At 39.1% G+C, this 120060-nt stretch overlaps 3 protein-coding genes across 5 annotated transcripts; 2 read left to right on the top strand and 1 right to left on the bottom strand.

Moving 5' to 3' along the window:
* Positions 1-843: 843 nt before the first annotated feature.
* Positions 844-42770, bottom strand: LOC307147183 (alanine aminotransferase 2-like). The gene is made up of 12 exons (XM_079851719.1): positions 42572-42770; positions 39308-39487; positions 14889-14978; positions 14692-14800; positions 11998-12131; positions 11283-11526; positions 10585-10664; positions 10366-10502; positions 9698-9872; positions 9457-9612; positions 5943-6055; positions 844-1357 (listed from the first exon to the last, which is right to left on the bottom strand). Exons 2-12 carry the CDS (start codon positions 39443-39445, stop codon positions 1267-1269), a joined length of 1467 nt encoding a protein of 488 aa, XP_079707845.1. The 5' UTR covers positions 39446-39487; positions 42572-42770; the 3' UTR covers positions 844-1266.
* An 11128-nt stretch (positions 42771-53898) lies between these two features.
* aclyb (ATP citrate lyase b) lies at positions 53899-112234 on the top strand. Of its 3 annotated transcripts, XM_079851884.1 has the most exons (29): positions 53899-53995; positions 58288-58464; positions 58545-58667; positions 67434-67496; positions 72888-73078; positions 74646-74725; positions 78023-78153; positions 78246-78364; positions 79551-79687; positions 82717-82778; positions 82875-82992; positions 83950-84104; positions 85696-85789; positions 90090-90146; positions 91207-91348; positions 91500-91668; positions 97078-97182; positions 97688-97884; positions 98773-98854; positions 100388-100498; positions 101434-101561; positions 105313-105406; positions 105945-106099; positions 106226-106376; positions 106685-106828; positions 109151-109264; positions 109364-109446; positions 110531-110607; positions 111432-112234. In XM_079851884.1, exons 2-29 carry the CDS (start codon positions 58306-58308, stop codon positions 111524-111526), a joined length of 3336 nt encoding a protein of 1111 aa, XP_079708010.1. In that variant the 5' UTR covers positions 53899-53995; positions 58288-58305; the 3' UTR covers positions 111527-112234. The 3 variants fall into 3 exon arrangements, with proteins under 3 accessions (XP_079708010.1, XP_079708011.1, XP_079708012.1); XM_079851885.1 differs by lacking the exon at positions 90090-90146; XM_079851886.1 differs by lacking the exon at positions 97078-97182.
* A 2410-nt stretch (positions 112235-114644) lies between these two features.
* On the top strand, positions 114645-119743 carry klhl11 (kelch-like family member 11). The gene is made up of 2 exons (XM_079851883.1): positions 114645-115258; positions 117393-119743. Exons 1-2 carry the CDS (start codon positions 114726-114728, stop codon positions 118978-118980), a joined length of 2121 nt encoding a protein of 706 aa, XP_079708009.1. The 5' UTR covers positions 114645-114725; the 3' UTR covers positions 118981-119743.
* The last annotated feature ends 317 nt before the right edge of the window (positions 119744-120060 follow it).

Here is a 120060-nt window from a genome sequence, read left to right as displayed (position 1 = left end):
ACTATATGCACTTTACAGTTTAGATGCACTTGATTCTTAATACTGTTGTTACCTGTGAAATTGGTGTGAATTTTTGTTTCTCTGACTGTTGATGGAACCACAGTTTTGTTTCTTAGTGGATATTGTATAACAGCGCTTGACAGCTCTTGTTATGATTTTGAAGTTCTGTCACGTTTCAATTTCCTCTCATTTTTCCAGATTGCAGCTGTTTCTCAATTCTAAGAATGCAAAAAAAAAAAAAGAGACCAGACTTGCAGGATACCTTAAAACATCTTATTTGGAAGGACAGGAGGACACAGAATGCATATGTACAATAATTGAGATGTGCTGTGATCTTCTGTTGCTTAACTGCCAATCCCAGCACATTTTACTACACTGTTAGAAGAAAAGGTTCTATATAGAACCTGACAGAGGGAATAAGGGATCCTATTCCTATCATGGGATAATTTTATGGATTTTATAAAAATTAATTTTGATTACATTTTATTAATTTTAAACTAACTTGTAAACATACTTTATCACTAGAAAAAAATAGAATTAGAAAATTAACCCGTTAAACATAAAACTATTATGCAATCATTTCTCCTTATAGAAACTTTTTGGCCAAATGGTCTATAAATAAACCCCACTAAACTTTTTGTTCTAAGAGTGTGGCAGAACTGCTGGCAATGACAATGCGTGATGTGATCGTACCACTGTTCACAAGCTCAATAATGTTAGTTGAAAAGTATTTAATTAATTCCTAATTCCTCATATTTAATTACATTTTTACATTTTTACTCATATATATATTAACCAACTGCACAATCATATTTTGTAAATAAATGATGTTAACAGGCTGTCTTTTCCAAGTTCACAATGTATTTTTTTATTTTTTTATTTTTTTATTTTTTTGGCACAGCAAGAATGAACTACAGTATACAGTAAACAAACAAACATTAAATAAACAAATAGAACCAATCTTAATAGAAATGAATAATTCTGTGTTAAAATATTACTAGTAAAATAGCATTAATATTTTAATTGCTCACCGCAAATGTAAGTTTGTTTTTTGTCCCCCAAAAACATTTGACATTGCTATTTATAGAAGAGCCGGGGTGGATACAATACTGTCCTCTCAGCATGGCTCGTGTTCACCTCACATTTTTCATGCTGTGAGATAGGACTTAATTTGCATTGCAGGTATTTACCCATAAAACACATCTCAAAAGTGCAGTGTGAAATAGAGGATTTGGTTAAGTCTGTCAGAAAATGAGATGGCAAGGGTTAAGAGTATTGGTCCGTGAAATGCTGGTGAAACTCCTTAATCTTGGCCAACACTATCTTCAGTTTCTCTTTTGAAGGAAGGATGGTCATTCTGTAGGAGAAGAATGCAAAAAGCAGGTACAGTTAATCAACAAATGGATTGAAAGACTGAGGATGCCAGGAAAAAAACGGATGCTGCTTAATTACGTAAAATATTTTTGCCACGTTAAACAGAAAAAAAATTAGCGCATGTGTTAATGTCGTAAATGAGTTTCAAGTTATGCAGAGTAAGACAGACTTGTCACCAATTCACCTTTTCAGTTCCTCCGAGACCAAAACAAAGAGCTTTTGCTGAATTCACACCATAACTACTGTAATTTTGAAGAGATGGAAATCCCTGACGTTCATGACTCGAATATATGCATTTCAATTTCAACACTATCAATGCCGAAAGTAATCTGCAGCAGTCAGGTGGTACAGGTCAGTGCTCTATAAGTTGTTTATGTGCATTATTATTGTAATGATATGTGCTTTGAGACTAAGTAGTTTAACGCCATCTCTTGTGGCGCTTTTATTTGCTTTCTTCTGTACGCGTTCATGGGCTTTGGAGGAGGCATGGCTTTGGGAGTGCGCTGAAGGGAGGGTGGGATCTTATGCTTTCAAAGGTAGCTTGCTATTGCTAGCCTCTCTGAAAATTGCCTAACATACCTTTAAGCAACAGTTTGGTACAACAGGGCCAGCTCAGGGCATAACTATTGTCTTTAGCTCAGGGGCATAATTATTTCCCCCTCCCTTCACATTAATCAACATGCCTTGTTCTCAGTCACATGGTTCCGAATTTTCCCGCTCTTGCAGAGTATAATTTAGACATAATTTCTGTAATGGGAAAACTTTACACAGACTTTATTAACTTGAACTATCATTCACACACGTAGGCCCACCAAAAACCACATACTGTAAAGCATATTGTAATGCCTTACCCATTAGGTAATTGACCTGCAGGCTCAAACAACAGCTGGTCCAAAATGCAGCATCTAGAGTTATTTACATCAATTACAGTCTCAAAATTCTGGCCAGTTGTTAACACCTAGAATGTCAAAATCGTCTGTATATCCAGACCAGGTGGTGGACCTGCACCCTGATACCCCTTTTCCACCAAGGCAGAGCTGGTGCTGGTTCGGAGCCAGAGCCTAGTTTCAAATCGGTTCTTTGTTTTTCCACCGCCAAAGCACCAGCTCCGAACCAGTAAAACTGGTTCTTAAGTAGCACCAAATCATTGCAGGGTCTAGAACGGAGCCAAGAAAGAACCGCTTGCGTCAGGGGCTGGGGGCGGGGTTACCGTGGCCAACAAGACGAATAGAAACTTGTGACCGCCATTTTTAAATAGCAGCTAGTCGAGCTAATAGCAGCTCGATTATAATATCCGTCTATGTAAGTTACGGCGAGCTGCACGAACGCGTTGGATTCCGATGTATTTTTGCAAACCCATGAGCATCCATAGTATTGCAACGTCCGTTATTGTTGATGGCTTGTTCGAGATGCATCGGAGCGGCGAGGACCGATCGGAGCTGCGGGAGTGTTTGGAGAGCATACGACTCCTTGTGCTTTTAGATCGCTATCGCAGTGCTTTGATATCATGCGGCGATCGATCTGCGAGAAGCCGATGCATCTCGAGAACAAGCCTGGCGTGTTTGTGTTTGGCGCTACCGCACTAGCGGTTGCTGGGCAACATGAGACGTATACAGTGACGTAAGATCTGGCTCTGTTGTGGCTCTCTAGCCGGTGGAAAGGCAAACCGGTTCTTAGTAAGCTCGTCAGTCGAACCAACTCTGAACCAGCTTTGGCTCTGGCTCTGAACCAGCACCCGGTTCTTGTTGGTGGAAAAGGGGTGAGAGATGACCACAACACATGACAACTAGACAGACAAGCCTTAGAGACAGATCACCAGCGAAGACCTCATTGACTAGACCACTCTTGGCAAAGATCCTCAGCAAAGACAACGAGAAACAGTCAAGTCCCCTGCACAGAACCTATGGTGTGATGTATCCCGACACTATACGGACACTCAAAGGGGGACATGCCTAAAGAGGAACAATAGGTCAATAAATAAATAAAAACAATAAATAGGTACAGGCTATTATGAGCAAACTCAACCCAGATAAGTTGAGAGCTCTAAGTGAATTGGTTGTCAGTGACCAGATACTTCAGTGGCAGTTTGGCAGCTTGGACTTTACTGAAAAATTCGAGGAGGTCCATGTATTCTGGGGTGGCTCGGGAGGGCGAGGTGGGGACTTGGTAGTGACAGGTTCCATCCTGAGAATGGCCATGATCTCCGTGAACGGGGCTTTGAGCATTAAGATGGAATTGTTCTTAGGGTTGTCTGGCAAGAGTTCTTGGAATGTCTTAATTAGCTCAGAGGAACAGCAGAAAACAGTATTCGAGATCTGGCAGTTGGTTCCCCACTCTCTGATGACTTTTCGGGACCCGTCAATATGTGGGTTGTGAGCAGTCAACCATGGGAAACCAAGGATTATAGAAAATTAATTAAGAAAAACTGTATCCATTCCTAGTGGTCCCCCACCTGTAGTTGAAGAGGCGGAGTGAACTGAGTGATCAGACCTGACCCCAGCGGGCTGCCGTCGACTTCTGTAATGTACGAAAGGGGGTTTGGGAGAATCACAGGGGGAATAGCGAGACTCTGAGCCATGAAAGTCCATGAAACTCCCGGAGGCCCCTGAGTCAACAAAGGCACATATATGATGGTGTCGCTGGCCCTGGGCCCAAGGTCACAGAGCAGGGGATGGTTCCTAGTCTCACCCCGGCCTTCCTACTCTGGATCACCAGGGGGAGGAGACGGTTTAACAGGACTTACTTGAGGACTGGTAGCCTCAAGTAAGCTGGTCTCCCACTGTTGCTCCAGCTGGCATTCTCTGAGACGATGGTCGACCTGGATGGCCACGTGATCTTGCATGACTCAAGATCAGGAGCAGGGTCTCGGAATGCTAAATTGTCCTTGAGCTCGGGGGACAAAACATGGTGAAAGGTCGCTCTTAGGGCTCATTGATCCCATCCACCCTTGGTCGTGAGAGTATGAAACTCCATTGTGAACTCAGGAGCACTCCGGGTCCCTTGAGAGAGGTTCAGCAGGTGGTGATTCACGTCTCCCCACTTTTTTTCATCTTCCCAATGAAATGTTGACTGTTCGTGGTGATAATAATGGTAATAATGGGTAATAATGGGTAATAATGTAGGCCACCTTACTGCTCTCAGTGGGGAAAATGCTGGGTTGAATTGGAAGGCCAGAGTAAACTGGGTAATAAATCCCCATAAAGATGTCTGGCCTGTGCACATGACCATGGACAGGAGTCGTCCCATATTCGATTTCAATTTCTGCTCTCAGAGTTAATTATATTTATTAAGAGCCATCGAGTCATCTCCCACCACATATGTAATCCATGTTTTTGGATTGAGTTGCTCACTATCTCACTCTTTACAGTAGATACAACGTACTGTATTTATGCAATTTATGCCACTTTGGCATAAAGCTGCAAGTTATCGCGCTAAATTGTGTCTGCCTGCTGATCGCTGATTGGCTGCGTGCTCGTCTGCGACGTCAACACCAACGCCAGCTGACTCTGCATGGGCGTTGTCACGGGAACACACACGGGAAACAGTAGATCCAAATGCAGTGGGTTTTATTAAGTGTAATCCAAATCGTAGTCATCCAGGCAAGGGTCAAAGTCCATATAATCAATCCAAAATACAAAACAACAATAAACAAAACAAGAAACAGACTAGAAAGACAGACCTCAGAAGTGTGGTGACAATATGTGACGACTCCGTGACAAGGACGAAAACAGACAGGGTATTTATACACAGAAACTAAACAATGTAATGAGAAACAGCTGCGTGCAATGATGAGTGATGAGAACAGACAAAGGATCGTGGGAAATGCAGTTCCAGAATGAATGGTGACAGTAAGGGAGAGAGACCTCTAGTGGACACCCGGGGAAACACAAACCAGACACTGTGACAGGCGTGTGTTTAATGTCATCATGACTGATTTTATGGACTTCATGCACACTTTAGTTTGGTTTATTAACCAATCAGACGTTAAAATGCAGATGTTTGAAAACCGTCGAACTGACCCCAAACCAGCCCAAATTTTGTCCACCCGCCCAAACCCTTTTTTACCCACACAATCTGGCAACACTGGTCACCACCTGTTTGTTTAGCTCCTTGCTTTATTACATATGCTTCCGTCTCATCTGTTCTTTGTCTGTTCCTGGTTTTGTGTTTTACTGAGCTGTAGCATTTGCAGTTTCGTTTGGATTGCATTCTTCCTGGATTATCCTGGATTACCTCCTTGCAGAAGAACCAACCTCAAAGATTGATCTAGAAGCTGTTCAACTTCCTTCCACTTCCCTGACCTGAACTATTGAAGTCAGTTTCAAGTGGCAATGTTTGTGTTGTGCTTGAGTGTTGTTTGTGTTGTGTATAGCTTTGTCTTTATTTGTGTTTGACATGTGCTCCGCTTGCCTTCCCTATATATTGTTCTTCCTTTCCTCTTGTGTTGCTGGACATTGTAACTTTGTATGGCCTTTCATTTCAGATGTTAATTCACTGTTAAATATAACCAAACACAAATAAATCAATAGTTGATTTTATTAATCTGGATTGTTTAAAGGGAGAGTAACCTGAAATGGTAGGTGCCATCTCGCTGTCCAAAGCCGCTGCCAGGAACCAAACAGATGCCTGTTTCTTCTAGAAGCTTCATACAGTAGAACATATCTGGAGATTGTCCCTTCACCTAAATTTGAGGGGATGGAGGATTCAGTTAGCTTTTTATGATAAAGTTTAATTCAACCAGATAAAAAAATAATAATAATAGTTTAACAAAGAAAATATTGTTTTCCTTTACTTTAACTCATTGTCATCTATCTTTCTATCATTGTATAGGTCATGTGTAAGTCTTAAAGGGTTAGTTCACCCAAAAATGAAAATTCTGTCAGTAATTACTCACCCTCATGTTGTTCCAACCATGTAAGTCTTTCGTTCATCTTCGGAACACAAATTAAGATATTTTTGATGAAATCTGACGGCTGCATCACTCCTCCATAGGCTTTCAGAGGGACCGAAACTCGCCGGCCCAGAATAGTTATTAAAAACATTGTTAAAATAGTCCAAGTGACTACAGTGGCTCTACATTACGTTTATCATGCGACGACAATACTTTTTGTGCGGAAAAACAACAAAAATAACGACTTTATCCAACTATTAGTGTTCTTCAATGTGGGCCTCTGACGAGAGTTCACGGGAGCGCCAGGACGCATGCGCGAGAACTGAGAGTACGGCGTTCTTCTTCTATTGTTACTGGCTGCTCAGTCCTTAGGAGTTTTACCGCCATTTACTGTACAAGATCATAGATATCATATAATAATATGATATCTATGTACAAGATGACGTCCCGACATTGCCGGAAGCGCAAAACGGTCTGTTTATTCACCTTATTTGTAACGGAAATACGGACGCAGCCAGTTGACGGTATTTTGTGCGAGACTTCCGGTCAGGCACTTCCGGTCACTGGCGCGCTAACTCACTTTTCACCATAGCGGTTAATTAAACAAGTGTTTGTAACAACTAACTCATCGTTATGGCTTCGGGGAAGACCGGGATTGTTTGTGCAGTTAGAGGTTGTCATAATAACTGGTACAAAAGAAAGGTTTACTTGGAGCAGGAGTGTTTTAATCATCGAAATCATTGACATGTTAATTATCAGGCGCCCTACGACCAGAGACACACTGGCTGCGTGGCGTTTCTGTTGCGTGGCGTTTTACATGTCTTTGCACACCAGAAACGTGTCTGACGCGGCACTGCTAGGTGACATGATAAGCCTCATTCATTGGTGATTATATTCAACATAATGGGGAGAGAGTTGGGAAGGCCTATAAACATAAATATATATCAGCAAAGACAACGTCGGCAGTATTGACGGCAAATTAGGCTACAGAATATTTCGTTCTGTATTGACAGGTGCAATATTAGAAAATCGATTTTTTTTTTCATTGCATTTATATCTGCATTTGTCAAAACCTAAACTTTCAAACATCAAAATGTCATTTATTAATATGTATTCATGTCAAAATGAAATACAAACATCTTTTCCTATTCTATTTTGCCTGGAAACGCTTCCAAAACGCTTGCGTGTCGCGTGAAAAATAGGCGTCGATTCAATTTATAGCATGCACGCGTTTTCCGCGCCTGTGAGACGCGCGTGTCACGCAGGCAGTGTGCACGTTCTAACCTGTTAACATGGGAGCCGAAATAAAAACGGATACGCCACGCAGCCAGTGTGTCGCCGGCCTGAGGAATCCCTTCGCCTGTGGTTAAAAGCTTTACATTTGAAGAAACCATCGAAACGACCGTATGTTTGTTCTTTACATTTCGTGAACACCTAGCCTACAGAAGACCACCCGATACCAGAAAAGTGGCTGGGCTATGAAGTCTCAATAAAAACCATGATAAAAACTCCAAGGAGAAACAAAATCATTATAGTAACCCCTGTATAAAATCTAGTGATCATGGCATAATGGCATGATCATGGCATTTATTTTGTATGATTTACAATTATTTATAGCTATCTACTTATTGCTATCCTATGCTTTGGTTGCACTCTGATGGCATTATTAATACATTTGACATGACAAAATACCTCCATATACTAGTCCAGCGTTGGCTCGATTGTGTTTAGGGCGGTGCTGAAGGCGCCGGCGAAGTTTTGGCACTCTGCCAGCTAGATGCATGAGTGTTTTCAACCAGGTCGGTACCCTAACTTGAGTGAGGCGGGGCTTTAGTTCCTTGTAGTATTCATCTGCTACGGCATGTGTAACATTTTTCTGTCAACTCTGCATAATCCTTCGCGATCGATATCGTTATTTAGCCCAGGGAAGCGAGGAAACGGATATTGGACCCATGTTTACTTCCGCGTTCGAAAATAAGGTGAATAAGCAGAGGAAGACGCACGCTGTAGAACGAAGAAGAAGAAGAAGAAGAAGAACGCCGTAATCTCAGTTCTCGCGCATGCGTCGTGGCGCTCCCGTGAACTCTCGTCAGAGGCCCACATTGAAGTACACTAATAGTTGGATAAAGTCTTTATTTTTGTTGTTTTTCCGCACAAAAAGTATTGTCGTCGCATGATAAACGTAATGTAGAGCCACTGTAGTCACTTGGACTATTTTAACGATGTTTTTAATTACTTTTTTGGGCCGACGAGTTTCGGTCCCTCTGAAAGCCTATGGAGGAGTGATGCAGCCGTCAGATTTCATCAAAAATATCTTAATTTGTGTTCCGAAGATGAACGAAAGACTTACATGGTTGGAACAACGTGAGGGTGAGTAATTACTGACAGAATTTTCATTTTTGGGTGAACTAACCCTTTAATGCAAACATCTCAAATTCTCAATATATATCAATATTTCTCACTTTCAGAACCTGATTCTAACATTATACTGACATGAGAATATTGTTCTATTTGAGTAGAATCCTTGGCATGTATCATACTGATAAAGCCTAAAACATGGATTTGTGCAGTGTTACAGGCAGCAAAAAGTGCGTAGGCCATTTCTCTCACACACACATTGGTATTTATAAATAATAAACATCCACACAATCCTAACTATGTACATTAGTGGCCAAAAGTCATGTCCGGCCTAGGAAATTATTCAAATATGATTAAAAAGGTGTTAAAGATTTAGTAAGCATATTGCATAGTTGTGCTTGGAGTCAATACCCGACGAAGTTTCTTAGCCATCTGACGGTGCGATGTGAATTGGCCTTTAGGGATAGTGGTGGGTTAATGAGTCATGGTAACTTAAAATTGGAATATGCCCCATGAATCCCAAACAAGTCACTACAAAGGTTAGTTACGGTGCAGTCACATTAGCACTTTAGCAAAAAAGGTCCATTGTCAATGGTGTAGAGATGTATGAAGCACAGCTCACACACAATCACTTTAAAACCAGGCAGCTGTTTGTTAGTCAACATGGCAAAATTGCCAACAGACTCAATGCAAAATCTGCATAGGGAAATCTTTTGAAATGATTGGATTTTTCCCATGAAAATTTGCAGAACAGCAGTAAATGTAACCACACCTTTAGAGATGTCCATAAAAAGAACAGATATTAGATTTAACTGAGTACAGGCCGATTCTACCTTGGCCTCCAGGATAGCTTTTGGTGGGAGGTGGATACGTGGGAAAGTGTACATTGCACCCTGCACTGGGTTACATTTTATTCCTGGGACTTGATTCAAGATCTCTTGCGTCATGTTGGCTTTCTCTGCCAGTGTGGCCAACGTTTCTGTGCGTTCCTGAAGACAATGGAGAAAAGGTTTGATTACTTTCTTCTTAACTGGTACAGATCAACAAGGAAACAATCAATGGGACATTATATACCTTGATGAATGTGTCATATGAGGGTTCATCTGGTTGAGGTGGATTGACAACCACATCTAGAAGAGCCTGACCAGGCACCGGAGGACACAGCCGCACAGACACCAGCTTAGTGAGCTGAACTTTCACCCCCGGGTCTAGATTTACCACCTCCATATAACCACCACGAAAACCACACCTTCAAGAAGCAAGACAGACAGGTTTAGAGCTTAGCTATTTACTTGACCTATTTTAGGGCACTACTATTTGGTCAAACCAAATAGACAATACACAACATACACAATATACTTTAAAAAAAATTCATAAAAATTCGTTAAATGTAATTAAAAGTCTAAATTCTGTATTTAACATATTAAGCGATCAAGTCTCTTTAAACATCTTGAACCTTTTGATTTTGATGTTATGGCTTTAACTTTCAATGGAAAGACAGAAATCTCAGGTTTCAAAATATCTTAATTTGTGTATCAAAGATAAACGAATGTCTAATAGATTTGGAATGACATGAGGGTGAGTAAATAATGACAGAATTTTTATTTTTAGGTGAGCTAAACCTTTAAGAACAAATAGTTATTAGGAGGAGTCAGATTCATTAAATTCTATAATATTATCAACAGAATACTTCTTCCAAAAACCTGCAGATAATTTGCACTTCTCTTGTTTTGAACACTCACTCTCCCATGTAGCACTTTGACGTTGAGTGAAATGAAGCTAGTTCCACTTTCTCAGAGTATTCTGGACCCATTTCAAACAGCACCTTCTTAAAGGAGTGAAACTTACACCCGTCTGCATAAACATTGTCCTGATAGACCTGGATAAAGCAGGGCATATTGAAAACATTATCATTGTGTTTTATATATTTAAAAACCATATAGGCCTATCATACAAATCACCTCGTCAGACATGAGGAAAAGTTTTTCTGTCGCAGCAAATCGGATCACATCTTCAATGCACTGCCGACTTTGCACTTGACCTGTCGAGTAAAGGTGGGCAGCGTTGCCAGATTATTTTTATGTTTTCCAGCCCAATGATTGTTCATAGCCATCACCACTGCAACAACAATTTTTAAGCAAATAAGCACACACACTTTTATTTACTCTTCTTATTTACATACTCAGCCAGGGTCCTTCTCATTTCTTAAATCGTGCATCATTTCCTTTCCTTGCTCCAAAAAATGCGAGGGAGGGATGCAAGGAAAAGAAACAAGGAATCAACGGTGTATTTGTTATTTAAACTTTTTCTGAATTTGCCTCCGATTTCAGGCATTTGTGTTTCGACAAAAAGAGACTATTTCCTCACTTCTCATCTCTGCTTGGTGCATTTAGACAACTGATACATCCTTCATCGTGGTGATCTGTTTCCGGGTCGTCGACTCGAAGATGAAGGAGTGAGGAAAGAGGATGGACAATTTGAAGGGAATGAGAAGCACCCACAGTAATAAAGGAATATACATTTGTGGCCAAAAGTGATGTCCGGATGGGATATTTGGTTTTAATGATCCTATAAGATGAGGTAAAATATATATCAAGTAACTTATATTGCAAACCCAAACAGGCCACCACAATAAAAGCAGATAGATTTGTCGTCACACCTGTGGGGTTGCCAGGATTGATAATGCACAGTGCTCGAGGGCTGCAGTGCTTCTTTGCTTCCTGCAGGGCGCGCCATAACTCATTGATGTCCAAACTCCAGCAGTTGTCTTCTTCCAAATAGTAACTGATTTGCACAGCACCCAATTCAGCCAGAGCAGCGGAGTACAGTGGGTACTGAGGAATTGATATCATCACTCCCGTACGAGACATTCCTTCCCCTGACACTAGTAACTTAAGCATAGTCTGACACAGACAAACACAGGCATTTAAATTTCTCATTCATTCTCTAATGCAATGACAATCAAAAATATGAATGATAAGAAAAGTGAATAAATATGAATAAAACTTTGCATAGGTTTCAGCATAAAGTTGCCTACTTTTTTTAAAGGTAGCTTATGCACAAACAAAAATGTTTTCATAAAGTTATTTGTACACCAGAATTTATGCAATTTATGCACTGTTCATGGACATGCGTTACATTAGCCTTATGCCCCACACTGTCTGGTTACACTACGAAATAGCCATACGGAGCTGACAATGCCTTTTTTATATCCATCAATCCATGGCCTAATTTGCATATAACTACCATATGTATATTGCCATGCAGATATTTAAACAAGATATGTTGTCTGTGTCTATTTTTTTAAATGAATGTTACATTTAGCTTTGTTTTGTCTTCACATTTCTTGTTGTCTGTTTGTAGTATCTGCTCACCACGATCGCATCACTGGCTCCTATTGAGAGGTAAATATTGTCAGGGTCACATGGGATTCCTCCATCTCGCCGTTCAATATAGCGAGCGACGTCCTGCCGAATTATTTCAATTCCCTGACTAGTACTGTAAGCCCCTGAAAGATCCAAAAAGCCAAATTACAAACACTTGATCAATTGCATCAAACACAGTGTTTATTAGAAGTATTCTCTTGGTAACCCAATAGTTACTGCGTTTATCTAACATTAGCAAAAAACGTGTTACAGTATTTATTGATCTTTGTTAAAGTTAGTTAAAATAAATGCATCTGATCATTGTTAGTTCATGTTAGCTCAGGTCCATTAAAAATATATTAACAACTTTTGATTTTAATTATGCATCAGTAAATGTTGAAATTAACATGACCTAACATTTATATATATACTTTAGAAGTATTTTTCATTGTTAGTTTATGTTTACAAGTGTAATGTTAACAAATGCCACCTTATTGTAAAGTGTTACCGTTCTATTAAAGTATTCATGGCCTGTGTTTCAACCATAACAAAGTATTGTGGTTGTGCCATGGAACAGTGACAGTCTCAAATGCAATGCAACAATTTGTATTCAAAATCTTTTTTTAAAGCATGTTAATCTCTAGAAAGGTGCTCTTCTGCTTTTCAATACTGTACTTTGGAGTAGTTCACACAGTTACAGTAACTGATGTTCAAATTCCTCAGTATAGATAGACTGCTTAGATACTTGCACTTACACAAAAAAAAAAAAAAACTTTTTTTTGAGTCAAATAAGCAAATCCAAATATTGCATTTTTGTGGGTACATTTAAAATATTGCTGCTTTTACATGAAGATGAATATGATGGGATTATTTAATTATACCAAAATCTGTATTTTGTCATCATGCACACACATGTAAATATGATATTAAAGTTAACAGGCTAAAATGTTGGACTTACCAGCATTGTTTATGAATCACACTTTGCCAGTTTAAGTCTAGACTGAAGATTCATCTCTTTAACCAAGCATGCTAATTCATCACCTAAACAGTTAGGTCGAATGGAACCGAAAACATAACATAAATCTATATTATTTTATGAATCAGGCCAGAAGTTTCACTCAACACTACTTGTTACTTTCCATCTACATGCACCTTAGCAGACAATGAAGTATGGACCTTTGAAGGACTTATTCAATCAGTTTGATTAATATCTGTCTGTTGTACATGATTCCTACCAAATATACTGTATCTTACCAAGCTAATATACAACATACTATACTATATATTATATCCTGTATACTAACCTTGTGAACTGTCCATGTTTTCTGTCCTTGTTCTACTATCCTGTTCTCACTAGCCATAAGAGCCTGGCTTCTCCAAAAGATTCTTTCTCATTTATGGCGTTTATTTGTTCCTTACCAGTCATTATTGATCAAATGCTTTGTAAACAATGCTGGTGTCATGATGGTCTCAGACACTTAGATGAACACTGCTGAAGACACACCTCTTCCTCAAGCACTTGACTAACCATAAACAAAAGCACTTACTAGGGGTGTAATGATACATCGTTATATCGAGATATTGTGATAAAAAAATGTGACGATATATCGTTGACACAAACGATGTGATTCGCGATACATAGATTTAGTTTTATCTGAAGCTCAGCTTACTGTGTATTTATAAGGTATAATTCACCCAAAAATGTAAATTCTTTCATCATGTACTCACCCTCATATTGTTTCAAACCTATAAGATTTTCGTTCAACTTCCAAACACAAATGAAGAAAAATTTTATGAAACCTGAGAGATTTCTGTCCCTCCATTTAAAGTCCATTCCTCACAAATTTAAAAAATACAAAAAATGTCATAAAGGCGTTGTAAAATAATCAATAGAGTGGTCTAATCCAAAGCCTTCTGACGAGACATGATGACTTTATATGATGAACAACAGATTTACAACGCGCATATACTTAAGTAAACATTCAAATGCTTGCATGTCACATTGCTTTTTTTTAAAGTAATTAAAATCACAGCGTCATGGTTATAAAGACACTGCACAGACGCAGGTAATTCACACATGCACATACATCTCTCTCCCTCTTTTAACTTGAGTTTTTTGATTATTGCTAAAGTACTCTGTAGACCCTTCACACCAAACACAAATATTCACCACAAATTTCCTGCACCAGAAACAGTTTGAATATAAGCAATGGATTCCTATGGAGCTTCACGATTTCACACATACATATAATCATATATACAGAATATGCATATTTGGAGTGCTGTCTGAGGGGAGGGCTCCGAGCTCGGAATTTGGCTCGAACCCAGAGTACCCCGCCTACCATCACACCATCCCTGGCTGGGATAGGAATAATTAAGAGTTTGGGTGGAGGAGGGATGCTGAAAAACTGTTGTGGAACAGAAATAAGTTGGCTATAAACATGCATCCTCTCGTGCTGATTGGGTAGATTATCTGAACGTACTCCTCTTGAACTTATAAAACATCATTATGTGTAAGCTCTATGGTGAAGAGGAATAAAAGGAAGAACATTTGGCAATAACCTGTCCATGTAATGTCAGTCAAAAAGGAAAATCAGAGGCTTAGCAAGATACTATGTTTTGGAAATAGGTAAATAATTTGTTAAATTTGGTTTCATGTTTATTTAAAGTATGTAATATCTAATTGAAAGGATTTTCCAGTACCGAGACTTCCTCCACCACAAGCTTGGAGAATGCGGCGTGCTCTACTTTTGGCATCTTCTGGAAATTTGCTGTCTTCAAGAAGATCTGGATAAGAGCACAATGCCAAGACCTGACAAATAAATGGAGCATACGTACAGTATGTACAAAAACTACTGCTCAGAATACAGCATGACAAGCACAATATCTCATAAACACACCTGTCTGAAGAAGGTGATGGGTTTCTGGCCCATAGCGTGGCAGTCACCGATGTTGGCTTTAATGACCTCTGTGAATGGCTTATTTACACCCTACATTGATGGAGTAGTTAATGGGAAAGGTAGGAAAACAAAGAGAATGAAAGAAAGAGAGACAGGAAAAAGTACAGAAGATTTACAACTGGGTTTCTTAAATAATTAGAGAATTTGCATCCAATTCTTTGCGTTCTCTTAAAAACAAAGCTATGTGGTATACATTGCACATGTTATTGTATTATATATAGTTGTAAAAAAATGTGTTGTTTCAGAATGCCAAAAGTAAAGATACAGTGTCAATTTAATAACTTATAAACACAACGTACACAAAATTTCTGGATGTCTAAGTGATGTCCGCAGAATAATATAGGTTTTGTAGGTAATTGGAGAAGATTTTGGGGCAGACTTGACCCTTTAAAAATAGAAGGTCTCCATCCTGGGGTGATGCATCACTTTTTTCTAGAAATCTGGTACATAGTCTTGGTATTAATACTTCACTAACTGGGGTCCAGGTCAGGAAGCATTATAGTGTAAATGATACATTAGTGCAAATGTAACATTAGTGTAAATCATTATTTTTCAGACATTTGTACATGCTTTATGTATACAGGCCACCAGGGCACCACACAGACTTCAGATCAAAGAATAAAATAATTTTCTAGTTAGTACTGGCTGCAGAAAGTCTTAATTGCTGATGATTTTAACATCCATGTAGATAATAAAAAAGATGCATTGGGATTGGCATTTACATTCTAAATTAGTTTGAACTAAGACCATGGGCCCTATCTTGCACCCAGCGCAATTGACTTTGTACACCGACGCATGTATCATTCCTATTTTGCACCCGCGCACAGCGGACTTTTCCCTCCACAGACGCACGTCGGTTAACTAAGAAATACACTTGTGCTCCCGGGGGCGGTTCAGCGCAAGGAGGAGGCGTGTTCCGGCGCAAACGTTCCCTCATGCTATTTTGCAGGTTTAGAAAACAATTCTGCCACTAACCGAAAAAATCTAGTTTAAAGTCGGTGGCGCGTTGCGCATGTTTCATATGCTATTTTAAGGGTGCATGCTTGGCCATAATCAATGTAGCGTGTGCACAACGCACATACACTTTGATTCTCTCATCTACACAGAAGCAGCAGTTTTCATTTTTGCAAATCATACATTATTACGATAGATAGATAGATAGATAGATAGATAGATAGATAGATAGATAGATAGATAGATAGATAGATAGTTTATTATAAAAGCATATGTGACAAGTGTTCCTAACTCATTTAATTTCCAATAGGTTTACTATATTCTGTTATATTAATGGTTATATTAAAAACCGTATTAAGGTTGTCACTGTTAAAAACTAGACGAGTAATATTGAGAAGTGGAATGCAGATAATGCTGATCCTTCTATGGGTTGATTATTCGTTGATGTATTGGTAATGCCTCGGGGCTTCTGTAGGGGGATCGCATGCGCGCGCTTCTCTTCCTCATTCAATACAGACGAGTGAAGGCGAGAGCTGCATCATGTGTGTTTCTTAAACCTTCTCCCGTTACTTTTTCCCTTTTTAAGGTAGTTACCACTCACAAAGCAATGTAGATATTAACACATGTTTATAATACATTTCGTTAAGGTATTATGGTTTTATATGAGTAAAATAGACTTTTTTTGCAGTGTTTAAAGAGTTTTGTGCTAACTGCGAAGCTGTGTAACTTTATGCTAGCAGCTAGAGACCTTGTGGCTCCGTCATGACCGAGTCTCGACATAGACGAGTGTTTACTGTGTCATTTGTGTTTAAGCTAGTTACTAATACGTACACATATTTCTGCTGTAAAGTTTATTGTGTATTTATCACTATAAGGGTGATTTCATGTGATACTGAATACTGCTGATACTGTTAAAAGTACAATTAATTTTAGTGTTACTTGAGAACTCATTTAAAAAGGAGTATTAAAATGTATTTTGATAACTTTGTTTAAAACAATTAACATTTCATATGTTAATTTAGTTAAAAAGATAATTTAGAAAGCATTAAAAAGGTTGTGACTGTGGTCCTGAATCTGATGAGTGCACAAATGTTGAAATGTATGTTTTCTTGTATACATTGTTCAAAAGCTCATTCAATACAGACGAGTGAAGGCGAGAGCTGCGTCATGTGTGTTTCTTAAACCTTCTCCCGTTACTTTTTCCCTTTTTAAGGGTACAACATTTGGAGGCACCGCTGGGATGTTTGGCTTGAGGATCACCCCTGAGCTGTAAGTGGAGTCCTTGCGTCGATCATCCCTTCAAACAACCCAGGTATCAGAGAGAGGAGTTCAGCAAGGCAGTGGAAGTGGTCTTCAGGCAAATCTGGCACCTTGTATCCTGAAGTGAGCAAAACTGACCACTAGGGGGTAGCAAAAAGCCAATTAAGTCAGATTAATCTTCATTTTACTGTCTGTGTCCTCTCTGATAAAATGGAGTCTGAATTGGAGAAGCTGCAACTGGAGATTAAAGGAGCGTTGTACAAACTGACTGTCGAACAGCTGATTAAAGTATGCAATACACTGCAGATTTCAGGACCAGGGAAAGAACATGTAACTGGTAAAACTCGCAGTCAAGTGATTTCACATGTAATAAAGTATCTTGAACGGGAAGAATTGGCCGACCTAGAGGATGAGGGTATGTCAGACCTTCTCAGTGTACACGACATAATAGACAAAATCTATACGGCAACGGACGAAAGCGAATATGAAATCTCCAGCCAAATTGAGTTACAGGAAAATCTACAGAAAGAGGTAGAGGCGCTAAGGCTTTCGTTGAAATAAAAAGAGAATGCAATGTATGACCTAATGAAAACAAGCATGAACCCCCCTGCCAGTTCCAGCAAGCCAGAAAAGAATATGGCCCCAGCATCCCCTAATGGCTCCATGTGGCGCAAAGATTTTAAGATATCTGGCCAGATAGGCGAGCCAGGGCAAAAAGATAAGCTAACATTTTCTAGCCTGGCCAAACAAATTGAAAGTGGGCTCAGCAAAGGCTATCCAGAGTCAGAGATTATTGATGCTGTAATCCGTGCTATCACACCAGGTCTGCAGTTACGAAGTTACCTTGAAGGGAAAGACAAATTAACACTGCCTGCCCTTCGTAGGATCCTCAGGTGTCATTACCAGGAGAGAGGCGCCACAGAGTTATATAAACGACTCACTTCTGAGGTTCAAAACAGTAAAGAGACCCCTCAAAACTTCCTGCTCAGGGCAATGGATCTAAGACAAAAAATCCTGTTTGCTTCTCAGGAAGCTGATTCAAGTCTAAAATATGACCCAGTACTAGTCCAGAGTCTGTTTATGCATACAGTCCTAACTGGCCTCCAGAGTGACAATATTAAAGGTGACCTACAGCCCTACCTCCTCCAGACAGATACCTTGGATGAGCTGCTGTTGGAGAAATTGAACATTTCATGTGCCAATGAAAAAGAGAGGCAGGACAAAAAGAAACATGCTGCCCCATCACGTGTAACTAATGTGAATACTGTCCAGTCAAGCGAAGTTCCGGTGGAAAAGAAAAACGCCACCTCACAAAGTTCAGCTATACTCCCCCCCGATCTGCTTGCTGAAATCAAAGAAATGCGCTCTGACATGGTGCTATTGAAAGACTTGAAAGCTGAGATCTGTCAAATCAGGGAAACCATCCAAAGACCCACCACTGCACCGCCACAGTGCCTCTCACCAAGCAGAGAACCAGCAATTGTGCCCTCCCCTTACCCAGTGTTTTCAACCTCACAATCCTCACCTTATAAGACTGATTCAAATGACATGCCATTTTACCACCAGCAGTCACCAACAGCAGTGCAGGAATATCGACCAGCATTCAGCCCTGGGCGGATGAGAGAGACGGCCCAGTTCCAGCAGAGGTTTGCACCGCAGAGGTTTTACCCAGCACGACGCCCTCAGCCAAGGTGTCTCTCATGTACTCAAGCAGGTGAGGAGTACTGTCAGCATTGCTTTAGGTGTGGAAGCAGTGAACACTTCAGAGCAGGTTGTAAAGCACAGAGACCAGTAGAGCCCGCTCGGAGAATCCCTTTAAACTAAGAGGGGTTGCCCCCATGGGACATGGAGCAACCAGTGATATCGATAAGTCCCAGTTTTGTGCAGGCTGTAAAGAAGAGAAAGGAAGTGGGGAACTAAAATGTTGTTCCGTTTGTAATATCACTCTATACTGCTCAAAAGAGTGTCAGGGAAACCATTGGCCCACACACAAAAGACTTTGTAAGCCATATGCATGTTCAGGTATCAAGAAGCAGGCAACTCAGTCACAAGATAAAGTCAAGTGCAAGGAAAAGGGGGCTCCAGAGAAAACATCTACTGTAAGTGAGTTAGTGGGAAAGAAGTGTGTCATCTGGTGTTTCCTGCACAAACAGAAAATCCAGGCACTTTGGGATACAGGTTCACAAGTTTGTGCTATAGATGAGGTATGGAAAAACAGCCATTTACCTGATGTTCCTCTCAGAGACGTATCAGACCCTTTGCAAATCGAAGCAGCCAATGGAACAGAAATGCCGTACGTCGGATGGCTCGAAGTGTCCTTTAAACTTACTGCTGGTGATGATGAGCTGATAATACCCATGCTAGTGTTAAAAGGCAAACAACAACAATGTCCTATTATTGGCTTCAATGTCATCGAGCGTCTTGTCCTAGATAACCTGCGAGGTCAAACGAAGCATTTGGATAAAGACAACCTTGTGAAGGCAGTAAGAATGGCTTTTCCTCATCTCAGGAAAAACAAAGCAAAAACCTTTATTAATGCAGTGAGTGTAGGACAGACATGTGACTATAATGTGAAGACAGCCAATGAGAGGGTCAGTGTGCCTAAACGTACCTCCATCCAAATCGAGTGTCGAGTACAGGCCCCACTTTTCAGAGAAGATAAGACTCTTATCTTTGAACCTGATGATAACCCACGTTGGCCTGAAGGACTAGAGTTTTGTGACACTCTTGTGTCAGTGAAGGCAGGGATGACCCCGAAAATTATTGTCACTGTGCAAAACCCTACAAGTCATGACATTATGCTGTCAGGAAGGACTGTTATTGGAACTGTACAGTCGGCCGGGTCAGTGTATCCTGCCAACCTATTTAAAACAGATAACCTACCAACTGCATCCATTCACCATGTCCAGGCTCAGAATTCTAGTGGAAGCACCCCTACCCAAGAACAATGGGAACCTCCTGTTGATTTGACTCACCTTAATGAACACCAGAGGCAGACAGTCAGTCGGATGTTAAGAGAAGAGTCAGAGTCATTCTCCAGGTCTGATAATGACATAGGCTGTGCAGAGAATCTGCAAATGGACATTTCACTAAAAGACAGTGAGCCAGTGTCAAGAACGTACCTCTCTGTTCCAAAACCCTTATATAGAGAGATGAAAGACTATTTACAGGACTTGATAGCACAAGGGTGGGTTGAAAAGTCGACATCTTCCTACTCCTCTCCAGTTGTTTGTGTCAGAAAAAAAGACGGTACTATGCGCTTATGCATTGACTACAGAGAGCTCAACAAGAAAACCCATCCAGATCGCCACCCCATCCCCAGAGTGCAAGACATTATGGACACCCTGGGAGGAAAAACCCTCTTTTCACTGCTGGATCAGGGTAAGGCGTACCACCAGGGATTCATGGCAAAGGGAAGTAGACATTTGACAGCTTTTGTTACCCCATGGGGCCTATATGAGTGGGTTCGGATTCCGTTTGGACTCATGAATGCACCTGCAGCATTTCAACGTTGCATGGAACAGTGCTTAGAAGGCTTAAGGGACGAAATATGTGTGCCATATCTCGATGATGTTCTTGTGTTTAGCAGAACATTTGAGGATCATGTCAGTGACGTCAGAAAGGTGCTGCAACGGCTGAGGGAGCATGGGATAAAACTGAAACCCAGAAAATGTGACCTGTTTAAGACAGAAGTGCGGTATCTTGGGAGAATTGTGTCTGCTGAGGGAAACAGAATGGACCCTGCTGATACTGCTGCGGTAAGAGCCCTAAAAGATAAGCAACCAGGTACTGTTGGCGAGTTGAGAGCAATTTTAGGACTGTTGAGTTATTACCGGCAGTATATCAAGGATTTTTCACGTATTGCCAGCCCCTTGTATGACCTGCTCAAAGCACCTGTCGAGACTGAGACCCTGAAAAATAAAAAGAGAAAGTGGCAAACAAAACGAAACAGTAGAGGAGTTCCATCCAACACAGCAATTGAGTGGGCTGATGTGCATCAGACCATATTGGAACGGTTGATAGACTGTCTTATTCAGCCTCCTGTTCTAGGTTTCCCAGAATTTTCCCAGCCATTCACCCTCCATACTGACGCTTTCAATCAGGGGCTCGGGGCGGTATTATATCAAAGACAGAATGGAAGGCTACGTGTGATTGCTTATGGCTCCCGTACTTTGACTGCAGCAGAGAAGAATTATCATTTGCACTCAGGCAAGTTAGAGTTTCTAGCCCTAAAGTGGTCGATCACAGAGAAATTCCGTGACTACTTATACTATGCACCATTCTTCACCGTCTACAGTGACAATAATCCACTCACCTATGTGCTGTCCACTGCTAGACTGAATGCAACAGGTTGCCGCTGGGTAGCAGAGCTGGCCGATTTCCATTTCACAATAAAATACCGCCCTGGTAAAGAAAATATCGATGCAGACAGTTTGTCCAGAATGCCTTTGGATGAGGAGATGTTTATGAAGGAGTGTTCAGAGGAAATGTCATATGATGTGATTGGAGCAGCGACACAAGCCGTGGAAAGTCAGGATGAGTCCAGCGTATCTTGGTCCATGGGTATCTCAGCTGAATGTGAAACGCTAGCTACGGACACATTACTAAGTCCACTAACAGCAGGACAAGTTAAAAATGACCAGAGAAATGACCCCACTGTGGGACCCGTGGTTCAGTTCAAACTGACAGGAGATAAACCATCAGGTCACGAACTAAGACAGCTCAGCCCACAGATCACAAGCCTTCTTAGAGAGTGGGACAAACTGAACATGAACGAAAATGGGGTATCGTACAGGAAAACGACAAGTAGAAAACAACTGGTTCTTCCAGAAAAATATAAAAGTACTGTGTTAAAGGAGCTTCACGATGAAATGGGCCACCAAGGTGTAGACAGGACTACGTCACTGATCCGAGACCGGTTTTACTGGCCCTATATGCAACGAGAGATAGAAGACTATGTCACAAGGAAGTGTGCATGTCTCAAACACAAGAAGCCAAGCCGTGAGACCAGAGCCCCAATGTCGAGCATTGTCACCACTCAACCATTCGAACTTGTCTCAGTGGATTTCTTGCATCTTGACAAATGTAAAGGTGGCTACGAATATATTCTTGTAATCATTGACCACTTTACACGTTTTGCCCAGGCATACGCCACAACTTCAAAATCAGGAAAAACAGCAGCAGACAAAATATTTAATGACTATACACTGAGATTTGGCTTCCCCACAAGAATACACCACGATCAAGGTGGTGAATTTGAAAACCAACTGTTCACACAACTGAAAAAGTACTGTGGAGTTGCTGGGTCAAGAACTACTCCCTACCACCCCCAAGGGAACGGACAGGTAGAGCGGTTTAACCGAACACTACTTCAGATGTTAAAGACCCTCACAGAGAGACAAAAAAGTAACTGGAAAGACTCACTAAACAAACTGACCTATGCATACAATTGTACTCGCAGTGAAGTGACTGGATTTTCCCCCTTCTACTTACTGTACGGACGCTCCCCACGGTTGCCAGTTGACATGTTATTCAACTTGACCTCAGAACAAGGAAACTGTAATCACCATCACTACATGGAAAAGTGGAAGGAGGGCATGGAAGAAGCCTATGAGATCACAAGAGAGAATGCTCACAAAGCTACGATTAGAAGTAAGAGACATTATGACAGTAAAGCTAAAAGCTCAGTGTTACAGCCTGGAGATCGTGTTTTAATCAGGAACATGACACCTCGTGGGGGTCCAGGAAAACTGAGGAACCATTGGGAGGATACTATCCACACAGTTGTGCGCCAAGTGAGTCCAGATATTCCTGTTTATGAACTCAGACCTGAGAAAGGAAAAGGGAGATCAAGGATTTTACATCGTAATCTTCTCCTCCCATGTGACCACCTGCCACTTGAAACGACAGTGCAGCCACGAGCAAGGAAAAGGAATGTGGAGCAAATAGAGGAAGCAGAGCAGTCGGACGAAGAGGACGATGGAGATGAGTATTATCCAGTGTCACTTCAGCAGCAATCTGAGCTTTGCTCACCTGAGACAATGAATCCTGTGTGTAGTACACCTCCGGAGCTCGAATTCACTCAGGCTGAGGAAAACATGCCACCTGAGCCAGATGGAGAACAAGGAACGACAAGCCAAATGGAAATCTCACTGGAGAGAGAGGACAGTTTTGTCGAGGGTATGTCTTTGGAGGAAGCTGTCCCCTTGCTTGTTTCAAGTGGTGAGGCGCTTCAGCGGCCCAGACGACAGCACAGAAGGCCGAGGGTTTTCACATATGATAGGCTTGGATCACCAACTTGCCAAAACATTAGGACATTACAACAACAAAACTGGATGGTTCTGTGGACATACAATGCACAGCCACATCACTTCCAATACTTCCGGCAATAAGCGCATGAAAGATAGAAACTGAACTGAGTAAATGCATACACATTACACTCAAAATGGACTGTTCAGCACAGAATGCACATTCAAATGGACTGTTGAACATAAGATGGACTGTGGTTACACTCTACACTCACATTCATATGACACTGTTGCAGTGAATCACACCACACTCATGGACCTTTGTTAAAGGGGAGTGTAATTGACTTGAACATGTTGCACAAACAGAACTGTTAACAAGGCAGTCATGTGTCTAAGTGGACACAAAACAAAGGCATTAAAGGACATTGGGTACTTACCTGTGCTTGAAGGAATGTATGAAAAGAGTTCCAGTCTGTAATATTGCACTATATAAGATACGATGTAGCAGAAGTGTTGATCTGAAATAACCGTGCATTGTGTGTTGATTAATAGAGTATGGTTTAACTCCTTTATTTGCACTAAAGGTCAAAGGTTACATTCGGATGTTGGGGACAACATCTATTTTGAGGGGGAGTATGTGACAAGTGTTCCTAACTCATTTAATTTCCAATAGGTTTACTATATTCTGTTATATTAATGGTTATATTAAAAACCGTATTAAGGTTGTCACTGTTAAAAACTAGACGAGTAATATTGAGAAGTGGAATGCAGATAATGCTGATCCTTCTATGGGTTGATTATTCGTTGATGTATTGGTAATGCCTCGGGGCTTCTGTAGGGGGATCGCATGCGCGCGCTTCTCTTCCTCATTCAATACAGACGAGTGAAGGCGAGAGCTGCATCATGTGTGTTTCTTAAACCTTCTCCCGTTACTTTTTCCCTTTTTAAGGTAGTTACCACTCACAAAGCAATGTAGATATTAACACATGTTTATAATACATTTCGTTAAGGTATTATGGTTTTATATGAGTAAAATAGACTTTTTTTGCAGTGTTTAAAGAGTTTTGTGCTAACTGCGAAGCTGTGTAACTTTATGCTAGCAGCTAGAGACCTTGTGGCTCCGTCGTGACCGAGTCTCGACATAGACGAGTGTTTACTGTGTCATTTGTGTTTAAGCTAGTTACTAATACGTACACATATTTCTGCTGTAAAGTTTATTGTGTATTTATCACTATAAGGGTGATTTCATGTGATACTGAATACTGCTGATACTGTTAAAAGTACAATTAATTTTAGTGTTACTTGAGAACTCATTTAAAAAGGAGTATTAAAATGTATTTTGATAACTTTGTTTAAAACAATTAACATTTCATATGTTAATTTAGTTAAAAAGATCATTTAGAAAGCATTAAAAAGGTTGTGACTGTGGTCCTGAATCTGATGAGTGCACAAATGTTGAAATGTATGTTTTCTTGTATACATTGTTCAAAAGCTCATTCAATACAGACGAGTGAAGGCGAGAGCTGCGTCATGTGTGTTTCTTAAACCTTCTCCCGTTACTTTTTCCCTTTTTAAGGGTACAACACATACATCTAGCTTACACATTTACCCAAATTATCATACGCCTGTTTAACCGAATTTAATTTGGGTGTGTTTCTCCATCCCCAATGTCACTTCTCTGTGTTTTACGGTCCTGACGAGAACGTCGGTCTCCTCGGCTGTGAACCGCCTGGCAAATCCGCCGTTATGATAGGAATCCGCTATAGAACAAGCGCGCCTGCTCTTAAAGGGAATGTGAGATGACGCTCTGATTGGTTTATTTCACGTTACGCCCAAACCACACCTATGAATAATGAAGTTACTTCAGACCATCCCATTTTAGATTTGCTTCGGGCGCAAGAGTCATTTATCCCGCCGGTATAATAGCAAAATCGCCCAAGACCCACCCACACAGTTGCGTTTCGCGCTTGATACTTGAGTTTCATCGTTGAGTTTCATACTTGAGATCGTTAAAATAGGGCCCCTTGTGTCTCTGGACCCACTCATTGTTCATACTTTGTTTATTGTTCATACTTTATATTTAATGTTGACACATGAGTATTGTGTCTGTTCCCCAAATGTTGATTACGCTGAAATTCTGCAGCAGAGCGATGACATCTCAGATCATTATCTAGTCACTTAGCGGTGGCCAAAATTGGCAGTGACATAAACTGTGTGTTTCGCAAAGTTTAATGCTTTAGTATTTGTAGATTATTTTTATATTTATGTTTCTGTGGTATAGCCTACTGGGAAACAATAACAAGTGATTCATAAGTTTTTAAGGCTTTTATTGGCAAAAACATTAATTTATGCAAAGAGTCTATATTTACAGTGTTGACTCTTCTTCTTCATAACCTCTGCAATTCAGTCTGGCAAGCTGGATGTCAGCTTCTGGGCCAAATCCTGACTGATGGCAATCCATTCTTTCCTTATTTGTGCTCAGATTTTGAGGATTGACCACAGATCCTATATGTGATTAAGATCTGGGGAGTTGCCTGAGCCACAGATCCAAAATGTCAATATAATGATCTCAGATATAAAGATATCTCATCCACTCCCTTGGATGAAAAGCAACCTCACAATGGATGGTCTCAGGATGCTTCACTGTTGGCACGACACAGGACTCATGGTAGCGTTCACCTTTTCTTCTCAATCAATTTACCAGAGCTCCCAAACAGCTGGAAGGGGACTTCATCAGAGACAATAACTTCTCTGCTGCCCTTCTTGACACCAGGCCGTCTTTGCCTCACTATGCATGCAGATGCTACCAATGTTGAGCAAAATCTGCACTGGTAGTTCTGTACTGGACACTCTGGGTCATACCGAAGCCCTCTTCACTGCAGTTGACCCTCTCTCCTTTAAGTTCTTGATGATCCGATAAATGGTTCTTTCAGGTCCAATATTCTTTACAACACTTTCCTTGCATGTTAGGGCATTTTGATGCGAAGCGATAATGGCCGCACATCTATTGCTGACACAAACACAATGATTGGAAGCACTTCTTCCCTCATTTTATAGCAATCAATATGCTCTTTTAATCTGATTAGAATAATAGAGTGATTTCACCAGTCTAGTACTTGTTCACAATAATCCATGTGCTGGTGATATGATTAGTGAAATGATGCATTTTGTTCCAGAGCCAAAAATAGTGAAATTAGTTTTTTTGTGTGTTCATTTTCTTTTTTTCTGGCCAATTAAGCTTTTTGCAATTATTTAAAATGCATCTGATCAGTCTGCACAATAATCTAGAAACAATGTGAATCAACACCACAACAACTAAAGCAGCGAACTTTGCGAATCACAGCATACTCAATTTAACCAAGGCTCCAAAATCAGCTCCTTGTTACAAATATGGTAGATCTATCACTACTACTACTAAAGATTGCTTTGTTAACAATCTTTCTGAATTGTCTCTACTCCTCAACATATAAGATAACTTAGAAGAACTCGATGTTGTAACAGAAACTATGGAGAGCTCTCTCTTTTCTAGCACTTTAGACACAGTAGCTAAATTAACAAGAAAAAAATCAACAGTTTCAGACATTTCCCAGCAGCACAGCAGTGACTTTGTTGAATTGCTTTACTTACAAAACTGACACTATCAGAGAGATAATTATGCAACCATCTGCTATCGCATCAGACAGTGTACTATAGACCCCCTGAGAAACAATTCAATAGAAGAAGAAGAATTGCCTAAACTTCTAAAATCATCTAAATAAACAACCAGTGTTGGGAGTAACGCGTTACAAAAGTAATGCATTACAGTAACATCCCAGCTAACACACGAGTCACGACGTAATAGTTACGTAATGTATTCGTACTTTTTGGTCACGTCATGACTTTACTAATTGACAACGTAACTACAACGTCGCATGCTCGTAATTTCATTACCATCATATTACCAACCCACAACGTCGTCAGTACGTCCTCCTAAGGTTATAAGATAACCAATAATGTTCCAGATATACTTTTTGCTGTAACGCAGTAGTGTAAGGCATTACTAATCAATTTTCAGTAATATTTTACTCGGTACATGTTCAGTAACGCTTGCGTTACAACACACTTTTAGCCCAAAATTTAATTGTTAAAAAAAAAAAAAAAAAAAACGGGGAAAAAAACGTCTCAGGTTACGACTGTAACCTATGTTCCCTGAGAACAGGGAACGAGACACTGCGTCGAATGACGCTTTGGGGAACGCCTCAGGCGTGACAGGTGTCTGAAATCACTATCAAATCACGGCAATCATATTGACCGGCGACAGCCCGTGAATCATTAACGTGAATGATTAACGTGCGACCTGCAAATATAAAAGGGCGCCTTGCAAACATGACAAACACCTTATCTTCTGAAGGGACTGTTTGGTAGGCAGGCCCCGAGGCATGGCAAGGAGACGCAGTGTCTCGTTCCCTGTTCTCAGGGAACATAGGTTACAGTCGTAACCTGAGACGTTCCCTTTCGAAAGGGAACTCGCACTGCGACGAATGACGCTTTGGGGAACGATATACCAACGCCACCATGCTAAGGGGAGTGCCTGCCAGGCGGCAGTGACAACTGTCAGAACCAGCAAATTCAAATGAAACGCTAGAACCACTCACCCTCAGGTCACACTGGGCTGTCAGTGACAGCACTCCCTACGGTCATAGCCCAAGCTATATGATACCACAGAAAACCTCCATAAACATAGTTTAGTGAAAGGTCTACCTGGGCCTGCTCCAGGGCCTAGGACCACAACTTCAATCTTAGAAGGGGTCCTTTCTTGGGAATGTGGCTAGGGAACCCGAGGGAACCTCAGCCAGTCACTATTCAGGGGAACGTGCCACCTGAAATGCCACCAGGCAGGCCTAACCTGGTGTCACAACATATGACACTACAGTCTGGCCACTTCCTGTCTGTCTGAAGACAGAGCCTCTGGACACTCGCCTTTAGGAAGGCATCCAACCCGAGGAACTGCGAAGCAGGCAGTGAACCACTCGGCCCGGATCTCAGAGACGGGATATCCTGGAGAGTATGACTCAGCATAGTGCTTAACAACCCTTGCCAGCGAGGGGAGTTTCTCTACTCGATCCCTGGATCGACCCAGTGTTTGTGTTTCAAAACACTGAGGAGGCCTGTGAGGGTCTAAGGACTGATCTATCTGGGAGGCCTCATGAGAGGCCTACGACCGACTGACCAGACTCAGGAGACCACATACTCATAATGACCCTCAGAGAGGGGAGCATAAAATCTACCTGATAGGCAACCAAGCTGTAGCAGGATAAAGAGGTTCCAGGAGGGAACCCGTAGCAGAGAATTAAAAAACTTGGGTCGAGCCAGGGCACAAGCTCACCTGCGGCAGCTGTCTGATAAGGACTGCTAAACTGATAGTAAGCGGCCACTAGCTTACAAAACCCAGCACCACTGTGAAACTACTCTCAGGGAGACCTGGAGAGGCCTACTACCTGACAGCCACAGTATGTGGGAGCTCACCTACAAAGAGGCCTGGTGAAGCCTACTATCTGATAACCACATATCTGGGAGTTCACCTACAGAGAGGCCTAGAGAGGCCTACTACCTGTTACCAGATAACCACCTTAAGTGGAAACTTAAAGTAAGTTGGAACTCAACTTCAGGGAGGCCTGGTGAGGCCTACTACCTGACAACCATGACATGAGGGAGCTCACTTTCAGGGAGGCCTGGTAGGCCTACTACCTGATAGTCACAATATGTGGAAGCACACCTTCAGGGAGGCCTGGTGAGGCCTGCAACCAGATAACACCATACCTGGAAACTACAGTGTGTGGGAGCTCGTTCTACTATCTGACAGCCAAGACATGAGGGAGCTCAACTTCAGGGAGGCCTGGTGAGGCCTACAAGCTCATAGTTTAAAAACGGGAATTCAATTCCAGGGAGGCCTGTGGGGCCTGCCACCTAGTAACCACAGTATGTGGGAATTACCCTCAGGGAGACCTCCTTCAGGGAGGCCTGAAGAAGCCTACTACCTGAAAACAGTCTAACAGCTGGATACTAAGAGCCCTAAATCCGGGTGCTTACAGTCCCAGGGCGGCCTGCTAAGGCCTGCCAGACTGGGCTACATGGTGACTACTGCTGGGGACTCGCCTAACAGGGAGGCCTGGTCGGGCCTACTAGCTGATAGCGCGTCTATTCTGCTACTTTAACGAACACTGCTGGAAGCATACCAAATTAAAAAACGTATCTAAAGTTTTTCCCTAAATGTATGTTCCACAATGTTGGGACCCACCTCCGAGGAGGCCTGTTAAGGCCTACTACTCGGCAGCGAGCCTTCCGCCAGAACTACCAAGGCCAACCAACAAAGGTGAGCTGGCCTAGGAGCCCTTTGGGGGCTACCCGGTCAAGGAGGCCTGCTGGGGCCTACTACCTAACCATGCAGCCTTCGTGGCAGAAAGCTGTTACTACAGCGCTTACAGCATCCTGGTACCTAATCACATTGCCAAAGGCAGTGTACTCAGCAAAAGGCAATACCCTTACAGCAGGGGAGTACAACATACGCCACTCTGCCTAGTGGAGGCCCCACCTTAAGGGCCTACCTACTATATGCATGGGCGTCCGCTCATGGCAATGCTCTGGCTTCAAGGGAGCGGAGTTAAAAAAAGACCAGAATGAAATGCAGTTAGAACTCCCTGCTCAACCGGAGCCATCGTGGTGTGAGGTAGAAAATACAGAGCTGAGAATGGAATACTCAAAACCACCCTGAGTTAGCGGGGGAGTAACACCATATGCCCCTGAAAAATTAGACAGGGAGCGGGCCTGCAAATGGCTCCAAAGGGTGACAGGGATGTGTCCTGTGCCCAGCCTAGGGGAGCGGGGGCTTGCCTACAAGCCAACCAACTTTTACCCCTCGTTCGAGCAGTTCAGCTCAACGGGCTGAGTGGAGCCAGCTCTAGAGGCCTAACCACAAGTAGCTCTGTTCGGCAGTGTCTGGCAAACTATCACATCGCAGAGCGAAAGACAGCCTAACCCTGCCTGAAGGATCATACCTCAACTACCACCCTGCATTACTCTATCACCCCTGAATGCAGTGAAAGGGGCGCGCCTTGGCCAACAACTCCCATTTAAGGGAGGAGGCTGAAATAAAGGGGAGGAAGCCTAACACCTGTATGAGTGCGGCAGCTATACTTAGCAGAACGCCTCCAATACCCCAGCATAGCCTAGGCCAGCTATAGAGGCGGCCCGGGTGAGGGCCGACCTACAAGCATAGATCTACCTGAGGGCTCGGAGGAGCCACAGCCTACTAGATTGAGAGGCTGTGAAACACTCAACCTACTGAAACCACAGAGCTCAGGGGAGCGAAGTACTCAGGATACCACTGTCACAAACCGATAGGTAGGACATAAGATCTATCTGAAGCGCCAGCGTCAGTCTAAACCTAAAGCAAAAAAGCTCTTTTTTTTTTTTTTTTTTAGGAAGAGACCAACTACTCTACCCCTGGGTGGCTAAAAGCCCTGAGGCTAAAATAGAAATGAGTGGTGGCCCACCACGCATATAAAATATTATGACAGGAAGGCCATCACATACTCAGCACGGGAGCCAAAACTTTTTTTGAGCTTCTCCCTAAATCGTTCTACCCACAAGCTGGGGGGAGGCTTCAGGGCCCTGAAGTCCAATACCTTACCTCATTGCTCCTCTAGGAATGACCCCCTAGGTCTATACAGGGAACAAGGTCTGTAGAGAAATACAAATCAGTGTTAGTATACACACAGATTTTTTTTTAAAAACCAACCAGTTCACCTGCGGCGTGCGGAGTGAAGACTCGCCAGAGAGTTCTTTATGAACCTGGGGTCCATCACTTTACATGCCTGAAAGAGGCGCTCTCACCAACCAAGCCGAGGCGGGCCATCAGAACTTTGTTCTCATCATAGGCCCAGCCCCAGGCCTGGTGTAAGAAACGCCTGGGGAGTCGGGAAAAAGAGGAGAGGCTGGGATAGTAACCGCCCTCCGGGAGATGATCCATCACTAACGCTGTGAGCGTTTGTACTGGATCACCTCCCTCAGATCCTCATTTTTCCTGCGGGAGTCACGCCTCCTCTTTGACCTGCTCCTACATGGAGGGGGTGCACGAGAGGCGACACTAGCTCTCTGGCCCTGTCTACGGCCCTCAGGTCGTGAAGGGCCAGGCTCTCCCGCCTGTCTGGGCTCGGACCCGGATCTCAGCGGTATACAGGTCCTAAACGCCGCTGAGCGCGCCTTCGCCTTCCTGAACTTTCCGACCACCGCCTCCACGGAGGTGCCAAAAAGTTCAGAGGGCGAAACCGGTGCATCAAGGAGAAAGGCCTTCTCTTTCTCCCCGATGCCAGCCAGGTTCAACCACAGATGCCTCTCCGTAGCCACCATTGCCGCCATCGATCGACCGATCGCAGCGGCAGTATGTTTAGTGGCCCGGAGAGCAAGATCTGTGGTGCGGCGCAGCTCAGCCACCGCCTCAGGGGACAGCCCTGCCCCCTGGTCGAGATCCCCCAGCAGGTCGGCCTGGTACGCCTGCAACACCGCCATAGTGTGCAGGGCAGCACCGGCCTGACCCGCTGCCGTGTATGCTCTGCCATTCAGACGCGCTGTGGTCTTGAGCGGTTTGGATGGCAGGGCTGGAGCACTCAGCGTCGACGCCCGCCCAGACACGAGATGGCTCGCAAACGTCTCGTCAATGGGCGGCATCGACACATACCCATACTCGCCGATCCCCTCAACATCAGCGAAACTAGCCCGCTGATGTCGGTGGATCCGAGCAGAGTATGGGTTCTTCCATGCCCTCTCGATCTCTGTATGGAGATCGGGAAGAAATGGAAGGCTCGCCTGAGCTGGTGGTCTATGGCTGGGGAGAAATCGATCGTCCAGCCTGCCACGAACAACTTCTCCCCTAACGCGCCGCCATGGCAGTTGCAACCTGTCAGTGGCGCGTTCCATTACATCCAGCAGCTCAGCATACACGGGGCAGGGTGGCTGAGAGGGTTCAGGGTCCACCTGAATGACCTCCTCATCATCCATCACCTGCCCGTCCTGAAGAGCATCTGTTGCAGGAATAGTCGGAGAAAAATCCTCTTCGTCATCCACCTGCAACTCACCCTCGTCATCCGCCGAATCATCTGAGAGGTTAACACCCCTCTCAAGGCGTTCGGCGAGATCCCTCTGGGAACCCCATGACGCGAGTCGCCGCTCTGCCTCAGCGCGAGCGGGACCTGAGCCACGAGGTACAGATGGTGAGCCCTCCTCACTCGAGAAGAGGGCTAGACGAGAGCGGAGCGTTTTCAACGCAAAACGCTCACAGTTTGCACAGACGGCTCCCTCAAGAGCCGCCTGTGCGTGCTCTTTGCCCAGACAGAGAACGCACAGTTCGTGTGTATCACCCGGCGTCAGATACCTTGGGCACGGATCTGCACACTTCCGGAAGCTTTCAGCCTTCTCCGTGCATTTCATATTCTTTTTGCCGCGACTTTTTTCCAGCGATAAATCAAACAGACAGTCCCTGAAGACGAAAAGATGTTTGTCATGTTTGCAAGGCGCCCTTTTATATTTGCAGGTCGCACGTTAATCATTCACGTTAATGATTCACGGGCTGTCGCCGGTCATTATGATTGCCGTGATTTGATAGTGATTTCAGACACCTGTCACGCCTGAGGCGTTCCCCAAAGCGTCATTCGACGCAGTGCGTGTTCCCTTTCGAAAGGGAACCAGCAAGACAAAAAAAAAAAAAACCCAGCAAGTTATTATCTGTTCGTGGTCAGTAAATAGCCACGTGTGGTGTCCAAGTTTGTAAATAAAGACTAAATGACAGCTTCTGATATATTTGTATAGCGATTTATTTCATTCATCTCCCTCTTGCTGGTGTACCTTTGTGTTGTGTGACATAGTCCAGTGAAGTTGTGTTTAGGGCGGGTTTTACAGGAGTGCCACGAGCCATGATTTCGGCCTCTGTGCCTGCGCTGGCCAGTGGAAAAGCGGCTAATAGGTGAAGATGGCAGAAGAAGACTTAGGCTATGTTTTTAGCCTATATGTTAATTTGTATGGACTAAAATGACCGAGGCTGAGGGTTGGTCCTCCAATTGCACTTTATACTTCCTGAGAAAGCATAAGCTATGCTCATCATGCGCACTTTGTGCATGACAGTTTTGTTTTGTGAACCTCTTGAATTCAAAGAGAATAAAATAATGGCAACAATAAGAAAAGAACAAATGTGCATCTTATCATGGCATTAGAGTTTACATACAGTTCTGTTGTGTCTAATATGAATAGACCCAAGTTATTCTCAGATATTGCCAGATAATCACTTTACCTCTACCATTATTTTAACAGACTTGGATCGTTTGTGATTCTGTCTGTCATCCTATCTTGCATTGTCTTGAGCCTTCACTTTGCCAATTATATGCTATATTGTTAGTAGCCTGGATAGCCCACAGTCATTATGCTACATCATATTGCCTTCTATTGGATGTAAAATGCTCTGTAGTACATTTTGTCATTTTAGAATGTCAAGTTCTGTAGTTGTTTTGGTGAAAGTAACTCAAAAGTAATGTAACGCATTACAATTCTGGACAGTAATATTGTAAGGTAAAGAATTACTTTTAAATAACAGTACCAAGTAATCTATAACGTATTAAAGTTTGTAACTTGCACACCACTGTAAACAACATGCATGTTAGACCCAATACCTACCAAGCAAATGAAAGAGATGCTTCTGGAAGTCGTATCCGATTTTTAATATCATTCATTTATAATTATCATAAGGATATGTCCCAAAATCTTTCAAGCTGGCTGTTATTAAGCCTCTCATTAAAACCATAACTTAATCCTAGAGAATTAGTCAACAACAGACCAATATCGAATCTCCCTTTTATGTCAAAAATATGATGCCAAATATGTAAAAATATTATGTCAATATTCTGAATGATATAAATCCACAATCTGACTTGTGATGCAGCATAACATCATATTCAAACCATGTTCGTTCATTTGGCCAGAGGAGGAATGGTCCCCCGACTGAGCCTGGTTTCTCCCAAGGTTTTTTTTCTCCATCTTTGTCACCTGATGGAGTTTAGATTCCTTGACACTGTCACCTTTGGCTCGCTTTGTTAGGGACACTTAATATTCAGCAATATTGTTGACTTGACTGCACTGACACTATTGGATGAAAGGTAAACAAACTAAATAGTGTTAAATGATGACACTGTTTTCTGCAGAGCTGCTTTATAGCTGTATTTAACTCATTTCATAATTGATTAACTTTATAAAGTTCTTGAACCAAACTGGCACAATATGACATATTGACTATCGTAACGGACAAAGCTTGTGTAGTCTGAACCAGGCAAAAAGCGATACAAAACAACACGTTGTTCCAAGAACAGTAAACAAAGCAGCATATCATGATATTTCATTGTTTTTGTTTTGGTTCTTTTTCTAAACTTTGCATGCAATAACATATCCGCTACTTTTCTTCTTCTATCATTCCGAGCGAATGCCGTCTAAATGACACGACTCATTGCTACCTTCTGTCATCTTGTAGAGTAAAGAAAAGCAATTGTACTGCGCATGTGTCAAACTCGTCCATCCGCGCTCATTCGCGGTTGAGAATACTTTGAAAGCTGTGCAGACATGCCTGTACACGAGATGGAGCGGAACGCGGGAAATGTATACCCTAGCCTTTACGCTGTCTCATTCTAATTTAATAGACTGCTGGCAAACTGAGCTTTCAATACAACATTTTAATATCTGTGCTACCTGACTTGAGAACACTGTTGTCTTCCCTTTTTCCAAATAGGTACTGTAGGAAAACTTTGACACCCATAATGCACTGGGCAGTGGTGTAGTCTTTAAAAAAATTACTATTACGCAGTCGTACCCCTACTTTAACCATAAAATGTGATGTGTATCAAGTCATTATTCCATATCTTTCATAAAATATATTATTCAAATATTAACTTAATATTAAGCACAGATAAGTTATTTAAAAATATATATATAATATGTAAGAAGCAGGAGGAGTCATTGAACATGTGCTTGCAGCAGATAAGAGATTGTCATTTGTGAGAAACTGTCTGACAGCAGACAGCCAACAAACAAAGATAAACTACCATTTGCTTTCTAGAACACTGCAGGAATATCACACAAATGTCTAGCTTTCTAAGCAATGTAATATATAACGTAAACATAAAAACATATAGTAGGTATGCTGCCATAAGCAATGAGATCAAATATATATAAAGTAAACATAAAAACATATAGTAGGTATGCTGCCATTACCATTTTAAATCATCATGAACTTAATTTTCCATAACCCATTGCCTGGACTCATTATGTTGTTATTAGGTTCAGTTCTGTGTCATTAGCTTGTTAAGCCCTGACTATATAAGCCCTGTGTTTTCAATCTTTCTTTATGATGTCTTCTGCCTGTTTCCTGGATTTCCCTGTTTGACTGTGTTTTCTGTCTGGTTGTTTATTTGGATTATCTGCCCTGTGTTTTGACCATTTGCCTGTTTTTGGATTACGATTCTAGACTACCCTATAAAGCTGCATGTGGATCCTCAACTGTGTCAGAGCAGTTTGTGACACTTCTATTGCTTCTGCATTTTTAATACTTGTATGCAGGGCCTAAAATTAACACTTGCAAATTGCCAAATTCGAGTAAAAATCGACGTTGGCGAGTATATTAACTGGTATTACTCGTCAGTTGGCCGGTAACATTTTTATTCATTCTAACAATGCATGAACTTGAACAAACGTAAACGAGGCTCGGGACAGTTTACGGGCAAGCTCTGCATCTTCACAAAAGTTTAAGCCTTGGCAATTTAAATATTACTTCTGGTATTTTTTTCTAAATAATAAAACGTAGTCAATAAAATCCTTCATTTCTGTATTTATCATGTTATAAATAAAAATTTGATCTCGAAGCCCTTGGTTCATTTACAGCAATAAACACAAATCTTTGTAATTTTTATGGCTATGACTACTTTGACTCTCTTAATCTCATAATTAGATTATGCGACTTTAGCTGGGGTTTCTCAGGCGGGGTCACATATTCTTCTTGTTATTTCCCTATAGCGGCTAATAAATCAGAAGTCTCGCACATTCACAGGAAACACCTTACTTCCACGTTGAAAAATAAGGTGGATTGCTAGACCAATCACAAGAGGTGGCCATCTGGCCAATCAGAGCAGAGTAGGCTCTCGGAAAGGAGGGTTTAAGAGCAGGGGTTTTCAACCAATGCGCCCCCCTACGTTTATCTAATTTCACTCACAAACCCCACCCCCCAACCAATGCGAACATCATTGATATATTACTTGATGCATTCGAACATCATTGCAATATTACTTAATATGCTGCATATAGTATGCAAAACCTTGTCAAAACCGGACGCAACCATTGTCGAGTCGCACCTTGCCGCAACAGCTTGAGGATGTCTACACTGGACACAAAGTAGCATTGCAAATCCATTTGTTCTTCATGTAAAAAAGTAGCGCAGGTGCTTTGGAGTATGTCAGAAACAGAACGAGGCATCAGTTTATTGTGTGTTGCATCACAACACTTTTTAGCTCAAAATACCCCACAGATAATTTTTTATAGCATGTTAAAATTGTCACTTTTTGTGGGTGAGAAAAAATTCACAGTTTTTGTGTGTGTCCCTTAAAGGGATACTTCACCTCTGGAAAGATGAATGTGTATTTAAAATGGGTCATTTATGTAGAAGAAATGTGAAATTATTTTTGAATTTGGAGCTTTCTAGACTGAGAAAAGCCAGAAAATGTATTTTTGGCTTATGTGGATGAAAGACAACAACTCCCAGAATGCACTTGCTTCGCTGCCCTTGGAGGCCACTCCCAAGCCACGCCTACAGGTAAGAGAGCGCAGTTAAACAAAAAGGCTTGGCTACTAGTGAGTCTCCGTGACGAGTCTGCCCGGGATTTCGAGATCGCCCAAAATGTCCGGGATTCGGCTTTTGCGTTCTACAGTCGCCATTCATTATGTTTACTGTGGCGAGCAGGACGAGACTGAGGGCCGTGGGAGAACGATGAGAGGCCGGTGGCGTGATTACTGATGAGCGACACCTGTGAGACGCACCGGTCTCGTATCTCTCACGGAGGAGTGGGAATTTTCTTAGCAATGTTAAAACGCACATCAACCAATCACTTGTTTAGCGTTCATGTAAACACTACATTCAGATTCACCAATCGGAATGAATTCAGTTAGACTGAAACAAAAGGTGTGCATGTAAACAACGAATGGCGACTGCAGAAAGCAAAAGCCGAATCCCGGACATTTTGGACGATCTCGACGGCCGTACATGTCCGGGAAAAAGAGGATGGTAACTCCTACTACTCAGCTTTCTCTCCTACTACTCAGCTTTCTCCACAGAACAAGAGCCCGCTAGCTTAGCTTCCAAAAAAAGATGGCTGACACTATGTGTACATTCTGTGAGTGAGATCCCACCCTCTATGGGCGGGTTGAAAACATGCGGGACAGCCCCTACTACTGGCTGTGGTCTTTAGCCTCTGGCCAAAAAATCCTCAGCAAAATGACGATTTTTGCGTCATCGGAGGATTTTTTCCAGACAAAAAATACATAAATCTCTTGTCTCAGGGGGATATGAGGGTGGAAAACACGGTAATTCGAAAATACTACAGGTTTTCTTCTAATACAAAGCTTAATGCTAAATCCTGAAGTATCCCTTTAAATGCAAATGAGCTGCTACTCCTGGCACAGAGGGTGGAGCTTCAAGAGTGTGTGTATTAGCAGCTCCGATTACCTCACATAGACATGCAATGAAAATTTCGAAAACTTTTAGCCTTTTATATTCAAAGATGGAGAGACTCAAGAAGAAGTGACAACATGTAGAATGCAACAGGATATTTCTGAATGGTTAGTTGATGAATTTATGTAGCTGATAAATCTTCTAGTCATTGATTAGCATATTCTGTCATGATAATCTATAAATCACATTCCCGGAGTCGGGTTTTATGTAAATTTTAGGGTTAGTGATGTCACTAACCCGTGCAGAAGCTTATTAGTATATACCAGCCGTTTGTTGTAGTCCTTTAAAAAGTGATTTCTGAAAAATAAAAGATCTCCCTTTGCTTTGAACATTGAGCGTCATAACTTTGCAGGTGTTGTTTATGCTCAAACAGCAACATACACACTAACTAAAGTTGAATAGTGACCACCCCTTTAACAGTTAATCAAGTGTAAGAAATTACGTTCAATTGGTTTTATTATGCACTAATGTGTTTTCGTACGCATTATATAGTAAGCTATGTGTATTTTAAATTAATATCATTCATATACTTAAGATAATCTTTAACTGACTGTTTGGGGAGGCCCGATTTCGAGGAAGGAACCGATTTGTCATAACACCGGTGTAGACAGGGTATTAGTTAATGTTTCACTTTAACTAATAGAAACATAAAAAGTAACAGTTTTATTTAGTGACTACAAATCTTATTTCTCAATAGTCATTAGTAGGAAATGTATTTATTTATTTCATATGCTCATTCAGGCTGCATTTTATTCTTTCAGGATGTTCTCGGATTCAGACATGCTTACTGTTAACACTAATCCAAAATTGGTTTAAATAATCTAACTATTATTTTTGTTATGATAACTAAACCTGCAACAATGAGGTCAGATACTGAGTGAATCTCTTGTAGCCTACAGTTTCATACCATTTGAAAAATAAACAGTAGAATATGGCGTGCATATGCTGTATTTAGACGGCGCTTCCACTTTTAAAAGCGACTTTAAAATATACAATTTCGATCTGATTGCATTGCATGGCTGTGAACGTAAGAAGAGAACATAGGCATAGGTTTGAACATCCTATAAAATTTCATTAATTTTATGAGTAGATGAACTGATACTCACCATCTTGAGTTCTCTTTCGATCTGAACTGCTCTCTGTACAATGGGACCCCGAACAGCGTATTCCACGCGTTTAATGTTCGGGTTCATCGTGTCCATCGTCAGCACCCTCTCATGGTGCTCACAGCCGTTTTCAGTCATAGTATCTCCGTGTATTCCGCTTCAGAAACTTTCTGGTGTGACCTGCAGATAACAGAACATACGTGCAATACTCAAATAAGACGGCAATAATCAGGGACGTCATGCACAATGATAAAAAAAAAAAATAAAAAAAACCTTTTGACCACGAGACATATGTTTCTGAGACTTACACAGAAAATGCAACATTTTAAAATATTTAAACCACTTGTATTATTAATTGCTTTCAGGATGTGAAGATTTTTTCAACCAGAATAACAAAAAGTGTTTTTGAAAAACATTGCCTATCCTAGCTTAAAAGGTGTTGTATGTAATTTTTTGGACTGTAGGCTACTAAAGCATAAAATGGGCTACCATAATATGTTTGCAGATATTTAGGAAAAATGCTCACATAGGCTACTTGTTTTTGGGTCAGATATAGCAAATATAACTAAAAAGCCTCACCATTCATTGTGGAGAAGTGCCGCTGAGTGACTCATTAATTGTGACTATTTAGTGTAGCTTTGATAGAACTGTTCGACAAACTGTTGCTCTACTGTTTTAGCTATAGGCCTAGGAACAGTTTTTGCGATTGAGATGACTGGTAAAAGTGATCCAATCAATCTGAATTCACTTTCAGATTTACTAAAATGACTAAAAAGAGTTGTGGAAATCACAGCCATTTTGTTTTAACTGTTTTGTGTAAAAATCAGCCAGATCATCATACTCTCACAAAATTGTTAATGGTTAGGACAGCACAATAAATATGCTAATCCACTCCTATAGAAAATAACTGGTATAAGATAGCCAAATTAGCAGATGTCAACAACAGGCTGAACATGAACATGATTTGAAAACACATTGTGTTTTGTGCCGTGAATTATAGGACAAGATTAATATTATTTTATTTTTTACATTGCATGATTTTCTCTATAGAGTGCATATTTTCAAAACTCACATTGACTCACAATTCACATTGTTACCACAAAACCTAGCTAGACAAGAATTAAAAAATAAAAATGTTGTGTGATATTTGCAATAATATAGGTAATGTGTGGGGATTGCGTCATGACAAGAGGAGGAGCTGGGTAGCGAATATTTTGTTATGATAGCGGTTGCAGGCAGAAGATGTTAACATTTTAAGTTCCTGCAAGTGATGGACTTGCATGTGATTTTCTTGTAAGAAAATAAGACAAATTGGCTATTCCAGAATTTATAGTTTGATTATTCAACTAATTATAGTTTTTGTAGTTGAATTTATCAAACTACAATTTGAAAGCACTACCATCTGAATATCTACTAATAAACTGATAAATCTAAGTTAGAAAGGTTTGCAAGAAAACAAGTATAAACAAAACAAGGCTTTAAAAGTGGACTTGTGAGTATGTGTTATGCTGTTCAGCATTATAAAACCTAATGTCCTCAAAACCTTCAATAGGCCACTGCAATAGACCCACAGCCATTTGTTAGCAACAGCCTTTTTTCAATACATGTAAAATCTTTAAATTACCAGAGTAGTATTTTATGTTGTATAATGAAATGTGAAAATATCTTGAACTTATCAGAACTTTATGTCAGACTTTTAACCAAAAACCCTTTTTTTTTTTTTTTTTTTTTTTTTTTTGTGAAGCATTATTTTCAATATAATGTCTGTTACTGTACTGATGTACTGTCAGAGTGTTAATATAACCATGTCTCATATTGCTGGTATACTTTGAAAACATTTACGGGTAATGGGGGGTGGGGGGGGATTTCAGTGGTGTTTCTCATTAGATTCTGTTATACAGTAAAATCTTTGTTGCTACAAACTTTAACTGTTGAGGTTGTGTTCTTTTCATTATTGGAAGAATTATCTGCCATTCAATCCATGACATGCTAGAAACATGCAATAATTAAATTATCTTTTCCAAGCCATTTCTGCTTAATAACTTTTAAACAGTTGGAGTAAAAATGACTTTAATGGATCTATATGAAGTCAGTTCCCCTCAAGTTGACACAGGAACCACATCATCACATGAACTATTTGGATGTTCCACTAAAGTCTAGCAAACAATAATGTTACAATATATACATTGTATCAAAATGTTAATTATTTTAACAAAATAAGAGGGATCATACAAAATGCATGTTATTTTTTTGTTTATTAAATAAGATATTTTACATAAAAGATGTTAATATATAGTCAACAACACAAAATAAAAGTTGAATTTATAAAAATGACCCCGTTCAAAACTGTACAATTGATTCTTATTATTGTGTGCCGTTTCCTGGATGATCCACAGCTGTTTATTTGTTTGTTTTTTTGATGGTTGTACATGAGTCCCTTGTTTGTCTTGTTTGTTCCAACGTTCTTCAGAAAAATCCTCCAGGTCCTGCGAATTCTTTGGTTTTCCAGCATCTTTTGAATATTTGAACCCTTTCCAGCAGTGACTGTATGATTTTGAGATCATTTCACACCGAGGACAAATGAGGGACTCATTCGCAACTATTACAAAAGGTTCAAACATAAACTGAAGCTACAAAAGGAAACACAATGCATTAAGAGCCGGGGAGCCAAAACTTTTGAACAGGATATAGATGAGTAGATTTTTCTTCAAGATAATATTTAGTACTGCCCTTCCGGAGATACAGAAGATACTGGCTTGTTTCCCAGCAGACAAAATAAGTACATTTTACCCTAATCTTCAAATTCAAAAAGTTTTCACCCCCTTGATTTCCAGCCTAAGAAAATGTACATCTTCAACCTTTTTTCAAATATTTGTGATAGATTTTGTGAGCATATTGCATAGTTGTGTTTGGAGTCAATTGTTTTATTTGTGATTTGTTATTTTTGGCTGTCAAACAAGAGAGAAACCAACGAAATATTAATAACTGATTATGTTGGAGTCAATACAGGCTTTTAAGACATTTGTTTTTTCATAGTAAAATAAAACCTGTTTCTGTAGTTTGCCTTTTTTGCCAAATAATTTTGTCAGATAAATACCTTAACCAAGTTTAGTGTTCTGTTCTTCCCTCACGTTTAAAATATTTAATATATATAATTGGTTGGTTTAATTGATCTTGTATAGGGTCATTAAAAACAAATATATCCCCCACATCACTTTTGGCCACTTCTGTATAATGACATTAGCCTTGAAATTTGCACAGTACCTTATTTGATACCCTTTGCTCCTTAATCTCTGTCTTCCAGTTATTTAATCCACTCTTGTTCCCTCTCTTCTTGTGTAAAGTTTGAATGACAGCTCCACAATGTGAAGACCTTGCGTTCATATATGACATCAGATCTTTTTTTCTGCCCACCCCTCTCATTCCATTCTATTCAAGGAAAGTTTCCAAGACATTTCCAAGTGGACATTGGCCTCTTTGGATTATACCTTCTCATGGGTTAGTGACATTCGATCTTTGTAGACATGTGGTGTTTACCCAGATGACATTTGGTTGAAAGAACGTGCTGCACTCTGACAAAATGTACAAATGCTGCAGTCCATCAGCATAAACATACTGTCCCATACACCATTACATAGTCTTTTTCAACAGCTGTTGCTCAAACATGAGCCATTAAAACACAGGGACCACTTTCTAAAGATAACACATAGCAACCAACATTTGCTTCATTACATCTGATGGTCATGTGTTGGACATGGAAGAAGAAAGTGTTGAGTCAAGGATTTGTTTACTTTGTTTGTTAACCTTCTGGTACTGTTCGGTCATTTCAAAAAATAACTTTTTGAATTTTTTGATTTATTATGAGGAGGCTAAACTCTAAAACATCAATTGTGCAAAATAGACACATACTTATAGGTTTGCCAAAATAAGGTACGTTCTTGTAGCCTGGCTATCACCAGACCAAGCTCAATCTTTCAACCAGGGATAGTCCTTCAACCAATCATACCAACGATCCAGCTGACGTACTTTGCAGTGAAAACTCCAGGCAGGAAACGTGTCAACAAACGTGTTGGTTTGGAGCATTGATCAGTGGTTTGCAGAAGCAGCAATGGCATTGAGCGATTTTTGCAGGTTGTGTAAAAAAAAAACATGAAAGTGAGTGGTATTTACAGCACTGAAGCAATTTGTTTGCTAAACTAAAGAAGCCATTGAGCATCGTCGAGATTGGATTAAACCCGCCAATAGCGCGCCAGGTGGATAAGCCAGTTTGTGATTGGTCCCTGCAAATTTGTAACGGAAGCAGGATAGAAAAATGTACAGGTTTCCAGCCTGAGCTGCAGGGCGAAATCAAATTGCCGGCAGATCGGGCTCTAACGTTCTTGGTTCTTTAAAGGAAAATAAGGGACAGTAAGGAACACTTAAAATATTTGTACTGTAGTGTCTCATTCAGTGTCTGCATTTTAGTGTGTATAAAATGTTTTTTTGTTGTTGTCTGAATTAAATGCTAAAATGAATGTTTTGCTTAACATAATGCTCTATTTGATTTAAAAAGAGATTTATATATACCTACAGACACACACACACACACACACACACACACACACACAAATATAATGTCTATTTCTGTGGGATGCTATACATAAGCCGTCCGCCATATTGGAACAGTCAAATCCGGTCCATGACCACTCGAGAGCAAGTTGACTGTGCATCTGGAATCTAGTTATTCACAAGCATGAATATCTGCATCTGCAATAGACATTAGCAGATGATTTTCACAGCATTTAGTTTATAATTCTGTATATTGATATTGCATATTGAGTTACACATAAAAAACACAAACCAGCACATTCTCACCTCTGTAAGGTTATCCCACTTCGTTTGGAATTTATAGCTCGGACAGGCTGCACAATTCTGTGACATTTTCAATGAAAATGTATTGAGTTGTTAATGAGTTATGAACAGTGTCATGTTAACCTACTTATAATATAGGCTACTTATAATTAGGGGCCAAGCACCGAAGGTGCGGAGGCACCTATTGTATCTGTTCCATTTCTTCTTATTATTATTCTTCCGCCATGGGAGTCTATGGCAGCCCATAGAACCAATTGCGGGAAAGTTGTTTTGGTTTGAAATTCTGATAGAGGACAGTCCCAACATTAAATACACCAATTTTGGTGTTTCTAAGTCTTTCCCTCTAGCGCCACCACCTGTCCAAAGTTTCACTATTATTTTGCTAATAACTTTTGAACCGTTTGGCCAATCAACAAAATTCTTTTTTCCTCTGATTCATGAGCTCATGCCGGTTCGATTGCACCATATGACGTCATTTTCCTGCATATAAATATGGCCGCCATTTTGAATTTTCCGAAAAAGCTACTTTTTCGAACTCGTCCTAGACGGTTTGTCCGATTTGCACGAAAATTGAACCAGATCATCTTCAGGCAGTGGTGACAAAAAGTTATGGAATTCAAATTGATTCGTCAAACCGTTTTTGATAAGCGCTCGAACAAATTTTACGTAGCACTTGCAAAAACAGTCGTAAGGCTGTATCTCCCCAACGGTTTATCGTATTCAGACCAAACTTGGTACATGCACTCACAAGCATGACCTGAGGCTACATGCTGCGTTTCGGCGCAGCGCCACCTACTGGTCCCGAGATATGAAAAATGGCTATTTTTGCTTATAACTTCTGAACAGTTTGTCCAAAAATCATCATTGGTCTCGTTAGATTCAGGGCAACATGCCGAGTCGACTGATATCCAATTTTACCATATCGGCCATTTTGACTGTCGGCCAATTTGAATTTTGTGCTAAAATGCTGTATTTTAACAACGCATGAACGGATTGTTACGAAACTTGGTATGGGTCATCAGCACGATGCCCTGAAGGAGCCTGAGAAGTTTCGAAATAGCGCCACCTAGTGGTGAATTTTTTTTCCCAAATGCTTATAACTTTGGGTGTGGTCAACTTATTTTCACAGGACTCATCTCTTTAGACTCCTGAATCGTTGCCGAGTCCAACGATACCAAACATGTTAGGTTTCGCCTTATGGTTTGTGTAGCGTTGTGATTTAGCGCTTAAAAAACATTTGGCTATATCTTTGAAACCGCTTGTCCGATCGAGACGAAACCACCTTCAGAAGTTTGGAAACATAGGTCGATATCTAAACACTAATGCCCAAATGCGAAAATATTGATGTTTAGGGGTAGTAAAATCCAATCAAAGTCATGTGTCAGTCATTTTTTACGTGTTTTTTCATATAAATGTCTATAACTCCGAAGCAAATTGAGATATTTTCACCAAAATTGACACAAATATGCATGGGCTCACTCTGAGGACACATAAAAAAAATGGTGGGACTGAGCCTCTTGGTGGCGATATAACAGAATAAAACATGAAATTCCCATTGACTTCAATACAGTTTTGTGAATTAAAATGCTATAGTAAACAAATGCATTGGTGTAATATTACGAAACTCAGAATGTGCCATCAGCACCATCCCCTGAAGGTACCCAAAATATTTCGAGACAGCACCACCTAGTGATCAAATGTTATGACAAAATTTCCAAAAAGGTTAATAAATTTTGAATAAATCTGGCTTTTGAAATGCCACTGGTCTTAATAGATTCCTTCGGTCAAGCCGAGAACATAGATACCAAGTTTTCCTTATTTGGCTAAACTTCCTGTCCGCCATCTTGATTTTCAGTCAAAACCTACTTTTTCGAACTCCTCCTAGACCGTTTGTCCGATTTTCACCAAAATCGAATCGTATCATCTCCAGACTATGCTGAATAAAAGTTATGGATTTCGTGTCGATAGACGAAACCGTTTTCGTATAGCGTAGCAGCAAAGTTGAGGCATGATGCTAAAAGCACTATTCAGGCTTTATCTCTGCAATGCCTTGACATATTGACACCAAACTTTGTATGTGTCATTGTCACTTCACTCTGACCACATCACATCAGTTTTGTAACTGCGCCACCTATTGGTCGAAAGTGATAATCCATTAAATCATATTTTGAATGACTTTTTTTATGATTTTTCAGCCATTTCGAAAAAAATCCTTTCTAAATGTATTTAATTGCTCATTGTTGCAGTTGGTCTGACACCTTCAGCCATGTTGGCATATCCTGTCATCTGCTTGCGCTTGGCCCCGATAATTGCTGCTTGCAGCTATATTTTATATATATTATTAAATATGATAAAACACACCATGGAACGCAATAACAGCAACATGCAATAACATGATATGAACATTTTACATGTACAATAAAATTGTATTCCATTATTTGAGATATAATCAAAATAAAAGATGAACAATCCAATATTCTTTTACAGCCTTCCATTAAACATTAACTGCACAAAGGCTCAGTTAAAACCTCTCTTCAAAATAAGTACACTTTTAAAAGTTTTTTTTTTTTTTTGCAACTACCACTTTGACGCTTCAAAAAGTTAATAGAGATCATAAAACTAATCCATATAAATTGAGTGGTTTAGTCCAAATTTTCTGAAGAGACGCGATCACTTTATGTGAACAGATTGAATTTAGGCTTTTATTCACATAAACATTAATCAGCGCACACATCAGTTATGATAGGCATGCATTCTCATGTGTTACTCAGCATGTTTGAGCTTCCGCAAGAATCAATGAGGTTCATTCTTCTGTGTTACTCAGCAAGTTTGTGTTTCCACAAGAACCATTTAGGTTCTGTCACGATTCATGTCTGTGTTCCCCTGTCTCATCCTATGTTTAGCAGTTCCCTGTTATGTTGATTAGTCGTCCCAGGTGTTTCTTATTTACCACGCCCCCTTGTTATCTTGTTTAGCTTGTCTGTCTGTGTATTTAAGCCCTGTGTCTTGTTTCAGTCTTTGTGAGTTCTTGATGTTGTATGTTGGCTGTTCCCGTTCCTGAGTCTCTGTCTGAGTTTGTTACCGTTTGAGTTTCTTTAATAAATTCTGCTGCACTTGGATTCTGCTTCTGCATCTGCTTCAGCTGCCAGCATAACAGAAGAACTCACCACACCATGAATCCAGCAGCACGGATTATGTGTCTCCGACAAGGAGATCGACCCATCGAGGTTTATGCAGGAGAATTTATCGATCTGGCTCACTTGACCAGTATGGACAAATTATGTCTGATCTTTTTTCGGTCAGGACTATCCGAACCGCTTAGCTCTGTAATGTCATTGCATAACCCTAACGGAACTCTTGAACATTATATAGACTTAGCATTACAGCTGAGTGGTTCTGAATTCACGGTGGGAGTCGCAGAGGATGAATGTAACAGTCCTGCCGAGCCAGAGCTTCACGTCAGTCCTGCCGAGCCAGAGCTTCACGTCAGTCCTACCGAGCCAGAGCTTCACGTCAGTCCTGCCGAGCCAGAGCTTCACGTCAGTCCTGCCGAGCCAGAGCTTCACGTCAGTCCTGCCGAGCCAGAGCTTCACGTCAGTCCTGCCGAGCCAGAGCTTCACGTCAGTCCTGCCGAGCCAGAGCTTCACGTCAGTCCTGCCGAGCCAGAGCTTCACGTCAGTCCTGCCGAGCCAGAGCTTCACGTCAGTCCTGCCGAGCCAGAGCTTCACGTCGTCACTTCTGCCGATCCAGAGACTGTTCACGTCAGTCCTGCCGAGCCAGAGCTTCACGTCAGTCCTACCGAGCCAGAGCTTCACGTCAGTCCTGCCGAGCCAGAGCTTCACGTCAGTCCTACCGAGCCAGAGCTTCACGTCAGTCCTGCCGAGCCAGAGCTTCACGTCAGTCCTGCCGAGCCAGAGCTTCACGTCAGTCCTGCCGAGCCAGAGCTTCACGTCAGTCCTGCCGAGCCAGAGCTTCACGTCGTCACTTCTGCCGATCCAGAGACTGTTCACGTCACTTCTGCCGATCCAGAGACTGTTCACGTCACTTCTGCCGATCCAGAGACTGTTCACGTCACTTCTGCCGATCCAGAGACTGTTCACGTCATGCCCGCCGAGCCAGTGTCTCCGGACAAGATGGCCGCCATGCCTGAACCTGAGCGCTCAGCAGAGATGGCCGCCGCCACGTCTGTTCCTGAGCCGGTGTCTGTTCCTGAGCCGGTGTCTGTTCCTGAGCCGGTGTCTGTTCCTGAGCCGGTGTCTGTTCCTGAGCCGGTGTCTGTTCCTGAGCCGGTGTCTGTTCCTGAGCCGGTGTCTGTTCCTGAGCCGGTTGTCTCCTCCTCCCTGGCCTCCCGTCTTGCCGTCTCCTCCTCCCTGGCCTCCCGTCTTGCCGTCTCCTCCTCCCTGGCCTCCCGTCTTGCCGTCTCCTCCTCCCTGGCCTCCCGTCTTGCCATAGTCTCCAGGTCCTCTTCTGCTCCACCACCCTCCTGGACTTTTCCTGATCGTCTGGAATCCGCTCCTTAAAGGGGGGGGGGCTATGTCATGATTCATGTCTGTGTTCCCCTGTCTCATCCTATGTTTAGCAGTTCCCTGTTATGTTGATTAGTCGTCCCAGGTGTTTCTTATTTACCACGCCCCCTTGTTATCTTGTTTAGCTTGTCTGTCTGTGTATTTAAGCCCTGTGTCTTGTTTCAGTCTTTGTGAGTTCTTGATGTTGTATGTTGGCTGTTCCCGTTCCTGAGTCTCTGTCTGAGTTTGTTACCGTTTGAGTTTCTTTAATAAATTCTGCTGCACTTGGATTCTGCTTCTGCATCTGCTTCTGCATCTGCTTCAGCTGCCAGCATAACAGAAGAACTCACCACACCATGAATCCAGCAGCACGGATTATGTGTCTCCGACAAGGAGATCGACCCATCGAGGTTTATGCAGGAGAATTTATCGATCTGGCTCACTTGACCAGTATGGACAAATTATGTCTGATCTTTTTTCGGTCAGGACTATCCGAACCGCTTAGCTCTGTAATGTCATTGCATAACCCTAACGGGACTCTTGAACATTATATAGACTTAGCATTACAGCTGAGTGGTTCTGAATTCACGGTGGGAGTCGCAGAGGATGAATGTAACAGTCCTGCCGAGCCAGAGCTTCACGTCAGTCCTGCCGAGCCAGAGCTTCACGTCAGTCCTGCCGAGCCAGAGCTTCACGTCAGTCCTGCCGAGCCAGAGCTTCACGTCAGTCCTGCCGAGCCAGAGCTTCACGTCGTCACTTCTGCCGATCCAGAGACTGTTCACGTCACTTCTGCCGATCCAGAGACTGTTCACGTCACTTCTGCCGATCCAGAGACTGTTCACGTCATGCCCGCCGAGCCAGTGTCTCCGGACAAGATGGCCACCATGCCTGAACCTGAGCGCTCCGCAGAGATGGCCGCCGCCACGTCTGTTCCTGAGCCGGTGTCTGTTCCTGAGCCGGTGTCTGTTCCTGAGCCGGTGTCTGTTCCTGAGCCGGTGTCTGTTCCTGAGCCGGTGTCTGTTCCTGAGCCGGTTGTCTCCTCCTCCCTGGCCTCCCGTCTTGCCGTCTCCTCCTCCCTGGCCTCCCGTCTTGCCGCCTCCTCCTCCCTGGCCTCCCGTCTTGCCGTCTCCTCCTCCCTGGCCTCCCGTCTTGCCACAGTCTCCAGGTCCTCTTCTGCTCCACCACCCTCCTGGACTTTTCCTGATCGTCTGGAATCCGCTCCTTAAAGGGGGGGGGGGGGGGGGGGGGCTATGTCACGATTCATGTCTGTGTTCCCCTGTCTCATCCTATGTTTAGCAGTTCCCTGTTATGTTGATTAGTCGTCCCAGGTGTTTCTTGTTTACCACGCCCCCTTGTTATCTTGTTTAGCTTGTCTGTCTATTTAAGCCCTGTGTCTTGTTTCAGTCTTTGCGAGTTCTTGACGTTGTATGTTGGCTGTTCCCGTTCCCATTCTGTCTGAGGTTGTAGTCTTTGTCTGAGTTTGTTACTGTTTGAGTTTCTTTAATAAATTCTGCTGCACTTGGATTCTGCTTCTGCATCTGTTCTGCATCTGCTTCAGCCGCCAGCATAACAGGTTTAGTCTTGTGTTACGCAGCACGTTTGAGATTCCGCAAGAACCGAGAAGGTTCATTCTTGTGTTAGCACGTTTGAGCTGCCACAAGAACCAGTGAGGTTAATATTGTTCGCTGATAAATGTTTATATGTGAATAAAAGATTAAATTAAATCTGTTCATCATATAAAGCGATCAAGTCTCTTCAGAAAACTTAATTTGTGTTCCGAAGATGAATGAAACTCTTATGGGTTTGGAACGACATGACAGTAATTAATGACAAAATTGTCATTTTTTGGTTGAACTAACTTTTTCTCTATTCACGAGTTCACACTTACAAATAAGTTAGATAGAATAAATGGTATGCATATTTGGTGTGCTGAGAGGGCTCCGAGCTTGGATATTGGGCCCGAACCCAGAGTACTCCCCCCGTATTGCTGGTTAGGAAATAACCAGGCGAGTGTGAGGAGACGGGGTGGAGGAGGGATGCTGAAAAACTGTCGAAGAACATTGGTGAGTCAAATGAGTATATATATAGGTCTCCACTCATGCTGATTGGATAGACATGTTGATTACTGATTGTTGACAGCTGGTTGGAATGATGTGATAATTGGATCAATTATTTGAACGTGCTCCTCCCGAACTTTGTTAATAAAACATAATTTCTCTAAAAGTAAAATATGACTTTCCTTTTTGATCACGTCTTCCTAAGACGTTGTCGTTTTAACTGTACAGAGTCACCACGTGGCTACAACGACGCGATAAATAATTCTTAAGGCCAGACAAGTAGTTTGTTGAGGGTTGATTTCATTTGTAAAGAAGGACTACACGCCTGCGCCCATATTCAAACGCGCATACCTATGGGCTGAACACGTGATGTGCATGTGCGCGACATCGGTGTTTGCCAGGGGGGCAATCCAGCACCCGAAAAGTGTACCATCCCCGGGGGCCGCCATTGGCTAAAAAGCCATCACCTGCTGTTAGCATTCCATTGACTCCCATTCATTTTGGCGTCACTTTGACAGCGAATAACTTTACATCTGAGGCGTTTAAAGACTCTATTTGTCCATTGTTTATTTCTAAAGAAACACGACAATGTATAAAAGGCTCCATTACCTTGTATCTTACGATATGGCCCCGTAGAAGCAGTTTTTGTAAAAATAGGCTAACGATTGCGTCATAAGCACGCGACTCTCTGGAAATTACCATATAGACAGGAGGAGAAGCTCGCAGTCAATCGGGGGGACGTGGAGGCATAAAGTCCGATAAAGTCAAGGGAGAAGCCCATAGAGAGTCATAAAGTTGCTCCTGCTCCTAGCTCATGGACAGCTCCTACTCACGCTCTCCGTCTCTGCAAGATTCGGAAGGGAATGATTCCGATTTCTCTTGGCACAGCTACTAGAAGACTTACAACTGTCAGACAGGTTGCTCACGTCACATCTACGTCATCAAGCTCAGTTTGAGTCTGCGCAGTACGCTCAGCCATCAGGAAGTGAGTGCTTCTAGTTTGCTTCACTTTTCTCCGTTGAAGTCTATGGGGTAGCTGTGTCCATTTTTTATACTATCTATGGTGTTTGCGCAGAGGTTGCGTAGGTTTGCGCAGAGATAACTGATAATCGTTTGCACCTTGGAACCTATTTCCGGGAGTGCATTCTCGAGCCACCAGGCACTGTTTTGTGCGGATGGGCGGCCAGAGCGCGTTGAGGTTTTTCTGTTAGAACGTTGTTGTGTTACCGGCCCCAAAGTTAATAACTAATGATCTTCGCAACGAAAGGGAATCAATCAATCAAAACTAACTTTAGCTGGACAATAACTTTATCCTAGAGCTGCTGTAAAGACAAAACAATCTCTGTTACTGTAATTTCATATTATCTCTGTAAAGCTGCTTTGAAACAATTCATATTTTTAAAAGTGCTAGGCCTATATAAATGAAGGTGACTTGACTTGACTTGACTTCCCTCAGGTAGATTGGATGTTTTCTTGCGTGGCTGGATGTTGGGCCCATGAACAGTAGCCTAGTTCAAAATGCGGGCAGTGAAAGAGAAATGCCACTGGTGCAAGTCCTGCTGAGATATGTCTAACTGCAGAGACATACTTCACAGCAGTTTCAAGACAGCAGCACTGGCTGGAAGACAGTCTCAGACCAGAAGTTAGGGCAGAGCAGAGCACTACAACTATTAACTCCACCCTAGAAAATGCCTAAACTCTACCCCACAACTATTCCTAACCTTAATTGAGGCTATAATCTCTAATTACCCTAATTATTGCTGTCCTGAATCTGCTGTGACGTATAGTGTTGTGGCTCTGCAATAGAGTGTTGCAGTGATGATATATTTTTGTAGGCCAACCCAGAAGTTCGCATCACCCTGTTACAGAAAAAGAAAAAATCTAACTTATTAGCAGTTTTTGCTGGGATAGTAGGAGATATAGATACAGTGGGATAGTCTCACTGTTACCGAGATGACTGCAATTCAGTCAGCCCTGTATGCTGATGATGGAGTTTATTAAGCATATTTATAACAAAATTCAGCAAGCTAAAATGCTGAAAATTGGTCTTATGAATGGGGTTTTAAAATATCACAAACAAAATCATGTTATATGATATTTACTAAAAAGAAAATAATGCTACTTTAGACATTCTACTAACTTTGCAACTACATGTCAGCTACCAGTCATTATAGCATTAGAAGACTTTCTGCTTAATATCTGCTAACACTTGATTTTGATGCTCCCCAATTTTACTGACTGTAACTTTGCCATGTAGTTGCTAATTAATGAGAGTTAGTTGACATGTTGCAAACTTAGGCCTTCTTAGTTAGTAGAATGTCTGGACTATTGAAAATAAGCAAAATCAAGTTATGAAATGAGATTGTCAATGCTAATGAAAATATAGAAAGAATTTAAATATTTGGGATTAAAGTTGAAAGAAAAATATACATGGAAAACAAATTGTAAAAATTTACTAAAAAAGTGATTGGCTTGATCACTCTCTCCTCTCCAGCTGGTGTGTGGTGAGCGCACTGGCGCCGGCTGCCGTCACATCATTCAAGTGGATGCTGCACACTGCTGGTGGTTGAGGAGAGAGACCTGACATTGTAAAGCACTTTGGGTGTAGTACATATGAAATACACTATAAATACATAATTAATTAATTCAACTACCTAGACAGCAACAAAGTTTTGTCCCAGATCCGGCCCACATCTGGTACGCGTTGAATCCACATGTGCCAGATGTGGCCCGGATCTGGGCCGACACCATGTTGCTGTCTGGGTAGAGATGACTTTTATAGAAATTTATTTCAGTTCTAAATTTAGACAAAATAGGCTAAATGATCAACTCTTTGAATTATCTAATGAAATTAAATAACTCACAAATTAGCAAAAACAGCATTAGAACAGCATTTTCATCAGAAACGAATTGACAAAACGATTCCCCTGCCTAAATCATTCATTAAAAGCAACATAGAAAAACACTGGCAAAAGACTTGGGAATGGATAGCCTACAGATAAAGGTAGAGAATACCACAATAACATATTCTAAAATCAATTAAAGTTAGAACACTTAGAAGAACACTTTTACATGAAACTGGTCTTAGGATAGCCTATAAGTATCAAATAGCCATGATTTGACACGCCCCAATGTAGGTGGCAGTATGCATCTTTTACGATGGTTCGTAACCCGCCAGGAAACTACAGAAGAAGAAGAACACATCACCATCCAGCAGCAGGACTGTAATCGCGTTTGACAGTTGCGAACTTCAAGAGCGTCAGACTTTTTGCCCGGTAAGATTTGTCTTTATTTGGCCGGGCTTATATGTTGTTCCTGGAAGCGCGACAAACTCTATATTCGACGCGTGTCTACAATGTAGACCGCGTCATTGAATATAATGGGAGTGTTTGTCCCGTGGCTCGCAGTTAGGTTTCCTAATTTTGAATGTGTGACGGGCCATTCTGTGTCCATTAGGAGAAGTATGTGTGTGTGTGTATATATATATATATATATATATATATATATATATATATATATATATATATATAATCTTTTATTCCAGAATACAGCTGAAATTGTAAGTGTTTTGCCTTAATTCTGACCCATGATCACCACAAACAAGCACCAAACTTATGGCAGGGCTGAGAATATAAAAGATCAGATTCAGGAAGTAGCCTACCCTAAACAGGTTTATTTTGGGCTTTAGCCTACATAATGTGTTTATCAAACATTTCCCAATAAGTGCATACAGTATACAGTGTAAAGGCTATATTTTTAAATGCTATATTACAGATATCACTCTTTAATTCTTTAGCACTCACATACCTTGGTACTGTTGCCTACCATGTTCATGGGTTATGGTATTCACTGCCTCAAAGCAGGGCCTTGAGGGGCAATACTTTATATTCTTGATGTTGCTCTGTTCAGAATGGAAAATAGGCTACTTGTATTTTATGGAATATCAGTTTAAATTATTATTTTTTAAACACTTATAGGCTACATTTAAATGTAAGAATTTCACATAAAAGATGATGCATACATTTATAAAGATTGGTAAAAGATGTCCTTGAAAAATCAGTTTAAGGTGGCAAGTATCGCCCCGTAATGGAAAATTTAATGTCTGTCATTAATCAGAATGTGGTTCTAAATTTTTCACTGTGCTCCCAATTTTTTAAATCAGGAGCACAAGTGCTTCTAAAATAAAACATAGAATTAGAGCCTTGCACCAAAGATAAAAAGTACCTGTGAACCCACTCTATAACTGTGTGATTAATTAATTTATAACATACAGTTTTAATTAGTTGTGAACCGATATATCACCAAGGCCGATATTATCTGACAACATTTTGTATTTTATAATTATTGGCATTGGCAGATGAGCTTTTCTGTTTGGCTCATTAGCAGAAGCGGGACTTTTATTTTTACAGTGTTGGAGAACCTAGTGCCTGAGTGCAGATGCACAGCATCGCCTTTTCTCCATCTTCATTAGTTTACTTTCTTTGTGCAACAGTTCTGTCAAATAATTGAAAGTAAAGTGCTGTAATACTTTTCCATATCATCGGCATTTAGCAAATACACATTTTTAATAAGTCTTTGAATATTTAATGATAAACTGATAACATGCACTCTGTGTGTGTGATGGCCTGTCCATGCGAAGGATTATTTTATTAAATATTATATAAAATAAATAAATAATTTAATTTCTGAAATTATGCATGTGTTATTTATTATCTTTAATATTAAATATTGCAATATCATATAGGCCTATATCAGCTTTGTACTGTATCTGCCATGGGCCAGACGTCCACACTGCTAGATATTGGCATCGGCTATCCAAAAAAAATCCATATCGGTTGACCTCTAATTTTATTTTTATAAAAGTAATATTTTAAATAATTTAACATTTATACTTACATTTACACTAAAGGCCCTGATATACTCACGGCTAAGTTCTTATTCGTTTTTCGCTTGGGGGTAAAAAGAAGTTTGTGACCACATATTAACATATTCATCTAAACGCCGCTCTCAGCACTGTTAGAGAACATCCCGACGCCGCCCTCAATGCAGAGCGAATATCAATCCTTACACATCTTAGGTACCTTCTTAAAAGGCCTTGGTAGTTGTCATAACTCTTCTAAAAACACTCTTTTCCTGCCCAAAACAAACTGATGCCTCCAAAAACATTTCTATCTGTAGATATTTCCAAAATGATCCCAGCCTTATAATTGAAAATAAAAGAATGTATTCCACTTCTATACCATTGTCCCCAAATCAGATGTTTTGTCTCCTCTAGAGTTGCACAGTTATTATTATTATTATTATTATTATTAATAAAATTTTGGCCAAATTGTGCAGCCCTACAAACAAGTACAGCAAACCTGACATGTTTTTATTTAAAAAAATTTTTTTTATTACATTTTAACTCGCAATCTGAACTTTTATCAGAAAAAAAAAAAACAATTAAATTGTTTTCCCCCAAAACTGTGCAGCCCCATGTATTGCATCACAAATCATATTGTATTGTGGCATTTCATGGGGACTTGACATCATGTCTTTAAGCCACAATGTCTCTTCAGTTTCAAAGAGATTATATCACTATATAAGCATATAAGCATGAATGTGGTCGCTGGCTAAGTAGCTTTATTTATTTATTTATTTATTTTAGATTTTATTTTTGGCATTTTATTTTCGATCAGTGGTTCTCAACTGGTTTGGCCATGGGACCCACATTTTCCCATGGTCATTAGGTCACGACCCAGATTTTTAGAAATTTGAACCGAGCAAATTTAGTCTCTCAAAAATGGTTGACACTTGACACACACAAGTACCGTCCCACTTAACGTACACATAAAGAATATTACTAACATTGATGAAAAAAACTGTATAAAGTAAGGCTATTACATAGCAGTCCCAAACTAGTTTTTTTTACAATAAAGTTAGTAAGTTGGAATGAGCCACCACAGTCATCAAAAATAGCACAAAATGAAAATAAAGTGGTATTTTGGGTTGAGGTTACGGAAACTACATTTACCATGGTTAATACACAATACTAACATGATCTATTAATTAAAAACATAGACACTGTTCCTGATGAATAGAATGAACATCATAAATGCATGCAAATCCTTCCCAGCTAACACACAATGAACCAGTTATGTAATTTATTGGTACTTTTTGGTAATTCCATGACTTACTAACTGTCAACATAAGTACGATGCTGTATGCCCGTAATTTCATTAGCTTTTAATATATAGTGAAGTGATATACAGCTTGCGCCAATTGAAGAATGCACACCGTGAACACAGTGTAGTGTCTGACAGGACAGGAAAGTTTTTTTTTTCTGAGGTGAGAGACTTTTTATTTCATAACAAGTTACAAAAATAACATTAGAATAATGATCCTGATATATTGTATAGCCTGGCAGCAGATACTGAATCAGGACAACATGTTTTTCTCAGGCACTCTACATAAATTGCATCTGACAGAAGAGTCAACAGCTTTCACACTTTCAAAATAAAAGTCTTGCATCAGTAAAACATTTGGTAATTTTTGTAGCGAGTTCAATTGAGAAACACTGCTTTAGATAGTATAGCTAGGAGTGGGAGAGAGAGTGAGGCAGGATTGGGAAAAGAATTCGGGTTGGCCAAAGTGCAACCGCGCAACACGTTAGAACACTGCCCATGAGGCCTTCAGCTCCGACACTAGGGCTGCACGATGTATAGTTTTAGCATCGATATTGCATTGTGTGCATCCACGATAGTCACATCGCAGGATGTGCAATGTCAAGTATAGTGATCGTAGTTGATCGGTTCCGGTTCGGAACACGTGATTCGCGGATTAATTACAAAGTTTAAACATCATAGAGTGAAAGTTTATCATTTGCACGCAAAAGTCAAAGTCAGAATGCCCGTCTCGGCGAGTATCCTTGTAAACAAACACAGCCGGTTATGTGTTGTAAACAAGAAAATGGATGCATATTATGATTATATTGGGTCCGTGCATTCGTCTTAAAGTGACTGCAGCCCATTAAAACCGCAGCTGTTTGTGTCACCAATGTTAATCAAACAACTAAAGAGAAAGAGAAAATCACTTTTGTAGTTTTAACAAAGATAAATTGTATTAATTAATTATATTTAATACAGTGAAGACTATGCAGTGTAATTTTACATTTAATTATTCAATATCTGTACCTGAGTACAGTTAGATTTACCTGAAAAACATAAAGCATGCTTATTTAATTTGTATCTTTTGTTCTGTTGTATCTATATATACTTGTAATTTGTTTATGATTTAGATAATAAATAATAAAGATACACTCTTTTTTAAATTTTTATTTTCTCTCCAAGCTAGTTGACTCCGAGTCAAGTATTCTGATACAGAGATAAATGAGTGTGTCTGAGTGCTTAAGATGCATTAGACAGATTGCATACTCAACAGTATTGTGGACTTCACAAAAATGTTTAGTTAACAAAACCACATCAAATGTGCCATTTTTGGCAGTGCAATCCTAATTAAAAGGAGTGGATTTACTCAAGTTTAAGCTTGAGTTTGTTAAAGCCCTGATATTTTTTCTGTCTTTCTGAAGTCAGTGTACTCGGCCGTGATGTCTGCTAAGGCCATTTCTGAGCAGACGGGAAAAGAGTTCCTGTACAAATACATCTGCACCATGGCAGCTGTGCAAAATCGTTTCCGCTGCGCCACCTTCACTGCAGACACCGTCTGGGACCGCCTTGCACAAGACCACCCATGGCTGCTAACAGAAGTGAGTATATGTCTTGGTTTTCGGTTCCGTAATATTGTAGCGTTTTCAGTGTAATATATTTGTTATGTCCCTCTGTGCAGAGGCTGGTTGTGAAACCAGATCAGCTGATCAAACGCAGGGGGAAGCTGGGATTGGTGGCAGTTGACCTGAACCTCGAGGGTGTCCAGGAATGGCTGAAATCACATATGATGACAGAAATCACAGTAGGCCTTTTAAAATGTTTGTATTTGTATCCAAATGGAGGAACTGCTTTTCACTCAAGTTTATTATTGTTGTAATTTCACTATACCTATTACTAGGGCTGTGTGTCACCAAGAATCTGGTGATATGATACGTATCACAATACAGGGGTTACTATATGACATATTGAGATTTATTGCAATTGCAAGAAAGGCGATTGATTGTGATATTTCTTCTAGAAGATCTAATAAAAAAAACTGTCATAAAGAATACACCACCATATGCATAAAACCTGAGCAAAAAACTATACATTTGCATTTAAATCACACATTTTTGTGCAATCTATATATATCATCTATCTATATATCTATAGATCTATATCTATCTATCTATCTATCTATCTACAGTGGGGAGAACAAATATTTGATACATTGCCGATTTTGCAGGTTTTCCCACTTACAAAGCATGTAGAAGTCTGTCATTTTTATCATAGTTACTCTTCAACTGTGAGTGACGGAATCTAAAACAAAAATCCAGAAAATCACATTTTATGATTTTTAAGTAATTAATTTGCATTTTATTGCATAACATAAGTATTTGATACATCAGAAAAGCAGAACTTAATATTTGGTACAGAAACCTTTGTTTGCAAATACAGAGATCATATGTTTCCTGTAGTTCTTGACCAGGTTTGCACACACTGCAGCAGGGATTTTGGCCCACTCCTCCATACAGACCTTCTCCAGATCCTTCAGGTTTCAGGGCTGTCGCTGGGCAATACGGACTTTCAGCTCGCTACAAAGATTTTCTATTGGGTTCAGGTCTGAAGACTGGCTAGGCCACTCCAGGACCTTGAGATGCTTCTTACAGAGCCACTCCTTAGTTGCCCTGGCTGTGTGTTTCAGGTCGCTGTCATGCTGGAAGACCCAGCCACGACCCATCTTCAATGCTCTTACTGAGGGAAGGAGATTGTTGGCCAAGATCTCGCGATACATGTCCCCATCCATCCTCCCCTCAATACGGTGCAGTCGTCCTTTCCCCTTTGCAGAAAAGCATCCCCAAAGAATGATGTTTCCACCTCCATGCTTCACGGTTGGGATGGTGTTCTTGGGGTTGTACTCATCCTTCTTCTTCCTCCAAACACAGCGAGTGGAGTTTAGACCAAAAAGCTCTATTTTTGTCTCATCAGACCACATGACCTTCTCCCATTCCTCCTCTGGATCATCCAGATGGTCATTGGCAAACTTCAGGTGGGCCTGGACATGCGCTGGCTTGAGCAGGGGGAACTTGCGTGCGTTGCAGGATTTTAAAGCTACACTGTGTGATTTTTACCCCCATCTAGCGGTGAAATTGTATATGACTACCCAGTGAATATTAGTTTCTGTTCCTCTCAATTTCGAGGGCGTTTTAACTCCTACGGTGGCCGTATTATTCCAAGATTAACATGGCTTCCAGTTATCGACTTCGTCCATGACAATAATAAACAATACGTCTAAAATGAATAAAACTACAGGACAGATGTCAGGAGGTACACGTCACCCTTGGAATCGGCTATCCCAGCATAATCAGATTAGGCTAACGTTACAATGTGTACAAAGTAAAAGCAATTAAAAATAACAAAAATTTACAGTGTCCTTTTTTTTATATAGCTTAAAAAATTGCGCCTTTAAAACTATTCATCACCTGTGATCCGTCGCAGCACAGATTTATGTTACAAGGTAAACAATACTTTTTCACCATTGACGCGAGGATGAAGTTATACTAGAGGTCGATCTGGCGTTATGCACAACCATGCTATGGTTAGACAAGCAACTATAAAACTTCGAATTTACACAAATGAATTACAACAGGCTGAATTACCTGTCGAGAAGAAAGCAGGCAACCTCGGCGTCCGTTTTAAAATCTTTTCTCCTCATGAGCTCTTTCCATCTGGGAAAAGTTACTCCAATATTGACTATGGTCTTGCTGATTTGTCTGTCGCGTTGACGTTTTAATTCTCTCTTTCAAATGTGAGTACGCACACACACACACACACACCACTATCTTTCAAATCTGCCGGCACTCGCGAGCTCGCGAGTAATCTCCCCCTCGCATTCTTCACGGTGTCACTGAGTGAAAAACGCAAAAGGCGAAGCTTGAATTTACAGGTATGTCCCTCTTTGGCTAATGTAGTTTCAAGATGGAGGGGCAACATGGCGACCGGCATTCGAACCCCTCACCCGTATGTACTTTCAATGGCAGATTATAAACTTAAGAGAATACTTTATTACTTGAAAGAAGTAAATATACATTAATGAGCACATATATTTTTGAAAGAACTAAGTGTTTTTTGCTAAGAATCAACTAAAAAAGTTACAGTGTAGCTTTAATCCATGACGGCGTAGTGTGTTACTAATGGTTTTCTTTGAGACTGTGGGCCCAGCTCTCTTCAGGTCATTGACCAGGTCCTGCCGTGTAGTTCTGGGCTGATCCCTCACCTTCCTCATGATCATTGATGCCCCAGGAGGTGAGATCTTGCATGGTGCCCCAGACAGAGGGACATTGACCGTCATCTTGAACTTCTTCCATTTTCTAATAATTGCGCCAACAGTTGTTGCCTTCTCACCAAGCTGCTTGCCTATTGTCCTGTAGCCCATCCCAGCCTTGTGCAGGTCTACAATTTTATCCCTGATGTCCTTACACAGCTCTCTGGTGTTGGCCATTGTGGAGAGGTTGGAGTCTGTTTGATTGAGTGTGTGGACAGGTGTCTTTTATACAGATAACGAGTTCAAACAGGTGCAGTTAATATAGGTAATGAGTTGAGAACAGGAGGGCTTCTTAAAGAAAAACTAACAGGTCTGTGAGAGCCAGAATTCTTACTGGTTGGTAGGTGATCAAATACTTATGTTATGCAATAAAATGCTAATTAATGATTTAAAAATCATACAATGTGATTTTCTGGATTTTTGTTTTAGATTCCATCTCTCACATTTGAAGTGTACCTATGATAAAAATTACAGACCTCTACATGCTTTGTAAGTAGGAAAACCTGCAAAATCAGCAGTGTATCAAATACTTGTTCTCCCCACTGTATGTATGTATGTATGTATCTATCTATCTATCTATCTATCTATCTATCTATCTGTCTATCTATCTATCTATCTATCTATCTATACACTGAGCTGAAGTAAATATCAAATACAGTGTTTTTGAGAAAAAATACAGCATCACCAAACATAATATTGTGATATTCACGTGCATTCTGACACCCCTACTTATTACACTAAACTATATCTACAAAATACAGAATACTTTTTCTGGGTGACATTTATATATTTTTAATCCATGCCGCATTTTATAAAGCTGCTTTGCAGGTAAAATTAAATTAATTGCTTCTTACATAAAACTTATGACATTGAAAAAAAAGCCTGATGAAAAATTTTAGATAAAAAAACTAAAAACTAGGAATCATGCAACAACCTTGAACTTATAAAGGTCTTATAAAACATTTTTGATGATACAATTACGTCATGATGTCAGCAAATCGGTGCATTGCTGATTATGGTTTCAAGCACTGATACATCTGGAAAGGTTCCAGTGAACACAAGATTGTTATTTCTAAGATGCTTACTTTCACATCCAGATAGCCCCCATTACAGACCGTTTTTGAGAATTGCGTTCGAGGGGTTGGCTTACCAGTATACTTTCACGCAGCTCCCTCAGGTCATCGAGACGGATCAGCGAGGACAGACGCACAGTCCTTCTGGTGGCCCCTTTTTGGAGGAACCAGTCATGGCTCCCAGAGTTGATGCCGCTGCTCACAGCAGCCCCGTGACCAATTCCCCTGAGGAAGGACCTCCATTCCTAGGTGAAGGGAAAAATCTGGCACCCCCAACCCGAGTTGTGGGCACTTCATGTCTGGCCCCTCAGCGGCAGCCTATGAAACTCCCCGCGAGAGTCCTAAACACTATTTCTGAGGCTAGAGCCCTGTCCACTAGATGCCTCTACTCCCTTAAATGGTCTGTCTTTTCCAACTGGTGCGCAGTCCGGAGTGAAGACCCGACGTCCTGTGAGGTTTCACTGGTACTGCCGTTCCTTCAGGAGCTGCTGGACAAGGGGCACACCCCTTCCACGAGCAAAGTCTATTTGGCGGCCATAGCAGTATACCACACTCCTGTGGCCGGCCAGTCTTTAGGCTGGAACATCCTGGTTGTTCGTTTTTCTGAAGGGGGCAAGAAGGCTGAACCCACCTCGTCCCCTCACTGTTGCAACATGGGACCTGTCTACGGTTACTGTCTACTCCCTTCGAGCCGCTCCAGTTGGCCAAGCTGTGGCCCCTTTTGCTAAAGACCACCCTTCTGCTAGCCCTAGCATTGGTCAAACGAGTGGGTGACTTACAAGCGGTCTCTGTGAGGGCTTCTTGCCTGGAGTTTGGGCCTAACGACTGTAAAGTCGTCATTAAACCAAAACACTGCTATGTAGCTAAGGTGCTCTCTACTCCATTCACAGGTCATTACTCTTTCTGCTCTTCCTGCCTCAGAGGATAAACTAGAGTTGCACTTACTCTGCCCTGTCCGGGCCTTAAGAGTATATATCGAGCCCAGTTCAGGCAGTCAGAGCAGCTCTTCATGTGGTTTAGAGGACGCACCAAAAGGCATCCGGTCACAGAGCAAAGACTATCCCACTGGATAGTGGACGCGATTGCCCTAGCTTATGCTTCGATGGTCCTTCAGTGCCCCATCAGAGTAAAAGCCCTCTTGGTTCAGCTTGGTTCAGCGGAGTGTCCATTGTTTAAATGGGCTTTGACCTCTATGCGAGCTCAACCCACTAGAACCCTTCCTTATGGCTCCGATATAATGGTCAGAGTCTTTTAGTCTCGGGCCTCGCACTACCTTAGCCTGGTTTCCCCTTAGGGCCCTTATTCTCAAGTGTCTTAGGCCAAGGCCATAGAACGATTGTCGTTCCACTGTCATAGCACGGCGCGATTGGACTGAGTTCCCAATAAGAGTGATCTATATCGATTGGGAAAGTACTCAGTTACTAATATAACCTCGGTTCCCTAGGATAACGGTAGCGAGTATTGCGTAGCTGGCAGTGCTGTTATGCTGCACGACTCTGCGTTTGTCTCTTCAGTTGAATTGATCTGAGATCCTACAGCGGAATGCCCGCTTCTATGGAGGCCAGCCCCGCCCATTTCAGAGCCCTTTAGCGCCATAGGTTTGTGCAGCTCTGCTGTGCAGCTATTGATTCGTGCAATTCCGTGGCACAACCATTGGCTCGTGCAGTTTCACTGCGTGATTCAATAAGGCTTCAGTAATTAAAGAAAAAGGAGTTTTCCCATTGCTTCTAGCGACGCAATACTCGTTCCCGTTATCTCAGGGATCCGAGGTTACATTAGTAACCAAGTATGTTTACAGTAGGGGTGTAACGGTTCTCGGTAAAAAATCTAACCATATCGTTCTCCACCCACGGTTCGGGACTGATGACGCATCTATAATATGGTTTGTTGAAAATAACAATGTGTAAAACAGTCAGTTCCTCTAATGTATGTTTCTGTCGATTGATGCACATGCTGGCTCCCCAATAATACATTACAACAGCTATAATCAAAAAACGTGGACAGTCACTCTTTGTAAACTTTGTTCAATCCGAGTGCCGTTTGCTCGAACATGACCAGTCATTGACAGGTGCTGATAACGCACAAGCACAGGCGAGACCAAAATAGCACACGTTGCTATCTGTGTTTAAACTAAACTCATTTAAACATTGCCAATTTAAACATTCAATAGCAAGACACATAAGATAACTTGTGCATGCTGTGAGAATGTGTGTGTGTGTGTGTGTGTGTGTGTGTGTGTGTGTGTGTGTGTGTGTGTGTGTGTGTGTGTGTGTGTGTGTGTGTGTGTGTGTGTGTGTGTGTGTGTGTGTGTGCGCGCACTCATTCAAAGAGTGCACACGTCTCAAACAGCGTGCAAATATTGAGTTCTCTTTCAAGTCTTGCGCTTGATTGGACAAATTCACACAAAAAATGTCAACATGTCCGTCTTGATGAGTATCCTAGCAGACATAGTCTGTTATGCCTTAAGTGAACTTATACAGTCGAGGAAGACAACGGATAAGTATCAGTATTTGGTATCCGTGCATTATGTCTTAAAGGGACAGCAGCCTAATATTTCTGCTCTCTGTGTTTTTAATGTTAATATAACAAAAAAAGACAAGGAAATCACTCACTGCTCTTGATTGAATAGCTTTTGTAACTTTAATAAGGATTAATCTTTAATTTATACAGTCAATTGTGCAATGTTATTTTACATTTGATTACTTTATTTAATTTCTGTTCCTGAAAACTAAAGACCTACCTGAAAAACCTGAAAAGCACTGTTTATTTTATTAGTATCTTTGCTATTGTATTTATTTGTGCTGTTGCTTGCAGTTAGATTACTTGTTTGTATTTTCTTTATTTTTATTTGAAAGTAGTCCTTTTTTTCCCTGAACATAACACATACCGATTACCGAACCATACCGAAACTGTGAACCTAAAACTGTGATACAAACTGAACCATGAGCAATTTGAACCGTTTCACCCCTAATTTACAGGTTTCATAGAAAGAGAATGATGTGCGCAAATCAGTCGCTGTAGGGATATTTTAATGGTGGCAGACCAAGTAGCTCAACACAAGAGCCAACGCAAGCGCAAAGAGATGAAATAAAACGTCATTATGTTTTAAAGGAGAGCGACTTGATTAAATGATGGAAATAATGGATGATGAACACAGAACGGTAACAAAACTCTGAGACATTTACAATTACACACCCACCACAGGTGTAGAGTGCACTGTGCAGACTCAAAATACGTCTGTTACATACCTCAGTTTAAATAGATTTTGTGTGTGGGGTGGGTGGGGGATGGGGTGTTTGGGTTCAAGAATGTTTTGATAACTATAAAAAAATGTTCACTTTAAAAAAAAATAAAAAAAAAAATAAAAAATATATATATATAGCTTATACATCTCAGTTTAAATCTTTCAGTTTGTTTTATATTATATTATATTATATTATAAAACCTGGTTAATAATTTATCTCACAAAGGGGAATTCATGAGCAACAAGTAAACATTTAATTTTGATGGTTTTATGCTGTCTGTCAATAATTGACCATGCAAAAACACATTATGGTTGTCCCAAACCATCTCAGTGTAACTGTTTCATTTTTTTCATATTATATTATATTATATTATATTATATTATATTATATTATATTATATTATATTATATTATATTATATTATATTTAGTGCTCTCATTCAATAAAAAAAATTAACTAATTAATCGCACACTTTTCTGTAATTAATCGTGATTAAGCGCACGTAACATTAAAGTTTTTGATATATTTTTATGTTGTAATACTTTCACATTTAATCTCTAAAATAATGTAGAAACAACATGAAGACAGTATATTTTAAATATTTGTTAAATGGCATCTTTTTACTAAGCACTATGAATGAAGGCCAGGATCACTGATACCAATACTGATGTCTCTATTGCATGGATTTTCTTTCTTTAGCCATTCACATCACAGTATAATTGAAAGCTATTGATTTTAACATTTTAATAGGCTTTAAATGTTCAAATAAATTCTTTATTAAAAGTCACTGGATTGTACAATAATAAAGAATAATAAAGACTTTGTTTGAACATTTTATTACCTGGATGTTTTAGACGTCATGAATCTACATAGACAATTGGCTTAAAAAAAATATGACAACATTAAATTTAAAGTGAACTTAAAGGTGCAGTAGGACATCTGCGAAAATGCTAACTTTAGCCTGATGGCACGAAAAGCGTACGTCCAACCCTCCCTGCAAATCACCGTCCAAAGCCACGCTTCCTGAAAGCATGAACACACACAGCCCAGAAGACCGGAGACAACGTTACTGCAATACATCATGTGTCATTCACCGTTGAGAAAACTTTATAGTACAGTTAGTAACAGTACTACAATACCAAACATAAACAAACAAACAAGTTTTCGGTATGCAAACAAACATTGACCGGCAGGGAACGCATGCTATAGGACCGCTCGGACCGAACGCAATGATTAAACGAGCATTCTGTGGTCCTATTCCTTCCACAGAAGACATATATATTATAAAAATACATTTAGACCGTTTAACAGAGTGATTGTTATCAGGATATGAGGAGACTTTCAACCAGCATAACAAAAAATGTTTCTGCAGATAATCACCTACGGCACCTTTAAAACAATCTTCACATAAATGTCACATTTACCTGTGTTGTTAATATATCAGGGTTCAACACTAAGGTTCAACATTAAGAGATTTTTACCTGCCCTGTTAAAATGCACAAATTCTTTTTATGTTTTTTTTTACCCATGCAACCTTGTAAACAGTGCTTTAAGATTTTCAGGTAGGTCTAACTAGTAGGAACAGAAATTGAATAAAGTTATCAAACACTTCACAGTCTTCATTGCATAAATGATAAATTAAATATAGATGAACCCTTATTAAAGCTACAAACGTTATTCAGTCAAGAGCAGTGAGTGATTTTCTCTTTGCTTCCGAAGCTCCTCCGTGAGAGATACGAGAACGGTGCAGCGTGCATGTGGCGCTCATCATCAATCACGCCACCTGCCCTGCTTACCACAATGATTTTAAGGGCTTGTTGCATTTCTATTTAGGTGGTATTAAATTTAGCTTCATTAAACCTGCATAAAATCAATAATCATGAAGTTTAAAGAGTACATAAATAATTTGACATTTGATCGAAAGTGTTTTTTTTCCCTGTTTCTCAGGTTGGGAAGGCGAAAGGGATTTTGAAGAACTTCCTCATTGAGCCGTTTGTGCCTCACTATAAGGTATTACAAATTCTGTGTAATTTTATCTTTATCAATATCTTTATAAGGTCATTCCACATCGACTCAGTTTCTCTCATTAAAATTATTAGATTTTTTATTTATTTTTTACATAAATGATGATGATAAATGTCAAATGTTTCAGCTCATTCATCTATATTTACTACAGGGTTTTTTTTCTAGCTAACTAACAAGCATTTAGCTGTCAGCAACATGTCAACTCTTTCCTGAGGGAAATGTGATGTCAGGTGACATGTTGCTATTAATGCATTTCTGTGGTTGAAATTCTGATTGGGTGATTACATGGGAGATGATGCATTTCAGTTAGGTGTACTGTATCTTTCAACATATCTTCTGATGTTCATTCTTCATGTGCTGTAACTAGTAGTAAAGAAGACAAGATGACCGGTTCACACGCACTATGCTGCCACTTGAACTGAGGGACTGCAGCAATATGGCTCACCACATTAAAGAGTGTCAAAATTACATTTATTATTTGAATTTTGAATAATGAAATTAATCATTTCAAAGTTGAGACTTTTTTTATTTAAATTTTACTGCAGTGTCTTAGAATGTGAAGCATAGTCGGACAAGACTGCCCTAGAACTACTATCGTGGAAAGCTGAATTAAACAACCCAGGTGTTAGATCATGCCAGAATGTTAGATCGGATGGATCTCCACATCAGAAATATTGAATATATTAGATATGACCCCAGATGCCGAATCCCTGCCAGAAGACATACGTCTTCTATCAGCCTGAGAGTTTGGCTGAGAAAGCCAGGGAAGAGCAGAAGCAGGAGACGAAGTGATGATAATAAAAAGAGCAGAGTTTATTGAATAATCTTAGTTGCGTATGTTTGAATGCTCACTCAGACTTCATTTGAATGTCTCAATGCTCTGACTTCATCTGGATGTTTTGATGCTCAATGCTCAGACTTCGTTTGACCAGTACAAATCCAACAAGTGTTATTATACCACAGCAAAAACAATGATTATTCAAATTATTTATTGAATAATCTTAGTTGCGTATGTTTGAATGCTCACTCAGACTTCGTCTGAATGTCTCAATGCTCTGACTTCATCTGGATGTTTTGATGCTCAGTGCTCAGACTTCGTTTGACTAGTACAAATCCAACAAGTGTTGTTATACCACAGCAAAAACAATGAAAAAACTACTGCTTTACAACATCGTCCTGTGACGTTAAAAACCTTGAAATGGAGATCTTCTCTTATCTCGAACTCAAACTTACCGACAAACATCTCTTCAAACCACACAATCATAAGATTAAACAACAATAGCAAGCATTGCAAGAGCAAGGAAATAAATAAAATAAGTATTATAAAATATAAAAACAAAATGACTGAATTAATAATAATTTTAAAAAAATGAATAAATGATATAAATCAAATAATAATATGAATATGAATCCATTACTAAAAGATAAATAAAATAACTACATAAATGACTGATTATAAATGATCATAAAATTAAATCATAAAAAATAAGAAAATAAAACAAAACAGATGAGGTTGCTCTTTTAAAGTAACACACACACAGGTTGCTATTGTGAATCCTTTAATCCTTCACAAGTGAGGTAAATTATCTGATTAATTGATTATATATCAGTCACCAAAACAGATCTGACTCTAATTTTTGGTTCTGTCATATAGTTGTATACCTTAAACCTACAGCCAGTCTAACTCTGGCTGTGCATATTTGTTACAACCCAAAGAAGGAGACAATTACAATTATAACAGATAGTTCCAGCCAGATTTATATTACGTGACCTCCAACCTTGAGTCAGTGGCAGAAAGGTCTGATATCAACCATAGAGTCAACAGAAACACTGAGACCTCTGACAAAACCTGAGGTGTCCAATCAGGGATCTTAACATTAATTAAAAACAAATGCAAATGTGCAATAGGGATGTCGCTATAATCGCAATATTCTAATACTGCAATACTGACAGGCCAACTGCAGAGAAATGCAAGTAACCGCGATTATCATGTTTTTTCTTTTTTTCATAAGGCTATGCCCTTCTTGTTTTACTCTTAATGGATGTGTATTGAATGTTTAATAAGTTAATAATGATAAAAAGAGTGAGGAATGTAATTATTTTACTTTATTAACACTTAAGTGTTCCAATGTGATTTTTACAGAGGCTTCGTAGATTTGCACTAAACAAACCTAAATAGACAGCGAGTGAGAGTCTTTATTTATATAGCGCTTTATACTGTACAGATTGTTTCAAAGCAGCTTTAGGGCCCTATTTTAACAGTTTAAGTGCATGGTCTAAAGCGCAGGGTGCAAGTGCACTTAGGGCGTATCTGAATCCACTTTTATAGCTAGTTTAACGATGGGGAAAATGATCGAAAATGGTCTAAAAGGGTTGTCCCTATTCTCTTAATGAGTAATGGGTGTGTTTTGGGCATAAAGTAAAATAAACCAACCAGAGTCTCATCTCCCATTCCATTTAAAAGCCAGTTGCACTTGCGCCATGGCGGATTGTAAGCTGAAAGACTGAACGAGTCTCCAGAGCATAAACGGATCTGATCATGCGTGAGGTGAAGCGCGCAAGCAGACCATATACGGGACAAGCTGGATTCCACCATATCTTTATGTACACAATATTAATCTTTTACATTGTAATCCTTTTATTTTTAATATTTGGCTAGTTTGTGTGCTGCTGCGTGTCCCTGTGTGTGTAATAAGTGTACGTGTGTTGTGGACCCGCCTATAGGCGCACATTACTAATGCGCTCTTTAAATAACAAAAAAAAAAATACTGCGTGTATATACACATATATATATATATATATATATACACATATATATTACTGTGTAATACAGTAGTGGTTCAGGCTGCAGGACTACCGAATGACTAAAGAAACGTTATCAGCAAGATGGTAGAAAACTGTACATTTCTTGTCTATTACCAGCCACTGCTACTTATACCAACGATGGAAATAAGTACAGTTATAGTAGCTAAATATGTGGGAGAGCTTTGCTATAGTGTGACGGTATTGTATTGCAATAGGTAGCACTTCAAATTCAATACCAAATCAAAACTAGTTGGCACATTATTTGTAATTGAAAGGGTTTAATGACAATATAGTTATGGTTACACTTAAAATAGTTACCAAATGATAAAAACTTATTCCATTAATTGTACCCATTATATATGTAAAATTTTATCTGAGGGATATGAGAGAGAGAAAGAGGGTGAGAAAGTGTAGAGAGAAAGAGACCAAGAAAAGAGGAGGAAAGTTAATTTCTGTTTCCTTTAGTTCCTGTTTAAATTTCATTGGTTACTGATTATGTCCTTGTTTGTTGCGTATTGGTTTCACGTATTAGTTACATATTAGTTTTACATATGTCTATTATATAGCCAGGCTTGGGAGGGTTACTTTAAAAATGTATTCCGTTACAGTTACAAATTACTTCATAAAAAAATTATTCAGTAATGTAATCCAAGTACTATAATATGAAAGTAATGTAACTGATTACTTTTGGATTACTTCAAGGTCACGTATATAAATAAAGTCAAGCAAGAAGAAATATTATTTTTTAAAAATTTTAAAAACTTTTATTTATTAAGAATTTAACTCAGTGTACATTACAATATTTTCAAAATATACACACAGGCCTGAATATATATTTATGTAAAGGGCTATACAGACATCTAGTGGCTAATGTATGGTATTACAGATTATTTTGATTTATTTGTAACTAATTTTTAACTAAAAAATAAAAACACAACATTTAAAATTTTTACACAATCTACATATTAGTTTATTTTAAAATAGGCCTACATGTTGACTAAAGCCGTGATCTTTCTTAATTTGCCTGACTGAACTTGGGGCGTTGGCAGTGGGAGTTCCCCTACGTTACCTAGACAGTGATCATCCCGTTACGTGAGAAAAGATTAAGAAAGGACATTTTGAGTACTAAAAAAGCTACTCTCCTAATTTCTACAAAATAGCAGCGGAATTTCCATGAATTAAAAGCGATTTTACCCGCAGGCAGCGTCGTTTCTACTAGCAGCAGTGATTCAATCTGCGTCTGAGGAGATTGTAGAAAGCTGTTATTTGCGCATGCACCAGCGCGTGGCACACGTGAGTCATTACTGGCAACAGAACCAGGAACTACTGTATAATCAAGCAGCGCTTAATATAGTGTTATTATGCCAACATACTTATTTATTTAGTTTTAAATGAAACCATTGTAATCCTGAAAGTATTCCCCCCTTTTTTAAAATGTAACTATAATCTGATTACTACGTTTTTTGACGTAACTGTAACGGATTACAGTTACTGGATTTTTGTATCCTGATTACATAACGCCGTTACATGTATTCCGTTACTCCCCAACCCTGTATATAGCATATAAGCCCTATATCTTTAAAAAAGGCAAAAAATAAATAAATTCAAAGGACATCGAAAATGTACATGAAATTACCTGATGTGTACCATTATCTTGTAAACACTGAGTATATCTAACCAAGGGGCTATGAAAGCATATTATATCGGGGTGGTCCTGCTGCACTCCACTGGTCCACTGCAGAATTTAGCTCTGGAGCTAAACTCTGCAGGACAGTGGAGTTGCCCACCTCTGGTTAAGATGCTTATTTTATCAGAAACGTTGGTAATATTTATTCGCTCCCATTATAATTAATGGTTGATTTAATTAATTGGTTGTCAAAACTGCAAGCGTGCAACTTTTGCAGCTTCATTTATTATAAATACTTTTAGAGCCTTTGAAAAGAAATATTCTGACTACATTATCAAACTAACAATTACTTGGCAAAAACTATCCCTTACCAGGGATAAAATTGAATGCTATATATCCTACAGTTGTCAGTACTGCACATTCAAACGTCTCTCTTCACTGCTGCAGTGTGAGAGTCCATTTGTTGTTTAATTTTTGGAATTTTAAATTCTTTAAATGTTGTTCGTTCGAGCCATCTAAGAGCATCCAGACACCAACATTTTAATGATGACATATGAATGATGACAGTCATCTTACTGCTACAAGTCACTGTAATTGAATTGCTTCTCTTGAATGAAATGTTCCAGGAACAAAGACGTCACATCCCAAAAAAAACAACAATAAATAGTATTATGAAATGGCCTATACATATCTCTGTGTAAAATAATGATGCTGTGACTTTTCTATAGGACTTTTACACCAAGTCCTATGTGAAAGTTTTGTTTCTGCTTTTCAAAAGAATGTATTACTCAGTAAATGTTAATGAATGGCATTTAATATTTTGGCTTTGATCATCGTTTATGTATCTTCCTTTAGAAAAAGTATTAACAAAATCATACATTTCAACCCGGGATTGATTTGATGTTTCTTTCTTTATTTGAGCGTTTAATTGTTCTCTTTCACAGGAAGAGGAGTTTTATGTGTGTATATATGCAAGCCGGGAAGGGAGTCAAGTGCTGTTCCATCATGAGGGTGGGGTGGATGTTGGAGACGTGGACACAAGAGCCCAAAAACTATCAGTGAGAATAGATGATAAGCTCACGGAAGAAATGGTTACCCAGCAGTTACTTATACATGTTACAGATGAGAAGAAAGAGTAAGTATGCTGATCAGTTTGAAATGTTCATGTTCAGTTTCTAAATATTCATGAGGGATGAATGGCTTTTATTTCACATTTGTTAGTTTTAAGGTCATCAATGCTAGTGTACTTCTAAACTTATTGCAGACACTCATTTCAAAGTCTTTTCTTCCTGGAAAACTGAAAAAATATTGATGACGCTAGAAATTCCTTTGTGCTTTGAGGTTAAGCAATAATAATACATATGCTTTTGTAGAAGCCACAAGTCACTAAGATGATGATCTTTTTCTTCGCATTTATTTTCTAGCTATATAGCTATATATTTCTAGCTATTATTTTCTTGCTATATAACTCATCCTTTTTAGCGCAATTTTCCTACGGACAAAATTGCGATTGTTAACTCATGATTTCTGTTCTGTCTGTGCGCACCAATCTTGCACTTCTATCTCCTCCTCAACCAGACCACCTAGAGACTTCGGGTTTTCGGCATTATGTTAAGGAAGGTCTAATCTCGGGAACGCACAAAAAACAAAACAAAAAAAAAACAACAACATAAAAACATTTACTATCTCTTAGTGTTGTGATCCCATGACGTCAGAAAATTGCGCTAAAACACTCACTGAGTTTTTATTACTTGTTTCTTTCCAAACCATGTTTGCAATGTTGTTGTCATTCATCTAGGGCTGTAACTGAAGATTTTTCTGATAATTGATTAATCTGTTGATTATATCTTTGATTAATCAAAATGGTATTTTCTGTATTTCAAACAATTTGCAAAGTGAAGGCTGGAAAACCAAACAAATATAGTGAACGTACAATATCTAATAAGATCAGTTTAGAATTCGATGAGCAATCTAATTATATGTAGTGATCAGTACTGTAGATATTAAAGGACTTTAAAAAGGATATTAAAAAGACATTAAATGAATATCCATGAGTCTCTGTGCTCTGTTTTTAATGATCCTATTTTAATTGCTCCTATTATTATATCACCGATAATTAGATCAATAATGAATCGCACTGTATTCTGGGACTAACATGGCATGCTTTTCTAAAAGTACATTCGAAATAACGAGAGCATAAGTGTAATACTGGCATCTGCAAAGACTATGAAGATTGTTTGATTTACAGGTGTTTTGTTGTAATGTTTTGTGTGCATGGTAATTAAGAGACCTTTAGAGGATAAGACTGGTAATAATAGGATTCACATTAATCAGTAGTATTGTATGCTAACTTTTTTTTTTTTTGCGTAAATAAATACAGAAAAAGATTAATTAACAATGGTTTTGAGAATCGATATCAAAACAACCTAGTTTAAAAAACAATATAAATATAAATATATAAATATATATATATATATATATATATATAGATATATATATATATAGATATATATATAGATATACAGTATATAGATATATAGATAGATATAGATATATAGATATATCTCACCATCACCCAGTCTTATTCAATAGAAAATGTTAAAACAGAAAGAAATGCTAATCTTTAACATAAATTACTTTGATGCAGAAGTTTAAAATGTATTACATTTTTTTTGTTTTGTTTTGTTTGTTTGTTTTTGCAGAGTTCTAGCAAGCTTCATAATGGGTCTCTTCAATTTGTATGAGGATCTTTACTTCACATATCTGGAGATCAATCCACTTGGTGTGTTCTTTCTTTTTGTCTCAGTTTTCTGTTATTTGAGTTAATGATTTTTAAGGCAAGCATGAATGCTAATATTTACTCATACTTAAAGTTCTAATTAATATGTGATGTGGGATTTTGAGTCTACTCACTGACCATGTGATGCATATTACACAATTACTTGTCACTATTTTTGTTTTTTGGCATGATCGTTTTCATAGTAACCCATCTCTTAAAGGAGAACTTCGGTCAATTTTGACATTGAGCTAATTTTTTTGTAAATTTGGAGTGCTGTCAGTACAGAGAACAGCGACAAAAATCGGTGTTGCCTACACCGTGTTATCCTCTTTTTAAAATTTGCACCCTGTTGACTTAAATGGGGCAAGATTTAAACCTGCTTTTAGCCTCTTAACATCCTTGATGTATCATTACAAGTGCCCAGCCATGTGAGTGATTCCTTCAGAGTGAACGCGGGTGAATCTGACTGCAGTAGATGTAAAAGATATTAATAAAAGTGATGTTAATTCAGCCAGCGCACATACCTGTATTTTCTTCCTGTTTTCGGTCGAAGTCCACAGTAATCGATTGTCGAGTTCACGCGCATAGGTTTAGTTACCTATGATCACGCGCGTGAACTCGACAATCGATTACTGTGGACTTCGACCGAAAACAGGAAGAAAATACAGGTATTTTCTCTTCCCCCTTCCAAACTTTCCGGAAAAGTTTGCTAAACACCTTTGTACCACCATTGGTCCGTGGCAATTACGTGATAGGTAGGTGTGTGCATAGGCTTCGCCTTCTTTCACATAGAAATCTTTTCTGGTTGAGTCTGTGGAGGTTAGACGTACGGAAGTAATAACGTACACGCTGGAGAGCTGCTTTATAGTAGAAGTAGTAACTTGACACTGAAACTGTTTTTCATGTTTAATACGGCAAAGCTGCTTGATTTTAAGCAATCTATTATATAAAGTGCTAAACGTGATGTGACTAGAGTGCCAAATTGCAGAGCCCATGCTAACATATCCACGTTGCTATGATCAGATGCTTTATTTAAAAATATGCTTGCTGTTTTCTTAATTTTGTTGTGTGTTTGTTATTGAGGGGAAAAGCATGCAGCACATATTTACATATTCATCTAAACTTTGCTCTCAGCAGAGCGGGTGGCGTTGGATGTTCGATAACAGTATATCGCTGGTCACGTATTTCAAACTTCGTTTTACCCCTTAATAAAGAACTTTGCCGTGAATATATCGGGGCCTTAAGCTGTCATGCAGCAGACTTCATACCTTTGGTCAAATGTGAGAGTACTCAGCACCATTTGAGCTATGGACAAAAGTCTGTTTTGACTTGGGCCAGTAACACCATCCAGAACGCCCTAGCACAAGGGCTGCAGAGTTTAGCTCCAGGCCTCCTGCCCTAATCAAACTCATTTAAACAAACTCAGAGATCTTCAGGTGTGTTTGATTAGGGTGCCCTTCAAGTGGAGTTGGAAATATCATAATTAAGTGTTTCAAACACATGAATCACCAAGTGAAGTCATACAAGTGGGAAACTCTAGAACTCTTAGAATGCGTTGGAAGGGGTGTGTTGATTGTAACGATGGGGGTCTGTGTAGTATTAAACCCAAACCAGGGCCTGTGGGCCAAAGTTGGCCAGTGATAAGCTTTGATTTGGCCTGCCATGCCATGAGAAGAAAAATATAGGCTAGGAAAAAAAACATGCCGTTAAAGTAGACTGCAGGTGTAGACTTGAAAATTAAGCTTTTTCCCCATTGTGGTTGAATCACGGAAGCAACACCAGTCATTTTGACAAGAGATCTCTTTTTTATTATTTTATGTCAGACAAATAAGAGAATCCGACGAGATGGTGTCTTCATGCCAGCTTCTCTGCTACTCTGGACACAAAAGCCCTATTCAGACAGGACTAGTTTAACTTGGAGAGGTAGGGTAAAGTAATAATTACCAGAGCTTCTCTGTGATTTTAGTCCCATCCGAATGTGCCATCTCAGTAATCATTACGGACAATGTCAGTAAAGATTACGGCGACTTTTACATTCAGTAAAAAGGTCCGGAAAAATTACTTCAGGTAATACTTATCCCGTGCGAATAAATATGTATGTAAATATTTCATCATTTCTTGTTTAAAAGTAGCCTGACTACGTCAGACTTCGTACTTCCGCTCATTTTCAGTTCGCTTCTGTACTCAGTCTGAGATAGCGACCGTTTTCCCCGTTTTCCTCCGGCCTGAAAACAGCCGGCCAATCAACAAACAGAGGGCGGGCTGAGAGCCGTGACGTAGACGCTGATTGTACCATGGATGCGTAGATTTACTTCACATAATACATTACCAGAAAAACATATACTTCGTGCTTGCACGCAGCACAATCATCTTTTCTTATAGAGAACAGGCCTGGTGTACTACAGTCGACAATACACATCATCATTGGAAAACCTTTGCATCAGTGGTCTGGACTTATCTAGGTTTTTTCTATACTAGTGGTTGCACAGACTAGTCGACTAGTCGACTTTAATGCTCTGTCATTACGCTTTAAGCTTGATGTCGACTTGTCGCTGATCATGGCCTTAGAGGGTGCAACAGGATAAGATGTCTAAGTCCACATTTACACTCAGTTTCCAAGAGTTAAAATGACAAATAAATGCATACTCCGAGAGCACTCCATCTGTGAGCAATATAACGACCCAAAGACAAAAGAACTGATAAAAAATAAGCTGTTATGTAGGAGCAATAGCCTTGTGGGCAGCACTGTGTCATATGCCATAGCTGTATACAAGGCAACCCGCATTCGAGTCTCGGCTCGAGGTTCAGGCTTACGGTGCGTGTCCACTGGACTCAACTTTAATCACATAAAACCCCTATTCTATACAGTGGAAATTCTAGTTCTTTTTTTATCATCCTTTTTTTAATGTAGAAAAAAAGAACATTTGTTGCTGAACTGAAGTAAAATTTGTTATTAAAATTAAAAAGTTATTTTAGCTCATTTTAATGTTTGTTTTGTCTTTGTATTTGTGTAAATAAGTCTTGGAAGTTTGCTGAGGTCCCCAAGTGGGCCCTGGCCTTTGGTTGAGAACCACTGCTATAGATAGTAATTTGTTCCATCCTTTAATTACAATAAATTAATTTGTTTATACCATCCAGTGTTTTTGTTGTGTTAGTCTTTACCTTCCTTAAAAGGACTAAACCTTATAAACTGGTACTGAATAAAAAAGAAAACTAAGAGAAGCTGGTACTAAAATACATGAACAGGATGGTAATGACAGAATGCCAATCATATGTCATTTTCTGTGTCCATATATGCAGTGGTCACTAAGGACGGAGTGTACGTATTGGATATGGCAGCTAAAATTGATGCTGCTGCCGACTACATCTGCAAGCCCAAGTGGGGTGATGTGGAGTTTCCTCCTCCATTTGGCAGAGAAGCTTATCCTGAGGTAAAAGCGGAGTAAGGTCATGCCATTGCACACAACTGTCAGAGAGCGCATGTTCTGTGGCTCATATTTTCTGTGTTTTTCTGTGTGTACAGGAAGCGTACATAGCAGATCTCGATGCTAAGAGTGGCGCCAGTCTGAAACTCACCCTGCTGAACCCCAGAGGACGCATTTGGACCATGGTGGCTGGTGGCGGTGCATCAGTGGTTTACAGGTGGTGCTTCCAAAATCCTGTGCCCGGTTGCATAAAGCACCTTTAAGTGTCTAATTTAAACCCTTAATGGTGAACCCTTAACCCTTAAGTCTAATTTTCCCTTAAAGGGATAGTTCAAACAAAAATGAAAATTCTATCATTGTTTACTCACCCTCAAGTTGTTCCAAATCTGTATGAATGTCTTTCTTCTGCTGAACACAAAATAAGATATTTTGAAAAATGTGTGTTACTAAACAGTTGATGGACCCCATTGACTTCCATAGTATGAAAAAAATACTATGAAAGTCAGTGGGGTCCCAGCAACTGTTTGGTTACCTTCTTTTGTGTTCAGCAGAAGAAAGAAATTCTTACAGGTTTGGAAAAAATTGAGGGTGAGTAAATGATGACAGAATTTTCATTTCAGTAAAGTTGACTGAGTGGAACAGGTAGTCCGAGCTGCTGTGATGTGGGGTGGAGGCAGGGACTAAAATGCATATTCATGGATCCGCTTATACTAAATGAAGCAAGGGTGTAGAGTTATATTTAAGCTATTGTATGCAGAAATTATTTTCACAGGAAAAAAACGTTTAAATATGTAATTTTGGTGAACAAAGATGAGTTTTAAGGGATAAAATGATTGTCTACAGTGGGACTTTAATATGTCATCATGTAAGAACTTTGTTAAAGCACAGTTACATATATGGGAAACATTATTGTTATTTACAGTCATTTCATTCCAGGTAAACATGATTGTGTGTTCAATTGATGTAGATACAAATGACTTCTTCAGGTTCCCGCTGATAAATAAGTTCATGTTCCTTTCCTCCTGGTTCAGTACAACATTTTTAAGAGGTCTGCATGTTCTTTGTGTGTTTTATAATATTTTAATATAAATATACATATTAAAACTGGGCTGTATATGTGATCATTGTGGGTAATGCTTCACAATAAGGTTTAATTTTTTCAAGGTTTCATTCAATAACATATTTCTTTAGTATGTAATAATCTTTGTTTAATGTTCATTTCAACATTTCATAATACATTTTTTAAATCAAATATTGAATCTGTTAACATTACTTGAATGCACAGTGAACATGAACTATTTTTATTAACTAACATTGCTTATTGTTAGTTCCTGTTATCTAATGCATTAATGTTAACAAATCAGTCCTTAAGACCTTCTAAATTGTTACCCTTGTTTGTTTAGTGACACCATCTGTGATCTGGGTGGAGTAGATGAGCTGGCCAACTATGGGGAATACTCTGGAGCTCCCAGTGAGCAGCAGACGTACGACTACGCTAAGACTATCCTCTCTCTAATGACCCACGAGAAACACCCAGATGGTGAGCTTGTGTGTGTGACAGAATAGCATGTTTTTTGGGCACTAATTACTAGCATGAAAAATATAGAATAATAATAGAAAAAATAATTATAGTAAATTTTTTTATTTGTGATAATGCAATGAAACATGCCAAATAGTGTGTACATAATTTTTTGGGTAGGCTGCCGTACAAAGAATTTATGGACGCATGCCAAATCAAGAGAGAATCAACAAAATATTAATAATTATATGCATTTTTTTGCATAGTCAAATAAAACCTGCAGATGTAGATTTTGTCATATAAATGCCTTAAACAAGATTTTACAATGTACTTACAATGTATTTATTGTTTTCATATTGTATTGCAAAACACTTTTGCTGCTATTGAGTTGGGATATGGGTAAGGTTAGGGACAGGTTTGGTGGGTTAAGGTGTAAAAGAAGGCTCAACAGTGTAATTATAGATTTAATTACAGAAATTAATTACAGCTGTAATTACCTGCAGGTATTTTTTTAAATATAATTACAATGTAAAACATGTATGTTAATGCAGCCGGGAGACAAACGCCGACATAAATGCTGGCAGTGAGTGCATGGTTAATCCAGGATACAGGCGAGACTTCTGTCCTTACTCTGCGATGTTTTTGCAGTTGTCCATGCTTGTGCGACTTTCTCTTATAGCCGCTATGCTGCTGAGCTTATAGGTCTCCATTGTATGGAGTTCTTTTAGCTAGGTCAATGGCTTGGCTTGCAGCCGATCTGGACCTTCGCTATCAACACAGCGGGATTTTATAGATCCCCATAGCGCCACCTATCGGTGAGGCCATCCTTAAAAATATTCTTGTTTGCCGTAACCCGACCGACCCAGTCAATTTAGGTCCGACCCAATTAATTTTTTTTTTCCTTTTAGTCCGACCGACTTGCCGATTGTAAACTTGCGTTAAGACCGACCGATTTTTTTTTTACTCTTCAAACAACTAATACAAATGCAATAAAATTATATTAATTATATTTTATTGTGAATAAATAGGCCTACATAGGCTACAAACGTAGGCTACGCTCTTTCTTTTAAATAAAAACCCGTGGCGTCATCTATGATTATAAGGGCTGTGTAGGCTGTAGGCCTATGCGAAATGAAAGCGAAATCGCAACACTCAGATCCACGAAAAATATGTTTTAGTAGGCTAATTCTATTAATTACACTGCGCAAACCAAAAGTAGGCTAATATACCCACCGGATGAAGAGGGATCGGCTCTCCACAGAACATAATAGCCTATTCATTTTATTTTATTTTTCGTGTTCGCATTTATGAGGAAGAAACAATGTTACGGACGTGACCGCTCTGAAAGCGGCAATTAAAACTTCAATTACTGCTCTCTGCTTATGTAATGAAATGTGCATTTCTCTCTGGCGCGTTCACTACTGCGAAGATCGCGTCAGCATCGTCAACTTCATCTTTGACACAGAAAACACTTGTTTATTAATAAACAATTGAAATGTCTCCTTGATATATTTGACATACTAATAATCATTACTTTTCCCAGTTCTGACAGCTTAGGCGCGTTATTGGCAGCGCACCCGTTACATGAATAGGCCTATAATATTACCGCTATAATATTATTCTTTGGTGTTCAGTTATATATATATATAACTTGGCACGAAGTTCTGGAAAACTGTCAGTGAAGTCCCGATATGCAAATTTGACCAAAATTGTACATTTTTTTTTTACATCGAATCTCGGAAAAAAAAAAATAGACCGACCTACCGACCTTTTTTTTTTTTTTTTTGCTGTTACGGCAAACCAAGATATTTTTAAGGATGGCCTGACGCAGTGTCGTTAGACCGACTCGAAACGGTTCCCTGAGAGGAGGGAACGAGACACTGCGTACGCTGCCGTGTTACATATCTCAGAGTCATATATCTAGATCTTAGAGAGGGGGGAGCCCGCCTCTATTTCGCGCGCTTGAGCGCCATTGGTGGGTGAATTCTAGCCCGTGAGATTTCATAAGGCTTCAGTTGATTGAAAAAAGGAGGGATAACCCCCATAGCGCCACCTATCGGTGACGCTGTGTCTCATTCCCTCCTCTCAGTGAACCGAGGTTACATTAGGTAACAGACACATTTTCTCTTCTCCAAATCACTAAACTCTGTCAACACAACTCGCTGCGCAGGCTATGCTTCGTATCTTCATCTAGACAGCATGGAGAACGCAACGGCAGCGTAGACAAACCCGACATTGCGATGTTCATCACGGTGCCAAATAATATCCGGTACGTCCATAAAAATATATTTAGAATTTGATGCGATTTAGATTAAACAATGGCCGGTAACAAGCATACTGTATGCCTATCTGAGTGTGGTATTATAACCATACTTATTAGCGAATAATAATCAGAATAGTGAAAATTGCATGTAAACTGGAGTGAAGAGTTCTGCTTGTGTCATGTAAACATCTTACTGCGATTTAGATCTTACTCTGATTATTAGAAATAATCGCATTATTGGTGCACATTTAAACGTAGCCATTGAATCATTATTTTCCTGTTAATCACAACTGTAAAGCTGCTTTGAAACAATCTGTATTTTATAAAGCGCTATAAAAATAAAGGTGACTTGACTTGATCAATAATCTATATACAGTGCCCTCCACAAATAAAAGCCACCTTTGGTAAATTTGAGCAAAACAACCCATGGGAAAATATCTTTAGCTTTTATACTCTTGGTATTTAATTCAAAATAACCACAAAAATCTAACCTTTAATAAAATAAAATAAAAATAATAATAAAAAGCCTCACAGCATTAAAGATCCACCACCATACTTTGTTTTCCAGAATCCTCTGATTAACCCCAAAGTCTTCAAAATGGAGCCAAACATCAAGTAACATTTGGCAAAAAAGAAACCTTAAACAGAACATCTAGAAAGTTTTCCATTGATGCCCATTCTGTCGGACTAATGTTGTTCCTGAATTCAGGAATAGGAATTTGATGAAATTTAGAAATTCAGATTTCAAATTTAATTAAATTTGTCCCACCCCAATCTTGCCTTACAGGAAAGGTGTTGATCATTGGTGGCAGTATTGCTAACTTCACTAATGTAGCAGCTACGTTTAAGGTATGACGACTTCTCTGTCTTGGTATTCATCATTATTAGATCATGTCATGTTGCTCTTTTTTATCATGTTTCATCACATTTCATGACACTCATCAGGGCATTGTGAGGGCTATCAAAGACTACCAGGGGCCTTTAAAAGAACATGAGGTTACCATCTTTGTCCGACGTGGAGGTCCAAACTACCAGGAAGGGCTGAGAGTGATGGAGGAAGTAGGTAAGTGTTTTTTGTTTTTTTGTTTTTGGAAGAGCAGCTTATCAAGGGTGCTGTTTACATCTGGTATTAACATTAACATGGCCTGAAACCAATTTGGATGGTACTAAAAACAGATGTAAATGGGGTCCAAAATAAGATTTGTCTGGTGCAAACTCATTTAGAGGTAGTAGAAAATGACCACCTAGCAATTAGGGATTAGGGAAATGTGTAATTAATTATTAATAATAGCGGCTCCGTCTATTGAGCTCTGACAGCGCTGTGTGTGAGTTGCGCCAAATTAAATGGAAAAGTGGACAAAGCTTCCTTTTCAAGTGAAATGACATCTTATTAACTACCGAAATATTTTCTAATTTCAGTTATGCGTATGAATGAATTTCACTAAGGTTGATCAATGTTTTTCATTTCACTAGTGTTTGTAAGACAATTTTTTCAGTAATGCGTATTAATTTCACTAAGGTAGATCAATGTTTTTCGTTTTACTGGTGTTTGTAAGAGGATTTTTTCAGTTATGCATATGAATGATTTTCACTAAGGTTGATCAATGTTTTTCGTTTCACTAGTGTTTGTAAGAGGCTTTTCAATAATTATGGCCTATACGACCCCTCATACACACACACTCAAAGCACGCGCACTGAAAGCTGTCTCTCAGACAGCATGCAATCCTGAATTCGGTTCACTTTCGTGGATTCTTGTGCTTGAATGGTCAAATACACACACCATTATGTCAAAATGCCCATCATGTGGAATTTAATTATTTTTGTCACTTTTTCAAGAGGTCAATCTGACCTTTAAATCCTCATTTGGTCAAACGTCATTTCTCAATACTGTATGTAATCGCAGTTCAAATTGGAACTTGACAAAATGTCCATGTGTTCACATGTGTGTGAATAGAAGTCATTACACACCATGCATGAGTAATCTCCTATTTCTCTTCTGGTTCCCTTTTCGTTGCAACAGGAAAGACTACTGGAATTCCCATCTACGTTTTCGGCACGGAGACTCACATGACTGCTATTGTTGGCATGGCGTTGGGTCATCGGCCAATTCCCAATCAGCCTCCAGCGGCAGCGCACACTGCCAATTTCCTGTTGAACACCAGTCCTAATGCAGCTGTAAGTGTGGTTTTGTAGTTTATCCCGATGGCTGATATAAGGGATGCAAACACATACAGCGTGGTTTTTTTTCAGCAATTCATTTACAGTTGGGAGTTTGTGGTGACATGAGCGAAACCGGCCGTAGATGAACTTATAAATGAGCAGCAACACGATGCAGTAACTACCAAAAGGAGTGAAGACGTTGGAGCACATGTGGTCTGTCTTTTGTTAGACACACGTCAGAAAATGCTCTGTGATTCATACACTGATAAGTGTTCGTTTCATTCATGTATGTGTGAATATTGTTATACAATAATAATTTCTGTCATTGGATTAGAATACAGTTCAAATTCATACATATTACAACTATTATATGAGTAATAACATTGCATTATGGGCAGGGCTTGAAAACAGAATCAAAATCAGTCGGTTCACTCCGAACAAAATCAATATTTTCAATCAATCAATATCAACAGTTTCTGTTCTTGCATTCCTTCTGTAACATTACCTTTCCAAGAACGGTTGATTAGAAAAAAATCTGGTTAATAATTTTTTTTTAAAACTTCTTTTGTTTTGTTTTGTTTGTTTTTTTGGCTATACTTTATACTAGCCTGACTACGTCAGACTTCGTACTTCCGCTCAATTTCAGTTTGCTTCTGTACTCAGTCTGAGATAGCGACCGTTTTCCCCGTTTTCCTCCGGCCTGAAAACAGCCGGCCAATCAACAAACAGAGGGCGGGCTGAGAGCCGTGACGTAGACGCTGATTGTACCGTGGCTGCGTAGATTTACTTCACATAATCTGCAAAAGTATTTCGCTCTATGGTTTTGTTTTCGCATCATACATGTGTTTACAGTGGAAGTTAGATGCGGCTGAGCATGCGCATAACACACGCCATAACCAAACGTTATGTGTTTGGCTTACGGGTAACCAATGATTTGAAACTTCAGACAAGCGCCCCCCCGCGAGAAAGAAAACACTTCTCAATTATGCCATGCCAGACTCTGTCTACGAAGCAAAGCGAAGTAGCAGAGTTTGGTATTACCAGGCTAACTTTATACAAGAGCTTGAACAGAATTGTATACTAAGAACGTGTGACTAAGCCTCGTAGCTCCGTGGATCCGCAAACTTTGTAACCTCTAAGTTGATGAAATGCAATGCACTTACTGCCTCAGATGAATCTCCAACATTCACTGGTGAAAAACCTTGTTACTCCATTTGATCTTGATCTTGGTCAAATGTTAATAATATAATGACACATGCAAGTGTCATGGTCTTTGACTTTTTTTATTTTGATATTCTGTTCCATTTCCATTGCTACTTATGATGACTTGAGAACTGAGCGTGGACATTTCACTCAAGTTGGATGCAGAAAACAGAACAATAAAATAACGTTATTAACCGGTTGAAGGTCATTACAAACAAGCGTTTCTGTTCATAACAATTAAACTTGATTTGGTTTTCGTTTATTTTCCTGTTAAAATTATGTTCGTTTACAGTTTTTGTTTTTGTTTTTGTTCGTTGAACCCTGATTATGGCAATAAATTCTAGATGGCAGTGGCCCATAAACCCTTCCAGAAGTAAGTTCTTTATTTTGTTCTTTCTTTCAGACACCATCAAGAACCAGAAATCCTTCATTCTCTGAACACAAATTGAGCAATAGTTTCACAGATGTCATGACACCCACAGCAGGTGCTCCACCAGGTATTTGGAGCTCAGTTGATGTTAAAACAATCAGTCACAGCAACTTTTAAAGACAACTTTAGTAGAACCTTAACAAGCTGATTTGCATTGATTCAGAATTGTGCATTCATTCTTTTAACTGTAGCTCAATTTAAAGATGCGCTAAGTAACTTTTTTTTGGTTTAACTGAACTTTATACTGATGACAATCAGTGTGGATGCAGCTTCACACAAAATTTAAGATTTGCCAGCATCTTGTAATTTGGTATACCTCTAACTAACATGAACAAGTTTTAAATGTTTAAGAAAACACATTAGCCATATCATCTTCCAGGTCGTCTTCCAGGTTCTCTAAAAAGGTACAGTGCATGTCACAAGTGCAAAAAAACACTTGAGCTGACCACCACAAACTAGTTATCCCAGTGGTAACTTTTCTGAAAATCAAGATCAAGCGTTTGTTTTCTCTGAGCTCAACTAGGTTTCTTTTACATTTTTGCACTTGCCTAAGACATAGGCCTGAGCATTTGAATTTATATTTATTTTTAAATATATATTTATTTAATGTACATTTTTTGTTTATTAATATAAAAGTTCAGTTATTTTCTTAAATGATCAATGTTCTTTTAAAAGTTACACTGTAAAAATTGTACTATAAAATTTACAGTAACTTACTGGCAATTTTGGTTGCCAGCAAGACTGTAAATATACAGGAGAAGCGTAAATCATTAACTACAATTGTACTGCAAAAAAACAGTGTACTGCTATGTACATATACTGTAAATATAGCCTTTTTTCTTTCTTTTTTACATTTGTTTACTATAAATATGGGACTGAAATGACATTTTTTCAATTAATGACAAAATACAATAACAGTGTAACTAACAAAAACAAGATTTTATTTTAATATGTACAATATCTTATTTTACTGTAAAATTTGCTGCAATTATTTATCATGCTCCCACTACTCATAGCATAAAATACAGTAATACTGTAAATTGCAAAAAACAGTAAGTAATTGTCAAGTTTTACTGTAAAATTCACAGCAATTGTTTACAGTATACTGTGATTAGTTTAAAAGGCCAATGTAGTGCTTTAGATTTACATTTAGAAATTAAGATGCTGCCATCTTTCTTAAAGGGGGGGTGAAATGCTCATTTTTACTCAATCTCCTGTTAATCTTGAGTACCTAGAGTAGTATTGCATCCTTCATATCTCCAAAAAGTCTTTAGTTTTATTATATTTATAACAGAAAAGATAGGCTGTACCGAGTCTTTCCGGAAAAAAACGAGCGTCTGGAGGCGGGCCGTGTGGGCGAAGCCAGAGCCATAGAGAGAATCCGTCGATCTGGGCTTTGTTTATAAAACATTCATCGTCGAAATGCAGGGAACAAACAGCATCCACTGTTCCTAACGCTGGGTTCTTTGGTAAGCTTTCCCTCACATCCAAAAACACACTTTGGAGACACTATGCAGCGCTGCCGATGATTTCCTGTTGAAGCGCGTTGAGGTGCGCGGTCTCGCTCTCCTCTAGTCGACGTGTGCGCGGCCGCGCTTTTCCGGGAGAAATGCTCATATAAGGAGTTCCACTCTGGTCTACGTCATTAGATCCACGGTCGGAAAAAAAACAGCCGAAACTTGTACCAACCCGGAAGTAAGATTTTCGGCACAGAAATTCTCCGTTATTCGTCCAAAATATTTTTAAAAAACTTTGGCCATGTTAAGCATGAGAATCCATCTCTTTAACACTGTAAACAACTCTGAATACATGAAACACCATTGTACCCCCCCTTTAAGTAATTTTGCCCCCTGTAATTTGGCTCCAAATCTCAGGTGAAAATTGACATTTTGACCCCCCTCCACAGAATAGTGGATATACACATCCATGACATTTAATATTTTGGCTTTCTTCTTCATTTATGTATTTCTTTCACCAGAAAAAAATTATCAAAATCAAAAACTTTAGCTGGGGACATCTGGTTGAGTTGACACGGAATGACCCTTTATAGTCCAGGCGTTTTAAGCTATGGTTTTAAGCCAAAATGGGGGTCAACCGTGAACAAATTGCAACAGAAGCAAACTCAACTGATTTTGTATCCTCAATATGTCCTGAGTAAGGAAAAAAAAAGCCCCGAAGAATCCCATTAGGGGAAAGTTTAGAAAAAGACCCAAATATAGCCTATTCATATGCCTATTCATTATTTTTCTCACATGAATAGGGTAAAAAATTTAACCTTTAGATATCACCATGAAAATTACTGAGTTGATTACTTACATCAAGACAAACAAAAAATGTATTACAAGTTTTTTTAAATTGTTTGTTAACATGGACAAACGGTGCATAATCTAATAACAGATGTGCTAATTTGCATAAATACCACAACAGATCTAAACATTGGGTATAGCCAGGAGAAAATGTCTTGTTGAATCTTGTTGACATATAACAGTAAAAGACTAAATGTTAAGGTCTGAATGGAACCCATTTAGGCTACCCATGAGCATAAATACATAGAGGCAGGAAGAAGTACTTTAAACCAGCCTTTATTCATTATTATAGAGCTGGTAAGTCCCGCCCCTTCCGTAAAACCCCGCTGGACCTCAAAGTTGAAAAACGGTCAATGCAAGTGAATGGGAGAAAATAATTATTTTCTGGTCCCGTTTGAATTGTGCCATGAATGTGAACATATGTTGTCTGTGAATTTTTTATATAACTTTTCATGTTACGAGTTTGACAGTATAATATGGTATGATTCTTCGGCTAGCAGTTGTGGAAAAGACATAACGAGAAAGACTACATGTCGCCTATGTGACGTCACCCCATAAAGTTGACTTACCCGTGGTTTTCACCAACTTCAACGATTTTGTCCTCTCCCTGAAAGAAGGCGGTGAAGTGCACCAAAGACACAGCCATGTTTAGCGGGATCCGTGAGCTAGTCCGTGTGCTAGTGGTGTTGACGTTTCAAACGCGTCGAGAGTTGTAGTCCACAAAGTGCTCTCACACAAAGTCTAACCGTATCAAACTTCTACCCGCTAAATTGTATCATTCTTTACACGAAAAGTTATATAAAAAATTCACAGACAACATATGTTCACATTCATGGCACAATTCAAACGGGACCAGAAAATAATTATTTTCTCCCATTCACTTGCATTGACGGTTTTTCAACTTTGAGGTCCAGCGGGGTTTTGCGGAAGGGGCGGGACTTACCAGCTCTATTGCAGAGATGGGGTTTGGGGCTGGGTCCGTAGGACTGTTTCTGGGGGATGAGTCTGAGGGAAGAACAGGAGACAAGGGTGAGTAGAATGCAGAAGACAAAAAGGTAGGTAAAATAAAAAGTGTCTGGATAAAAAGATCTAATTGCGTACAAAATTCACCACTAGAGAATCTCATCTTCATTCTCGTCACAGGCCATCTGCATTGAGTTTGTGCAGCTCACTCCCCTATGTATTAATGTTCATGGGTAGCCTAAATGGGTTCCATTCAGACCTTAACATTTAGTCTTTTACTGTTATGTCAACAAGATTCAACAAGACATTTTCACCTGGCTATACCCAATGTTTAGATCTGTTGTGGTATTTATGCAAATTAGCACATCTGTAATTAGATTATGCACCGTTTGTCCATGTTAACAAACAATTTCAAAAAACTTGTAATACATTTTTTGTTTGTCTTGATATAAGTAATCAACTCAGTAATTTTCATGGTGATATCTAAAGGTTACATTTTTTACCCTATTCATGTGAGAAAAAGAATGAATAGGCGTATGAATAGGCTATATTTGGGTCTTTTTCGGAACTTTCCCCTAATGGGATTCTTCGGGGCTTTTTTTTCCTTACTCAGTACATATGGAGGATACAAAATCAGTTGAGTTTGATTCTGTTGCAATTTGTTCACCCTTTTTTCCTAAAATGCCTGGACTATTAGAGTTTGGTGATAAATCGATTCATAGTGCCAGTTTCATTTATTTTCTGCTGAGTGTAGAAAAATTGGCTGAAAGTCTACTTGCACCTGTCCTTTTGCTACACAGTGCCATTATGCTTACACGCATGTGATTGTGTGAATGCTGGGAGATATTAAAATCAGATGCTAAAAATGAATACACACCGTTTACGAGTTCTGTGTGAAACTGATAATAACATTTTTATTTATACTGTGAAAAGTTACTTACTGCACCTTTAATTATTTTTGTACATTCTCCCCCCCCCCCCCCCCCCCCCCACTGTTTTTGTCCTGTTAGTAATTGGTTTATTTTTATTTCACTTCCATTCCATCTCTTTTCTCTCCATGCTGTCATGTTTTCTTTCTCTCTTCATCATAATAATTAGTTTCCACTCTTTGCCATTCGTGGTCTGTGATGGTCATGTTTAATGCAGCAGTTAAAGGTAAGAGCTCAGGGCTGGTCTAATGTTTAGCGTGTTTCTTATTAGTAAATTATATAAAAGCTAGTTCTGGTCCTCTGATTTGATTGTTCAAGATTGCTGATGTTCAGAATGAGAGAACAGGGACATTTTACTGTTTGTCACTACTCTTGACTGTGTTTGTTAAACCAACATCTGTGAGCAAAGTTGTGTGATTGCTTGGAGCAAAGTGATGATTATTGACTACTTAAAACTAACTGTCTGATGCGTAAATTAGGTGGTTTTCACATTAGGCGATTTTTTTCCAGCGCCCCTTGCTGTGTTGGGACTGGTTTCAAACTCACTCGATTGCCAAATTGTTCATTATCTGTACATTACCTGCACTTGTGGTGAACAGGTCTCTGATTTGAGACCGTGGTCCATTTCCTGGTCTGCATGGCAGATTTCACCATATCAATTGTTCATGCAAACCATGCTCTGTTCGAACAAAGTTGCCAGTGTGAATCTTTGAAAGACATCTTAACTCTACATGTGGGCAGTTTTAGAACACCTCCATTTGTACAGTTTTTATTGAAATGTATGCGTATAACTCATGTTGTTCCAAACTTCTATGACTAACTTTCTTCTGTCAAACACACAAGACATTCTGAGGAAAGTTGGGGTCTAAACAACATTGGACTCCAATGACTTTCATTGTATGAAAAAAACCAACATTTTTGTTCAGCTCAAATACCACAAGCTATATATTTGAATTAACATACTGCTTGCATACCACGATACTGTCATAGCACCAATATAACACAGAGCAAATCAATGGCAAAACACTACTAGACCATAGACCAGTCTTGTCTCTCTTGTTAAAATGGCTGTCTGTAATTTGATTGGCTGTCTTAAAGCAGTTTCAGTGCAGGTCTATTGGGAAAATAACTAATTGCTGAATTTGTAAAAGCTGTTGCACCTCTCTTTGTGCTTGGCAGAACTGAATGGTCATTTATTTATTTACATAATTTTGATTTGTGGAATTAAGCAGATAAATGACTTGGAGTTGAATCTAAGTGTAATGTTTGTCTCTCTACCCCTTTAGCTAAACCCACGACTCTCTTCAGCAGGCAGACCAAGGCAATTGTGTGGGGCATGCAGACGCGGGCAGTTCAGGGAATGTTGGACTTTGATTACGTGTGTTCACGTGATGAACCCTCTGTTGTCGCAATGGTCTACCCCTTCACGTAAATATATTTAAAAAACATCTTGTGCTGAGTTACGATCACACTGTCCAATGTAATATAACTTGTATCATGTCTAATACTTGCTTTATTCAGCTCATCATGGCACTGAGGATTGTCAAATGGGATTTGAGGGCATGTTTGTATATTTCAGTGGTGACCACAAGCAGAAGTTTTACTGGGGTCATAAGGAGATCTTACTGCCAGTCTACAAGAATATGGCCGATGCTATGAAGAAACATCCAGACGTTGATGTGCTCATAAATTTTGCCTCCCTTCGTTCGGCTTTCGACAGCACCATGGAAACGTTGCAGTATCCTCAGGTAAAATCCCATATTGACAGCCCTGGGTTTCCGTTAGCTGGTAAATACAGCTAATAAAGTTTTTTTCATTACAGTCACTTCAATGCTGTGTGAGTAGCTAATGCTATGAGAACGCCTCGCAGCAGTGATAATCTCTGAAGCCTGTTCAGAATCACATCAATTTATTGCCAGATTGCTCCTTGATGCACATATAAACTAAGCCCAACGTTGTTTTGTTCAGAGTTTCTGAATTGATTTCCTTTCAATTTGTGAGTTTGAATTTGAGTTGGCCACATCCAACTGGAAGTTTCGATTTGTTAAGCATTAGTTCATGCATTAGATACTGGGGATATTATATTAACTAAAAATTACTAACACTTTTAAAGCATTATTTAAAGCATTCTTGTTTGATGTTCCCTTGTCTATGTTCTAATAAATTAAAAATACATTAATAACCAACATGGAATTTATAGTGAGCAGTTGAAAATTACCATTAGTTTAGATTAATAAATGTAAATATATTTTGTTCATGAACTCACAATGAACAGTTTGTTTTATTTGTCTTGTTCTCTGTCCGTATGGCATATAAACCTCCAAACTTAAAGGCCTTTCAAATGTTTTTCAAAACTTTCAAACAAGGCTTTGTCTAGTTAACATTCAATGTTTATATTGATTGCTTTTCTACATAAAAAGATTAGTTATATGAATTTCTTTAAATCTCTATTTATTTTAATCCCACTTCCTTATATTCAAATCTAAATCACAATTCTCCATTTTGTTTGCGACCTGTGGCTTTTGAGGTAATACTTTTGGGTTAAAAAGAGGGGCAGCAGCACTCACCCTCTGTTATTCATGTTATTCATGTTATGCAACTTTTTTCCTTGAAAAAAAAAATTCATGCCTTAAAATAGCTTGATAGTTACTCTACACCCTTGCCTCATTTGTTATACGCGGTTCTATGAATATGCAAATTAGCCCTGCCTCCACTCACTCATACCAGCTCAGAGATCCACTCGTTGATGTAATTGGTAGTTTGTTACGTCAGAAACTCCAGCGATTTTAAACCGCGTTTTTTGAGACTGTCTTTGGTTCACTGCAGTTTTAAGGAGAAAATGCTCAGCAATGGTGTTGACTTATGAATTTTCACATGGATTGTCTTAAAGCATTTTAAAAACACCACATAGACATATAAACTATGAAGGACTAAAAATGACAGAACGAAAAATAAAAAAATAAAAGTAGAAATAAATAAATAAATGCAGAAATAATAGTGAAAATAAATACATTTTGGTAATATAAATGGCTATTTCTGTATTTTTACATGTATTTATTTATTTATTTATGCATTTCTATATGTATTTATTTATGTATTTATACATTTATTTATATATTTATGTATTTATATATTTATTTATTTAAATATTTATATATGTATTTATTTCTACATTTATTTATTCCTACATTTATTTATTTCTGTATTTCTACATTTATTTATTTATGTATTTCCACATTTCTACATTTATTTATTTCTGTATTTCCACATTTCTACATTTATTTTTCCTTGCGCATGTATGCTAATTGACCTATGGCTAAGCCACGCCCCCGAACGCGATGAGCCAATCACAGTACGCATAGCTAACTCAATACACTCTGCATTCTCTGCTTCCACGTCCATTGCAATGCATTGCAGTTAGTCAGTTTTCATTCGTTTTTATGTTTTTTCTTGTCATTTTGGCTTTTAAACAGCGTGTGTGTGTGATTTTGGTTGGGTGACAGTTGTAGGTTACAGTTTGACAAAAGCACAATGTTGTGTTTTACACAAATATAAGTAGGCTAAACACTTTGCAGTTTTAATTATGTCCTGTATGAACAAAATGGAGTATGTTTTTATGTTTCCACTGTTCGATTGCGCCTGCTTTCTGACACACACACATTCCAGCATTGCAATCTTGACATCGCAGCCTGTTCATTATTCTGCGCTCACACCAAACGCGAATAGAGCGTCAAATTCGCGCGTATCGCGTCTAGTTCGACGCTTGAACATTTTGAATCCAAAGCGAATAGGACGCGTATAAAGCGAGCGTTTAAAGCGAAATAGCATCAAACTATAACGTTTACACTGTGAACTGTAAATCTTTGTCTGGAGCTGAAGCTTATCGACCTTCTCAACAATAAAATTATTAATATAACCCTCCAATGCATATTTAAGGCCCTTTTGGTGACATCGAGATGATATATAATCTTTCTGTCTCCAAAAAATCATCAATTGCCTCCTGTGAAATGTCTCCTACTGTGACAGCTGCCATAGCGCCTGTTACCGAATGTTGAATGTTTGTCTGAGTGAGTGGAGGGGGCGTGGCTTAGCCATGTCAATTAGCATACATGCGCAGGGAAAAATAAATGTAGAAATGTGGAAATACAGAAATAAATAAATGTAGAAATGTGGAAATACAGAAATAAATAAATGTAGAAATGTGGAAATACAGAAATAAATAAATGTAGAAATAAATAAATGTAGAAATAAATAAATATATAAATAAATAAATATATAAATACATAAATATATAAATAAATGTATAAATACATAAATAAATACATATAGAAATGCATAAATAAATAAATAAATACATGTAAAAATACAGAAATAGCCATTTATATTACCAAAATGTATTTATTTTCTCTATTATTTCTGCATTTATTTATTTATTTCTACTTTTATTTATTTATTTATTTATTTTTCGTTCTGTCATTTTTAGTCCTTCATAATAAACAACATTAAAAACTTGATTTTCACCTCTGGGGGACTTAAAGATTCCAGCATCGATATTTGACCAATGTTTTACAATAAAAATGTTACAGTAACAGTAATTTATTAATTTGTGTCAGAAGTACACATGCTGAATCAAACTGATATTTACCTTTTCATATAAAAAGAGAACACATACCTATTCGGTTGCACCTGCTTCCATTTATTTGCTATGACAGGAATGCACAAAGCAACTCCATTAATACTTTTAATTCAAAGGCTTACACATTTAGAAAAATATTGATAAATCAATTGGCCAAAATCAAATATGGCCATGCTCTGTTTGCATATAGATATATTGCTGCCTCATACGGTGATCAGAATCCCCATCGGATCGCAAGGAAGTTATTTAAAAACACTCGCTGGTGTCTGAAAGTGAGTTTTGAGCTGAAAATTGTTTAAAATGTCTTACATTTTGAAGTTAGCTGGTAGCCTGATATAATAACATGGAAAATGAGCAGTGGTGTTGACTGTCTCCTGACTCCGCCTCTGTTCATTGCCATTCCTCAATCCCCTGTTGGTCCGCTTTGGACCAAGGTATTCAGCGGGCCAAAAATCCATGGCTGTTGGCCCAGAGGAAGCCCAGATGAGCTGCCCCGGAACTGACAGTGGAAATGCGACTGGCCCTGGCACGCATTAGTACACTCGCTTTTGACCCGACAGGGGCTTCACATGTGCGGCTTAATGGCAGAAGCAGCAGGCATTACCCATTTGGGTAACTTGTCATTCTATAGCCGGACTCTGTGTTGAGGGATGCCTTTACAAAAGCAGTCCGAGGTCTTTAAGACAGCCAGGTAGACCTTATGGAACATAAAATGTCTGGAGCTTTTGGTATTACACTTTGCCTTTGGTAGTACACTTGAGAAGCATTTAAGGGAGACATGCAGATTTTTCATTGTCCTCATGAGGACGAACTTCAGTGGTGATGTGCATAAATCGCCAATTGGGGTGCACACACAGGCTGGTGCCCTCTTGTCCTTTACTTGTTCCTGTTTAGGACCTATTGCTTATACTTGAGGCACTCATGGTCCCTCCATTCCAAAGGTTGCTGTCAGCATGTTTGCGGGACTGTGCTGCTATTGCCTCTGGCCTCTGAAAAGCACATTGGTGATTTACAGGTCTTGTTGGTTTAGTCTCCGTGCTTGGAGTGTGTGGACTTTCTAAGGTAGTCCTGCGGACTAGGGTGAGTTATGCCATTAACCTTGTTTGGGTCGCAGGTTGCATCTTTTTGGCCTTCTCCCTTTGGTTTAAACTAGGATGAGAGGTTACATGTATTTTGCCTGGTTAAAGAAGTACCGTATTTTCTATAAGAAAGTCGCACTTGTCCTAAATATATATTGCACTGGGTAAAATGCATTGTTGAGAGAGAGAAAAAAAAACACAAGTTGCATGCATCGGTGTATAAATCATGTAAATCTCTTAATAGACATTAGTCAGGGTATACACCATATTGAATTTAACAGATGAAAACGAGGCTGTGAGGGAAAGACTTGCAGTCTTTACAATGGGGCACAGCGTATAAAGCTCATAGATCACATTAATTTATTTTTCTTTTTTTCTTTTTCTTTCTTTTCTACTGAAATTTGTTTATTTATTTATTTTTAATTTTGTAAGCTGCAACAATCAGATTGTTAAACAACCGTACAATTCATTGAACGCACTGCATTCTATCCCTCACAGCCTCATTTTCATTCCTGTCAAAAAAAATATTGCGCTTCACTGACCAAGGTCTATAGGCCTGTACTGTACAGCAGACAATTTAAATTGAGCTGTGCAATTTTTGATTTACTGACATTTTGTTTGATAATAAATAGCCTGCAATGTCAATGTTGTGTGTATTTTGCATGCTTGACGTTAATTTAATTTAATAATTCACATTGGAATATAATTCACATTTAACTGTGTGTGTGTGTGTGTGTGTGTGTGTGTGTGTGTTCACTATTCACTACTCCTAATGTGTGTGCGCTAACTTGGATGGGTTAAATGCAGAGGACAAATTCTGAGTATGGGTTACCATACTTGACCTTCTCATGTCACTTTCATTAATAAGAGATTAGGATGCTATGCTACTCTTCTGTGTTGTCTTGCTGCCAAGTGACGGAAAATCGATTCAAAATGACACTTTACTCCAGTTACATGTTCATTAAGGCGCATGCCTGAGGGCCGCTCTGCGCTATCATGTGTCTGGAGAACACTGGTGTGCACTGCAGTGGTTTGCCTTCAAGGCAACTTACATTGTCTGAAATCACTACCTATAAATATGTAACATATTTGGATACTTTAAAAAGAAGTTACTTTTAAAAGTAACATTCCCCAAATCCAACATTAATAAATAGATCTGAAACTGTCAACCTTACTTTTCTGAATGTAATTAAATGCTAGCACACATTAAAATTAAGCTTAATGTAATTTATTAACACTTTAAGATATTAAGATATTTAAGATATTCTTTGTTTGCTAGAATGTTTGAAAACTTACATGAGTTTACTGTGAGATTTCAAACATTCAAATGGAAAAGGTACCTTTTAACATTGAACATCATAAGAGGACATTGTGTAAAAAGCGCAGTTGAGCCTGAGTTATTGTGAATGTTTGCACTGATTTGAGTGATCTTGTGTTATTAGATACACACTATAGCTATAATAGCTGAAGGCATTCCTGAAGCTCTGACCCGCAAACTCATCAAATCAGCCGATGAAAAGGGCGTCACTATCATTGGACCTGCAACTGTGAGTGTTTCAAAATGTTTGAGTATTTGTATAGCTATATATGTTTAATACATGTGTGAATATTAACATTATGATAAATCTCAGAAAGCCTGTTGAAAAACATGTCTGTGTCATATTCCATCCCAAAATCAGATGAAAAGTAAGATCAAATACAAATGAGTGCTAATAATTTGCCTAAAGAAAATAATGTCTTTCATTGTGTTTTACTCCCAAACGTTCTGATTGGGGTTTGAACATGACAAAGCCTATTTAGCTATACATTCAACTAGTTGATCAGACAATACTCATATTAGTTGATTTATGAAAACTGGTAGCATTGTACATCTTTACCTGTATTGCAGTAACAGGCAGATCACCACTAATAATAATGAGAATAACAAACAAACTCAAAAGTCCATACAAACATCCATGGGCGTGTAGTAATGTTTTTTGGGGTCCTAAAATTGTCATTCTTTCTGCAAAATATTTGTTTTTTCATGAGGTTCTCTCAACCTGTGTGTTTTAGGTTGGTGGTATAAAGCCAGGCTGCTTTAAGATCGGGAACACAGGTGGAATGCTTGACAATATCCTGGCATCAAAGCTGTACAGGCCGGGCAGCGTGGCGTATGTGTCCCGCTCAGGAGGGATGTCCAATGAACTCAACAACATCATCTCACACACTACAGACGGGGTTTATGAAGGAGTTGCTATTGGAGGAGACAGGTGACAACCAGAGCATGTCCTGTCCTTGTGAATCGACCTTATGATAAATAAACGACTGACAGCCCAAATATCCAATCAGATCGCTGCTTGAGAAGCATTGTTGCTATCCTCCATTTTGTCCGTCGAGTTTATTGAACTGTCGGACACATACAAAACTCTTTGTCTAACAAATTCCTTTAACTATGGTTAAAAGGTTTTGTTATGAAATCCATCCGCAATATCGAAATAGCAAGGATCAGACTTGTCATTCATTATGACACTGACGCTCTTTATTTTAAACCTTCATTTTAGACTTTCTGTATTATTTTTGTATTTTTATTTATTTTGCTTATACATGGATTATTTGTTTTTATTTGAAAAACAGAAGTATGCTGAATGGAATCCTGTGTGAACAGTTCAACATATCTGTGCTCAGTTATAAATAACATGACATGCAACCGAAGTACATTATTTTAAGAAAAATACACACAAAAAAACCCTGCATTATTTACTAATTTTTGCATAATTAGTGTGTCCGTTACACATTTTTCCTGTGTGTTAATGTCAATATTTATGACTGTTCTTGACACTTTGGTGAATTTCCCCCTGTACTTTTACTGTTTTCTCGTCTTCTACTGTTATATTTAGTGTTTCAGCATGATACAAAAGTTTGTATTTTCTGATTTTTTGCACAATGATAAACTATGATAAACTGTAAAAAAGTAATTTATTCCAAAATCATCAGGTACATCAACAAACAAGCTTTATTTATCGTATATATCGTTATTTTGTTTAACGGACATACAGCAGATTAATTAAAGCAGGATTCAGAAAGTACTAATTATTACTTGATTGAGCTAATAAACGGATCAGCAACTAAGATGACTACTGTGTTGCTCTTATACTCAGATTCCCAGGCTCTACATTCATGGACCATGTGCTCAGATATCAGGACACTCCAGGAGTCAAGATGATTGTCGTTCTGGGAGAGGTGAGATCATGGGAAAGATTTGAGCGCCTCTAATCACGATTAGGTCTTATATTCTTATGAAACAAAAAAAATTTGATTTAATTTTTTTTTTAATTTACACGGATTTGTATTCATTAAATGCTAAAACTCCTCAGTGGTCTTGGATGGACAGATAAGTGTGCAACATGTGGACCTAGTTCTAAGAATTAAATACCTATGATATTGAAGAGACTCTCGTAACACTGGTCTGGAACAAAGATATTTTACGACAGTTCCCTAAATAATACAGTCTCAGAGGCCTGTAATACAGAAACAGTCACAGAATGTTCATATTTTGTCATTGGAGTTATATAAGAGTCTGTATTACACTCTCTGACAAATAACTTCTCAGCTCATCTCAACAGTTATAATTTATTAAAGGGATTATGAAATGGAAAAATGTCCTTTATGTACTCATATAAGAGGTTTCTCTACATTAAAAACATACTGCAAGTTTCATACCTCAAAGCTAATTCCACAGTTTAAAATATGAGTTTTTGTTTTCCACCTTTCTGAAATGCCAGATAATGCCAAATAAATGTGCCTTAACATGCGTATGTAAATCAAGGAGCTCTTAACAACTCATGTTATCAATCAATCACAAGAATTATACTGCTGTCGAGTAAGACCATCCAATGTTGTTCTGTCCCTGGATGTAGACAAACTGCACCTCCAAAAACTGTGCATACCCTTCCAAAAGATCAAACTGTTAAAAACGCATGGCTGAAGTTTATTTTTAATGACGTACCTGAGCAATTGAATTAGATTTTTTTTGTCCGTCTCATTTCTTAATCATTCTCAACATGTTGCCGATTTTTCTAAATAGCTTATATTGAAAGCGACGCCAATGCCCAAGTATTGTGTCCTTGGAGGCAATTCTTGTGGTTGCATCGGTTCATTTTAATCTGATACTGGCTCAAATATTTATGGCCCTAATACAGCGCTGGCCATCTTGAGCCTCAAAACACACATTACATGCTGTAGAGGAAAGGCATGGATGTGGTGCGAAAATCACTGTAGTTTAAGTTTACTTGCGTTTTTGAAAGCGGTAATGCTTCTTAAAAAGGTTTGTGACAGAGTGCAAATGAGATAAATATTTTTTGATGCAAAAAACGTTATACTATATATTTACTAAAGTTATAAGCTAACCTCTAGAAACATAATATAAAGACCTGAAAATGCATTTCATGACCCTTTAAAAAATGACAAAAAAAAAACTCTCGTCTATAAATGATTATCATAGACACGTCAAAATCCAACAAGGTGCTCTGACCTTTTGCATCTTTTCAATATAATATTATTTAAAATAATTCATCATCCTTTTATTTCTCATTGAGATTATTTTAATGTCTGTAAAAAGGGACAGATTTGTTAACCTGTTCATGTAGAATCCACTGGTGCTCTGTTCTGTCTAAATCTTTTTTATCATAACTATTCTGTAACTTATGACAATAATATAAGAGTTGAGTAATAAGGCACTGTAATTCTAATGATATTGTGTGTGCTGTCTTTTAGATCGGAGGCACCGAGGAGTATAACATCTGCCAGGGCATTGCAGACGGCAGAATCACTAAGCCAGTCGTGTGCTGGTGTATTGGAACGTGTGCCACCATGTTCTCATCTGAGGTACATCCTTTAAATGGCTTTAGAGACACTTTTTGCTTATTAGCCCTGGCCCAATAGGCCTATGTCACGAAAAAATTGAAGACCGGAAGTACGTCTTTTAGTAGGGATACGGCTCTTCCGGTTAGCTTTTTACAATGGCGGAGTCCGATAGATACCGCTGGACCAAATCTCTCCGCAACCTGCCTAAAGTCACATATGACGAGGTGGTTCGGATGGTAAATGAAAACTCTCAAGTGGAAACTTGAGGTATGGCTGTCTACGTCCTGATGCAGAGCAACCCAGTACACTACAACAACAGCTGCGGGTGTAGCCTGCCATTGTTGTTATAGCTCTAGCCGTTCGCCAGTAAGGTAAACGTTTCTATGGTAACAGCGAGTTGGACCAATCAGCAGATGTTGCTGCTACACTTAGGATTGTGGGTAGTGTAGTTTTTTTTTCCATAAGATCGTGGATAAAACATGTTTTTCTTAAAACAAGGTTGATTTCATACGAACTTATAGCTTCTACAGGAGCAAAAACCTTCGTTTCACAACCTCATAGTTTGTGGTCAGTCTACCTCAGATGGTTTAGACATTATGGCTGATAATCTAAATCCTTATCGAGAAATACTGTTGACCGGAAGTTCTGAATCCCTACTCCGCGTTCCGGAAGCAGGAAGTGTGACATAGGCCTATTGGCCATCAGCCCATGTGGTTCTCCACTCTTGTAATGCAAAGGAGGCGTTCGAGAGCACCCTTCTGTCTTAGTAAATGACATAAGATACCATTTGGTCTTGTGTGCTTCATGGACATGCCAAAAATGGCAACATGAAGTGCTGCATTGGTGCAAGGCCATTGAATTTGTTGAGACATTTAATGTGTCAATACCTAACCAAGTTAGCGCAAGTTAACCGAATGAACTTTTAACATAGTATTGTGTTAAATTAAATGTTTTAGGTGCAGTTTGGCCATGCGGGAGCATGTGCAAATCAAGAGTCAGAGACCGCTGTGGCCAAAAATCAAGCACTGCGGGAAGCAGGTGCATTTGTGCCCAACAGCTTTGATGAATTGGGGGATGTCATCAAGTGAGTAACAGAAGGAGGAAGCATTCAGACCCCTTCATTTGAGAAATACGTTACAGTTATGAGTTTAAATAGTTTTGCTGTCAGTAAACGTTTACAGTAAAACAAATACATTTTTTATATAATTTGTAATTTACCTTATGTCATTAAATTTCAGTATTCAGGCCCTTTGTTATGTACTTTGCATATAATGGCGTTGGCAATATAGGGATTTCACAGCTGTATTCTTTTTTTTTTTTATCAACTTTTTATTGTCTTTTGATATAACAAAATAGCATCCATTCAAACAAGCGCCACAGCATAAGAACTCATTAATAGATGTGTTGGTAATACAAGTTTGCAGTCTGAATTGAATTGAGTTGTTTTCTCACTCACGCTCAAACAAAAACACTTTTTTTGAACAAATGACTCATTTGAGCTGGTTCTTTTAATGAGTAATATTTTGTTAGGGGTTAACAGTTTTAGGACCCAAGGACCAGATGTTTGAAAGAAGAATTATAAAAAATTGAAGAAAAGTTTTACTGAAGATAGTTTGCAGTTTCATCAGCAGAAGTCAGCTTCAAGACTCACACAGGAGTTTGTAGGCCGCCCGCTTGCAGTTACAAAGATCACAGCAGTTATACCATTTCCAAGGTCTAAGCTACAGTACGTCATTGCTTACAGGTTGAATAATTCTCATTGGCTAAGAAATAGATAAACATAGTAATTTTCCACACATATACAGATAGACTGAAGCATATCTCCATAGATTATGCAGCTGACACTCCGACCCTGAAGTCAGGCACGTCGTGACCTTCCAGGTCGCAGATTTGGGTTGCTGGGTGCCAGCATGTCTCGAACAACAACTCAGTCAATCTCCAATAATGCCAGTGGTTCCTTAACCTGTAACCAAGAAGACTAACACACACACACCGACACACAGCTTTTCCCAGGTTGGATTTGACCAGGCTCTAACTATAAACAGGAGTCTCGTCTCAAAACATCAAGATAATGCGTTCTTTCTCAAGGAGAGCTACACTTTAGTCTAAGTAAGGCTTTAACAAAGAAATGGTCCCTTAAACTATTGGCTTCAGTGATGTAATGTGTTTTAACATGTTGAAGACCTTTCTCAAACACAAAACAAGTCCCCATTTCATTTCTAGAAGCTGGGATAAATAAGCAAGCACTGTTACTGCATTCAGATATCAAATACAGACATTAAAAATAATACATGAAAAGAACATTTCAGTGATCACACTGGTAACTTCAATAACAAAATAAAATCTCCAGAGAAGTAAGTCAACCCATGTGATATTTAGAAGGAAAAATATTGATTAATACCTTGATTATAATCACTCATTACATATACATTGAAGCAGCAGTGGATTCCAATCCACCCCCTTCAGTCCCCCGTTTTAGACCAATGTGGGGTACTAAACACCACATCTGGTCTTTCCATAAAGGCTGCTTCAAAATGTTAGGTTTCTGACCCATGCTCCACTGTAAGGTAATTATTATTATTTTTTATAAAACAGACAATATCTTTTCATACTTAACATGGACTTAACATGAACATAATATCCCACATAACACATAGTATATTATTGATCTCCAGAACCTTCTGACATAGCTGTCTTTACATGACTTACACAGCGGTTATTCATCTTGGCTAATTTGGTATCATCATCAACTTAACTGATTACAAAACAACAATACATATTTATTCTCTGGAAGCCGGGCTAAATAAGCAAATTGCTGTATTCCTAGCATGGGCTAGCCCCTCAGTCACTACTCAGATCCTAAATAAAGACATTGTCTATAATCATAAATACCAGGATACATGCACTACTTTATATAAAACTATAATTTCCAATTCCTTTTATAATAAACAAACATGGATGGTTAATCCATTCTTTTCACTACCCCCATTATAGACCCTTTACAAACACTAAAACTAAACAAACACAAAAATATAATTAAGACCCATAATAATCCAAGCACTTTAAGTTTCTACTGAAATCATCCTTCAGTTTACAGTCACACAGCATGTACCATCTTAATTGTATAACATCTTATTCTTTCAAAAATAGAAATAAAATAAAACAAATTCACATCATCATTTCAATCATTATTTTACCACTAAAATATAGAATTGTTCCCAATGTTACTTAATAAAACTATTGTTCTTCCCTTATCTTTATATCACGTTAATCCCTGTTAATCATACTCAGTGCCGTATTACTTTTTATCTTAAACTCACTTATCACAAACCAAAATATTATGTTACTCGGATCTCAACCCTTAAGACAGCCATATAGCTGCTTTCTCCTTTAACCTTTATTACCTAAATTGTAGTTTTCTTAGACATCTAATGTCATACATCCATTTAATGGATTGAGAAATAATTTTTTTTTAGAAGTTATATCCACTCCTCCTTTGTTCGCCCACCAGCCTTTCATAAAAATGAGAGAGCCCTCTCTGGATAATTTGGATAGTGACTTAGTGACCAATATGTCACTTTGTCTCTCTGCCATCAAGTCTATTATTTTTACGTTTACCATTATGATCCTAGTTGTCTATTTAAATTTAGACCCTCAGTTGAATTTAGACAAGAGTTTTTACCCCATAATGGATGACAATCTTCAACTTCACAATTCCAATTTACATAAATACTAATCCAGGGAGTAATTCAGATCAACATCATAAATGACAAAAGTAGTCATAATTACCAATAGCAGACAGAGCTGGAAAACCAATCCAATTAAAGCTCGTCCCATGTTCTGTATCGTCTTTTCATCAAACTGACTTTTATCAGCTGACTGAATTATCAGCTTCTTTAAAGTTTGTCGTTTCACTTAACCCATCTGTAATGATAAAACACTCATTCCAGAGGTTAATGACACAATATTCACAAAATCAGGAAATAATAGGACCACAAACTAACACATACAAGGCATAAAGTGCAGTCACCATCACACACACTCATACTAGACACAGATATGTTAACTGCTCATTTTCAATGTTCGCTTTTTGATATTAAACTCTAAAAACATTTACTTCACATTTTTCTTTCGGTTTTACCTAATTTTACATAGTCTCTTAACCAGTTTCAAAGCATCTCTGTTCATTATTCATTTGATTTTAGAAAAGTCAGCTGGGTTGTTTTGGTTGCTTTAGCAGGCCGATAACAGAAAGACAGACAGAGTACCATCCCTTCCTCCACTCAAGCAGTCTCTCTCGCTATAAACAAATAATCTTTTCAACAGCCTCCTAAGACTGTAACTTAGACAAAATGTAATAATAAATTAATTTCAATAACCTTTGACCATTCACCATTCAATTTATTTACATTACTACTTTGAATCAGTCTGATGAATCCTTATGAATGGTTACTGAGCCAACATCTGCTAAAAAGAGAAAAGCTTCAACAATGGCGAACAAAAATAATTAAAACAGTGTTTTTAGTAAATATTTATCTGTTTCTTTGAAATGTTCATGACTGTTAAAAAAAAATCAATTTACCAAATTTGTAATAGGTCTACTGGAAGTTGTCAAAAGGACAATTTTTTTATATATCGTTATCGAAAAAAATATTATTAGATTATCGTAGTAAACATTTTTTGTTTATATTTCCCACCCCTAGTAATCAAAATGTGATTTATTGTCAGATAAATGTTTTTTTTTTTTATATATATTCCAGCAACCATAATTAATACTGTCATTAACCTTTTAATGCTTTAACTAATTTGTTAATTGTCTCTGTTTTGTTGGGAAGGTTTGTGTATGATGATCTTGTTGCAAATGGAATCATTGTTCCTGCACAGGAAGTTCCTCCTCCTACCGTCCCGATGGATTACTCCTGGGCAAGAGTAAGATCTGCATTATTGCCTTATTTCTGTACATCAAGATTTTCTTTGACTGTAATAAGTCATGAATTGTTTTTTTAAAGTCTGTTATGCTCACCAAGACTGCATATATTTAATAAAAAATACAGTAAAAATGGTAATATTGCAAAATATTACAAATTAAAAGAACTGTTTTCTATTTGAATATATTTTAAAATGTAATTTATTTTTGTGATGGCAAAGCTACATTTTCAGTATCAATTTTTCTGGTCATATTTTGCATATTTTGCTCTGTGACAAAATAAGGGTGGACTTCCTCAAGATAATGCGCATAATTTAGGTCTAATTTTTAGAAATGCATTTTTAACAAATGTGGAGAATTTGGATGGAAACTTTGCATGTCTCTTGAATTGAAAATTACTGGCTGCTAAAATGCATAGTAAATTTGAGGATATTTAAATGTTTAGTTCATATTTAGTCAATTTTCAAGCTGTATCTGAGCTGGTGTGTGTGTGTGTGTGTGTGTGTGTGTGTGTGTGTGTGTGTGTGTGTGTGTGTGTAGGAGTTGGGGTTGATTCGAAAACCTGCATCGTTCATGACTAGTATCTGTGATGAAAGGGGCCAGGAGCTCATATATGCCGGTATGCCCATCACAGAGGTGTTCAAAGAGGAAATGGGTCTAGGAGGAGTGCTGGGCCTGCTGTGGTTCCAGAGGAGGTTTGTTACATAAAATTCCTTCATTATGTACATATTTATATTCATTTTGAAATGCGTTGACCAGTTATTTGTCTACTTGCATAAAGTTCTGGCCTAGAAACATGAGTGCGTGTGTGTTTTTGACAGATTACCACGTTACGCATGTCAGTTCATTGAGATGTGTTTGATGGTGACTGCGGATCATGGGCCGGCTGTATCTGGTGCTCATAACACCATTGTGTGTGCTCGTGCCGGTAAAGACCTGGTGTCCAGTCTGACCTCTGGACTTCTGACGATAGTAAGATCAGTCACTGTACACTCAACTACAGCTTTACTAACTAAACCGGTTTTGCTACAGTCTGGCAAGAACAAGAGTTCAGTAAACCTCATATCAAATATGAAATATGAGCAAACAGAACATGGCCATATTTGATTTAGCTGATATTTGTTATCAATAAACATTAAGAAAACATTGAATTATTTGTTTAATAATGATTATTTATGATATTTAACATTGATATGATAAGAAACATTTAAGAAATATAATAATTAAAAAAGGAATGTTGTATTTAATCTGAAACTGAATTGTTTGTTCCTGTTCTGCAGGGAGATAGATTCGGTGGCGCTCTGGACGCAGCTGCTAAACAGTTCAGTAAAGCGTTTGACAGCGGCCTGCTGCCCATGGAGTTTGTCAACAAAATGAAGAAAGATGGCATGCTTATTATGGGCATCGGACATCGAGTCAAATCAGTAAATACACACAAATACAGAGAGAAACACACTGCATGAATCCAGATGACACTATGGGGGAACACCATCAGCATGACCAGTGTCTGAAGCATGTGTAAACACACGCCAATAAACCATAGGTGAAGGTTGTTCTGTCTCCTGAGGCAGATCTAGCCATCTGTGCCCCTATGGTTGGGTCTTAAAGTATGGATAGCACTCGCCTTGGAATGGCCCTGGTTTGACAATGCTAATAAGTAGAGGAAGTTTGCCTACAGGGTGTCGCTCCTTGTTATCTGTCATCCCCTCTATTTAGTTTGCTTCCCCTTCCTAACTACCATCGGGTCTTTAAGTAGGGGCATTCATTCCCTGAGAGGAGTGGGACATTAGACACCTTTAGCTGGCCTTATTTTTCCAATACAACTCTGTAATGGATGTGCCCTGGGTTGAAGCTTTGACTCCAGCTAAAGTAATCTGTTCAGTCAATGTATGTATGCCCACTATGCTTGTGCATATTCTCACCTAGTGAGGCAGGCATTCCCGCAGCATTGTGGAGTGGGTATTTGTTCCCCATAGCCTCAATCCAAGACACAGTGTTGAGTTCCACTTCGACTCAGGTTATGACTGTAACCATGGTTCCCTGAGAAGGGGAAAGAGACACTGCGTCTCGTTGCCATGCTTTTCAGCCCGCCTACACATCTCCCCTTTATACTCATGGGCATGTCATGGACTGACGTCTACCAATGGTTTATTTTCGTGTGTTTACACATGCTTCAGACACCAGTCATGCTGATGGCGTTCCCCATAACATCAATCCAAGATGAAGTGTCTCGTTCTCCTTCTCAGAGAACCATGGTTACAGTTGTGATCTGAGATGTTTTCTAGGGATGCATTGAAACTCTTGATTTGTAGGGCCTGATTTACTAAACTGGACAAATTAGTATGTGACCGCAATCCCATAAAAGCAGATGGGAGTTCTACGGCTGATCTACTGACAATGCGCAATTTAAAGAACACAGACACAGCAGCTCATTTCCATAATTACTAACACAATATACCAAGAGTGGCACAAATTAGTGTAAGGTTACAAACAAGCAAAGCCAATGATAATCAGGTGCGGGTGATCTACTAACAACACAGGTGTAACAAATAAAAACTTGGCTTGGCAAATGATATGTTCAGATAACGCCTTCCTCTGGCATTTCAAATACATTGAAACAAATTCTCTTTTCTACCACATGCTCTCTGGTGTCTGCGGTGCCTCCTCTTACAGCAACTTTCGCAATCTTGTCAAGCACATAATGTTTTAAGACATGCTTTTTTTGAGGCGTTAAATGATACCAGTAATTTGGCTACCGCAAACCTTAGTAAATCACGTTGCATGGTTTATTAAAATTTTGCATCTCAAAGGGAAACTTCTACAAATGCATATGCAATAATGTCAGCCCAAAAAGTATCTTTCCATTTTTTTCACTGCGTCTTTAGTAAATCCTGACAAAAGAGGGTTTCCATTGGTGCAAGCCCTGGCCCTTAGTGTTTAAAGGAAAAATTCCCAAAAAATTCCTACAGCCCAAATCAAAAATAGCTTTGAGTGTGCAACAGACCAAAATTCAAGTCAGAAGACAGTTGGTCAACCCGAAAAGGCATCACCAGGTATTTAGAATGCCCCGTGGAAGTGAGGAACACTGTCTTCCATTCCATTTATAGAGTAACAGAAGAAATAAGAGCCAATGGGTGTATATTACCATAATGTCATCTGAAGGCTAAGAAGAGGGTCAAATTAGGCCAGCTTGAGTAAAAAAAAAAGTCAGGGCAATACAGCTGTCCTTATATCCTAATGAAGTGGAAAATGTCATTAAAGGAATGAAGTTGTTGAAAAAAAATCTAACAATTTGGCATAATATTCTATTGGTATTTTTTAGAAAACAAAAACTTCTTCAATGATTTGAAAAACCTTTGTCTGCCAAATCAAATTCATAGACAGCAAACAAATAAAATGAAACAAAACAGGAAATAGTCATAGAAAGGACCCTTGCATACTCTCATTACTGTCAAAGTCAGAAAGCCTGTTCCAATCCAAAACAATAGGACTTCCATTCTTTTTTTGAACACCAAAGATGTTTGTAATATTCTCTCATAATTTTTGTCTATCCATTGAAAGTCTACGCAATCAACATTTTCAAGCTTCAAAAAGTACGTAAAGACAGTAAAAGTTATCCAAATGAATCGAGCGTTTTTTGTGTTAAATTGTTTATTACTCGCAGCTCTTATTCTCATTTCCATAAATGCAGCTGTTAATATGTTGTATGTGTTCATTTCTGGCCTTTTTGTTTTGTTTTGTGACAGATCAATAACCCTGATATGAGGGTGCAGATCCTGAAGGACTTTGTGAAGCAGCATTTCCCGTCAACACAGTTACTAGACTATGCCCTCGATGTAGAGAAGATCACCACCTCAAAGGTGACATTATTACTGATGCCATTTAAATGCATGTATGTTTTCTTGTGGGATCATTTCTCCTCATGATGCTGATATTAAAATCTCTTTCACTCTCTGCAGAAACCCAACCTTATTCTAAACGTTGATGGTTTTATTGGTGTGGCTTTTGTCGACCTACTAAGAACATGTGGTGGATTCACACGGTAAGTCAAGAGTATTGTATTTAAAGGTATTATGGATTGAACTCCATTCCCTAAATCTTTCCAGTGCCAGGATTCTCACTGTCATGGAAACCACAGAAATATCAGGGAGTTTTAACATCGGGATTTCCATTAGGCAGTTGCTTAGATTTAAGAAATGCAACTTGAATCTCTGTTATGCAAGGAGAAAGCTATACACCAATTCTATGAAGAGATCCTGCTGAGTTCTCTGGGCCCGAGCTCATCTCAGATGATCCAAAAGACAGTGGAAATGTGTGCTGTGGTCAGATGAGTCCACATTTCAGCTTGTTTTAGAGAAAAACGACATTAAGTTCTCAGTCCCAAAGATCATCCAGACTTTCATCAGCAACAGGTGCAAAAGCAAACATCAGTGCAAACGGCATGGTGATTTGTATGTGTGTGAAGGTACCATTGACATGGAGGCGTATATTGGGACTATATTTTGTACAGAGACTTATAATGCCATCAAGATGACATCTTTCCTGGGAAGCAAGACAATGCCAGGCCTCATTCTGCACATGCTAAAACTGAGTGGTTTCTTAGACACTACACCATAGAATGGAAGTGCCTGACTGCCTTCCTGCAGTCCAGATCTGTCTCTTGTCTATCATAAAAGGGAGAATCAGACAACGAAGACCTCAGACTGTAGAGCAGCTGTCTTAAATCATACGAGATTGGGCAAAAATTCCACTTGTAAAACTGCAACAATTGGTATCCTCAATTCCCAAACATTTAAAAAGAGTAATTAAGGTGGAAAGGAAATAGGAAAGGTGATGTGACGCATGCCTCTGTCCCAACTTTTGTGGAGTGTGTTGCAGCCATCAAAATCAAATTTTGTTTATATTTAAGTTGGTCAGTGAAAACATTGAAAATCTTTTCTTTGTACTTTTATCAGTTAAATAAAGGTTAAAGAGAATTTTTACAGATTCTTGATTTTATTGCATTTTATAAAATGTCCCAACTTTTCTGGAAATGGGGTTGTATTTAACTGACATTTATTGAATTTCATTGTACGTATCATGTATCTAAATTGAGTATGTTTATGAGAGCTGATTATGTGTTGCAGGGATGAGGCAGATGAGTTCGTTGAGATCGGTACTCTCAATGGAATCTTCGTTCTGGGACGCAGCATCGGTTTCATCGGTAAACCACTGAATCACACTTCACTGTTCAGACACTTACATTCCCAACTATTCTAAAATTTAAGATCTGCTGGGAAAATAAGGTGCTTTTACACCATGTTGTAATTACCGTAATTATGAGATTCTGACTTGTAAAAAGCATTCAGGTCCTCGTAGAACAAGTAATTACAACTTGTAAACATTGAATTTTCTGAGAGCTCTGACTTGTACCACCTGACCACTGCAACATCACACGGGAACACTCATGTGGCTTCAGCTGTAAAATGTAGTTATCTCATAATATTTATGTTCAATACTTTCTATAATTAACTGTTGTTACATGTCTTAATAATGCAAGAATAATCTAAAAAACATAATCGAAAGACATACAATACAGTTGAATGTAGCTAGTTGATTATATGTAAACCCCGCTAAATACTAAAGTTTACTGAACTATAAGTTTGTTTAAGGCTTTTGCAAATGTTACATGATGTATTGTGGTTTTGTCTATTTATTACTTAAAATTCATAGATTAATAGCAGTTAAGTGTTGGCAGTCTGACGACAATAACAGCTCAGAGTAGAACATCACAGTTTGTCATCTAGTAATTACGACATGGGATGAATGCGGCAATATCCTCTATTACCCAAAATGTCTGTTAATCATTTTTATTTTGTAATGGTTTTTTTTGTTGATTTTTTAGACACCTAAAGGCAAACATTTGTGTGAAAATTGCAGCCTGGGGGGAGTGTATATAATTTGTGTGGGTCAGGGTATGTAAAAACAAATGACATTTTATGATGTTTTTATTTTTTTTCATATTTGTTTTCACTGTCAATCCCACAGGTCACTATCTGGACCAGAAACGCCTGAAACAGGGTCTCTACCGCCACCCGTGGGATGATATCTCCTACGTACTTCCCGAGCACATGTCTATGTAAACCTGGAACCAATGAGTATTTTGGATAATGTAAAGCTGTGGAAACATGTCTATTTTATTACTTTACCATAGTGGAAAAGGGAGGGGGTAAATTATTCAGTCATATCCAAAGAGATACACTAGCAAAATACTGAGAGGAGTAGGTAACTTGCACAAAGCATGACAATTGTCAAATTAATTTATAAAACAGCTGCTTATAAAGCAAACTTGTCATTGGCCATCTTACATTACTAACACTACCATGAACCTTCCTTTGCTCTGGTTAAAATTAACAAATGCCGTGTCGTGTATGGTAAAACTTCAGGCTGTGAGTTCTAATAGAATGAATAAAGACACCACAGCCTGTTGATGCAAAGTGCCAAATTCTACAGCATACTCTCAAGTTTTACATGTTACGTTAGCGTATATATTTAAGTTTTATAGTCTCAACAGAGTTTGTAATAAGATTTAAACGCACTTTGAAATGGGATTAGAGAAATGGCACATTTGTGTTTGTATTTGTCTAAAATATTGGGGAAGCGTGTTTATGCATGACTTCCCACTGCTCTAAACCGAAAATTAAAGTCTTTTCACATTTAACCTTGAGTAAGCAAACTGCTAAGGGCACATTCATCACTATTTGGGAAAAGTGAAACTAAATCAGCTTCTATAGTGTTGTTTTTATGTGCAAAATTATGGTATTTTTAAGAATAAAGTTCTTTATTGGTTATTCGTGTTGTATAATATTCATATTTTGTGTTGCATTCAACCATGGTCATGGGTTTATTGCGAAAACATAATGACATAAATTACATGTCAACATTTTCTAAAATATTGTGAATGAACTGATTTTAATAGAGACACTACATCTTCACTAACAAATTGATGCGTAACGAGTCGACTTGCTGCATTTACAGAGGATTTGTTAATGAATGTGGAGAAATGGACAGATTGTTTAGCACTAAAAATATTGTTAGCACTCAAAGTGTTGTTTTTAAATGGCTCATGTTGGATACATTTCAGAATTTATTTAGAAATGTTAAATAGAAAATTTTAGTTTTAAATCTAAATTTTGAAATGGAGAGCCGAACAAAACTGTTCAAATGAACAGTTTAACCCTCTAGGAGTCAGTCACACGTGTGTTGTTCGCAGTCAAAATTGACTTTTGACTTTAATTCAGTGTAATATATTTCTGTTCAATAATTTTTTTATTTTGAGAGAATTTTATGTTACTATTTAATATTTATGCAATAATTATGATTCAAAGAAGTTGCACTCTTGATATTTTAGCGCGTCACGAAATCAGATTGTGGCTGATTTTTAGATGTAACCCCCCACCCACAATTTTGTGCTCTTTTTTTCATATTTTCCGTATTTCCCATTCATTTCTGACTTCGAACAACACAAGTGTGCACATCCGAGTGAAAAATAACCTTCCTGACAGAAATATTACACAACTGATGAAATGCAAGAAATATGGAAGCTGAAATTTGAAGCTAAAATTGTTTAGTATAAGAACAGAAGTAGAATAAGTGAAAAATAGATTATTCCTCCTCTTGGCAAAAAAAGAGCATAGTGGGGAAATATTACGGTAAAATTTACTAATTTAAGGGTAATAATGATGAATAATTTTTAAAAGGACTTCTTTTATTTTATTATGAAACAAAAATTTGTTTGGCACTGTCCATACCTTATGAAATGTGATATTTGGGAAAAGTGCAAACCATTTCCCCATAAGCCTTAATAATTGAACTGTTACTATCAGTGATAAAGTTTCTTAAAAAATTATTTGTACATTTAACATCCAGGATATTTACGCCTCGTATAAATATTTGAGGGACATTCATATTCAAATTACCATATGATTTATAAGATTTCACCAAAAACAACAAATTAGAAGGGATAATCTTTGTAAGCTTAATGTAGTTCTGTTTTGATGCATTCAAACCATATAGTCCAATAACATCTTTATAAGAATATAAGTCTCCACTATGGTTTACTAAGTCTGAGACAAAAACAATGCCCTTATTAAACCAATCAGGGAAGAAAAAGGATTTACAGGCTGATAATATTGATTGTTCCATATGATATGAGGAGAAAAATTGTGTATTAAAGATCAGCTTCCATGACACAAGAGCTTGCTTATGAAAGTTTGAAAGTTTCATAGGTAGTCTCTTACATTTAAAATCACAAGAAAGCAAAACATTTAAATTTCCACATCTTTTAAAAATCAAATTAAGAATCCAGAACAAGACTGAGTTCCCCTTTAAACATTTTTTCAATCCGTTTATTTTAATGTAAAAAAGTCTAAAACATTCAAATCTCCCATTGAGTACGGTTGAGTTAAAGATTTCCTGCTGACGTGTTCCCCTTTATTTTTCCATATAAATTTAAAATTAAGAGAGTCAATAGATTTACAGGTGACAGAATCAACATAAAGGGATATAGAAGGATAAACAAAGCGTGAAATTCCTTCAGCTTTAGATAACAGAATGCTGCCATATATTGTAAAGACTCTTTCTAGCCCAGTTTTAGAAAAAATATTTAGGCTCTGGATTATTGAACTTACTTGACATTGATTCTTTAAAAAGATGCATGTATCATCAGCTAGTTGACTTATCAAACTTTTCCTCTCCAATATGAATTCCTTCAATAGCCGCACAATTCACCACAAACAGATTTAACAATTCTGCAGCCAGTAAAAACAAAAAAGGGGAGATGGGACACCCCTGCCTAATACCTCTGTAAACATAAAATCTGGGAGAAGTAGCCTACCATTGGCAAGAGAGACAGCTGTTTGTATCATTATAAGGTTTTAACAACATCAATACAATTAGGACCAAACCCAAATTTGTCTAAAGCTCTAAAAAATAAAAAGTTATGTTTATTGGTGGAGCTTGACCTATATGACAGAACGGTAACGTAGATATTCACTAAAAATGTGTCAAAAACCAGACGCGTTTTTAAATTGAAATTAGAATTTAGAATTCAGTGTGTACGTGTGTACATTACATACACATTTATATGCCCATGTTCTTTCTAAACAATATACCGTTTAATCATGCTTTGGATTTTTGCTCCTTTTTTTCTTCTTCTTTTGCTATTTCTTTAGCTATTTATCCGTTCCCAGATCTGCCCCTCATGTCTCGCGTCAGTTCCTGTAACGTCAACTCCTGCGTTGTATGGTGTATGTGTGCGCATGTGCATGTTGAGCGCTGTTTATGTTTGAGTGTGTGTGTTTGAGTGTGCTCCACCACCTCAAAATACTGCGCACTTTACGAACCGACAGCGCGGACACCGAGATGGCCGCAGCCGCCCCGAACCCTGAGGACGCTAGCCGGAACAGCGGCAGTCCGAGCTCGGCGAGCTCTCTATCGGGAGACGGAGAGTCCGAGGAGGCCGAGGAGTTCGCCTCCGCGACCCACTGCTCAGAGCTCTCCCGACGGCAGAACGAGCAGCGGAAGCTCGGGCTCTTCTGCGACGTGACGCTGGCGTTTAGCAGCTCTCCAGGAGCCGCCAACAGCTTTGAGTTCACCGCACACCGCTCAGTCCTGGCCGCGGCCACGGATTACTTCACGCCGCTGCTCGGTGGTCAGTTTTCGGAGTCGGTGACGCGGCGGGTGGAGATGAAGGAGTGGAGCAGCGAGGCAGGCCTCGACCAGGAGACGGTGGAGAGCGTAATCCAGTTCATGTATACGGGCGAGATCCGAGTGAGCACCGCCAATGTGCATGAGGTGCTGGAGCTGGCAGACAGGTGAGAGAAAGAGACAGGCATGCAGGCCATAGATGTGTCAAAACTCTGCTGCCTACCTAGACAGCGCTTCTTTTTTTTCTTTTTTTTTTTTTTTGTATGTCTGATCACTCAAATGCACATTGGCCATCATAGAAAAAGTCCATGTCCGACGTATTTGGGCATCACCATGGCACCTTCAAACAGCTTCTTCTTTTTTTTGGCATCGTAGCTGCTTGCGGTATTTTGCGGGGGGCAGGTGGGGATTCAAGACATAAGCGACGAGGATACTCGCAGAGACGGGCATTTTGACATAATTTTGCGGAATTCGGTGATCTTACACTGCATTAACAAAATCAAATGATCTACCTGCAGATTGTGGCTACCTTGTTATTCAGGTTTGTGCACCCTAGATGTGTATAGTCAAGTTTGGGTGGATGATATGACACATCTTATTTCACTATAACGTCATGATATCATTATTTGGGGTATTTTATCTTTTTTATTAAAATAATAACAAACAATTGGACAAATACAATGCAAGAAAAATACAAATGAAATAAACAGTGCTTTACTTTATCAAGCACAATTGCTATAGGCTATTCAAGTAAGACATTTTATAAGTGATGAATGATTATCTTTGTCTTTTGCTGTTTGATTAATATTATCAACATAGACAGCAGCAGGTATATTAGGTGAACGTCTGCTGTGAATGTAAAGAGATGGGAAAGAAAATTAACGTGTGTCAGTACATTAGATTCATGCATTATAGGGCTTGGATGTTGACACACATTTCACAATTCGATTCAATTCCGATTCACAGGCTTGTGATTTGATTAATTTCAGATTACGATTCAATTCAATATAGATTAATTGGGGTATATGTGTCATGTACAATACATGGGAAATTGAAACAAATGTCAACTAATCCTGTAAATTATACAGGGAACCCCAGTTGGTACATTAGGCCTACAGGTTAAAATTAACTGATTTGTTTAGGCTACTTACATTTAAATTACACAAAGGGAAGTTTTATAGTAATAATGATATTATAATAACTTTTTAATGGCATGATTTGAAATATAAACATTTAAATATTGTCTGTCATAAAAAACATGTTGGATTTATTCAAACATGCATTAAATATTGAAGAGCAGGTTAAGTTAGTTTACAATGAATAGCCTATGCTATATAGTGTATATATTTACCATAATGCTCCTGAGGTAATTTTTTTTTTAGCTGAGAGTGTATGTACATCGAATGGCTTTTCTGAGGTAAATGTAACATTACTTGACATTGTTTACAAGCTGTTTTATTGATGCCTTCCTGCAAATGAAACGCCGATTGAGACATGATACAGATTTCTGCAAGTTGTACTGTATCTTCTGTACCTAAAACTTCTGATGTCCGTTCATGTTTTTTTTTCATGCTATAACTAGCAGTAAAGAGGAAGAAATTATCAGTTCATGTATGCTCTGTGCTTTCGCTCGCGCTACAGTCAATCCACATTAAAGAGCGTCAAAAATGGTATTTATTGTTTGAATTTCATAATAAAATAGATTTAAGTCTCAGCTTTCAAATTCTGTCAGAGTAACAAAGCACTAATCTTATTGCGATTTATTGGATGGGAGTTTTGTTCATTCATCCACTGAAAACAGCATGGACTGAAAGATCGATTCTTGTGATTTAAGAATCTATATCAGTTCATTAAAATGAGAATCGATTAAAATCGAGAAATCAATATTTTTATCACAGCCCTAGTGCATTTGGTCTTAAGTGACAGCAGCATGGATCTAATGTACTGAAACATCCATTTTCATTCCCAACTCTCTATACGTTCACACAACGTGAATACTCGCCAAGACAGTCATTTTAACGGTGTTCTGTAATGTTGACCGTTCTAGCGCAATTGAATTCTGGATTGCATGCTTTCTAAGATAGGCGACTTTCTGAGCACTTAAATCACAGCTTTGCATTTAATAACACTTATTTTAATCATCATATACATTGTATAAATGGACACTTTAATTATTGCCTTGATGTCATCATAATGCCCAGTCCTAGCCGACTACTAGATCAAATATTATATGTCTTGCCTGTAATGTTGTGGGTTTTTTTTGTAAGACCTAAAATAATCTATTTTCTTTTCCACTCTCAGGTTCTTGCTTGTGCAGTTGAAAGATTTTTGTGGAGAATTTCTTAAGAGGAAGCTCAGCCTGGGCAACTGTGTGGCCGTCCATAGCCTTGCACACATGTACACTTTGGATCAGCTGGCCTTGCGTGCTGCTGATATGATTCGTCGCAACTTTCACAAAGTCATTCAGGATGAGGAATTTTACACACTTCCGTTCCACCTGGTCAGAGACTGGCTGTCTGACGCAGAGATAACAGTTGACTCTGAGGAGGTTCTGTTTGATGCTGTGGTCAAATGGGTTCAGAAGAGCTCAGAAGAACGCGTGAAGTATTTTGAGGAGCTCTTTCGTCTCCTCAGGCTGCCACAGATAAAGCCAACCTATCTTACGAGAGTTGTGAAGAACGAGCCGTTGGTCGCACAGAACGCAGCCTGCCTACAGCTTGTGTCAGAGGCTGTGGAGGGTCATGCGATCCGCTTCGAGAACCTCAAATCTGCAGATACAGAGTTCTGGGCCTCATACATGGCCACGTTCCAACCAAGATTTGGCCAGAACATGGATGTTATCATGGTAGTCGGTGGGGTCTCTGAAGGAGGCGACTACCTGAGTGAGTGTGTTGGGTACTTTGTATACGAGGACCGTTGGGTAAATTTGCCACACATCCATAACCATCTGGATGGTCACGCTATTGCTGCCACTGATACACATGTATACGTGGCTGGGTCCATGGAACCAGGATTTGCCAAGACGGTGGAGCGCTACAATCCAAATCGCAACACCTGGGAGCAAGTGAGCAACCTCACAACACGAAAGCATTCCTTTGGGCTCACCTGCATCAAAAATATTCTGTATAGTATTGGTGGTCATGGCAACTTCAGCCCCGGCTTCAAGGATGTGAGCGTCTACGAACCTGACCAAGACAAGTGGCACAACCTAGAATCTGCCCCTAAGATTTTAAGAGACGTCAAAGCCATTAGTGTCGAAGATCGATATGTTTACGTTACGGCACGAACACCCGTAGATACCGACAGTGATGACGGGTTGAAGACGGTCACTACTCGCTACGACACCGACAGTCGCCAATGGCAGGAAGTTGACTCCTTACCGCTTATCGACAACTACTGCTTGTTCCAAATGGCTGTGGCGTCGACTAACTTCTACCACACAGCTTCCTGCTGTCCCAAGAGTTATACCAACGTACGTGATGAAGCAGCTCGGCAGAAGATCACCGCAAGGATCTCTGATGATATTCTTGAGAGTCTTCCGCCAGAAGTTACCAGTATTGAAGGGGCAGCGATCTGCTATCTTGGTGATGATGTGTTTGTGATTGGTGGCTGGAAGAACAGTGACGATGTGGATAAGCAGTATCGAAAAGAGGCGTATCGGTATTGCGCTGAGCGCAAGCGCTGGATGCTTCTGCCGCCCATGCCTCAACCTCGCTGTCGTGCCACAGCGTGCCACGTGCGCATTCCCTACCGCTTTCTTTATGGGTGTCAGCGCTACCCAATGCCACAGAATTTGGCACGGCAGAGGGACCGTATGCAGCAAATGCAGCAGTTGCATCGTCGCACGTTAACTCTACGCAGGCAGTTACAATCGCAGATTGAATGCTGAGAGCCTTTATTGCTCAATAGAAGAACTGCTGCAAAAAATGTGATAATATAGCATTCCCATGATCCCATTCTCATTCAAATGTGTGTTATTTGTTTACTTGTGACATTTCATCACTGGGAGAGTGAATGAAATGGCTGATGCTGATAAAAAAGAGAGTATTTTCAATGTGACTGTTTGAATAATAGATTCCTATAAATATTTAAAAAAAAGATATGTTTGTTAATATCCGTACACATGAAACATTGTTTCATGGCGTTGCATGAATTTGCCTTATTCCCGTTGTCGGCAAGTTGCAGAGCGCTGCACTTAATTTACCTTAGTCATAACGTTCCATGTGGTGATGGTTGTCATTTACATTTGTGGGGTTTTCGATTATTTTGCAGGGAGCGACAGTGTCCTGCTGTAATGAATTGGCAGTTCAAAACCGTTCACATTTTTTGAGCAAACCATGAGTTACTACAAGAACCACTGCATCTTCATTCTCCTCACTTTGTTTATTAGTTCCTGGTCTTAATTGTGATGATTTGGTTTGTTTTGCACTTGAATGCAATGCTTTCACAGTCTTTGGCTGTATTTGCAAAAAATGCATTCTTCACAACTACAAGCACTTAATTTCAGCATTAGCCTTCGTCTTAATCTATATTCTTATCATTTTATTTGATTATATTTGCTATTTTTCGTAGTTATGGAGTTGTGGCATCAGTTATTGACGTGTGAAGGCTACACATTATACAGTTGCAAAACCAGACATGTTCAGAATAAAGTCAAGGAACCATTACCTCAGTGTGTGCATGACCATTACAACCTTTCAAAATTATTTTGTCATCAGTCTTACAGTCTGTGCCAGTTCGAGATCTCTCGGTTTCCTTAATTTCATGTTTTTTTATTCATATTTTTAGCCACCTCTAAGACATTGGTTTGTGTTCTGTCATGCAATTCCTGCCAATAATTGTTATTGTTTGATTTGAACATTTTTTTATTATTTTTTTCAGTGAACTGTTGTACATTCCCAATTATGATATAGTTCATACAGATGGTACCATTACTGCATCCTTGTCCTTATTACAAAATATATTTATT

The sequence above is a fragment of the Squalius cephalus genome (genome assembly GCF_949319135.1).
Source record: "Squalius cephalus genome assembly, chromosome: 19".
Taxonomy (NCBI): domain Eukaryota; kingdom Metazoa; phylum Chordata; class Actinopteri; order Cypriniformes; family Leuciscidae; genus Squalius; species Squalius cephalus.
Note: the sequence above shows the minus strand (reverse complement) of the source record. Positions and strands in the feature narration are given on the sequence as shown.

Bases quoted from the DNA above. Each gene is read 5' to 3' on its own strand.
- klhl11 (XM_079851883.1), top strand. From the start codon at position 114,726: ATGTTTGAGTGTGTGTGTTTGAGTGTGCTCCACCACCTCAAAATACTG. The intron at 115,259-117,392 runs GTGAGAGAAAGA...TTCCACTCTCAG, and splicing joins GTGCTGGAGCTGGCAGACAG to GTTCTTGCTTGTGCAGTTGA.
- aclyb (XM_079851884.1), top strand. From the start codon at position 58,306: ATGTCTGCTAAGGCCATTTCTGAGCAGACGGGAAAAGAGTTCCTGTAC. The intron at 58,465-58,544 runs GTGAGTATATGT...CCCTCTGTGCAG, and splicing joins ACCCATGGCTGCTAACAGAA to AGGCTGGTTGTGAAACCAGA. The intron at 101,562-105,312 runs GTGAGTAACAGA...TTTGTTGGGAAG, and splicing joins GAATTGGGGGATGTCATCAA to GTTTGTGTATGATGATCTTG.
- LOC307147183 (XM_079851719.1), bottom strand. From the start codon at position 39,445: ATGACTGAAAACGGCTGTGAGCACCATGAGAGGGTGCTGACGATGGAC. The intron at 10,503-10,584 runs GTGATTTGTATG...TGCTTTATCCAG, and splicing joins TTTTCCTCATGTCTGACGAG to GTCTATCAGGACAATGTTTA. The intron at 1,358-5,942 runs GTTACTCTCCCT...CTTCTCCTACAG, and splicing joins GATGGCACCTACCATTTCAG to AATGACCATCCTTCCTTCAA.